The sequence below is a fragment of the Bos javanicus genome, chromosome 2 (assembly GCF_032452875.1).
Source record: "Bos javanicus breed banteng chromosome 2, ARS-OSU_banteng_1.0, whole genome shotgun sequence".
Classification (NCBI taxonomy): Eukaryota; Metazoa; Chordata; class Mammalia; order Artiodactyla; family Bovidae; genus Bos; species Bos javanicus.
Genome location: NC_083869.1, coordinates 102,873,234 through 103,017,412, shown reverse-complemented (window position 1 = coordinate 103,017,412; position 144,179 = coordinate 102,873,234). Strand labels below are relative to the sequence as shown.

The 144,179-nt window shown below is 39.1% G+C and overlaps 1 protein-coding gene across 1 annotated transcript; it reads left to right on the top strand.

Moving 5' to 3' along the window:
- The first annotated feature begins 31,693 nt into the window (after nucleotides 1-31,693).
- BARD1 (BRCA1 associated RING domain 1) lies at nucleotides 31,694-132,161 on the top strand. Its single transcript, XM_061384050.1, has 11 exons — nucleotides 31,694-31,991; nucleotides 45,670-45,726; nucleotides 50,690-50,838; nucleotides 62,773-63,725; nucleotides 78,100-78,180; nucleotides 79,869-80,041; nucleotides 99,175-99,283; nucleotides 115,817-115,949; nucleotides 116,706-116,798; nucleotides 127,512-127,609; nucleotides 129,002-132,161. Exons 1-11 carry the CDS (start codon nucleotides 31,849-31,851, stop codon nucleotides 129,332-129,334), a joined length of 2,322 nt encoding a protein of 773 aa, XP_061240034.1. The 5' UTR covers nucleotides 31,694-31,848; the 3' UTR covers nucleotides 129,335-132,161.
- Nucleotides 132,162-144,179: the final 12,018 nt, after the last annotated feature.

The following is a 144,179-nucleotide window of genomic DNA, read 5'->3' as shown; positions in this document are numbered from 1 at the left end:
TGAGTAAGACCTTAAGAGTTTACATTTCTGACATCTATCATCACCGTCTATGAACTCTGTTTGTTTTTTACTTGAGGAATTTATGTCATGTAAACTTTCATCTGAAAACCAATATTGATCTTAACTGAAACTTTGTATATTCAAACCACGAGAGTTCCAATCAGAGTGGGTATGCAGTTATTCTGAAAACTATGCTTAATTCATAAAGATTGCATTAGCAAATGACATCCCAGAGCAAATGTATCTGGAATATCTTTAACCATAAGGTGAACATGTGCATGGTTGCTGTAGTCTCTCAGGCTTTGAGAGATATACTCTATTCCTGCAAGTTTGTTGGAGAATTGGGAAGAATAGAAAGCTATTGACTAGCTAAGCCTTATAGAGACTTCAAATAATGTTTTTGAGTCAAGTAGCTTTTACAATGTATTTTAAAATAGTAGCTTTTAAATGGAAAAAAAAATGTTTCTCATACTGAGGTTTATTTACATATATACATACAAAGGTAAGACTAATTTCTTAAGCTAATAGCTCTTATAAACTAAAATAAATATTTAAATAAAATATAAAATCAACAAAATCACAAATTAAATATAAATTAATGTATAAATCTAATTCAATTTAAATTGAAAACATTAACTATGTCTCATGCTACTATTTTGGTAAATTTAAATAAAAAACAAAATAATAAAAAGAATAGATTAAATAATACAAAGATTTGAAAAATATAGACTCAGCCAGACTCAATTTATATTAAGTGTATATATATTTTTTACCACTGTGACAATTAAGGACATTTATTCTATTTTTCTCTTTTCTATCATCTTTACCTGCCACTTCTTACAGTATTATTTCAACCTCATGTAATGTATGTATTCATTTTTTTAACACGATAATACTAATACAAATAATACTAGTTCATGTTAATATTAACAATTTCAAGAGGTTGCTTTCTAGTTGAAAGTAATTAGATTTTGTACCTAACTAAATTTTGACCAGAGAAACCCATGATTGCCAATTTATTGAAATTTGCATTAATTAGGTACTTAACTTGAGTTATCGGTGAGGAGGGAAAAGAAAAAAATTTTCATGTGTATCTCTTATTCTATTTGTTGTTCAGTCACTCAGTTGTGTCCAACTCTTTGCAACCCCATGGACTGCAGCACACCAGGCCTCCCTGTCCATCACCAACTCCCAGAGTTTATTCAAATCCATGTCCATTGAGTCGGTGATGCCATCCAACCATCTCATCCTCCATCATCCCCTTCTCCTCCCGCCTTCAATCTTCCCCAGCATCAGGGTCTTTTCCAATAAGTTGACTCTTTGCATCACGTGACCAAAGTATTGGAGTCTCAGCTTCAGTATCAGTCCTTTCAATGGATACTTGGGTTGATTTCCTTCAGGACTGACTGATTTGATCTCTGCAGTCTAAGGGACTCTCAAGATTCTTCTCCAGCACCACAATTCGAAAGCATCAATTCTTTGATACTCAGCCTTCTTTATGGTCCAACCCTCACATCCATACATGACCACTGGAAAAACAATAGTTTTGACTATGAAATTCACTAAATTGCTACATTTGAGGAATATGATAAATTCAAGGAAGAATATCGACATTTATGAAATATTTTTCTTTATCAGTTACAGCTGTATACAAGACTAAAAGAATTGCTAAATGCTGAGGGTGAAGAGGAAGGTGGGTTAAATTTGAGAAAACTGTCCAAGCATCGTTATATGTTTATTGACTTCTTGCAGGAGAAAGTTTCTTCTCTTTGGAAGAAAGGAAGGGAAAAATAATTTCAGTGTAGGAATAAATACAGAAGCAAGTAAAAATGAGAGAAACACAAAGGAAAAATCAAGATGAAATTTGTCTGATTGGAGCAAAGCAGGTGAGGGGATGCAAGAGAAACTTAAATTTATGAGTATGTGAATTCTTTAGTGAATGAGAGACCCACAATTCAGGATTCTTCTACCATAATTTGATGTCTGTAATTTATTTTGTCATGAATTTGAAAGCTTCAGAGAGGGAGAGTAAATGGACAGAGGATGTTTGCAGTTTCCATAGAGATTGTTTGGAAGAAAGACATGGCAGTTACCATGGTCTAGCGGTTTTACAACCTATTTTTCCTCAGGCATCTCACAGTAATATATAATTTTTTAAACCTTCTTTAGTTCAGTTCAATTCAGTCACTCAGTCATGTCTGACTCTTTGCAACCCCATGGACTGCAGCATGCCAGGCCTCCCTGTCCATCACCAACTCCCGAAGCTTAATTAAACTTATGTCCATTGAGTCGGTGATGCCATCCAACCATCTCATCCTCTGTTTCCCCCTTCTCCTCCTGTCTTCAGTCTTTCCCAGCATCAGGGTGTTTTCAAATGAGTCAGTTCTTCGCATCAGGTGGCCAAAATATTGGAGTTTCAGCTTCAACATCAGTCCTTCAAATGAACACCCAGGACTGATCTTTAGGATGGACTGCATGGATCTCTTTGCAGTCCAAGGGACTCTCAAGAGTCTTTTCCAACACCTCAGTTCAAAAGCATCAATTCTTTGGTGCTCAGCTTTCTTTATAGTCCAACTCTCACATCCATACATGACTATTGGAAAAACCATAGCCTTTACTAGACGGACCTTTGTTGGCAAAATGATGTCTCTGCTTTTTAATATGCTATCTAGGTTGGTCATAGTTTTTCTTCCAAGGAGCAAGCGTCTTTTAATTTCATGGCTGCAGTCACCATCTGCAGTGATTTTGGAGCCCAAGAAAATAAAGTTTGTCATTGTTTCCACTGTTTCCCCATCTATTTCCCATGAAGTGATGGGAGTGGATGCCGTGATCTTAGTTTTCTGAATGTTGAGCTTTAAGCTAACTTTTTCACTCTCCTCTTTCACTTTCATCAAGAGGCTCTTTAGCTCCTCTTCACTTTCTGCCATAAGGGTTGGTGGCATCTGCATATCTGAGGTTATTGATATTTTTCCCAGCAATCTTGATTTCAGCTTGTGCTTCCTCCAGTCCAGCATTTCTCATGATATATTCTGCATATAAGTTAAATAAGCAGGGTGACAATATACTCCTTTTCTTATTTGGAACCAGTCTGTTGTTCCATGTGTAGTTCTAACTGTTGCTTCCTGACCTGCATATGGATTTCTCAGGAGACAGGTCAGGTGGTCTGGTATTCCCATCTCTTTCAGAATTTTCCACAGTTTATTGTGATCCACATAGTCAAAGGCTTTAGCATAGTCAATAAAGCAGAAATAGATGCTTTTCTGGAACTCTTTTGCTTTTTCCATGATCCAGCGGATGTTGGCAATTTGATCTCTGATTCCTCTGCCTTTTCTAAAACCAGCTTGAATATCTGGAATTTCATGGCTCACATCTGTTGAAGCCTGGCTTGGAGAATTTTGAGCATTATTTTACTAGTGTGTGAGATGAGTGAAATTGTGCAGTAGTTTGAGCATTCTTTGGCATTGCCTTTCTTTGGGATTGGAATGAAAACTGACCTTTTCCAGTCCTGTGGCCAGTGATGAGTTTTCTAAATTTGCTGGCATATTGAGTGCAGCACTTTCATAGCATCATCTTTTAGGATTTGAAAGAGCTCAACTGGAATTCCATCACCTGCACTAGCTTTGTTCTTAGTGATACTTCCTCCTTGGTAAATTTAGTGATTTAAACCTTCTTGGGAAATTTAAATCATTTGGTAATTTTTTATGTACTGCTATGGCAACCCACTCCAGTACTTTTGCCTGGAGAATCCCATGGACAGAGGAGCCTGGTAGGCTGCAGTCCATGGGGTCGGTAGGAGTCGGACACGACTGAGCGACTTCACTTTCACTTTTCACTTTCACACATTGGAGAAGGAAATGGCAGCCCACTCCGATGTTCTTGCCTGGAGAATCCCAGGGATGGGGAAGTCTGGTGGGCTGCCGTCTATAGGGTCGCACAGAGTCGGACACGATTGAAGCAATTTAGCAGCAGCAGCAGCAAGTTTCTAGGAACTTGCTAAATTTTGATACGCATGAACTAAAACGACTGTGATTGAGTTTATTGAAACATTTAATTCAAAGCAAGACTAACAATAATTGAGAATCATCCTAAAATATCACTACTGTTTCTATTATCTCCCTGGCCTTTCCTAATATGAGGCTACTTCTTTGTTACTCATTGGAAAGTGAGAGGAATAGTGTGTATGAGACAGAGCTTTTTGCTCCTGCCATGGATCAAATGACAAACAATGGAAACAGTGATAGACTTTATTTTCTTTGGCTCCAAAATCGCTGCAGACAGTCACTGTGGCCATGAAATTAAAAGATGCTTGCTCCCTGGAAGAAAAGCTATGACAAACCTAGACAGCACATTAAAAAGCAGAGACATTATTTTGCTGACAAAAGCCCATCTAGTCAAAGTTATGGTTTTTCCAGTGGTCATGTATGGGTGTGAGAGGTGGACTATAAAGAAAGCTGAGCACTGAAGAATTGATGTTTTTGAACTGTGGTGTTGGAGAAAACTCTTGAGAATCCTTGGACTGTAAGGAGATTAAACTAATTGTTCCTAAAGGAAATCAGTCCTGAATATTCATTGGAAGGGCTGATGCTAAAGCTGAAACTTCAATACTTTTGCCACATGATACAAAGAACTGACTCTATAGAAAAGATCCTGATGCTGGGAAAGATTGAAGGCGGGAGGAGAAGGGGATGACAGAGGATGAGATGGTTGGATGGCATCACTGACTCAATGGACATGAGTTTGTGTAAGCTCCAGGAGTTGGTGATGGATAGGAAGGCCTGGCATGCTTCAGTCCATGGGGTCGCAAAGAGTTGGATGCTACTTAGAGACTGAACTAAACTAATTTATCAAATTCTAACAAAAAGTCTTCTGGCCATTGTTCTAGGGAAAATGATTAGTCATTTCTCAAAGTTACTAGAGCATGTTTGTGGCTGACAGAGAGGGAAAAGTGAAGCCCATAGTGTATTTATTGTCTGAAGTGTCCCCCACTGTTTAAAGCAATGAGAAGGGTCACAGGATTCTAAATAAAGAAATGACTGAAAAATATAGATGGCTTCAAAATGGGCAGATTATGAACCAAATTATTAGGATTTAGGCATTAAAGGTGGCGGAAAAGAGTGCATCTGTATTACATCTTTTCATTTACTGATTATCTATTGGCCAATAATGGCTTGTTTTCTAGTGAACCAAATGCAAAACAATTTGGGCAATGAAGGTGCTTCTTCCAAAAGTAAACCTTTTTCTTTTTTCCCAGTAAAATCAAACCAGTCAATTTTATGATGCATTATGATGATTTTTCCCACATCACTAGTACAAATGGAATGTGGAGATTTGATATTATAAATGGGATTTTGTCAGAATACCCAATCTTAATTATTTTTGAAAAGCATTGGATAGATTTAAGTTTGACTTACTATTTTTTTATCACCTTAGTTCTTATGTAACCCCCATTTGATTTTCCAAATTAATCCAGAGAAACTTTCAAAATGAAATAATATACTCATTTAATAGAAAACTTCCAGGAATACTAATTGGTAGTGAGAGCTTTATTTCTTAGCAACAAGTCTCTTGCCAATGTTATATTTTTCTGACTGTGAATATGCATTGTATCATGAGATTATAATTGCATTTCAAATTGTCATAATTTATAGTTACCCTTTCCCTACGTATATTTGTACAAACAACAAAGTTGACAATCTGACTAATCATTTTTTAACCAATTTAAACTGCCACAAAGAAAAGCAATTAAAATAGAGACTCTTTTGTTTGTTTGTTGACAACTCACCAGATAGTGGATAAGTAATTATATTTCTGCTATTTTTTTAAGTTAAATTTTGAGATAAAGAATTAACTTGCTAAAGACTAGACATATATTGCAAAGATGTACTATTATGACATGAGAATAGCATAAAAAATTTCTGAGGATGAAATAGAAACATACTTCTCAATGATAACATTTCATCTATATAAAAATCTAGTCATTTGTAGGATGTTCAGAAAGACAAGCCATTCTTGATTATTTAGAGATCAAAGAGGTATTTCTTTTGAGTTTTCATAATCAAATGCCTGGATGTGTACAGGATTGTATAGGAAAGAAAATACAAAACACTTACAAATACATAATACAAAACTGGCCATTTGTAAAATTAGTACTCACTCAAATGGAACAGAATTCTGCACACTTAGATTCATTTTCCCCACTGCTTAAAACATCAGCATCTGGAGAATATGATATAAATGCAACAGCAAATCAAATTCAAAGTGAAAATACAAATATTGCATAAAATGCAAACTTCCATGAAGTCACTGAAAGTGATAATAGATAACTGCTAGAATCTTGAGCAAATGCCAATTTCACTACCCAACCACTGGAGAGGAGCAAAAAAAGTAGTAGGCATGATGACAAGGGAGGAGCTCCAAAAAGAACTATTTGACTATCAAAGGATTAAGAGAGGCCCATACATGGATTAAAACATGGATTAAGAATGCCATGTCTGACTATCAAAAACATTTCTTTGCCATGTTACACCCCAAAGCAGTGAAGTTTTGGCTCATACTTTGTTCATTCTAAAGATAAACATGTAACTGCAGTTATAACCTAACTGTTGTTGAATAATTTATTTTCACAATTTTGATTTCATTTTTTAAGTTAAAGAACCATCATATCTCTTTTATCGCCTCTTCTTCTTTCTCCTTCTCCTCTTTTTTTTTTCTTTTCATTCTCCTACATTAGTATTTATTATGAAATTCTGCCCTGGAGTTAAGAGGACCCACCTCAAGTAGACCGTTTTTTTAATTGTTTAGTACCTTAGTCAAGTCTCTTTTAAGACCATGGACTATAGCCTACCTTGCTCTGTCCACGGGATTTCCCAGGCAAGAATACTGGAGTGGGTTGCCATTTCTACCTCCAGAGAATCTTCCCGACCCAGGAATCAAACCCGCATATCCTGTGGCTCCTGGGTTGGCAGGTGGATACTTTACCCCAAGTGGACCTTCCCCTTTCAGAATACTGAGATTTGAAATAGCTCTGGCTCATTCCTTTTTCTGTACCTCCCCCACCTCTCCCCCCCGCCACTCCAAGAGGGTCTCCAGGATCTGACACTATTTGGTATTAGTCCCCAGTTTGTCTATTGCATTAGTGATGCCATCCAGCCATCTCATCCTCTGATGACCACTTCTCCCTCTGCCCTCAATCTTTCCCAGCATCAGGGACTTTTCCAATGAGTTGGAAATCTCAAATCTTGTTGATGGAGTTGGGTTTTCTGTGATGTAATAAGAGATACCTATTTATGGCTGGGGTAGGACCAGAAATGCACTTCTGCAAAGTGTTTAAGCCTGGTTGCAATAGTATGGAACAGAAACTGGTATCCTTGGTCTCCCTAGTAATGGTTAACGTTCTTCTCAGGAAGGGTTTCATATCATAACTGTTTATTATCTTTTTCTTACAGGCTCAAAAACAATAAAAAAAAAACAAAAAACAATGAGTTGGCTGTTGGCATCAGATGACCAAAATACTGGTTTCAGCTTCAGCATCAGTCCTTCCAAGAGTATTCAGGATTGATTTCCCTGGAAAGATCTTTCAAATATTGATACTTATTTGACCAAAAACGTTTTGTTTTCCTACATGAAAGTCGAGTTTTAACAAACTGAACAGGTACTACATGGAGGAAGCCATTCTTGTTGCATTGCTATTCTGCAACATGTGGGAATAAATCTCTCATATCCTTCCTTTTAATTCTGGAATTGAAATGGAATCTCTTTCTATTCGATGTATTCTTCTTGTTAATTCTAAGTATCAGAGAAAATCATCACCAGAATAAATTTTCAGTCTTTTCTCGACTTAAGTAATTGAAAAGGAGGATATGACTGACTAAACAGCTTTGCTCATTGTGATTCAGTCAAGATCATCCATACAAGTGAGGAATAAAAACTATTGGCACCTACCCTTCCAGTACTTTCTAATGAACCCTGGGTCATTAATACTGGGTTTTTTGTTCACCCCTAGTTCTAAGATAGATGCGCAACAGAAATATTATTCATAAATGTTAGGTTGAATTTGAATCTTAAGAAGAGATCCGTATTTGCAGTTTATTTCCTTCAGGTACCTTACAATTGATCTTAATGGAGTATTTTAAAGAAAATCTCACCAGTGATGGATGTAGCTTCAATATAAGATGTGAAATGATTATTCCTCATAAAAACATAATTTATACAGGATTTTATTATATTTCACTTAAATATTAAGTAAATCATTGACTGTGATTATATACTTTTATAAATTGTTTCATGACATTCTTTGTTTCATATTCTGTTTATGCAGAATATGAGTAATAAAAAAAAGAGCTGTAATCCTTTCTAAAGTCATGTTGGAAAGCAATAAAAGGTTCATTATTTTAAAAACATAGTCACAATTATAAAATTGCTCTTCCTGTACTTATTTCAGTGAGTTAAAATATTGATTTTCACAAAGATGAATATTTTTAACTTTTACTGTATTAAAAAACATACCAAACCTTGTAAAATAATGAGTACCATATTTGTATTCAAATTTTCATTAGGCATTTTAATAAATAAACTATTTGTATTAAGTAGTACATAAAGATGATAAGTGAAACTACTTAAAATACAGAGGCTGTAGTACAATCTGTTTGGAATATGATTGTACTTCTCTTCCAAAGTGCCATTTTTCTCCTTAAATTCATTCTTTAAGAAGTGCGTTGCTTGGAAATCATATTACTCTCTTAGCAAGGTTGGGTCCATTGTACTTTGACAGGATGCGGACGTCTTGATTCATGTTCACACAGAACTAAGCCATCACATATATCACACCATGCTTAAACACTACATAAACCAAATTTAGTGATCTGTTTATTCTTTATGCTTACATAGGCCCAGTTGTTCACACTTTGAAATGTTCAATTGTCTGCAATAATTTACTGCAGAAGAAACTCTTTCCTATATTTCTAAAGTCTGTAACTCTTCAACCTTGTGAATTTAAGAATGAGTCAGTTTAATCTTTTGTCCTACTACAATAATATATGTATGCACACACTATTCCTTTTATTTGCCTTTGATCATGGTTGTATTATGTAGTGGTTTGTTCTGTGTTTACTTGGTTGTAAATTTAAGTAAAGCACAATACAGAAATGCATACATAAACCAATTTATTCATGTCTGCAGGCATATTTCAGTTTGTAAGAAAGAAAATGATGTCTTATGGTAACTTTTATTTTCAAAAGTTAGTGGCAACTTTATTTAGAAGATCCATGGATCAAATACTATTTAAAATAGGTACTACCACTACTTCAAAACTGATGTGCTTGTCAGCAAGTAATATTTAAAAGAAATACTCATTTCAAGTAATACTTAACAATTTTTGATTAATTATAGAACACTTAGCAGAGCAGAGCTTGTCAAGATTGCTTGAGCTACAAATATGTTAGTGCTAGAATTTTATTTAAAGAAATACAGCATGTGAATGAGAATAAGAGAGGATATGGGGCTATGGTTCTGTTTGACTTGATATTAAATTTATTCCCTGAGTTCAGTTCAGTTCAGTCACTCAGTCGTGTCCGACTCTTTGCACGCCATGAATCACATCATGCCAGGCCTCCCTGTCCATCACCAACTCCTGGAGTTCATTCAAACTCATGTCCATCGAGTCAGTGATGCCATCCAACCATCTCATCCTCTGTCGTCCCTTTTCCTCCTGCCCCCAATCCCTCCCAGTATCAGAGTCTTTTCCAATGAGTCAACTCTTTGCATAAGGTGGCCAAAGTACTGGAGCTTCAGCTTTAGCATCATTCCCTCCAAAGAACATGCAGGGCTGATCTCCTTCAGAATGGACTGGTTGGATCTCCTTGCAGTCCAAGGAACTCTCAGGAGTCTTCTCCAACACCACAGTTCTAAAGCATCAATTCTTCATCACTCAGCTTTCTTCACAGTCCAACTCTCACATCCATACATGACCACTGGAAAAACCATAGCCTTGACTAGACGAACCTTTTTTGGCAAAGTAATGTCTCTGCTTTTCAATATGCTATCTAGTTTGGTCGTAACTTTTCTTCCAAGGAGTAAGCGTCTTTTAATTTCATGGCTGCAATCACCATCTGCAGTGATTTTGGAGCCCCAGAAATAAAGTCTGACACTGTTTCCACTGTTTCCCCATCTATTTCCCATGAAGTGATGGGACCAGATGCCATGATCTTAGTTTTCTGAATGTTGAGCTTTCAGCCAACTTTTTCACTCTCCTCTTTCACTTTCATCAAGAGGCTTTTGAGTTCCTCTTCACTTTTTGCCATAAGGTTGGTGTCATCTGCATAACTGAGGTTGTTGATATTTCTCCTGGCAATCTTGATTTTAGCTTGTGCTTCCTCCAGCCCAGTGTTTCTCATGATGTACTCTGCATAGAAGTTAAATAAGCAGGGTGACAATATACAGCCTAGACGTACTCCTTTTCCTATTTAGAACCAGTCTTAAATTGCTATTTTGTTTGTTTTTATTTTTTTGTTATTTTAATTCAATATTTAAAAAAATATCTTTAGATACATTTTTAACTATGTTGTAATGATGTTATGTAATTAAAAACTACCCATGTCTGAGGATATCTCTAAATTATAGGGGGTTGTTTTGTCTGTGGTTCTAGTATTAGAACAGAATGAGTGTGATTTTGTGATTCTCCCCCAGTGCTTCAACCATTTATTCTGGCACCTTACAATTCAAGAAAGGAAATTTAATTCCTACTTGGAAATGAAATCCAGATGAAAATTTTCAAAGCAAGCCACATTGTCTATTGATCATAATGGGAGTTGCACAAAATCTTGATGGATTTACTTTTTTTTTAAAGAAGATATTTACTTCAGCAGAAGGCATTGTGCACTGACAATTGAAGTTTAAAAAATTTGTTTCAATTTTAACAAATTGAAATTCAGTAGAGTTGGTTGAGTACCTCTTATTTTGAGGTCAGATAAGGAGACATATTTGGTCTGATCTCCTTGCAGTCCAAGAGAGTTTCAGCAGTCTTCTCCAGCACCACAGTTTGAAAGCATCAATTCTTTGGTGCTCAGCTTTCTTTATGGTCTTACTCTCACATCTGTACATGACTACTGGAAAAACCATGGCTTTGACTATGGACCTTTGTCAGCAAGGTGATGTCTTTGCTTTTTAATAACACTGTTCAGGTTTGTCACAGCTTTATAATAATCATTGGTGTGTATAGCTTACATACTGTTTTTACATAAGATACTCTTATTTGATTCTCACAGCAACACTATGAGAAGGTAATTATTATTATTCCTATTATAGAGTTAATACAAGGGAAGCAGAGATTATAAAATCTGACAGGGGTGGGAGAGAGATTGGTTTTCCAGCACCTAACAGAGTGATGGCACGTACATGCTCAAGAACCATGTGATGCGTGAGATGCGTTGAATGACTTAACTAAAGTCAGAGTATTAGCAAATGGCAGGGCAAGGGCTTGACCATGTATCTTTTTATTATATATATATAATTTTTTGGCTGTGCCAGGCAACACATGGAACCTTCGTTCCCTGACTAGGGATTGAACCTGCACCCTCTGCTCTGGACCAAGTCTCAAGTACAATGTCCTGTTTTCATTTTCGGTTTGTTTTTGTTTCTTAGCCTATTCATTAGTTGTCATTCCATCTCTCCTATTTTTTTATCTCCCTACTCCTACCCCAAAGATGCACATCAATCCTTTTAAAAATATGTATACATTTGAAGTATATTTCTCTTTTTTGTTATAAGTAGTCTTAACCATTAAAAATAGCTGGAAAATAAATGGTCTTTTTCCTTTTCCTGTTCTTTCTGGGTTTTGATAATTACTGCCATCATAGCACCCACATTCACCTAAAGTAATAAGCCAGAAAGGTGTGAAAATCTTGGACATCATGTCATTGAATGTGAAAATAGAACTCTATTGAGAAGATAATATAATCAGAAAAAAATTTCAGGTAATGTTTTTTACCCACACAGACTCTCGTCTCTTGCCTCTTGCAGAATAAGCACACATTTGGTGGGCTGTTTGGATGGTTTTGAAGGTGAAATGCTAGAAGCCTGAAACATCTTCCAACACCACAGCCTTTGTTCTTCTTGTTCTGTGAACAAAATGTTTCCCTTTGGGGGCAGAAAGTATCTGATGTTTAAAAAATAATAATAAAACAACAAAAAACCCAGAATCTTCTTACCCGGTGGCCCTACTGAGATAAAACAAAAGATTAGATTTCCAAGCTGCTGCTGCTGCTGCTGCTAAGTCACTTCAGTCGTGTCCGACTCTGTGCGACCCCATAGACGGCAGCCCATCAGGCTCCCCTGTCCCTGGGATTCTCCAGGCAAGCACACTGGAGTGGGTTGCCATTTCCTTCTCCAATGCATGAAATGAAAAGTGAAAGTGAAGTTGCTCAGTTGTGTCCGACTCTTCGAGACCCCATGGACTGCAGCCTACCAGGCTCCTCCATCCATGGGATTTTCGAGGAAAGAGTACTGGAGTGGGGTGCCATTACTTGCTCAAATCTGGGCTCTCACCATTTTGCTAACAATTTCATACTTTCTTCATCATTTCAAGGTCTCAGTTTGTCAGCCAGCTCCTATCTGTATTTTTTTTTTTTTTTGGTGTGGTGGGCTGGGCAGCATATGATGATGTGCTCTGATCTGTAAGCAAAAATATGTTCGCTACTTCACTGGCATAAGAGACATGAAATACCATTATCTCTACCTCAGTGTACATAGAGAGCATCCATAGCATTTTTCAGGGAGCCAGGCCCCATAAGTCCACGGAATTCAGATTTGTTTCCATAGTAATCCTATAGCTGGCTAAAAGAGTTCCATTATTAAGGACTTGTTCTTAAAGTTCTCACCATCCAACTCCTGGGACTCTTCATTGGTTGCCTTTTCTTGTTGCAAGCCCTATTCCGTGACAGTCTTGTTGGTTCTTCTTTCTGTCCCCGCCTCCCCCATTTCCTCCTTTCCAGGCCCCAAAGCTAATTTTTTTTCTCCTTGTCCATAGTAGTTTAAACACTGCCTGTTGCTGCTTTAGCTTTTATGAATACCTTTCTTAGCCAAACATCTTATCAAGAATTTTACCAAACCATCTCACAAAAGAAATTCTGATTTGAACCATTAAGACAATAATTTTTTTAAAAAACGTTCTGATTTTACAGGCTCATAGGTTTTATTTCTCTTTAGACAGTTAGGTTACATTATAACTTTCCAGTTACAACTCTATGTATGACTAGGGAATGGTGTGGGGAGGGGAGTCTAAGGAACACCCACCAAGGAAAAGAGTTTAATCATATTTAGAGAACTTGTAGGGCACAAATGGGGCTTCTCTGGTGGCTCAGTTGGTAAAGAATCTGCCTGCAATGCAGGAGACCTGGGTTTGATCCCTGGGTTGGGAAAATCCCCTGGAGAAGAGATGGGCTACCCACTTCAGTTCTTGGGCTTCCCAGGTGACTCAGACGGTAAAGAATCTGCCTACAGTGCAGGAGACCTGGGTTTAATCTCTGGGTTGGGAAGATCCCTTGGAAAAGGGCATGGCAACTCACTGCAGTATTCTTGCCTGGAGAATCCCCATGGACAGAGAAGCCTGGTGGGCTACAGCCCATGGGGTTGCAAAGAGCCAGACATGATTGAGTGACTAAGCACAGCACAGTAGCGGGCACAAATGATTTAGGAATCTCTAGAGGAAAAACAGAAAAATAAAAACCAAAAACCTTTTCTTAATTAAAGGGAATGTAGAGCAAATTTGGTCCAGAAATAATGTCCTTAGCATCAAAGGGCCAAGCTAATTCTGACTACGGCATAAGATCTGTCACGTTGTCCCCATTCATTCATTTTTGTAAATACCTATTAAGCCCCCAGTGCTGTTCTGTGTGCTGGGGTTATAGAAATGAGTAGACAAAAAAGCCCTCTGCTCTCCTGGAGCATACATTCCATGCTTCTGCTAAGTTGCTTCAGTCGTGTCTGACTCTGTGCGACCCCAGAGACGGCAGCCCACCAGGCTCCCCTGTCCCTGGGATTCTCCAGGCAAGAACACTGGAGTGGGTTGCCATTTCCTTCTCCAATGCATGAAAGTGAAGTCACTCAGTCGTGTCCAACTCCTAGCAACCCCATGGACTGCAGCCTACCAGACTCCTCCATCCGTGGGATCTTCCAGGCAAGAGTACTGGAGTGGGGTGCCATTGCCTTCTCCGATACATTCCATAAGGAAATACAAATATTAAATCAGATAAATAAGTTAAATGAACAGTGTATTAGCTAGTAATACCTGCTAGAAACACACAGAGAAGGTCAAGTAGGTTAGGAGGTGCTTCTCCAAACCAGCCCTCAGAAATGTGTGATGTGAACATAAAAAGCACAGCAAAACCAGAAGAGTCAACTTCATATATTATTTTTGGGAGATACTTAAGGCACGAGGCAACATAATTAGTTCAGAATAGGTACAATATTGAAAGTGAAAGTGACTTGATCATGTCTGACTCTTTGTGACCCCATGGACTATACAGCTGGTAGAATTCTCCAAGCCAGAATACTCGAGTGGGTAGCCTCTCCCTTTCCCAGAGGATCGTCCCAACTCAGGGATTGAACGAAGGTCTCCAGCACTGCAGGCGGATTCTTTACCAGCTGAGCCACAAGGGAAGCAAAGAATACTGGAGTGGGTAGCCTATCCCTTCTCCAGGGAAACTTCCCAACCTAGGAACCGAACCCGGGTCTCCTGCATTGCAGGAGGATTCTTTACCAACTGAGCTATCAGGGAAGCTCCCAGGTACAATATTGCAGAAAAGGAAATCTCCCTATTTTAATAAAGCAGTGTTGACCCAGAGAACCTTTCAAAGGTAGCCACTAGAGACAGCTTTGGACTGGGGTTGTGGAACCCAAAGGAGTAAGAATCTCAGGATCTCAGAGCATACGGCAGCAGGAATCACTGTGGGACTCTGAGTCAAAGCCTGGGAAGAGGGAATAGCTAGACGCCAGTACTATAGCCAACAACACCAGGTCTGTGAATGAACGTGAAATGTAGCGTGAAGACATTCATGGCAGGGGGTGGGGATGTGTGTGGTGGGTGGAGGGTGGGGATGAGAAGGGAGACACCAGATGGGAAGATGCACTGTTCTGCTGGTAAACATTGAATAACTGGCTTTCTGAGCATAATTCCCACACATATTGGTTGATATTCATGTTAAATTCATGAATAAGATAAAGTGAAACCTGTTTATCACTGATGTGAATGAACTGTTTGCTGACTTAGTTTTGAATACTGGAAAAACAAATCATCAATTTTTTGTGCCAATTCATAATATAAGAATTACAGACATGACATATTAATCTGTAACTAACATAGATTTCCGGAGAAGGCGATGGCACCCCACTCCAGTACTCTTGCCTGGAAAATCCCATGGATGGAGGAGCCTGCTAGGCTGCAGTCCATGGGGTTGCTAGGAGTTGGACATGACTGCACGACTTCATTTTCACTTTTCACTTTCACTCATTGGAGAAGGAAATGGCAACCCACTCTAGTGTTCTTGTCTGGAGAATCCCAGGGATGGGTGAGCCTGGTGGGCTGCTGTCTATGGGGTTGCACAGAGTCAGACACGACTGAAGCGACTTAGCAAGCAAGCAAGCAAGCAAGCAAGAAGCAACATAGATTTCAAGCCACCAAGAGGAGGTTACTGATCATGAAATTGGCAAGAAATGTGCAGGGCCACACCTTTATGTACTATAGCATGTTCATCATAGAAATTTATAAAACACATAATTCACACTAAGAAGATAGATAATTTTTAAATGTAGTAACACATTTAGGACGTGATGAGTTTTAAATATTTACTACTTTTAAGAAACAATTTATTTAATTCTAAGCTTACATAATATGTTTTTTTGATAATGGCTATGTTTAACAAATAGCTAGTTAAATTCCTAAAAATTTAGTGTTGGATCTTTTGAACCTGTATAAACCAGCTACCACACATCATTGATAGATGCCAAAACCATATAAATGTGAATTGTTGTTTTTAATAATGTGAGTTAATTTTTATTCTCATGCTCAAGTTGCCTTGAAAAGGCAAGTTTAAAAAAAAATTCAGTCCTTTAATTTTACTCAATTTGCTTTAATTGAACCAGGGCTTTTATTTGAACATCTAAGCAACCTATTTCCAAATCTCTCTTACAGTGCATAAATGAGCAAATAATAATCTCAGCCATTATTAATTCATTCCTGCTTGCTTCCATCTCAAGAAAGTGGCTTTTCATGGACTCCTCTCCCAAATTCCAGAAATTCTTTATTGCACTCAGCTATGTATTATACATGGGCTTCCCTTGTGGCTCAGCTGCTAAAGAATCCACCTGCAATGTGGGAAACCTGAGTTCGATCCCTGGGTTGGGAAGATCCCCTGGAAAAGGGAAAGGCTACCCACTCTAGTATTCTGGCCTGGAGAATTTCATGGACTGTATAGTCCATCAGGTTGAAAAGAGTCAGACACAACTGAGCAACTTTCACTTTCATGCACTATACATAATCACTACTATTTAATATGTATTAGACTGAAGCGATTTAGCAGCAGCAGCTTGAGCCAGCTGAAATTGCTGTTACCTGACCAATTTTGACCTACAAAAACAGTCATTTCATATGCTTCAATCTAATGTTTTTGTTCTAGTCAAACTGGTGCCAATGTTCCCCCATTATGTGTCTCTTTGTTATATGATTTTGCCCATTTGAAATAATCTTCCTCTGCCTTCCTACTACTTCAAACTTTTATCTTCCAAGACTGAACTCCCACTTTGACCTCTCCCATAAAAACATCCACCATCACCCCAGTCTCCTATAAGCAATTTTAAACACTCTATTCTCTGACATTTTGTGATACTTACAGATGCACTGCATAATGAAACACTTAATTATAACCTGTCTCATATAATTTGTATTGTTTCTTATATTAGTCTTATCTGTAGACAGTAAATTCTCTTGAGGGAAAAGACTATGAATTAAACTTCTTTTATAATTTTATAATGAGGAATTGTGCTGAAAGTCAGTATGCGCTCTGGTCTTTAATTTGGACTTAAAAATCCTTGGAAGTTAAATTTAATTAAAAGTAGGTTATGCAGGTGCTTAAAACTTGGGTTTTGAAGACAGGCAGACCTGGATCTATTTCCCACCTCTGCCATTTATAAACTGTGTGTCCTTGGGATGATAACTAAACAATCTGAAGCCTCTTTTCTGTCTACTGAAGAGATAATGACATCTGTACCATTAGGTGATTGTTAAGATTATATGGTAAGTCTGCATTCTATAGACTCTTTTTGGAAATTAAAAACCAGTAGATAGAGTTGACTGTTGAATGACAGGGGTTTGAACTGTGCAGGTCCACTTACACATAGAATTCTTTTAGTAAATGTACAGTTGTACCTTCTTATCTGTGGGTTCTGTATCCTCAGATTCAACCAACTGTGGGTCCCAAACTTGGTACATGGTCCAAGGTTGGTTTATCCTTGGATACAGAACCCGCACACGCAGAGGGCTTACATGACACTTGAGCAACCTCGGATTTTGGTATCCATGGCGGTTCCTGGAACCAATCATCCCCTCCCTACCCTATGACTCCTGCCCCATGTTGAGGAATGACTGTATATTTTTCTCAATGATTTGAATAATTCTTGTAAAGATTATCATTGTGTATGTCTGGCTTAACAGTGAAAAGTGTTGGTATGGTTATTTTTAAGATAAGCTTTTATCATTTGAGGCAACTTCCCAATCGCCCAATTAACATCTAAAAACTGCATGTGTGTTCTCAATCACTTAGTCGTATCCGACTCTTTGCCACCAAGTGGACTGTAACCCGCCAGCCTCCTCTGTCCATGGAATTTCCCAGGCAAGAGTACTGGAGTGGGTTGCCATTTCCTTCTCCAGGGGATCTGCCTAATCCAGGAATTGAACCTGTGTCTCTTGAGTCTCCTGCTTTGGGAGGTAGATTCTTTACCACTAGTGCCACATACATACACACACACACACACACACACACACACACACAGAAAGAGAGGCTGAGGGAACATATATTTTTAAAAGTTGAAACATACTGGATTCTGATCTGAGCTTTGAAGAGGATATTGTCATTCTTATTACTTAAGAATAAATTTCTTATCACTTTATTATTCTTGAACCTAGAGTTTTGTACAGTAATAAGTGATAGTATTAAGAATTTACAATGTATCAATCAAGGACTGTGATAAGGGTATTAGTTTACTTTATCTGTACAATAGCAATGAAGTATTTTCTATTATCCCTGCTTCACAGATGAAGAAATATATAAACTATCTTTTAAATAGTGAGAAAAGCAACTAAGTGAAGGCGTATGCAAAATATTGAGAGATTTGATAAACTTGCTCTCACAGACTGACTTTACATAGTAACTAAATTTTAATTAAATGTTCTAAACTCTAAAATCTATTTCTGAAGGGCTATTAAGGGTTATACCAACACTAACAAAATGAATTCAATTTGAACAAACTATAATTTTCAAAACAGTATATGTGAATGGAAAAAAAGCTGAAATGCACTTTGTAATTTCAGGGACAGCGGTATACAGTTATTCACTCATTTATTTCACTATTTATTGAACATATACTGTGTCTAAGGTATACTTAAATATACTGATTACCTCTCACTAGGCCTTGGAAAGAAATTTAAATTATTGTATGAATTTTGATTAAACCAATAACAAAATTTTGAAACACAATGGAACCCAAACTAGGGCCAATTCTTGTTTCGTAAATGAACACTTTATGCGCAAACAAACAGCTGCTGGAATTCAACAGAATTTAAAACAAGCTGTTTGTAAATTTTACTGACAGCTGTTTTTGGTGATTTTTGTCAACAGAATTTTCCTGCTTTGCATCACAACATTCTTTTATTATGGTGTCCCCTCAAAGAATAACTTGCTTGCTTTAATCACATTTACAGAGATTTATGACTTGATGCTTATTCATTGGTAGAGCTTCTTGACACAGAATGTCAGTGAGCCTGTTATAAATCGCGTCTGGCATTCCTACTCTATCTTTTATTTGGCTGGGAGTATTTCCACCTGAAAGTGATAAATTCCTGCTATAACCACTTTATGTGCTTCAATAATTACGCTGTACAGAAAAAGGAGGTTTCTACTGAGGCATCTCCTTAAAAACAGCAAGCAATAAAAGGCAGTGGAATGGGCTGAACTCTGAAGTCTGCTGAACAAAAAACAATGACCAGTGAAATACCTGTGTCAGACCGAATTTGATAAATGATCAGGAAATACAGAAGACACGAAAACCTTTAAATTCTCTGCTGAAGGGACTTATTAATATACCCATGCCCTTAGACTAGTTACTTCTGATCCAGTGACAGAAATTTGGTAGGTGTCCACAAGAATGGGGTTAACATCCTATCAGAAACCATTTCAAACTATTTACACGCTTCTAGAGACTTAGGTAGTTTTTCAGTAAATGCCAAGGTCTACGTGACCTTGAGACTGTGTCTATACATGCAACACAAAGAGGCTGCAGCCACTATCTTGATCAATACAGGTATGCACAACCCTACCAATCAAGAGGGGATCCACCTTCATCATATGGTTCTGCAGGGGGTGGGTACTGATTAGTTTTGGCCATACTGTTTGGTTTGCTTCATAATGCTGCTTATAGTACATAGAACAAAATTACTGTTTGTTTTTTTTTTTGCTGCACTGCACAGCATATGTGATCTTAGTTCCCTGACCAGGGATCAAACTTGTGCCCATTGCACTGGAAGCACAGAGTCTTAACCACTAGACTGCCAGGAAAGTCCCGCAAATTACTGTTTTTAACTGCTGAGGTGTTCTTGCTCTTAAAGGAGGAACAAAATATTGTAAATAAAAGATCTCCAAGTTAACTGAACAAAAACTATAAGGATTTTATTATCAAGTCCTAACACCATGCCAAGGATGATGTTAGGAATTCAGTAGATACTGCATCTGCGAAGATACTAAGAGAGATTATGGGCATTAAACAGAATTCAAGCTTCTTTTCAGAGTTACGACATCATATTTGCAAAGGAGTTGCTACAGCTAGTATCTCTGTTCCATAGGCACAGAACTGAGTGGCTCCTTCTTGTTCAGGAGAGGTACTCTTTCATAAGAGAATTTTAAAGCAAGCATAACTGGCTTAGTGTAAATCAACAATGCTAAAACCGGTTCTAAAAATGGGAAAATGTGTTGTGCACTTTCTGTGACATAAGCTTTATTTAATATATACATTAAGGTTTAGGACAGCCCATTGTGAAGAGATTTGCACTGGCTGTGCTGCCGTCTTGGTTTAGAAGAGTCTCACAGTTTGTCATTCCTTTCTCTTAACAACCCTATGAATATGAGGTTGATATACATTAATCTGAGGTCTGCAAAAGATCAAACTAAGTTCCAGGACAGGTTAAACAATGAGCCCATGGACACAATTCTAGGAAATGACAGGGCTTGGTTTTTAACACAGTTCTGATTGACTCCAGAGCTCCAAGGCACTTAATCATTATGCCACACTGGTTTCCAGAAAAAAATGGCACAGAACTTATGACTTCAACTTAGGTTAATGGCATTTTCACATCATAGGAAGGCTGGCTCATTTATAGGTACAGAGCAGACACCACCCTCCTAGATGCGGGGGAGGTTTGTTCTACTCCATCAATTACCACATTCGATTGTTCTTTATGAATTGTTTTCAAACTGCATTTTCTGGGGAGAGCTCGAGGTTTCATGCTGCTACTGCTAAGTCGCTTCAGTCGTGTCCGACTCTGTGCGACCCCATAGACGGCAGCCCACTAGGCTCCTCTGTCCCTGGGATTCTCCAGGCAAGAACACTGGAGTGGGTTGCCATTTCCTTCTCCAATGCATGAAAGTGAAAAGTCAAAGTGAAATTGCTCAGTTGTGCCTGACTCTTAGCGATCCCATGGACTGCAGCCTACCAGGCTCCTCCGTCCATGGGATTTTCCAGGCAAGAGTACTGGAGTGGGTTGCTGTTGCCTTCTCCATGGAGGACATTATGATAGGTGAAATAAGTCAGACAGAGAAAGATAAATATTGTATAATATCACTTACATGTGGAATCTAAAAAATACAATAGACTAGTGAACATAACAAAAGAGCAAACTCACAGATATAGAGAACAAATTGGTAGTTACGCAGTGGGGAGTGGGAAGGGGCAATATAGGGGTAAGAAGTAGGAGGCACAAACTATTGGGTGTAAGACAGGCTCAAACTCTTAGGTGTTGTACAACATGGGTAATAGAGCCAATAATTTTTCAATAACTGTAAATGGAAAGTAACCTTGAAAAACTGTATCAAAATTTAAAAAAAAAAATAGTTTTTAAGTGTTTGCTTCTCTAAGGAAACTCAGACAAGGAGAATTGACCACAGGAGAGAGAATCAGAGCTTGAGGTTGACCTTACTCCAGCAGCATCAATCCAGACTGGCAGTTTGTGTCCTGAACTACAGCAGAGGTTTGGTTGGTAGGAGGTTTGGAATCTGAATCCAACTAAGCCCCAAAGTTCTTACCAATACGACTCTGGAGCAGAGCTGGGCCCCCTGGGATCCCGGGCCCCTGGATGGACTCGTTGGTGGCCAGGTCATTGAAAACAAAATTTATTTCCGTCAAGGAGAAAGCACTCAAAAGAACTGAGGTGGTGAGTTCACTTCATGACATCATAATTAAAAGCCAGAGAAGAACTAGTGTACATGCTAAATTTGTGGGATAACTTACATTCCATGGGCTGAGAGTCTGGATATTATGCTTCTCCCATTTTGCTTGTTACATATGTTCATCCAAATGAATCTGAGGAATTTACTACTTGTAAAATACTTCAAACACAACAAAAAAGTTAGCATTTAGACTGTTTTCAACAAATAGTTATACTGAGCCTGAATATTGGGAAAGAGGTCCAGGCACAAGATGCCTTTGGAATAAGTAAAAGTGGCTGAGTCATGTCCGACACTTTGTGACCCCATGGACTCTACAGTTCGTGGAATTCCCCAGGCCAGAATACTGGAGTGGGTAGCCTTTCCCTTCTCCAGGGGATCTTCCAACCCAAGGATTGAACCCAGGTCTCCCACATTGCAGGCAAATTCTTTACCAGGTGAGCCACAAGTGAAGCCCATTTGGAGTAAAGTAGAATTCATGCTTGTGCTCAGTCTCACTCTTTGAGGCTTCTCTGTCCATGGGATTCTCCAGGCAAGAATACTGAAGTGGGTTGCCATTTCTTACTCCAGGGGATCTTCCCAACCTAGGGATGAAACCTATGTCTCTTGTGTCTCCTATGTTGGCAGGCAGGTTCTTTACCACTGTGCCACTTGGGAAGCCCAAAGTAGAATTATAGATGGTAATCACAGTGAAGAGGGGCTGGGCATGGAGAGAGCAGAATGGGTAAGTAGGCTAGAGCAAGCCAATTTGTATCATTCAGATTACCTCCTGGTACCAGAGTGTTACACTGGGGTAGGATGAATAATTTTGGAAGAGTCTAAGGTTCTGGGGAATAATGCTTAATTGGAAGAAGAGAATGAAAGACTAGGAGTGAAATGAAGCAGCAAACCTAAACTCAAGAATTCAGGAGGTCCTTGCAGGGAAACAGAAAGGGACATAAGATACTATTTTGTTGTTCAGTTGCTAAGTTGTGTCTGACTCTTTGTGATTCCATGCACTGCAGCCTGCTAGGCTTCCCTGTCCTTCACATCTCCTGGAGTTTTCTCAAACTCGGGTCCATTGAGTTGGTGATGCCCTCTAACCATCTCATCCTCTGTCATCCCCTTCTCCTCCTGCCCTCAATCTTTCCCAGCATCAGGGTCTTTTGTAATGGGTTGCCTCTTCGCATCAGGTGGCCAAAGTATTAGAGTTTCAGCTTCAGCATCAGTCCTTCCAGTGAATATTCAGGGTTGATTTCCGTTTGGATTAACTGGTTTGATCTCCTTGCAGTCCAAGGGACTCCTTGTCTTTTCCAGCACCACAATGCAAAAACTTCAATTATTTGCTGCTCAGACTTCTTTATGGTCCAACTCTCACATCTGTGCATGACTACTGGAAAAACCATAGCTTTGACTATACAGACCTTTGTCAGCAAAGTGATGTCTCTGCTCTTTAATACGCCATCTGCTGCTGCTGCTAAGTTGCTTCAGTCGTGTCCGACTCTGTGCGACCCCATGGACTGCAGCCTACCAGGCTCCTCTGTCCATGGGATTTTCAAAGCAAGAGTACTGGAGTGGGGTGCCATTGCCTTCTCCGTTAATATGCCATCTAGGTTTTCATTTCAGAGAAGGCAATGGCACCCACTCCAGTACTCTTGCCTGGAGAATCCCATGGATGGAGGAGCCTTGTAGGCTGTAGTCCATGGGGAAGCTAAGAGTCGGACACGACTGAGCGACTTCACTTTCACTTATCACTTTCATGCAATGGAGAAGGAAATGGCAACCCACTCCAGGTTCTTGCCTGGAGAATCCCAGGGACGGGGGAGCCTGGTGGGCTGCCGTCTATGGGGTCGCACAGAGTTGGACACGACTGAAGCGACTTAGCAACAGCAGCAGCAACAGGTTTTCATTTAGGTTTGTCATAGCTTTTCTTCCAAGGAGCAAGCATCTTTTAATTTAATGGCTGCAGTCATAGTCCGTAGTGATTTTGGAGCCCAAGAAAATAAAATCTGTCACTGTTTCCTTTATTTCCCTGTCTATTTGCCATGAAGTGATGTGAAGATACCATTTCGCCCTTTTAAAGCAGAGAAGGGATATTGTTAATGCCCTAAGCTAAGACTCCACTGGAATCCTATAAGTGGACTAGATTTCCCAGGGGAGGTTTTCTTTGGGAGCAGAATTTCAGGATTTCACACATTGTTCGTGGACCTCATCCTGAAAGGTTGCTCATCTTTTTACCTGCACGCCCAGTGGACGTGTGAGAAAAAACTGGCTCTTGAAATTCAGGATCCAGGGCTGGGAGGAAGAGTTGGTTTAAAAACACATATCCCATCTCAACTAAAAGCTAAGTATCAGCCAGCTGAACTGCAGAACTGCAGGGTTGGGAGTAAGGGAATGGAAGGGGAAGTGGCTGATGGAAGAATAACTTTGCCTATTCTCTTGACCAGTTAACTGTGGCCACCACAAAACAGCTGCCAATAATTTGTGAGGTTAGAGGGTGGGAGGTATTGGAGCAGTGGTGGTGGTTTAGTCACTAAGTTGTGTCCAAATCTTGTGACCACATGGACCGTAGCCCTCCAGCCTCCTCTGTCTATAGGATTTCCCAAGCAAAAATACTGGAGTGGGTTGTCTTTTCCTTCTCCTGGGGATCTTCCTGACTCAGAGACTGAACCTGGGCCTCTTACATTGCAGGCAATCTCCTGCATTCCTGGGAGATTCTTTACTGACTGAGCCGCTGGGGAAGACCTATGGAGCAGTGGTAGAGGGAAGGAAAAAGGAAACAAATAGGAGAAAGAGCTCATTGCACCTGCATCATTATTCACTTAATAGCACTATGAATAGACCAGTAACAATTATTTGGTTCTCAAAGCATTTGACCAAAATGTGAAATCTTCATTTACACTGATCACAAAGTAAAGTATGTTCTGATAAAAAATAAAAGGCATCTGATAAAAGTATTCAATGTATTTTAGGATAAAGGCAAAATGATAGGATACTGAAAGAGAAACTCCTCAGGTCAGTAGGTGCCCAATATGCTACTGGAGATCAGTGGAGAAACAACTCCAGAAAGAATGAAGGGATGGAGCCAAAGCAAAAAGAATACCCAGCTGTGGATGTGACTGGTGATAGAAGCAAGGTCTGATGCTGTAAAGAGCAATATTGCATAGGAACCTGGAATGTCAGGTCCATGAATCAAGGCAAACTGGAAAGTGGTCAAACAAGAGATGGCAAGAGTGAATGTCGACATTCTAGGTGAGCAAACTAAAATGGACTGGAATGGGTGAATTTAACTCAGATGACCATTATATCTACTACTGTGGGCAGGAATCCCTCAAAAGAAATGGAGTAGCCATCATGGTCAACAAGAGTCTGAAATGCAGTACTTGGATGCAATCTCAAAAACAACAGAATGATCTCTGTTCGTTTCCAAGGCAAACCATTCAATATCACAGTAATCCAAGTCTATGCCCCAACCAGTAACGCTGAACAAGCTTAAGTTGAACGGTTCTATGAAGACCTACAAGACCTTTTAGAACTAACACCCAAAAAAGATGTCCTTTTCATTATAGGGGACTGGAATGCAAAAGTAGGAAGTCAAGAAACACCTGGAGTAACAGCCAAATTTGGCCTTGGGATACGGAATGAAGCAGGGCAAAGACTAATAGAGTTTTGCCAAGAAAATGCACTGGTCATAACAAACAACCTCTTCCAACAACACAAGAGAAGACTCTATACATGGACATCACCAGATGGTCAACACCGAAATCAGATTGATTATATTCTTTGCAGCCAAAGATGGAGAAGCTCTATACAGTCAGCAAAAACAAGACCAGGAGCTGACTGTGGCTCAGATCATGAACTCCTTATTGCCAAATTCAGACTGAAATTGAAGAAAGTAGGGAAAACCAGTAGACCATTCAGGTATGACTGAAATCAAATCCCTTATGATTATACAGTGGAAGTGAGAAATAGATTTAAGGGTCTAGATCTGATAGACAGAGTGCCTGATGAACTATGGATTGAGGTTCATGACATTGTACAGGAGACAGGGATCAAGACCATCCCCATGGAAAAGAAATGCAAAAAAAGCAAAATGGTTGTCTGGGGAGGGCTTACAAATAGCTGTGAAAAGAAGGGAAGCAAAAAGCAAAGGAGAAAAGGAAAGATATAAGCATCTGAATGCAGAGTTCCAAAGAATAGCAAGAAGAGATAAGAAAGCCTTCTTCAGCAATCAATGCAAAGAAATAGAGGAAAACAACAGAATGGGAAAGACCAGACATCTCTTCAAGAAAATTAGAGATACCAAGGAAACATTTCATGTGAAGATGAGCTCGATAAAGGACAGAAATGGTATGGACCTAACAGAAGCAGAAGATATTAAGAAGAGATGGCAAGAATACACAGAAGAACTGTACAAAAAAGATCTTCACGACCCAGATAATCACGATGGTGTGATCACTGACCTAGAGCCAGATGTCCTGGAATGTGAAGTCAAGTGGGCCTTAGAAAGCATCACTATGAACAAAGCTAGTGGAGGTGATGGAATTCCAGTTGAGCTCTTTCAAATCCTGAAAGATGATGCTGTGCAAGTGCCGCACTCAATATGCCAGCAAATTTGGAAAATTCAGCAGTGGCCACAGGACTGGAAAAGGTCAGCTTTCATTCCAATCCCAAAGAAAGGCAATGCCAAAGAATGCTCAAACTACCGCACAATTGCACTCATCTCACACGCTAGTAAAGTAATGCTCAAAATTCTCCAAGCCAGGCTTCAGCAATAGGTGAACCGTGAACTTCCTGATGTTCAAGCTGGTTTTAGAAAAGGCAGAGGAACCAGAGATCAAATTGCCAACATCTGCTGGATCATGGAAAAAGCAAGAGAGTTCCAGAAAAACATCTATTTCTGCTTTACTGACTATGCCAAAGCCTTTGACTGTGTGGATCACAATAAACTGTGGAAAATTCTGAAAGAGATGGGAATACCAGACCACCTGACCTGCCTCTTGAGAAATCTGTATGCAGGTCAGGAAGCAACAGTTAGAACTGGACATGGAACAACAGACTGGTTCCAAATAGGAAAAGGAGTATGTCTAGGCTGTATATTGTCACCCTGCTTATTTAACTTCTATGCAGAGTACATCATGAGAAGCGCTGGACTGGAAGAAGCACAAGCTGGAATCAAGATTGCCGGGAGAAATATCAATAACCTCAGATATGCAGATGACACCACCCTTATGGCAGAAAATGAAGAGGAACTAAAAAGCTTCTTGCTGAAAGTGAAAGTGGAGAATGAAAAAATTGGCTTAAAGCTCAACATTCAGAAAACGAAGATCATGGCATCCGGTCCCATCACTTCATGGGAAATAGATGGGGAAACAGTGGAAACAGTGTCAGACTTTATTTTATGGGGCTCCAAAATCACTTCAGATGGTGACTGAAGCCATGAAATTAAAAGACGCTTACTCCTTGGAAGGAAAATTATGACCAACCTAGATAGCATATTCAAAAGCAGAGACATTACTTTGCCAACAAAGGTTTGTCTAGTCAAAGCATTTATGGATGTGAGAGTTGGACTGTGAAGAAGGCTGAGTGCTGAAGAATTGATGCTTTTGAACTGTGGTGTTGGAGAAGACTCTTGAGAATCCCTTGCACTGCAAGGAGATCCAACCAGTCCATTCTGAAGGAGATCAGCCCTGGGATTTCTTTGGAAGGAATGATGCTAAAGCTGAAACTCCAGTACTTTGGCCACCTCATGTGAAGAGTTGACTCATTGGAAAAGACTGTGATGCTGGGAGGGATTGGGGGCAGGAGGAGAAGGGGACGACAGAGGATGAGATGGCTGGATGGCATCACTGACTGGATGGACGTGAGTCTGAGTGAACTCCGGGAGTTGGTGATGGACAGGGAGGCCTGGCGAATCGGACACGACTGAGTGACTGAACTGACTGAACTGAAAGCATTCACAGTACCAGTCATCTTCACATTGGTTTTGGGTACTTATGATGTAGGTGATTTTACATTTATCTCATTTAATAATCTGACAATTCTACAGGATAAATCCCTATTTTGCAAATAAGGAAACAAATTCTCAGAGAACTTAAGACTTGGTTTAAATCACACAATTATTCAGTATAGGAAGTGGGATTAGAAGTAGGACTGTTTGAGATGAATGGAAAAAGATGGGCTGGTACATATCTACAATGGAATATCACTCAGCCATAATAAAGAAAGCAATAATGCCGTTAGCAGCAACATGGAAGGATCTAGAGATCATCAACTAAGTGAAGTCAGAAAGAGAAAGACAAATATTATATGATAACACTTTGTGTAATCTAGAGTACAACATAAATGAAACAGAAACAGACATTAAGAACAGTCTTGTGGATACCAAGGGGAGGGGGTTTGGGGGGAGGGACTGAGACTTTGGGGTTAGCAGATGTAGATGCAAACCATTACATATAGAATGAATAAACAATAAGGTCCTACTTCATGGCACAGGGCATTATACTCAGTATCCTGTGATAAACCATAATGGAAAAGAACATAAAAAAGAATATATATATATATATGAAAAGTGTGGAAAGTGTCAGTCTCTTTCCAAATGTGTTCCACAGTTGTGTCCGACTCTTTTCCACCTCATGGACTGGAGCTGCCAATTCCAGAGTTCCTCTGTCCATGGAATTCTCCAGGCAAGAATACTGGAGTGGATAGCCATTCCCTTCTCCAGGGGATGTTCCTGACCCAGGGTTCAAACCTGGGTCTCCTGAATGACAGGCAGATCCTTTACCTTCTGAGTCACCAGGGAAGCCACAGAAGAAATTAATACAACATTGTAAATCAACTATACTTCATTAAAATTTTTAAAATTATAATTAAAAAAAAAAAAAAGACTGGCTCCTGAAATTGCCAACTAATTCTCTAAGTTCATTTAACATTTTAAGTTTGCTAAACAATAAACTGTGGCAAATTCTGAAAGAGATGGGAATACCAGACCACCTGACCTGCCTCTTGAGAAACCTGTATGCAGGTCAGGAAGCAACAGTTAGACTGGACATGGAACAACAGACTGGTCCAAGTACGAAAAGGAGTAGGTCAAGGCTGTATATTGTCACCCTGCTTGTTTAACTTCTATGCAGAGTACATCATGAGAAACGCTGGGCTGGTGGAAGCACAAGCTAGAATCAAGATTGCCGGGAGAAATATCAGTAACCTCAGATGTGCTGTGATTCATGGGCCCGCAAAGAGTTGAACACGACTGAGCGACTGTTCTGATCTGATCTGTTGCAGATGACACCATCCTTATGGCAGAAAGTGAAGAAGAACTAAAGAGCCTCTTGATGAAAGTGAAAGAGGAGAGTGAAAAAGTTAGCTTAAAGCTCAACATTCAGAAAACTAAGATCATGGCATCTGATCCCATCACTTCATGGCATATAGATGGGGAAACAGTGGAAACAGTGGCTGACTTTATTTTTGCTGCTGCTGCTGCTAAATCGCTTCAGTTGTGTCTGACTCTGTGCGACCCCATAGACGGCAGCCCACCAGGCTTCCCCGTCCCTGGGATTCTCCAGGCAAGAATACTGGAGTGGGTTGCCATTTCCTTCTCCAATGCATGACAGTAAAAAGTGAAAGTGAAGTCGGTCAGTCATGTCCGACTCTTAGCGACTATTTTTGGGGGCTCCAAAATCACTGCAGATGGTGATTGCAGCCATGAAATTAAAAGACGCTTGCTCCTTGGAAGGAAAGTTATGACCAACCTAGACAGCATATTAAAAAGCAGAGACATTACTTTGCCAACAGAGGTCCTTCTAGTCAAGGCTATGGTTTTTCCAGTGGTCATATATCGATATAAGAGTTGGACTGTGAAGAAAGCTGAGAGCTGAAGAATTGATGCTTTTGAACCATGGTATTGGAGAAGACTCTTGAGAGTCTCTTGGACTGCAAGGAGATCCAACCAGTCCATCCTAAAGGAGATCAGTCCTGGGTGTTCATTGGAGGGACTGATGTTGAAGCTTAAGCTCCAATACTTCGGTCACCTGATGTGGAGAGCTGACTCATTTGAAAAGACTCTGATGCTGGGAAAGATTGAGGGCTGAAGAAGGGGACGACAGAGGATGAGATGGTTGGATGGCATCGCCAACTTGATGGAAATGGGTTTGGGTGGACCCCAGGAGTTGGAGATGGACAGGGAGGCCTGGTGTGCTGTGGTTCATGGGGTGGTAAAGAGTCGGATACGACTGAGCAACTGAACTGAACTGAAAGCTTGTTTTGTCTGTAAATTCTAAACAATGCCTAACATGGTTAAAAATCAAGGATTAACTTCTTGGCTACCCGTAAACTTAAATATATTAATAAATGCATGCTCAATTGCTCCCTTGTGCCTGACTGTGCAACCCCACAGACTGCAGCCCACCAGGCTCCTCTGCCCATGGGATTATCCCAGCAAGAATACTGGAATGGGTTGCCATATCCTCCTCCAGGGTATATTAATAAATGTTTTAGGCCACAATGGAAAACATTATTATAAGAAAGAATATACTTATAAAATTTTTGAAATTTATAACATATATAATGTAAATATATACTTATAAACAGAAACATATGAATAATATATATTTACATATACTTTATATGGCTTCCCTGGTGGCTCAGACACTAAAGAATCCACCTTCAATGTGGGAGACCTGGGTCCGATTCCTGGGTTGGGAAGATCCCCTGGGGGAGGGCCTGGCTACCCACTCCAGTATTCTTGCCTGGAGAATCCTATGGACAGAGGAGCCTGGTGGGCTACAATCCATGGGGATGCAAAGAGTCAGACAGGACTGAGTGACTAAGCACATAATTTATATATATTCAAATGTGTGTATATTTATATATATAATATGTGCTTAGTTTCTCGTGCTATCATAGGTCAGTTAAAATCTTCAGTTTTATCCTTCCAGTTCTACTAACCATGGGTTTATTTGGGAATGTTTTAGACAGTTGCAGTGTAAAGATTGAAGGGGACTTGGGGGGACACCGGGGAATCAGCTAGAAGGTGATGGGGAAAATCTAGGCTAAAATGATACAACTGGACCTGTTGTGAAGACAGAAATGGTAAAATTTGCGAGTAAGTTGGGGGGGAAAATGCAAAGATTTGGCAGTGGAGTGGATGGGGGCGGGGTGAAGGGGTGAGTAGTAGTTAGTGTCTGTGTATATCTAAGTGAAGTTGCTTAGTCGTATGCAACTCTGTGCAATCCCATGGACCGTAGCCTAACAGGCTCCTCTGTCCGTGGAATTTTCCAGGCAAGAGTACTGGAGTGGGTAGCTATTTCCTTCTCTAGGGGATCTTCCTGACCCGGAATTCGAACCCAGGTCTCTCGCATTGCAGGTGGACGCTTCACCCTCTGAACCACCGCTAAGCCCCTCTGTATGTAAGGCGATCACAGATAAGCCTGGGGTGGGGGTGGAAGAGGAAGTAGGGAAAGAAAAGAAAGATACTTTCTTAGGAATCAAGAGTGGCATCTTCAGTGTCACAGCAAAGCTTTTCCAAACAAAGCAACTGTCGAAATAGCACTCCTTATAGGGCTTCCCTGGTGGCTCAGACGGTAAAGAATTCGCCTGCCAATGAGGAGACCCAGGTTCCATCCCTGGGTCCGGAAGATCCCCTGGAGGAGGGCATGGCAACCCACTCCAGTTATCTTGCCTGATAAATTCCATGGACAGAGGAGCCTGGCGGGCTACAGTCCACGGGGGTTGCAAAGAGTTAGATACGACTGAGCGAGTAACATAGATAATACTTAAAACTTCTCGGCTTGTGACTTTCCATTGATTAAATTCAGTTAAAGTTCCTTAGAATCTTCTCAGTTTTTTTTGCATTTATACCTCCTGATGGCCTGTGGCCCCGCCCCCTTTCCCGCCACACAAGGGTCCTGCGGCGGCCGCTCCCCCTGCTTAGGCCCCGCCCCACCAGCTAGCGTGCCCTGGCTTTTGGCGCGTTTCGGCCTTGCTCCGCCCACCCCGCGCGCCCCGCCCACCCGCGCGCCCCGCCCCCTAGGCGTCCCTCTGGCCCAGACGTAGGAACTGCTTGGGCTTGGGTCGAGGAGTCAGGTCTCCGGTGTCCGGTGTCTCGGAGGCTGCCCGAGTTCTTTCAGCCTTCTGCCTTCGGAGGAGCCTACCCCGCGAGGCCGGGGCGATGCAGGGGAACCGGCAGCCGAGGGTCCGCTCCGGGAACCAGCCTCATCCCGCGCCCGCCATGAAGCCGGCCGGTCGCGGGGCCTGGGCCCACAGCCGCGCCGCGCTTGACCGGCTGGAGAAGCTGCTGCGCTGCTCACGCTGGTAAAGACCGACTCTCGAGGGGGCTTGCCGGGAGGGCCGCGGCGCGGCCAGGGGTCTCCTCAAGCCTCCGATTTCCTCCTTTCATTCCCGCTCCCCTTCCCGCCCCCTATTTGGGCGGGCGAGTATGTTAATACCTGCCCAGGGATCTGGCCTGCTGCAGTTTAGGGGGTCGCAAAGAGTTCCACGTGACTTACGACTGAACAGCAACAGGGATCTGGTGTTCGTTCTCCCCAGTCTGGCCCCCATTCAATCCTTTCCGGGCGACTTTCTGCCTTTCAGTTGCACCAAACACCATCTAAGATGGTAGTTTTTGAACTTTAGCGGGCAAAAGAGTCTAGAGGTGTGGCTAAAGAGGAGGATCCCAGTTCCCGCCTCCAGAGTTTGAATCGGTTGGGCTGAGGCATCTGCGCTGTTCACCTTGCCCCTGGTTCTTGCGTCCAGGTTAATTTCAGAACCTTAGTCCCAGGGCTGTAATGTTTGAAGAGGCCCGCTAAATATAAAGCAGCAGTCACTTTGCTGAACTGGCTCTTTTGATGAGTTCTCCGCCGCAGCCTTATTTGGGGAGGGGGAGTTTTGGGTACCCTTGTTGGGAATTGACTGGAAGATGCCAGTGTAATGGACACTGCCAATTGCGCATTCAATTCCACATTTCCTTGGTTTGATCAAAGACTGTGTGGCTTGGGATTCCAGCTCCTAGAGATGCTGTGTGTTATTAACTTTTGCTTGTTTTCCTTCATACTGTTAGACACCATGGGAATCCTTTCAAGGTTTTCATTCCATCATTTTTATGACTGGTACTCCTTGCTTCTCCTTTTCCTGTAGCTTCTCCTAATATAGAGGTCAAGAAGGTTTATAAAACCAGAAAAGGGTTTATGTCACTTTTCCTGCTCAAAAATCATTTATTGAGCCCCTGCTGCGTGCACAGCTCAGCATTTCTGCATCACTATCACTCTGGCAGCTTTTCTTTCTGCTTGTGACTGTTCTATCATATTTCTTTTTTGGACTTTGTTTTCTCACTGTGATTTCCAACTTGGAGAACTTAATTGTACAGAAAGCATAAGTAATATAGCAACTTTTTCAAACTGAAAGGACTTAACTGTCAGTTTTGTACTTATATTTTGTTTTACAAAAACTTTAAAACGTGATGAAATGACATCGTTACACTCTAGAAAAGTGGCATGTTTGTATATGAAGACATTCTGATTGTGTGTATTTTCCCATAGCTCACAGGTCATCCGTCTGAGAATAAAAAATTTCAAACAAACCGGCTCTGCCGGCTGTTAAAACAGAAGCAACTGTAGTCACACCTTTAAAAGTCAATGAAAGTTAGACATTCAGATGGTACATTTCAGTATGGAAGGCGCGAGTGTAGCAGCATGTTGCTTCACTAGACAGAGTTCCAACTGTTGGGGTGGCCATTGTGGTGATTATCATAGAACAAGTGATTGACAGTAGTTGCCTTTTTTTTTTTTTTTTTTGGCTACATTCGGTCTTAGTCGCTTCATGTGGGACCTTTTTCTTTTTTCGTTTTGTTATGGGAGATCTTTCCTTGGTGGCACATGGGGTCAGTAGTTGAGTCACTTGTGGGCTTAGTTGCTGCAAAACTTGTGGGATCTTAGCTACCCAACCAGGGATGGAACCACATTCCCTGCATTGCAAGGCAGATGCTTAACCACTGGACATCAGGAAAGTTCTACAAGTGTCTTATAAAAATACAAAAATACAGTCTGCTTGCTGAATGGTTTGGGAGGAAGGTGGACAAAAGAGGTAATCTATAGGAATAATCTATTGGTTGTCCTGAAATCTAATAAAGCCAGTTTTAGTTTTGTACCCTACCATTATTTTTCCAGTTTTACTAAAGTGAGCAAACAATAAGAGCCAAAAAAGACTGAAAGTAGACATCAGTAACTAGGTCCAGACTTTTAATACAACTCATCCTGCATGGTTAATAATATTTAACTCCAGTGATTGAAAACACAAAATTAATATGTGAACGACTGATGGATTAACTAAATCTTAGCTATTCCTTTTGTGCTTATTTTAACATAGGGCTCTGCAAACTCTCTAAGGGTCATATGGTATATATTTAAGGCTTTGCTGGCCACACACTGTTCTTTTGTTTTTTACAACCCTTAAAAACATAAATTCTTAGCTCAAAGGCTGTACAAAAACAGGCTTGATTTGGTGCATAGGCAATAGTTTGCAAAACTATTTTAAAACATCTTAAGGTTAAAAAATCCTTTTTGATGGAAAATTTAGTGTCAAATGGGGTTTAGAGTTTAGAAATGATTGAAATTCCTCTTCCTGTCACTGCACATTTGACATTGTCTGTCTTGCCTGGAAAATCCCATGGATGGAGGAGCCCGGTAGGCTGCAGTCTATGGGGTCGCTAAGAGTCGGACACAACTGAGCGACTTCACTTTCACTTTTCAATTTTCTGCATTGGAGAAGGAAATGGCAACCACTCCGGTGTTCTTGCCTGGAGAATCCCAGGGACGGAGGAGCTTGGTGGGCTGCTGTCTATGGGGTCGCACAGAGTCGGACATGACTGAAGCAACTTAGCAGTAGCAGTAGCAGTGGCGAGTAAAGTATGGGAGAAAACCAGCCCAGTCTTCCCACTTAATGCTTTGCCTAGTGGCTGTATCATAGCTTGAAAGGAGCAACTCAGGATGCCCTGTTTCTTGCTTTTGCTAGGCATCATTCAAAACAAAGTCATATTATCTGCAATTGTATGTCAGTATGTCCTTTTTATAGAGCTTCACAGTTTTACTCAGTGGGCTAGTGATTACCCGAATTACCCTCACATTCAGCTTGCAGCTGTTATCCATCTCCCGTTCCCAGCTGTCACCTGTCCTGTGTAGAACATTGTATCTCTTTTGGAGAATGGGCATTACTGGTGGGTGAGGGTGGATTGGCTACATTACAGGGCATCCTTTCTTGACCTTTAACATGAGTATGACTTCAAGGCAAAGCTGATGAAATTGTTTAAGAGGCCAGATGTGACATTTGTGTTAAGTGCCTGCCCCGCAACCAAATAGTAGCTATTTAAAGATTTGGAAAAATGCAACAGGAAGACTGTCATTTGAGAGGCTGACAGAAAGCATGAGAATAATGTGTTCCTAAAGAAAGCAGGAATTAGGAAATGTAGTGTGAAAGCCCAGGTGTCATTTGACGCTATTTTGTGAGTTAAAATAATAAGATACCTCTTGATATATTTTTTTGGTGGGGGTTGGAGTTTAGCATCTACCACAATTTTAACTTGGAATTCTAGTGACTTTTAAAAAAATTGAAGTGTAGTTGATTTACAGCGTAGTGTTAGTGTCTGGTGTACAGCAAAGTGATTCAGTTATCATATATGCACATTTTTTTCATATTTTCCATTATGGTTTATTACCATAAACCATTGATATTGAATATTCTCTGTGTTGTACTATAGATCCTTAATCTAATGATTTTTTAAAATCAACTTTTAGTAAAAAGTAAAAATGTAGTTTCGTGTTTTTTAAGATAGGCGATTTTATTTTTCTAAATTACCTCTGGTCATTTTACTAATAGTAAAGGTGATTGACATTGTTTTGAAGTTGCATAGCTTAGTGGTTAAGAGAATGGATTTTGGATCCTGGCTTCAAATCCTGGCTCAGCGATTTTGGACAAATTATTTCATCTTTATATGTTTCCTTTTCTTCATCTGTGAGATGAGTTAGTAGTTTTTACTTTGTAAGTTTGTTAAGGAAATTAAATGAGTTAATATTTATAAGGTACTCAGAGCAGTGTGTGTTCTGTTTGAATTGCTATACTGATGCTTGTAAAATAAAGGATAGAATTCCCGATGCCAGCATCAGGAATTTGTCTTTCTTCATTAGTTCTGATTGTTCAGAGGCGTTTTTTACAGGCCATTGATCCTTTGTTGGGATGATTCTTGCCTTCATAGTTAGGACAATGAGCAACCGCTGAGGCACTACCTGTGTGTTCTGACGCCCTGAGGCTTTCCACCCTCAAGGAGGGTATCTTGAGCTGTAAGAGGTGAAATGTGTTACCCTAACACACAATCACATCTGAAGTGACTTACCTTACCTTACCTTACCTAACACACAATCCAGGGTAAATTAGGGGATGCAGAAATGAGTACTTGTGTGGGGCTAATGGAGGAAAGCTTCCTGGGCTTTTGAATTGGGGTTTAGATAGATTTTTATAGGTGGAGCGGATAGAAGATTATAGCAGATGAAAATATGCTGAAAAGTAAATAGAATAACAAGGGAGTGAGTCAGGTGGGCAGAGTTAAGACAAGGTCAGATCCTAGATTAGAAGCATTGTTACTCCCTAAGGAGAGCTGCCTGTGTAACTTTCCCTGAACTCTGGCCTCCTCATAAGTAAAATGAGGAAAATGGATGACTTGATTTTTCAAACTCTTTTCTGTTCTCAGATTCTGGAATTATTAGCATGTTTTGGATACAAAATATCATTTAAAACTTTTTAGTTAAGTTGGATATACACATAGAAAAAGGCACAAACCATTGTACCATGTCCTCCAAATTGTGGGATTTATTTACTTCTGTGGTATTTTGATTTCTTTGATTGGCACTTTTCTCTTTCAGTTATACTACACATTTCATACGGGTAGGTTCACATTTGCAGCCACAGTGTTGGACATATAGTTTCTAAGTGTTTGTTAAATTAAGATATTAAAGCATCTAGGTTAAGATTACATTGCAGGTGGAAGTACCGGAGGACCTGGTTAGTCCATTTGAAATGCCGGGAATCCTCCATAGGTTCCTGGGGGATAATTACCCATAATAAACAGTGACTAAGGCTTCATCATCACATCTGGTCCCATCATTTCATGGCAAATAGATGGGGAAACAATGGAAGACAAGGACAGACTTTATTTTCTTGGGCACCCCAAATCACTGCAGACGGTGACTGCAGTTACGAAATTAAAAGGTGCTTGCTCCTTGGAAGAAAAGCTGTGACAAACTTAGACAGCATGTTAAAAAGCAGAGACATTACTTTGCTGACAAAGATCTGTATAGTCAAAGCTATGGTTTTTCCAGTGGTCATGTACAGATGTGAGAGTTGGACCATAAGGAAGGCTGAAAGCTGAAGAATTGATGCTTTTGAATTGTGGTGCTGGAGAAGACTCTTGAGAGTCCCTTGGACTGCAGGGAGATCAAACCAGTCCATCCTAAAGGAAGTCAGTCCTGAATATTCATTGGGAGGACTGATGCTGAAGCTCCAATACTTTGGCCATCTGATCCAAAGAGCCCAATCATTGGAAAAGACCCTGATGCTGGGAAAGATTGAGGGCAGGAGGAGAAGAGGACAACAGAGTATAAGATGGTTGGATGGCATAACAGACTCGATGGACATGGGTTTGAGGGAGTTGGTGATGGACAGGGAAGCCTGGCGTGCTGCAGTCCCAGGAGGTTGCAAAGAGCTGGACAGGAGTTAGCAACTGAACAAAACAACAACAACAAGGCTTCAGGGCAGATGTAAAGGTGCAGGTCTTCCCCCTAGGGATTTAGAGCTAGAACCAGGACATGCACAGTCCTGTAACAGGCTACACAGACCTGGTGTTATATAGGGCTGCTGAGGAAACTTACCAGACACATTGAGCACCTTTTAGTTACTGACCTCTGTAGCAGAGGAGATGGTCTTGCAAGTAAAGTTACTGTTATGCAGGTCTGGGCCTGAGGAGTTTCAGGCTCAGAGTGCAAATTTGAAAGTTACCAGCAAATACATGGCAATTGAAAACATACTCCTGGAAGTAAGTGGGAAAGAGGGTATAAAAATGTCGACTTAAAAAATAGTCACAACCTAGACTTTGAGAGTTTTGTTTTATTCGGTGGGAATTTTTAGGACTTCAAGCACAGGAGACAGCAGGTCAGGTAACCCTGACAGAATTGCTTGGGGGCTGGGAGGAGTCAGTTTACACAGAAGTTTGCAACAAAAGGTGGGTAGTCTGAATATCAGAAGTATTTTTGTGAATTAAAACCAGATATCTCAGGTTAAGGAATTTAGCACTTTTCTATGTATGGGAAGATGCAAGTCTGGGCTCACTGAAGTCTTTCCTTTCAGAGGCATCTCAGCTATTTGGGGCCAGTAGCCTCTGGGCTCGCTGTAGGGAGTGGCTGCAGGCTACTGACTGCTGGGTTGGAGGTATTGTTTTCCTTCCTGGTTGCCCTTCAGGCTCAGACATTCAGGGTTGAAATCGCTGATGACTGTGATTCTTGTTTACTGATGTGGCAGGAATAGTTCATCTATCAAAGGTGAATGCCTGTGTCTAAGCCTTGAAACTCAGTATTTAAACATCAAGTAGGGGAAAGAAGTGAAGTGAAGTCAAGTCGCTCAGTCGTGTCCGACTCTTTGCAACCCCATGGACTGTAGCCTACCAGGCTCCTCTGTCCATGGGATTTTCTAGGCAAGAATACTGGGGTTGCCATTTCCTTCTCCAGGAGATCTTCCCGACCCAGGAATTGAATCTGGGTCTCCCGCATTATAGGCAGATGCTTTACCGTCTGAGCCACCTGGTAGGGGAAGTGATACTTTACGAACAGGAGTATCAGCAGTTTTAGATACTGTTTTGTTTTGATAGAAAGGGAATATATGGGAAGACAAAATAACCGAAACTATTTGAGTTGGATATACATGATATTCTCTGTGGCTTATCTGTCTCATAATAGTAGATTCTATTCTGTTAAGACATTAAGGTATAGAATTCTATTAACCCCTTTGATGTTTGACTCATTGATTTATTCAATATTTATTGACACTAAATAATTAGATATGCAGATGACACACACTTATGGCAGAAAGCTAAGAACTGAAGAGTCTCTTGATGAAAGTGAAAGAGGAGAGTGAAAAAGTTGGCTTGAAGCTCAGCATTCAGTAAACAAAGACCATGGCATCCGGTCCCATCACTTCATGGCAAATAGATGGTGAAACAATGGAAACTGTTGGGGGGAGAGACTTTATTTCGGGGGCTCCAAAATCACTGTAGATGGTGACTTGAGCCATGAAATTAAAAGATGCTTGCTCCTTGGAAGAAAAGTTAAGACCAACCTAGACAGCATATTAAAAAGCAGAGACACTACTTTGCCAGCAAAGGTCTATCTAGTCAAAGCTGTGGTTTTTCCAGTAGTCATATATGGATGTGACAGTTGGACTGTAAAGAAAGCTGAGTGCTGAAGAATTGATGCTTTTGAACTGTGGTGTTGGAGAAGACTCTTGAGAGTCCCTTGGACTGCAAGGAGATCCAATCTGTCCATGTCCATCCTAAAGGAAATCAGTCCTGAATATTCATTGGAAGGACTGATGTTGAAGCTGAAACTCCAATACTTTGGCCACCTGATGCGAAGAACTGACTCATTTGAAAAGACCTTGATGCTGGGAAAGATTGAAGGCGGGAGAAGGGGACAACAGAGGATGAGATGGTTGGGTGGTATCACCAACTCAATGGACATGAGTGTGAGAAAGCTCCGGGAGTTGGTGATGGACCCAGAGGTCTGGTGTGCTATAGTCCATGGGGCCACAAAGAGTCGGACACAACTGAGCAACTGAACTGAATAATTAGACACGAATTATTATTTTTCCCTGTGATTTACTTGAATCTGATATACAGAATAACTGTGCAAAGTAATATGCTTTCCTGTCATTGTCCATATTCCTTTATTTGCTAACAATTTTATTTTTTGCCCTTAAGAAAAAAACCCAGATTGTTTAATTAACTTGGTGAGCCTCTGCATTTTGGTAAGTGTGTTGGTCCACGCTTAAAAATAGCACGGGGATTTTCTGAAATGCATGAGCTCTGTAGTAGCTGTCTAAATCAGCTAAATCAGGTCCAGCTCTTTTGTGACCCCATTGACTGTAGCCCTCCAGGCTCCTCTGTCCATGGAATTTCCCAGGCAAGAATGCTGGAGTAGGTTGCTATTTTCTCCTCCAGGGCATCTTCCGGACCCAGGGATTGAACCCAAGTCTCCTACTTGTCAGGCGGATTCTTTACCACTGAGCCACCAGGGAAGCCCAGTAGCTATCTTGCCTAATACTAAATAGCAGTTGATATCTCATGGAAATTTAGGGACCAGTTCAGTTTAGAAATAGGTCTGCCTCAGTATTGTGATCTCAACTGAATTTACTTTGTTTTTCTTCTTTGCAAAGAAAATTTTCTGTCAGTAAGACCTTAAAAAAAAAAAAGTCTGTTTTCCCTACTTATTTCTTCACTTAGTTATAATCCTCTGATTACAGGTCTTTCTAAATCAACTACATGTAAAGTAACAAAAGTATGATGGCAGATGGAAAAAAGTAAAGTAGCTGAATTTTCAAGGTGCAGAAATCCTGTTACCATGCAAATGTATTTTCTTATTCCTCTGGACTTTTTCCCCTGTGTATCAGACAAAATACAGGGTGAGGATAAAATAGAATTGCTAATATAAATGCATTTTTGTATGTAGTCTTCTGCTTGATTCATTCACTAAGGATTTATTGAAATCACATAGCACCATGCTAGGTAGGTAATGGTGTGCTGGGGAGCTCAGAAAAAATGAAAGTCAAGATTTCTTGTCCGTAGGACTATGATCTATTTGGAGACTTAAAAAAAAAAAAAGGAAGATAAAATATAGAATACTTAGTTTTCAGCATTGGTTTCCAGAGCCCCCGCTTGATGCCACGTGTGGAACTTTAGAATATTTTGTACTTAAGACACATGTTAACTTGGCTTATAAAGCTACCTAACTAGATTAGTAAGCCACTGGTGACTCGGACGGTAAAGCGTCTGCCTACAATGTGGGAGACCGGGGTTCGATCCTTGGGTCGGGAAGATCTCCTGGAGAAGGAAATGGCAACCCACTCCAGTATTCTTGCCTGGAAAATCCCATGGACGGAGGAGCCTGATGGGCTACAAGTCCAAGGGGTCGCAGAGTCGGACATGACTGAGGGACTTCACTTTCACTAGGAAGGAGTATAATGCAGTCAGCTTTGTGTCCTGTGCGTGTCTGCTGAGGGGTCCAGATTCTGCAGAAGAGAATGGTATGGAAACAAAATTCCAAGTGTTTCTATGCTTCTTTGTTTAGTGTCACTTTTATTCTGTCATCCTGGAGAGTATTTGGAAAATGTGTTGGAAGAGGAAGAACTGTTGATATATTCTAGACTGGGGACAGTCTGAGCAGTCCTGGGCTTGGCACTGGACTTAAGGTGTTGGAGAAATGTTAACAGACACTGACAGGGGTGATAAAAGCAGTTTTTGCTTTGGAGTAACCAAATTGTGAAGCACTGTTTAAAATTGGGTTTTAAAACCTGAAAGTAATACATGTATATGCCAAAGAATTAAAATAACACAGTATACAGTCATTCAATATTTGTTAAATGAATGACAAGTATACAGTCATTCAATATTTGTTAAATGAATGACAAGTAAGTCTGAACCTTCTTCAAGGACCCACTGCGATCAATTACTTGTGTGTCCCTTAAGTGGTTCTCTATTTGTATAAGCACTTTGTACCCCAGATGAGAGGAAACCAATGATCAGGTAGATGTATCATGATTTATTTAACCATTTCCTTGGTAGAAATTTAGTTTCTAGTCTTGTGTTATGTAAACACAAGACTTCGCCTAGCGTGAATGTCCTTGTCCATGAGTCTTTACATTTAAAACTTTTAAATTGAAATTATGCCTGAACACGGTTGACAAAATCTGTGGGACAAAGACTGTACTACTGTAATGAAACATTCTTTTGCCTCATTCCTATTACCTTTGAGTTCTGTACTCTAGGTACAGCCTCTTTCATCTCTTAATTCTTTTAACTTCCACATGATCAAATGTGTTTCTATTGCTAGTTCTAGATTTTTTTTTCTGTTTTGGACATTATTTGTTAATTCCCTAACTTCCTACTCTGAAAGATGACTTTTCTGGTTACAGTGATCAACTTTCTACTGTGGAAGATGACTGGATATTGTATTCAAAGTACAAAATAATTTTTAGTCATTCACTGTGAAGACCTAATGTCCATTGTCTCCCTTGAGATGACTTATGCTATTCTGAATTCTTTAAAAAAATATGTATGTATATATATCTAATATTTTATCTTAGTCTCTGGAAACTTTTGGTGTCTTATTTAGATAGATATCTTTACTATTTTGAAGTTTCAGTTTTGGAAGCATCTGAGATTATCTGAAAAATAAATTTCTGGCAGTAGAATAGTTGAGTTAAAGTTTGGCACATTTAAAATTTTGATAGGTATCGTCTGGTTGTAATAAGGATTCTTTTATTCCAGAGCATCTTCTCAGTAAAGCTCTAGACATTTGAGAAAGTCTCACTTTTGACAGAAATAAGTGTCACCCTCTGTATATCGAATCTATTGTTTGAGTTCTTCCATTAGAATTCTTTTGAACTACTCCCAGCTTTGGCTATAACACTCCTCTCCCTGCTCCTTGCCCTAACTCACACATGCATGTACTTTTCATTCACTCTCCCAGTGTCTTTTCTCATTTATTAATAGCAATAAAAAATATTTTCAAGGTCATTAATTAAAATAATTATTATAGTTGACCAGTTATTCATAGTACTAGATTCATTGCTAATTGCACAGTAGTATCTTGTTGCTAGGGTAAAGGGTAAGAACTGTAGATCAAGAAATTCAGAGTCATTTTAGGCAGGAAATTTAAGTTTATAAATAGAATCAAGTGATTGAGTCAAGTATTGGCAGAGAGAGCCAGAAGGCTGTGGGCTGCATCCTGAGGGTACACCTCCATTGAGAAATAGGAAAAGAAGCAGCTAAGGAAGTATTGAACTCAGCAAATTAAGAAAATTAAAACTCAGGGAAGGTTTCAGGAAAGAAGGTGAAGTTGATGTTATTTCACAGGAATGTTGGGAAGAATGAGGACCAAAACATGTTTTGGTGAGCAGTGTGAACAGTGATGGGAGTTAAAGCTAGGAAGAAAAGGCAGATTAGCTAAGGGGTCCCCGACCTCCAGGATCTAATGCCTGATGATCAGATATGCAGCTGATGTAATAATAATAGAAATAAAATGCACAATAAATGTAATGCTCTTGAATCATCCCCAAACCCCACCCACTCCCCGACTAGTGCATGGAAAAATTGCCCTCCACAAAACTAGTCCCTGGTGCTGTAAAGGGTTGGGGACTCCTGGATTTGCTGGTGAAAGTGAAAGTGGGAGTGAAATCACTCAGTCGTGTCCAACTCTTTGCGACCCCATGGACTGTAGCCTACTAGGCTTCTCCGTCCGTGGGATTCTCCAGGCAAGAATACTGGAGTGGGTTACCATTTCCTTCTCCAGGGGATCTTCCAGACCTAGGGATCAAACCGGGGTCTCCCACATTGGAGGCAGACGCTTTAACCTCTGAGCCACCAGGGAAGCCAGGGAAGGATTTGCTGGTGAGATTCTTTATTTAAGATCTTATACAAGAAAGGGAAGAGGTAGGGCAGAAGGTAGAGTGGAGGGTGGGGTCTAAAGGGTTTTTTTTTAATGTTGCAGGAGAGATTAACTTTGCATGTTTAGATGCAGCTAGAAGATGGCAATGGCACCCCACTCCAGTACTTCTGCCTAGAAAATCCCATGGATGGAGGAGCCTGGTAGGCTGCAGTCCATGGGGTCTCGAAGAGTCCGACACAACTGAGCAACTTCACTTTCACTTTTCACTTTCATGTATTGGAGAAGGAAATGGCAACCCACTCCAGTGTTCTTGCCTGGAGAATCCCAGGGACAGGGGAGCCTGGTGGGCTGCCATCTATGGGGTCGCACAGAGTCAGACACGACTGAAGCGACTTAGCAGCAGCAGCAGCAGCAGATGAAAGGTGGCTATAGTCATGTGAATAGACTCTTTTAGAAAGCAGAGAAGATATGGGATCCAAGGACAACTCTGAACCTGGAGGGTGGGGAAGTAGGAATAAATCTGGTGGCTTCAGTAAGCTTAATGGGATTTAGAGCTTGGGCATTGCTTTAATAGTCTATTCATTTGTTTACTCACAGAACATCTACATCATTTTGGTAGAGATACAACGGTGAGGAAACTACCTGATGAGTTTTAGAGACAAGTTTGTATATATTTCTGTCTTTTTATAGTGGTTATTCAGAGCCTGAGTGCCGGCATAGAAAGAGCTGACTGGGGGGCCTGTCTAGCATTGTAGATCGGCATTCTTGAGTGTCTGAGAGGTTAGTAGAATTAGGGTGATGATGCTGAAGCATGTAAAACTCTGTGGCCTGGGCTGGTAGGGAATCCAAGCAGCTAATACTGAATGGAAGTCTCTCCAGATGGAGAGCAATCTGAATGTGGAGGTTTGGTCAGGGTGAAAGAGAAGGGGGATATTATGATAAGAGGACTTTTGGTCACACCACTTTTGATATCTCAGAAGCAGAGCTTGTAATGAAGTAGAGTTTAACACACTTATTCGGAGATCAGAGGTTAGGTTTTGTAGCTCAAATAATGAACAGAAATTATAGGACTAGCATGAGCATTGCAGCAGAGATCTTCTGAATTGCCAGAAGTTGCTGGCACAAGTCATATTTTTATCACTATGTTCTATGTAGTGTGATAGAGGAATCAGATATTCTGAGTTTTTAAAAAGTGATGGGTTTTATAATGTCAGTGAGCACCATTTTTCAATATCTTGAGAATAACATTGTGGGTGTGCTCTGTTTTTAGCACTCTTGCTGAAAACTCAATTTCACTTTAATGTTCATATCTATTAAAATGTGCAGTGTGATGCATCTGATCTTTCAAGAAACGTAGAAAACTATTTTTATTGATATGTGAGATGTGTGCAGAGATAATTGGATAATAATGATGTAAATACCTAAAGGTCCTAGGGTTAGTGTAATAAACCAAAAAAAGTTCATTTTTAAAAAGCTTTACTTCTCCTGTTTTTTCTTGCCACATTACGCCCTCTGACTTTAATGACTTGATCTGTGTTTATTAGTTAAGTAGCTTTACCTTCTTAGGATTATCAAACTTAGCAGGTGTTTTTTGATGGACAATGCCGGGGATACTTAATTTTCTGCAGACTGCCAACCTGATGATTCCTATTCCCAGTTGCTTTAAAGAATAAAACAATTTCCTGTAAATAGAAAGAATAGCTGCAATTCTGAAAAGACATCTGTAAAAAATAGATGTCTACTTGACAACAACTGGAAAGCAATTTTTTTTTTTTTTAATGGGAAACCATAAATTTTTATGGTCAAGGGGACCAGATGCCCTATTTTTCTATGACAGTCTTGGTTTCCACCTGCTATTCTATCCAGTTATCACTACCCTTTACTCTCAGAAGTATTTTCATTTGGACAGTTCACTGTATAGTCATTCTATTTGTGAGTCTCATTTTGAGATTTATGGTCTACACTTTGAATCATGAATTGAAAGAAGTGGCCAGTGGTTGGTTTTACTTGAAAGAGATACTGAGCAAAGTTGCTTCTTTCTATGATTTCACAGCATATGCATTATAAAAAGTGTTACAGTTTGTCCTGAGTTTGGTAGTTGCTATTTGAATTCAGCAGATGTGTGATGATACAATATTTAATCAGGGAGTTACAGCCTTTCAAATGAATATGACCTTAATATCTTATGTTTTGAGAAACAAGTACAGTAGTGTTGGGTCTTGGACTTGTGAAATGTTGGGTAAAAAATGTTTAACAGTGACCTAAGTCTTGATTATTTTTCTTTCTTCAAACAGCACTAATATTCTGAGGGAGCCTGTGTGCTTAGGCGGATGTGAGCATATCTTCTGTAGGTAAGTAATGATGGCTTATGATAGATAGACACACACATTTAATATAAGTGTATTTTTTACTAAGGTAATAGTCACGTGACCATGTTGATACTGGTATTACTTTCTGTTGTATAATTCTCATGGACTGCAAAATGACTTACTGTACATTATCTCCTTTTGATCCTTTTATCTGTCTTAATTTACAAATCAGAAGCTAAAAGGTCAAAGAGGATAACTTATTGACAGGTACAAAGCTTAGAAAATAGCTTTACTAAGTTTGGGGAGAAAATTAATTACTATATAATTCAAATATGCCTCTCTTACTCTTCCAGTTAGTTTTGAATCTAGGCCTCTGCAAACTGTGAAACCTAAGTTCTTATCATTTACTGTATTAGTTTCTGAAGGCTGCCATAACAGGATGCCAAAAACCGGGTGACTTTGAGAACAACAGAAATTTATTGTCTCACAGTTATGGAGGCTAGAAGTCTGATAGCGAGGTGTTAGTGAGGTTGGTCCCTTCTGAGGGAGGTAAGGGAGTATCTGTATCATGCCTCTCGCCTACCTTCTGGTAGAAAATCTTTGGTTTCTGGCAATGATCCTTTTAGAGATACATCACTCTGCTGTTAGCCTGCAAGTTCGCACGGCAGTCTCCCTTGTGTGCCTTTTGTTGTTGTTGAGTCACCAAGTCGTGTCCGACTCGACAGTTTCATGGATTGCAGTAGGCTAGGCCTCCCTGTCCCTCACCTTTTCCCAGAGTTTGCCCAAGTTCATGCCCATTACATTGGTGATGCCATCCAGCCATCTCATCTTCTGTCGCCCTCTTCTCCTTCCACCTTCAATTTTTCCCAGCATCAGAGTCTTTTCCAATGAGTGGGCTGTCCACATCAGGTGGCCAGAGTAGCCTATTTGTGTCTAAATGTCCACTTTTTATAAGACTAAGAATACTGGTTATATTGGATTAGAGTGCTCACCCTAATGATCTCATCTACCCTAGATCATTTACGAAGACCTTGTTTCCAGATAAGATCACAGGTCCTGGGGTTTAAGACTTAAGCATCTTTATGTGAGGGGGACACAATTCAAGCCGTAACAGTTGCTATGAAATTATATCCACTAAAGCCCTGGCTGAGAGGTTAGAGATTTTCATCTCATCTTATTTCTTATTCAAGAGGAAATCAATTAAAGGAGTGAATGTCTTGGTTTAATTGTCTGTGAGACAGGCTTAATATAGCCTCCTTTGAATCAACCTTTTAATTATTTCAAGTTACGACTGTGATTATCTGGCATGAGCAAACTGTGATATGAAGTTTAAGCACATATGAAAGTAATTTACCGTGTGACTTGGGTGCGCTGGGGACTGTGGGAGGCGGCTATGGTTAGGGTCTGGATTTTGTTTCTATGTAGAAACATAGGTCTGCTCCATGGGGCACATCCAGCAGGAGGATGGAGTAGGAAAGAGTATCTCTTGCCTACCTGATAACTCCATTTGGATGATGAAGTGGGATTCCAGGCTTGGTATGTTGAGAGCAGATCTGTTGCTCGTTCTTGTCTTTACCCTGTTCCTGCCTCGGTAATCTTCATAGCAGTAAACAGTGCCATTGGAATAAATGGTACCAAAGTTGCTCAAAGCAGAAACCAGTAGGCACGCCTGGCTGCTATTTTTCTTGCTTATCCCATATCATAAAGTTCTCAGTTTCACCTGAAAATGTACCCTAAGTCTTTCATTTTCCCACTTTTCTATTTCCTGTTTATGCTTTTGTCCAAGCCACCATCAAATGATCTCTCCCTGGCCTATTGTAAAAACGCTCAGAACTGGTCCCCTTCTCCATTTTCTACATTCTTGTGATTGATCTTTTGAAAATCTGAATCACATTCATATCATTAAAATATGATAACCACTCTTAAAATCCTTCAGTGGTTTCCTTTTATAATCAGAATATTCTGCTGGGGTCCACAAGACTCTGCACAGGGCAGAGTCTCTGACTGCCTCTCGGACCACACTGTTCAGCCACCTTCTCCTTTTGGTTCGTTAAACATGTCAAAATCACTCCTGCCCCAGGACTTTTGCACTCACAGATTTTTCCATCTGAACTGCACTTCTGCCAGATTTTTGTGAGGCTAGATTTTCATCAGTTGTATTTCAGCTCAAGTATTACCTCCTCCAAAAGGCCTCCCATAATGCCTGTCTAAAATTTGTCTGCTCCCTGCCTCCACTCTGGAATAAGCAGATTTATTTCATTTCAGGATTGTACTCACTGTATATAATAGATCAGTTACACATCTAGAGCATAACAAACTTGAAATTGTATGTAGAGCATGTGTATATGTGTGTGTTCCATACCTTTAATTGGATTCTGAAGGGATCTGTATGTAAGACACCTGTTTGTCTGTGTTCCATACCTCTAATTGGATTCTGAAGGGATCTGTGATTTAAAACAACCAATGAAAGATTAAGAGAGGCATGAGAACTATCTTAAAAGAGAAAATGGTCATCTGTATGTGAACAGAAGAAAGAACTGATTCAGTGTAGTTTTGATTCATTTTCATTATATGTTGCCAAGAATTAGGGTAGCTGTTTGTGTTTCTTGAAGATATTAAAGCTGTTGACCAGTGCTGTAAATGCCATGTTTTGTTTTCATTTTGGGGCGCTGTGCTATGTGGAATCTCAGTTTCCTAACCAGGAATTGAACCTGGGCTGTGGCAGTGAATGCCTGGAATCCTAACCACTAGGCTACCAGGGAACTCTTGCCATGCAGATTTTTTAATTAATTAATTAATTTTAATTGGAGGCTAATTACAATATTGTGGTGGTTTTTGCCATGTATTGACATGAATCACCCATGGGTGTACATGTGTCCCCTGATCCTGAACCCCACTCCCTTCTCCCTCCCCACCCCATCCCTCTGGGTTGTCCCAAAGCACTGGCTTTGAGTGCCCTGCTTCATGCATCGCACTTGCACTGGTCAACTGTTTTACATATAGTAATATACATGTTTCAATGCTATTCTCAAGTCGTCCTACCCTCGCCTTCTCTGACCGCCATGAGGTTTTAAAAGATGGCTTTAATATGTCGCAGTGCAGCTGAAGCCTTGGAGTCAAGGGAAGGTTGGCAGAACACAGGTCTTTATCTTACTGACACGTTCTGGCAGCTTCAGAATATCATACTTTCATGCCAGTCCCTGATAAAAGTAGTTCATGAACTCTCAGATGTAAGTCTTCAAGATATGTGGCAGGAGGATCCAGACATTTTGGGCTCAAACCACTTTGCATTCTTGAAAATTGAGCCCCTCAAAGAGCTTTTGTTTATGGGTGTGTGTTTTTCCCATGTAAAACTGAGACATTTAAACAATACTAATTCATTTAAAAATAACGATAATAAAAACATTGCATAGTAATATTAAAGAACCCTTTTTAAGGGAAAATAACTTTGGCAAACCAAAGAAAAAATGGCAAGGTGGCACTGTTTTTACGGTTTTGCAAATTTTTTTGTTTTGCTGAGTAGCTGGTGCTAAGTCGCTTCAGTCATGTCCAACTCTGTGCGACCCCGTAGACGGCAGCCCACCAGGCTCCGCCGTCCCTGGGATTCTCCAGGCAAGAACACTGGAGTAGGTTGCCATTTCCTTCTCCAGTGCATGAAAGTGAAAAGTGAAAGTGAAGTTGCTCAGTCGTGTCCGACTCTTAGTGACCCCATGGACTGTAGCCCACCAGGCTCCTCCGTCCATGGGATTTTCCAGGCAAGAGTACCGGAGTGGGGTGCCATTTCCTTCTCCTTTGCTGAGTAGAAGACAGGTTAAATATTCTGAAGGGGGCTCCTGTGGGAGGAGTCCTCTGCCTGCAGACAACAGGGTCATAGGAAAAGGGGTGTGGTGTTTGGAGGAGATGTGGCTGTTACGGCTATTATTTCACCCCTTCCTGCTGCAGCCCATCTGGTGAAGCTAGAGAAGGTGTGGAAGGTTTTTTTTTTTTTTTTCAGCTGTGCTGTACAGCTTGCAGAATCTCAGTTCCCCAACCAGGGACTGAACCTGGGCCCTGGCAGTGAATGCCTGGAATCCTAACCACTCGGCCACCAGGGAACTCCCACCATGCAGAGTAGACAGTTCTTGTTTCGGGATTCACAGATAGGTTTCAGAGGGGAGTTGTGAACAAAAGTTTGTGCACATCTTCATCGGAGTCATAAATGGTGGTGGTGTGTTGTGTTGTGTTTAGTTGCTCAGTCTTTGCAACCCCATGGACTGTAGCCTGCCAGGCTTCTCCATCCATGGGGATTCTTCAGGCAAGAATACTGGGGTGGGTTGCCATGCCCTCCTCCAGGGCATCTTCCCAACCCAGGGATCAAACCTGGGTTTCCCGCATTATAGGCGGATTCTTTACTGTCTGAGCCACCAAGAAATTTAATAAAAGCCTTTCTAATTATGAGATTGTAACTCTTGGACAGATAATCTGAGGTCATTTAACTGAATCTACAGATTAAAAATACCTGAAAGAACCAAAATCTTTTCTCAAAAACTACTTTAAAAGCCTTTAGACTCTTGTACACAAATAAAAGAAAAAATACCTTTACCTTTGTCTTTGCAGTAATTTTGGGAATTTCTGTGAAGCACAGTGTTAGGTTTAGAATAGGCAAGGTTCATATGCATGGCTTGTATGCATTAGGGACTAAATTTTTTTTTTTTAAATCTCCCTCTGTATTCTCTTTAGAAGCTCTAGATTTATTTACAGGGAAAAGTTATGCAGACTCTTGTCTGACCAGGTATAGTCTCTTCGTAGTAAGTTACATAAGCGACTTTAGATGTGGATTGCATGATGTGTATGTTAGTGTGATATACTCTTTCAAAAACACTGTTTTAACTAATATTTCATGATGGACCAATGTTTATTAGAACAGCCTTTGCTTCATTTACTTCTGTTCATACTGTTTATTTTTTTGAATTTAGATCCTGCTGAATGTGTGTTGATATCTATATATTTTTTGATCCTTTTTAAGTAATTGTGTAAGTGACTGCATCGGAAGTGAATGTCCAGTGTGTTATACCCCAGCCTGGATACAAGATGTGAAGATAAACAGACAGCTGGACAGCATGATCCAGCTGTGTAGTAAGCTTCAGAATTTGCTGCACGACCCTGATCTTTCAGGTAAGAAGGAAGTATCACTGTCTCTCTTAAATAACTGAGGTTCATATTGATTTTATAAATGTATAAAATATGAATGACTTATTTCAGATTTGAAGGTTTATAGTGTTATGAATCAAGAGGTGATAGGTACCTCAGAGATAATTAAGTCTGACTTATTTTATGGATGAGAAGCCAGGGTCCAGAGAAGTTAAATGATTTTGCCTGAAGTCTCGCATATAGTTAGTACCAGGAGCAGGAGAAATAAAGCCTGTTTCTTTGGATTGTCAGTTCAGAGATTTTTCCTCACCTACACTACCCACTTTTTCAATTCAGTTCAGTCAGTTAGTTGTGTCCGAGTCTTTGCCACCCCATGGACTGTAGCACTCCAGGCCTCCCTGTCCATCGCCAACTCCTGGAGTTTACTCAGACTCTTGTCCATGGAGTCAGTGATGCCATCCAACCATCTCATCCTCTGTCATCGCCTTCTCTTTCTGCCCGCTTTTTACTGTTACAATAATTTCTATATAATATATATGGAGTAGTGATTTTTGTCCCTAGTAATAATGATTTTGTCTTAAAACTCACTTAAATATCATTTCACAAGACAGAATGCAACCTTCTGTGTATCACTTTCCTACAGATTTATTAGATGTGCACATTTTGAAAGAGCAAAACCTAATATTCATTTTCTTTTCTATTTAAACAGAGGTTAATGTTTTTCAAAATTGTTCTTAGACTCTGTGTATTAACTATGTATCTTCCCATTGTGTTTTCTGCTGAGAGCTAATCAGCTGTGGAAAGAAAGTAAAGCATTTTGAATCTTCATAATCAGATACTGGAATTGGATTTTTATTGACCAGATAATACCATGTTAGCTTGTGTTTATGGGAGAACCTTTTCTTGACTGGTAGGATGCCATGAATGATTGATTAAGCTCATACAAAATGGTAGAATTTCTATTTTTTAAAATTTATGATCTTATTTTCCAACATGATATGTTATTTTCAGCTACTAAAGGTGAAGTTGTTTGGGCAAAATAAAAAAATAAGACAACTACTTTGAGTCTTACTGACCAGGTCCATATTTTTGAGAAGACTTTGAACTATAGTTTACCAAAGAAAAGTTTTCTTTATCTAGTTTTCTGATTATTGTATTAGATTCTATTCTTTCATGATAAAATGTGCTATGGTGATAAAGTTTTGCTTATTTTCAGATATAATTTTATATGCACATATATTTAAAAGTACTTACCTTTAAAAAATAGCATAAACCTATTTAAAGGCACAATGAGGAAAAGTTTTATTAGTTCCTCTGTGTTCTTTTCCTTTTTTATCAGAGGCAGTGCTGATAATGTTTTACTTTATATTTAGAAAAGATGGGTGTATGATCTGCTCCCTCCCCATCCCTGTACCATTTATTAGGCAGGAATTCTTAATCAAGAGTCCACGCAACTTTAGCAGTGTTGAGGGTGGGGATTAGTGATTCTCTTAAGTGTGTGATATGAAAAATGTCATGTCTCTGTGAAAGTGGCTTGCATCAGGTTCTTAAAGACGTGTGGCCTTTTAGGAATGTTGGCCAGGCATTGAAATTTGGGTGCTGTTTTGTTTGTGGCTGTCATGATGTTCTGATTTGATTCTTCTTCAGCTGCTGTATAGTCAGATATTAGCTTGCTAGGACTGCTGTAAAAAAGTCCCACAGACTGGATGGGTTAAACAGTAGAAATTTACTGTCTCATAGTTCTGAAGGCTAGAAATCAAGGGGTGCGTTAGTTTGGTTACTTTGAGGTCTGCAACAAAAAGATGAGTGCCAGGCTTCTCTCTTTGATTTGTAGAAGGCGATCATGTTTTCTCCATATATGCATGTTTGTGTCAGATTTCCCTTTTTTGTTTGATCATGGTTCATATTGCATTAGGGCCCCATCTTCCTCATCTTAACTAATTATATATGCAATGACCTGGTTTCCAAATAAGGCCATGTTCTAAGGTAATGGGATTAGGACTTCAAACTGAATTTTGGGAGAGACACAGGTTAGCCTATAAAGAAGCGCTGTGATACCTCTGATGGTACTAATGAGGGAGCAGAATAACCTTCAGTGGGTCGCTTGTAGTCACTTCCGGCTCACTGAGGTCTGTGTGCCATGTGATGCCAAGAGGAATCGGGGCTCCTCAAGACATTTTACTATTAGTTAGTGATGTTTGAGTTATCAGTATGGTTTTCACATTTCATGGACCTTGGAATATTAAATGCCTTGATATTTCATCCTTAAAAAAGAGATGTAGGAAAATTGCCGAATAGAGAACAAGTTTTCGTGTGGAAGCTGAGGCCTTCTGGAATTCTGTTTTTCTCATATAAGAGCAGAAGTGGAGTGTGGGGAGTGAATTACAGTGATTCACTTTCAAAAGGCCATTTTGTGTTTATTTTCCTTATTATAATGAATGATGATTACGTTAGTCATTATCAGACTTCAGCTGTGCTGGCTTTAACATTTTACTTATTTTAAAATGAATTGAAATTTTACTGTTTACCTAACCTATAATCATAATTTTAGGATTTTTATTCTATAGATGAGGAAACTGAGGGCCTAGGTTATGCAGGATGGTCATATTGTCAGTATCTTGCCTGTTGTTTTATCATTTAGCACCATACTTTTGTTAGAAGTGTGGGTAGTTTGTTGACTTGTGTTAGGAAAAAATTGGCAGTGTTAAGACTAATTCATATCCTAGAGACTAAACTTAATTAAAACAATATTAAAACAAATTCTTACATTTTGGTTTCAATAATCCATTTTATAATGGTAACATCTCTTTTGCTATATTTAGAGAAGATGAAATGTATCTAGAATATAAATATATTGAAGTGTAAATTTCTATCTGGATGTGTTATTTCCATGGTACAAAGTATTTTCTACTTCTTGTAAGTTGCATCATTATCACCTTTTCCTCTCAAGGTTTAGCCACCCAAAACAGATTTAGTCTTGAAGGGAATTGAGGTGGTTTCTTTTGGTATATCCCTTTGTGTCTTTATAGTTTATTCCATATATTTTTTATCTAGTAAGTACGTCTAAAGCCAAAATATTATAAGGCAAACAAGATGACTATGTAAAGGGAGCTAACAGTTGGTGACAAATAATGGTTCATCCTCTTTGTAATGAGGAACTTGGAAAATAATATAAGATAAAGGTATTAGATTAAGTGATTCCTAAGTTCTAGCTCCAAAATCATATGGTTCTATTAAATGGTAATCTGTTGAATATGATTAAGTGGAATGGTTGGACATAGCCACATTTTCTCTATTTTTTTTAAACCTGTAATTCACAATTTATCTTCCGAATGAACCTTGTTACTTTCATTTACTATAAAATATATAATTACTGTAATTAAAATGGGTAATTAGGAAGACCTTGTCAAATCATGGACATGGTATATGGTATACTGGAGACAAAGAAGCCTAATTCATAGTAATACTTTCTAAAATGAGCTTTTAAATACTTGAACAGATTTTTCTTGGTTCAGTGTTCTGTAAAGAGAAGAGATTGTCATAAATTTTTCTGACAACCATTTATGGGTAATTTTACCTTATTCTTTAAAACATAATCTGCTTTCTACGAGTGGCATTAAACTTTAAAGTTTTATTTTCTCTTGTCCCCCATCTTATTAAATCAGACATTGCAGGTGCTGGTCAGGTTTTGTGAAGCATATGTTGGTGTTGGTGACATTAAAAAAAAAAAACAGCAACACTTTGATTATGCTTTCATGGGTCTCAATTTTCCTTTCTGTTAGGAAAGGTTTTGGGAGAGATGCTGGTCTTTCTGTAGCGAATTGCATAGTGTTTCATATATGCTATGACTTTTTTATAATAGATGAAGATGAGCATTTGAATAGCTGTGTCGCTGCTGTTTTGTTTTAAATAGAACTGAATACTTCTTAACTTACAAAATAATCATTCTTTAGTGAAGGCGTTAATGTTGCACAGATGGTAGCAAAGTACTTTCCTTTGATTTTTAATAAGGGACTAGTTTGTCAAAGAGATTTCTCAACTTCTGTTGTGAAACCTATAATAGAGAATAATTTGAAAGGCACACAATGTACATCATTATAATCCTTTGATGTAGATTAATGATAGCTAGATCACATTTGCTAATTGCTTCCCTTTTCTATAGTTTATTATTAAATTTTAAGAAAAACTCTTGGCTAAGCAGCTCCTTAGCAGCATGTACGTCTCCGTTCCTCGGGGTTTTGTGGAGTACTCAGAAATATTTAAATTCAGAGAATAGAATTCTTTTAAATGTCATTAAGAAATTTACTATGTAGAGGAAGAACCAATATTTTTCTTCATGAAATGAATATGATAATTTATGCTTAAAAGCATTCACCCATAAAATCTGTTGTAGCTGTTGAAAGTTTGATTTATGTTCCAGCAGTGGTGGTGTTTTGTCTTTTTACGCTCTTAGTTATGCTGGGTAACTTAGTCCTGCTGTGTAAAATCCAAAACTTAAAATCGTGTTTGCTGTAGTCATTCTTGCTTAGTTAGGACATGATGCATAATCAAAGTCATCCTGAGTAAATTTATTACTGGATGATTAGTGAGATTAGTAAGATTATTGTGTACACGTAAATTGCATGAATATATGCTGTCTTCATTTACTCCTTTATTTGTGTTCCTCATTTTAAAGTCTGTTGTTGATTATGTTGTTACTGAAGAAAATATGTGCTCCTCAGTTTGAAGTTCTGTTGTCTTTTTAGGTTTAGATTTTTTTTTAGTTAATTATGTTATTACTACCTGCAAGTCTTAATTTTCCTTTAAAATGCCTAATTCTACATTTTGTAAGTTTTATAACTGTTAAGGACTTCAGAATTCAATGTTTTTAATTGAAAATGTCATCAGCTGTGTTTAATATTAAATTAAAAAAATCAAGTATGAGTTTTTACAGACTAGCAAAGGATTAACCTTTAAGTCTTTGTAATTCTGAGTCTTTCTTAAAAAATTATCCTGATAACATTTCATTTTGACCTTTTCTCTCGTCTCCAGATTATGTTGGAAAGGACTTAGTTTTGAAATCTGTTTGTCACTGCAGAGAAAAGTGACATTTAGATGTTGAATTTAGATGTAAAGTCTGTGTGAATGGATCTTCATTTGGATTGCCTTTATTTCCAAGATCCTGTTTTAATTGCACTTTTCTGAGCATCAGTTCAGTTCGGATGGAAAAAGAGTGTGAGAGGGTCTGCTCTGACTCCGATACCCTCTTCTCCTTCCAGCTGGCTTATCGTTAACTGACTTTTGAGTTTGGGTAAACCCTGGGAGTTGGTGATGGACAGGGAGGCCTGGTGTGCTGTGATTCATGGAGTCACAAAGAGTCGTACACGACTGAGCGACTGAACTGAACTGAACTGAATGGGCTTAAGGGCAAAAACAAAGCAAGAGAGCTTGAAGAGGGACCACTGCCAGAATCAGAAAGTGAAATGCTGTACAGTTCACTCTCTATTTCTGGAGCCTCTGTTAATAGGCAAGATTGGTAGGTCTGAAAAAATAAAATACACATAAAGATTATAAGTTGTGTAAAGAAAAGCTCTCTTTCCCTTATGTGTCCTCAACTCACCCTACTGGGTTTCCCTCATAGCTCAGTCAGTAAAGAATCTGCCTGCAATGCAGGAGACCCAGGTTTGATTCCTGGGTTGGGAAGATCTCCTGGAGAAGGAAATGGCAATCCACTCCAGTGTTCTTGCCTGGAAAATCCCATGGACAGAGGAGCCTGGTGGGCTACAGGTCCCAAGAGTCGGACACGACTTAGCGACTAAAGCACCACCACCACTCACCCTACTATTACATACAGTAAGTACTGTTTCACTTCTGCCGCCAGATGTGCAGGTTTTCCACACATCAAGCAATGATGTGCCATCAGCTGGGTGTCAGTTTACCCAGTTCTTACACTGCCTGGAGAGAGTGTCAAATCTTACAGGTTAGGAGTCCCATAAGACCGCCCCCACGTCCTCCTAGGTGCCACTCTCAGGTCCAGTTTGTGCTTCTGACCCACTGCCTATAAATTGTAGGCTCCTGTCAACACCTCCAATTTAAATAATTTGCTAGAGTGTCTCACAGATCCAGGCATGCATTTTACTTACCAGATTCCTGGTTTGTTGTAATAGGATATACCACAAGAACAGCCAGACAGAAGGAGGTGCATAGGGCTAGGTGTGTTGAAGGGGCAAAGGGCTTCCATGTCCCTTCTGGGTGTCCAGCTTCCCCAGCACCTTCACACGTTCATCAGCCCAGAAACTCTCCAACTGTGTTTTGGAGTTTTTTTTTTAAATGGAGACTTCTTTGTATAGGGGTGTGTGTGTGTGTGTGTGTGTGTGTGTGTGTGTGTGTTGAGAGAGTCATTTCCTAGGCAGGTTGATAGGGAGTCTAGGGGTCCCCAAGGAGAGAGGGGTCTGGAATTTTCAAGGAGGAAGAAAGGACAAACTTTTTTCTTTCTCCACATTCCTTAGGATTATATAACAATAATGTATCCTGCCTAAGGACAGTCTTTGGATTCAACCTTCTGTTATCTTAAAATGTAAATTATGGGAGTAGACCTGGTCTTTACAAGGATGTATCTTGCCTGAGGACAGTGTTATCTTAAAATGTAAATTATGGCAGTAGGTCTGATGAGGTCTTTACAACCTCCAGACATTCTTTGCATCATATAACCTCAGTGTTAACACTAGCAAGCGGGTACTCTTTCTGCCCCCTTCTGATGCCTATGTCAGAAGCTTTCTCTATCTCCTTTATACTTTAATAAAACTTTATTACACAAAAGCTCCGAGCGATCAAGCCTCGTCTCTGGCCCCGGATTGAATTCTTCTCCTCCAGGGGCCAAGAATCCCGGTGTATTCGCGTGATTCAACTACAACCTTTCAGTGTTAGTCGCTCAGTCGTGTCTGACTTTGTGACACCATGGACTGTAGCCCACCAGGCTCCTCTGTCCCTGGGATTCTCTGCATAAGAATATTGGAGTGAGTTGTCATTTCCTTCTCCAGAGGATCTTCGAAAGACAGGAATTGAACCTGTGTGGATCACAATAAACTGTGGAAAATTCTGAAAGAGATGGGAATACCAGATCACCTGACCTGCCTCTTGAGAAACCTATATGCAGGTCAGGAAGCAACAGTTAGAACTGGACATGGAACAACAGACTGGTTCCAAATAGGAAAAGGAGTACGTCAAGGCTGTATATTGTCACCCTGCTTATTTAACTTCTATGCAGAGTACATCATGAGAAACGCTGGATTGGAAGAACCACAAGCTGGAATCAAGATTGCCGGGAGAAATATCAATAACCTCAGATATGCAGATGACACAACCCTTAGGGCAGAAAGTGAAGAGGAACTAAAAAGCTTCTTGATGAAAGTGAAAGTGGAGAGTGAAAAAGTTGGCTTAAAGCTCAATATTCAGAAAACTAAGATCATGGCATCTGGTCCCATCACTTTGTGGGAAATAGATGGGGAAACAGTGTCAGACTTTATTTTTGGGGCTCCAAAGTCACTGCAGTTGGTGACTGTAGCCATGAAATTAAAAGACACTTACTCCTTGGAAGGAAAGTTTTGACTAACTTAGACAGTATATTAAAAAGCAGAGACATTACTTTGCCAACAAAGGGCTGTCTAGTCAAGGCTATGGTTTTTCCAGTAGTCATATAAGGATGTGAAAGTTGGATGTGAGTGCCGAAGAATTGATGCTTTTGAACTGTGGTGTTGGAGAAGACTCTTGAGAGTCCAACCAGTCCAGCCTGGGTGTTCATTGGAAGGACTGATGCTGAGGCTGAAACTCCAATACTTTGGCCACCTCATGCGAAGAGTTGACTCATTGGAAAAGACTCTGATGCTGGGAGGGATTGGGGGCAGGAGGAGAAGGGGACGACAGAGGATGAGATGGCTGGAATGGGATTCATGGGGTCGCAAAGAGTCGGACACAACTGAGCGACTGAACTGAACTGAACTCCTGCATTGCAGGCAGATTCTTTATGGTCTTAGCTACCAGAGGAGCCTGATCAAAGTTTTGATTGATTAAATCATTGGCCTTCGGTGATGCTCAACCTCTGTCCCTCTCTTCCTGGAGGTCAGGGGGTAGGATTGAAAGTTCTAACCCTTTAATCCAAGTTGGTTCCCTTGGCAACCAGCCTCCAACATTAGGGACTTTCTGATATCTTATTAACATAAACTCAGGTGTGGTTGAACCAGGGCTTGTTATGAATAATAAAAGACACCCATTTTATCTTTTTTACTGGAGCTGTTTAGGTAACTAGGAACACAATTAAATGTAACAAAAGATGCTCCTGTGGTTCATATAGGAAATTTCAAGGGTTTTAGGAACTCTGTGTCTGGTACAGTGGGCTTCCCTGGTGGCTCAGTAATAATTTGCCTGCCAATGCAGGAGACACAGGTTCAATCTGTGGGTTGGGAAGATCCCCTGGAGAAAGAAATGGCAACCCCCTCCAGTATTCTTGCCTGGGAAATCCCATGCACAGAGGAGCCTGGTGGGCTGTAGTGCATGATGTCGCAAAAGAGCTGGATACAATTTAGTGACTACACAGCAACAACAAGGTGGACAAAGGCCAAATGTATATTTCTTATAAGTCACAGTATTACATATTGTATGTATTTAGTGAAAAGTGTTAGTTTTTACTTAGTGAAAACTTAGGAATTCAAATGCCAGCTCAGTCACTAATTAGGTATATAACTTGTATTATACAAGTTTTATTTTCTTTTTGTTTAATTTACATAAGAAATATAAGAGAACATTCTCTTAGCAACTTTGTAAGCAGTATGAAAGTGTGTAGAGTAAAATGTGAAAGTCCCCCTCTACCCTTTCAATTCAGTTCAGTTCAATTCAGTCGCTCAGTCGTGTCCAACTCTTTGCGACCCCATGAATCGCAGCACGCCAGGCCTCGCTGTCCATCACCAACTCCTGGAGTTCACTCAGACTCATGTCCATCGAGTCAGTGATGCCATCCAGCCATCTCATCCTCTGTCATCCCCTTCTCCTCCTGCCCCCAATCCCTTCCAGCATCAGAGTCTCTTCCAGTGAGTCAACTCTTCGCATGAGGTGGCCAAAGTATTGGAGTTTCAGCTTTAGCATCATTCCTTCCAAAGAACACCCAGGACTGATATCCTTTAGAATGGACTGGTTGGATCTCTTGCAGTCCAAGGGACTCTCAAGAGTCTTCTCCAACACCACAGTTCAAAAGCATCAATTCTTCGGCGCTCAGCCTTCTTCACAGTCCAACTCTCACATCCATACATGACCACAGGAAAAACCATAGCCTTGACTAGACGGACCTTTGTTGGCAAAGTAATGTCTCTACTTTTGAATATGTTATCTAGGTTGGTCATAACTTTCCTTGCAAGGAGTAAGCGTCTTTTAATTTCATGGCTGCAATCACCATCTGCAGTGATTTTGGAGCCCAAAAAAATAAAGTCTGACACTGTTTCCACTGTTTCCGCATCTATTTCCCATGAAGTGATGGGACCAGATGCCATGATCTTCATTTTCTGAATGTTGAGCTTTAAGCTAACTTTTTCACTCTCCTCTTTCACTTTCATCAAAAGGCTTTTTAGTTCCTCTTCACTTTCTGCCATAAGGGTGGTGTCATCTGCATATCTGAGGTTATTGATATTTCTCCCAGCAATCTTGATTCCAGCTTGTGGTTCTTCCAATCCAGCATTTCTCATGATGTACTCTGCATAGAAGTTAAATAAGCAGGGTGACAATATACAGCCTTGACATACTCCTCTACCCTTTATTCCCAACCTAAAAACACAAAATCTTTTTCAGACGTACTGTTTTTAGTTAACTTTACTAATCTTTCTTTTATGAATTTATGAAAATATTTGAATATAAACACAATAGAATTTTTAAAATGTAAGTAGGATTGTACTACACTTAAAGTGTCTTGAGGATCTTTGCATGTTAGTTGATGTGTATAGCAGCTCCATAAGATTTTGTAATATAAATCCTCCACAGTTAACTGATTTCCAGTTGATAAACACTGACTTTTTTCCTCATTTGGGCTATTAAAAATATTGCTGCAGTTAACACTCACACATTCAGATTTCTAGGCACATGTATGAATATTTTGTATATTTTGTAAGATAGGTTACTAGAGGTAAAATTGCCTTGTGAAAGAGTACATGCATTAAAAAATTTGCAAATATTTTATCACATTGCCATTGAAATTCCTCAGTGCACCTTTGCATCTGTGATGATACTTGGCAAAGGGCCCATCATGGATTCCTACACATACAGGTGGTTGCCATACAGGAAAGGAACTCAGAGCTTTGGAGAATTGACTGTATATAACACTAGTACTCTTACCTGGAGAATCCCAGGGACAGAGGAGCCTGGTGGGCTAGAGTCCATAGGGCTGCACAAAGTCAGACATGACTGAAGCGCCTTAGCATGCACAGAGAAAGCAGAAATGGGCCTGCTTTTTTCCCTGGGGAAACACTGCTGCTCCCTCAGGGTTGCTTGCTGCACACACAGTCCTGAGAAATGGCCTGGGTAAAAAGCATCCAGGGCCTGGCCTTCTTGGGACACCCCACAGGAGCATGTTGGTGTGCTTGGGAGCCTGAGCAGATTGTCCCTGCCAGCATCAGTGTTTTTACTCTAGGTGCATCCAGTGCTATAAGCCAGAAACATATGCATTGTTTTTGTCACCTTCTTCTTTCTTCATTTCATCCCCAAATCCTGTAAATCTTATCTCCTAAATATTTTTCAAATGATTCTACTTCTTTCTCTACTATCACCTCACTAGGCTGTTATCTTCTACTTATATTACTACTTTGCCTCTTAGCGATTAGTCTTGCATCCGCTCTTGCCCTCTTCCAACCTATTCTCCCACACTCCAGCCAAGTCATGCCACCTGATTGATATAAAACATTTTCGTGGTTTTCTTTGGCTATTAGCATAGTTGAAGTCTTTAACATTGCCAACAAGAATTTGCATTGTCTGGTAGTTTACATATGTTCATTTTTAGTATATAGAAATACAGTTGCAATTGAATTTGGTATATTGATTTTGTATTTTATGACCTTGAACAGTCACTTGTTTTTTTTTAAGAGATTCTTTGGGATATTCTATATAGCTAATCAAGTTAGCTTTGAGCAGATACATTTTTATGTCTTCTAATTCATGTGATTTTTATCTTTTTCTTAACCTTGGTGTGCTATCCAAGACTTCAGTGTGATGTAGAATAGGAATGATGAGAGTGGACATCTTCGCCTTGTCTTGATGACAGAAACAAGATAATAGGAACAAAATAGTAGTCCAGGTTTTCTTCATTAAGGATGGCACTAGCTGTGTGTAGTTTTGTAGATGTCCTTAGCAGGTTGAAGAAGTTTCCTTCTATCCCTGATGCTGAGCCTTTTTAAAAATAATGAATGGATACTGGATTTGGCCAGTGTATATATTTTTCTATATCTTTTGAGAAAAACCACTTGTTTTTCTTTTTAGTTTGTTTTATAGTGAATTATATTGATTAATTTTCAAAAGTCCTCTTTTAAAATTAAGCATCAGCTAATACGTCTGTTTTTTTTTCTTGACTTTATTCCCTCCCCAGCTAATAAGTCTTAATTTTTTTTGACTATTGTTTATTAAAAGTCTCACCTGTTAATCTGTTTATTTAATATAGCTTTTCCCCATGGCTATGCTTCCATACAGCAGACTGTATGTTCTAATTATTTGTTTGTGTATTTTGTCTTTCCCAGTGGAATATAAGTTTCTAGAACATGGTCTAAAATCAGATAGGACTCTAAATATTTGTTGAATGAGAATATCTGCTTTCATAATCTGGGAAGGAAGGAAGAGGTACACAAATAAAAGGTGATACACCTTAGGAGAACTATCAACACAGTTCTTTGGGAGCTCAGGATGGGAGAGATTAAGTTCATGTAACAAATTTCTTTTCCTTTTTCCTATCAGATTTGAAAGAAAAAACATCTAGGAAGAGTTTATTTAATGATGCACAAAGTAAGAAGAATTCAATAAAAATGTGGTTTAGTCCTCGAAGTAAGAAAGTCAGATATACTGTGAGTAAACTTTCAGTGCAAACCCAGCCTTCTGTGAAAAATGATGAAAATGCTCAGCAGACCTCCATGTACGAATTTGTCTCTCCGAGCCCTCCGGTGGAGGTTTCTGAAGGACCTAAGAAGCCTTCCACAAGATCTAGAAAAAAACAGAAAAAGAAAACTTTAGCTGAAGTCAACCGAAAATGGAATTTAGAGGCAGAAAAGGCAGATGGTGACCTTGACTGCAAAGGGGAAAGTAAGGAAAAGCTGGTATCCTTCTGTAGCCAACCATCTGTGATTGCTAACCTGCAGATAAATGGTGAAATAGACTTACTAGCAAGTGGGTCTGTAACAGAATCTGAATGCTTAGATGAAGTCTTTTTACCATTGGCTGAGCATATAGAGTCTCCAGAAATTGAGAGCAAGAATGAAGTAGTGACTCCTGAGAAGACAGTCTCTGCAAACTATCTTCCGTCCAAGAAATCTTTGCCATCAGGTCGTAATGGGAAGCGTGGGCGTCACAACAGAATTTCCAGTCCTATTTCTAAGAGAAGCAGAAGCAGCAGTCAGAGCACTGGTGGAAACTCTGTTAAGCAAACAGTGCTCTTAGAAAACATGCCATTGCTTGGCTGTTCTTCACCACCTTCAAACAAACTTAAAGTTGGTGACACATTAAGTAGGAATAGCCGTACTATATTGGATGAATCCATTAGCCTTTCACCAGGTACGCCGCCTTCTACACTGAACAGTCCAAGTTACAGACGAATGATGTGTAGCCCCTCAGCAACAAAGCTGTGGCCCATTAGCCATACAGCTGTGAAGAGAAATCATCGAGGAGAGACTTTGCTCCATATTGCTTCAATTAAGGTAGGATGCTTACTGTGAAATACAGCTTCACAATGAGACCCAGTATAAAATGGTTTCTTTGGAGTTTGTGAAAAATGACATGATTACTAGGCGAATTAACCTGACCATAAGTGGTACTTCCTGTGAACCGGGGAAGCAAGAATTGATAGGGACTTGAACCCTACCTCAAGCAGGGTCCCTGGGCCAGAGGACTGTGACCTTGCAGGAGAAAACCAGTATTTCCATATTTCAGCTTCAACTTTGCCAAGTGCTTTTGTTTTTTTCTATTCCATAATGATTTTGTTTGGGCTTCCCTCATAGCTCAGTCGGAGAAGGCAATGGCACCCCACTCCAGTACTCTTGCCTGGAAAATCCCATGGATAGAGGAGCCTGATAGGCTGTAGTCCACGGGGTCACTAAGAGTCAGACACGACTGAGCGACTTCCCTTTCACTTTTCACTTTTCTGCATTGGAGAAGGAAATGGCAACCCGCTCCAGTGTTCTTGCCTGGAGAATCCCAAGGACGAGGGAGCCTGGTGGGCTTCCGTCTATGGGGTCGCACAGAGTCAGACACGACTGAAGCGACTTAGCAGCAGCAGCAGCATAGCTCAGTTGGTAAAGAATCCGCCTGAAATGCAGGAGACCCTGCTTGAATTCTTGGGTCCGGAAGATCCCCTGGAGAAGGAAAAGGCTACCTGCTCCAGTATTCTGGCCTGGAGAATTCCATGGACTATGTAGTCCATGGGGTCACAAAGAGTTGGACATGACTGAGCAACTTTCACTTTCACTTTCAATGGTTCAGTTTTCACCATTTTTTTACCCATTCTTCTCATGCTTTATGGATATAGACACACCATTGCCAAGTTTACTGCTGGCAACATGTCTTTTACCCAGCTTCTGAGCTCAGGGCAGTTCGAGAAGGCATGAGCTTCTGTATGTTTGACCCTCCTGGCGGGTGCGTGCAGAGTCCGGAAGGTCTCACTACATGGCCTGTAACATTCCTCCAGTGACTGGAAATTTGAGTGTGGTTCACCACAGAGGGACTTCTCTGGGCCCCACAGCCAGCCTCTTCCTTTCAATAGCCCATTCTTTGAGTTATGTCTGTTTATCGCCTCTGTACCTCGGAAGTGGCAATATTTGTTTTTTGGAAGCTACCTCTTTTGCTGAGCATGAGGCATACTTGCAGTGGTTACTCTTTGAAATTGACACAAGTGCTGGACATAGAGGGAGCACTTAGCCCCAGCTTTTTAGACTTTGGTTTGTGAATTCATGCAGGTGTTATGAAATGATAATATAGGGAAGATTAGTACTGAATTTAAGATAGCTTTTTTTTTTTTTAATCTTACAGTAAATTCACTGGGAAACTGAGGTCTTTTGCGTGGGTAGAGAACTTTGGGAGATCTGGAAATAACCCTTCGAGACCCATGAGCATGAAGGTGGTGAGAGTCATAAAATGTTTGGGAGGAACATGGAGTAGGCCAAGTCTGGATATATTCTTTCTGTGTAGAAAGGGAAAAACACAAAAATGAGTTTCTTCTAATGGTTTTCATTTCTTGTTTATCTTCTAATAAATGATGAATGTAGAATGCTCTTTGTCTGGTTCCCCTGTAAGATGACTATTTTCTAGGCAGTCCATATACTTTGAACAACTTGAATTTTTGGAGTTAGCTCTAGTTCCATTTTAGTCTGCTTTTTGCAAGGTATGGTTTTAAAAAATCAGACTTTATTTTTTGTCTTCTTTGTTTTATTTATATATATATGTGTATGTGTGTTCATGTGTGTATTAGGTACAACAGTATTAACATTATAGTGTTATTAATGCTTCATAGATATAAGTAGCTAGCGTAGTAATCAATGTCTTTTGTTCATTTTTCTAGCTAGTATATGAATGTAGACTGTTGTAGTTTCTACATTCTGCTTTCTGGGAATTATTTTCTGACCACTAGTTAAGCATTCACTTACTTTGGTAGAGAATTTTTCTTTCAATCATAAGAATTATTTATCTTTATTAGTGGGGATCTCTAGGACCTAGTCCAAGCCGTGGCTTGTCAAACTCTTTATTAAAGGGGAAATTAAAGTGAATATTTTCAGCTCTGTAGTAATATGGTTTTAACTATTCAATTCTATTTTAGTGCCAGAGTAGTCATAGACAATATCATAAACCAGTAAAGCTCTGTACACAAAATTGGCTGTCGAGCCTTCAGGCCATAGTTTATCTATGCTCAACATGGGCCATAGAAAAAAGCCCAGGGGAATCTTCAGATCAGATCAGATCAGATCAGTCGCTCAGTCCTGTCCGACTCTTTGCAATCCCATGAATCGCAGCACACCAGGCCTCCCTGTCCATCACCAACTCCTGGAGTTCACTCAGACTCATGTCCTTCGAGTCAGTGATGCCATCTAGCCATCTCATCCTCTGCCGTCCCCTTCTCCTCCTGCCCCCAATCCCTCCAGCATCAGAGTCTTTTCCAATGAGTCAACTCTTCACATGAGGTGGCCAAAGTACTGGAGTTTCAGCTTTAGCATCATTCCTTCCAAAGAAATCCCAGGGCTGGTCTCCTTCAGGATGCACTGGTTGGATCTCCTTGCAGTCCAAGGGACTCTCAAGAGTCTTCTCGAACACCACAGTTCAAAAGCATCACAGGAAAATATGGTGGCATGATGCTGCCTTGGTGAATTTTCTCCATTGATAATGTTCGAGATTGCTTCAATGCAAGTTTTGTCAGATTGTCATTTTACTTAGAAATTGTAATGCCAGAACTAGAATTTTGATTCTCTCCAACTTATCAGATACTGTTTTGTCACTCACTGGCAGATTCTGATACAATACCTTTAAGAAAAGTTATTTGGTTTCTATTGTTTTTTAAATACCTATTTAACAGTAATGTTCTTTGAAAAATTTTTTATAAGTAAAATGTATGCTCCCATCTCAGATTGATTTTAATAGTCAAAACAAATACTTGAAGAAAAATCAAAGAATTTATCAGTATATTTACCTTTTTATAAATAGTATTCATTTCACTTACTATCTTGATTTTTTTGTTTGCAACCCAAAATGAATAATCCGTGCGTGCTTGAAAACTGATTGCTGCGGTTCCGCTGTCTTGTTTATGCTTTCTATCCACCTACTTCAGAAAAGGATTTGAGGTGACTCTAAAGTTAAAACTGCAGTTGACCCTGAACAAGGCAGAGGTTAGCAGGGCTGACCTCCACACAGTCAAAATCCATGTATAACTTTGGATTCTTTAAAAAGTTCAGTTCAGTTCAGTCGCTCAGTCGTGTCCTACTCTTTGTGACCCCATGAATCGCAGCACGCCAGGCCTCCCTGTCCATCACCAACTCCCGGGGCTCACCCAGACTCACGTCCATCGAGTCAGTGATGCCATCCAGCCATATCATCCTCTGTTGTCTCCTTCTCCTCCTGCCTCCAATCCCTCCCAGCATCAGAGTCTTTTCCAATGAGTCAACATTTCGCATGAGGTGGCCAAAGTACTGGAGTTTCAGCTTTAGCATCATTCCTTCCAAAGAAATCCCAGGGCTGATCTTCAGAATGGACTGGTTGGATCTCCTTGCAGTGCAAGGGATTCTCAAGAGTCTTCTCCAACACCACAGTTCAAAAGCATCAATTCTTCGGCGCTCTGCCTTCTTCACAGTCCAACTCTCACATCCATACATGACCACAGGAAAAACCATAGCCTTGACTAGACGGACCTTTGTTGGCACAGTAATGTCTCTGCTTTTCAATATGCTATCTAGGTTGGTCATAACTTTCCTTCCAAGGAGTAAGCGTCTTTTCATTTCATGGCTTCAGTCACCATCTGCAATGATTTTGGAGCCCAGAAAAATAAAGTCTGACACTGTTTCCACTGTTTCCCCATCTATTTCCCATGAAGTGATGGGACCAGATGCCATGATCTTCGTTTTCTGAATGTTGAGCTTTAAGCCAACTTTTTCACTCTCCTCTTTCACTTTCATCAAGAGGCTTTTTTTAGTTCCTCTTCACTTTCTGCCAGAAGGGTGGTGTCATCTGCATATCTGAGGTTATTGATATTTCTCCCGGCAATCTTGATTTCAGCTTGTACTTCTTCCAGCCCAGCGTTTCTCATGATGTACTCTGCATATAAGTTAAATAAGTAGGGTGACAATATACAGCCTTGACATACTCCTTTTCCTATTTGGAACCAGTCTGTTGTACCATGTCCAGTTCTAACTGTTGCTTCCTGACCAGTGCATACAAAAAATGCATACCAATTTCTCAAGAGGAAGATCAGATGGTCTGGTATTCCTATCTCTTTCAGAATTTTCCACAGTTTATTGTGATCCACACAGTCAAAGGGTTTGGCATAGTCAATAAAGCAGAAATAGATGTTTTTCTGGAACTCTCTTGCTTTTTTGATGATCCAGAGGATGTTGGCAATTTGATCTGTGGTTCCTCTGCCTTTTCTAAAACCAGCTTGAACATCAGGAGGTTCACGGTTCACATATTGCTGAAGCTTGGCTTGGAGATTTTGAGCATTACTTTACTAGCGTGTGAGATGAGTGCAATTGTGTGGTAGTTTGAGCATTTTTTGGCATTGCCTTTCTTTGGAGCATTTTTGGCATTGCCTTTCTTTGGGATTGGAATGAAAACTGACCTTTTCCAGTCCTGTGGCCACTGCTGAGTTTTCCTAATTTGCTGGCATATTGAGTGCAGCACTTTCACAGCATCATCTTTCAGGATTTGGAATAGCTCAACTGGAATTCCATCACCTCCACTAGCTTTGTTCGTAGTGATGCTTTCTAAGGCCCACTTGCCTTCACATTCCAGGATGTCTGGCTCTAGGTGAGTGATCACACCATCATGATTATCTGGGTCGTGAAGATCTTTTTTGTACAGTTCTTCTGTGTATTCTTGCCATCTCTTCTTGATAGCTTCTGCTTCTGTTAGGTCATACCATTTTTGTCCTTTATGGAGCCCATCTTTCCATGAAATATTCCCTTGATATCTCTAATTTTCTTGAGGAGATCTCTAGTCTTTCCCATTCTGTTGTTTTCCTCTATTTCTTTGCATTGATCTCTGAAGAAGGCTTTCTTATCTCTTCTTGCTATTCTTTGGAACTCTGCATTCAGATGCTTATATCTTTCCTTTTCTCCTTTGCTTTTTGCTTCCCTTCTTTTCACAGCTATTTGTAAGGCCTCCCCAGACAGCCATTTTGCTTTTTTGCATTTCTTTTCCATGGGGATGGTCTTGATCCCTGACTCCTGTACAATGTCACGAACCTCATTCCATAGTTCATCAGGCACTCTATCAGATCTAGGCCCATAAATCTATTTCTCACTTCCACTGTATAATCATAAGGGATTTGATTTCGGTCATACCTGAATGGTCTACTGGTTTTCCCTGCTTTCTTCAATTTCAGTCTGAATTTGGCAATAAGGAGTTCATGATCTGAGCCACAGTCAGCTCCTGGTCTTGTTTTTGCTGACTGTATAGAGCTTCTCCATCTTTGGCTGTAAAGAATATAATCAATCTGATTTTGGTGTTGACCATCTGGTGATGTCCATGTGTACAGTCTTCTCTTGTGTTGTTGGAAGAGGTTGTTTGTTATGACCAGTGCATTTTCTTGGCAAAACTCTATTAGTCTTTGCCCTGCTTCATTCCGTATTCCAAGGCCAAATTTGGCTGTTACTCCAGGTGTTTCTTGACTTCCTACTTTTGCATTCCAGTCCCCTATAATGAAAAGGACATCTTTTTTGGGTGTTAGTTCTAAAAGGTCTTGTAGGTCTTCATAGAACCGTTCAACTTAAGCTTGTTCAGCGTTACTGGTTGGGGCATAGACTTGGATTACTGTGATGTTGAATGGTTTGCCTTGGAAATGAACAGAGACCATTCTGTCGTTTTTGAGATTGCATCCAAGTACTGCATTTCAGACTCTTGTTGACCATGATGGCTACTCCATTTCTTCTGAGGGATTCCTGCCTGCAGTAGTAGATATAATGGTCATCTGAGTTAAATTCACCCATTCCAGTCCATTTTAGTTCCCTGATTCCTAGAATGTCAACATTTACTCTTGCCATCTCTTGTTTGACCACTTCCAATTTGCCTTGATTCATGGACCTGACATTCCAGGTTCCTATGCAGTATTGCTCTTTACAGCATTGGACCTTGCTTCTATCATCAGTCACATCCACAACTGGGTATTGTTTTTGCTTTGACTCCATCCCTTCATTCTCTCTGGAGTTATTTCTCCACTGATCTCCAGCAGCATATTGGGTACCTACTGACCTGGGGAGTTCCTCTTTCAGTATCCTATCATTTTGCCTTTTCATACTGTTGATGGGGTTCCTAAGGCAAGAATACTGAAGTGATTTGCCATTCCCTTCTCCAGTGGACCACATTCTGTCGGATCTCTCCACCATGACCCACCGGTCTTGGGTTGCCCCATGGGCATGGCTTAGTTTCATTGAGTTAGACAAGGCTGTGGTCCTAGTGTGATTAGATTGACTAGTTTTCTGTGAGTATGGTTTCAGTGTGTCTGCCCTCTGATGCCCTCTTGCAACACCTACCATCTTACTTGGGTTTCTCTTACCTTGGGCGTGGGGTATCTCTTCACGGCTGCTCCAGCAAAGCGCAGCCGCTGGTCCTTACCTTGGACGAGGGTTATCTCCTCACCGCTGTCCTTCCTGACCTTCAACGTGGGATAGCTCCTCTAGCCCTTCCTGGGCCTTCGCAGCCAGGGCTCCTTGGGCGTGGGGTTGGTCCTCCCGGCCTCTGCCCCTGGCCTTGGCATGGGGTTGCTCCTCCCGGCCGCCGCCCCTCGTATCGGGTGTGGGGGCATGGGTAGTTCCTCTCGGCTGCCCCCCCTGACCTCGGACCCTGGGTAGCTCCTCTCGGCCGCACCCCCGACCTCGGATGTGGGGTAGCTCCTCTCTGCCGTTCCTGCATCGTCGCAGCCTGGCACTCTCGGCCGCTGCCCCTGACCTCGGACGTGGGTAACTCCTCTTGGCCGCGCCCTTTGGGCATGGGGTCCTCCCGGCTTCTGCCCCTGACCTCGAACGTGGGGTAGCTCCTCTCGGCAATAGCCATCTATTGACCAGAAGCCCTTACTGGTAATATAAAAAGCCAATGAATAGATATTTTCTATATTATAAGTATTATATACTGTATTCTTACAATAAAGGAAGCTAGAAGTGAAAGTTGGTCAGTCGTGTCTGATCTTTGCGACCCTGTGGACTAAACAGTCCATGGAATTCTCCAGGCCAGAATACTGGAGTGGTTAGCCATTCCCTTCTCCAGGGCATCTTCCCAACCCAGGGATTGAACCCAGGTCTTCCACATTGCAGGCGGATTCTTTACAAGCTGAACCATAAGAGAATCCCAAGGAAGCTAGAGATAAGTATTAATTAAGAAAATCATAAGGAAAACATTTATGATACTGTACTGCTTTTATACAATACAAAGTAACATTGGTTTATGTTGTCTGTTTATGAGATGAATAGTCAGTACATACATCAGTGCTGTCTTGTACGATATAAAATAGTTTACTTGGTATATGCAGTACTAACACTAGACATCAAAAATGAAAAGATATTGTGAAAAATTCATATTTATTAACAGGTATAATGATTCATGCATTGATAGTGAAGCATCAATGTGATTGCTTTATGGTAGACAAGTGTAATTGATACAGTTGCATCACTGTAGCCAGGCCTATACTCTGTAAGTGAATCATAAGATTTTTATGGCCCCCAGTGTCATACTCATAATACTCTGTTGGAAATATTGTTACATTTTTTAAAAAATGACTTACCTGTGATGATAGACTGATGTGCAGTTTCTCCAGTTGCAAGAGAGAGGCATACTGTACAGAGAGGCATCTTGAATGGTAGTGTAGTTCTTTGAGAGCAAAGTTATAAAAGTGTAAGAATACTAATGCATGATTAATTTAATTTAAATATCACCATAGATCAGGGTAAGGATCAACTGTTATCTACATATATTTTATGCATTCATGACATACATAACTTTTCTTAGTTTTTTCCACAGTTCTTTGCTACCTGGTGGGTCTGCAAGTTCTTTCAAAATGTCACGAACTTTGAAAATTTTTCCAGTATATTTATTGAAAAAAATGTGTGTTTAAGTGGACCCATGCAGTTCAAATCTGTGTTACTCAAGGGTCAGCTATACTATAACATGGAACAAAGAGCAGGGAAAAGGAAAGAGTTACAGCAGCCGAGTGATGAATACAGATCTGATGACGTTGCAGGTCGACAGAACAGATGAAGTTTTTTGCTGTCAGAGATAGATTTGGTTGTTGTTGTTGTTATTTTCTCCAGGAACATCTTGTAAACGTGCAGTGCCCACGTTTTCCTTGTTTCCCTCGGATCCTCAGAGTGCATTGCTGCACTGTGTACACCTGGTGGGTGTGCTGAGGTCCGAGAATCCATAGTAGTTCTCCTCTTCTGTTGGGCTGGTAGCATCCCTTGCTACAGTGATGGCTTTACAGAAGGACCTTTGAGCTTGGCCACATCATTACTAAAATTCTGTAATATCTTGCCGCATACCTACTTCCGGGCATCTTTGTTGGCCATAGCTATCACCCTAGTGGAAGTTACTTGTGTTTTCTTGTCCTAGCCATTTGAAATAGCTTCCTGTTGCTGTTATAGCTAGTAACCACAAATTTAGTGAATTAAACAAGGCAAATTACTTTTCTTACAGCTTTCTAGGTCAGAGTCTGGTATGAGTCTCACCAGACTATAATCAGTTTATCAGCTGTGTTATTTTCTGGAGGTATTAAGAGAGAACCCATTTCCTTGCTTATCAGGGTTATTCGCAGGAACTGTATACTTGCTTGTGGTTGTAGGACTGAGATCCTGTTTTCTTGCTGGCTTATAGCTAAGAGCTGTTCTCAGGTTCTAGAGACTCACATTCCTGGGTATGTAGCCCTTTTCCTCTATCTTCAAGCTGGCAACAACAGTGCTTAATTGCTAAAAGGAGAAATTTTAGGTACCTGGTTCATTTATGTGTAAAAACCTAACCGTTTTGGCTGTTGCTGTGTGTAAGTACTCAGTCATGTCCGACTCTTTGTGACCGCATGGACAGTAGCCCACCAGGCTTCTCTGGCCATGGGATTCTCCAGCTAAAATTACTGGAGTGGTTTGCCATTTCGTACTCCAGGGAATTTTTCCGACCCAGGTATTGAACCCACATCTCTTGCATCTATCGCATTGGCAGGCAGTTTCTTTACAACCAGTGCCACCTTGGGTAGGTCATTATTATTGTACTTAACTGTACTGTCCTGTACTATTTTTATACAGATATTTATTCTAAAAAGCTTATCTTTATAAGAAAAAAGTTTTGTGTGTAAGTGTATTTGTTTTTGAAAAGTTAACTTATATTGATGCCATATGCATGAATATGTGAAGAGTATTTCCTTTGAATGAAAGGTTAGCAATAAGAAGATTCAGTGTGACACATGTTCCCTTTAAGGTATTATTTGAAAGTATCAAGTCTGTTTAAAAATTTTTATAAGCTTTGGTAAATACTGTTTCCTCTGATTTTTCTTCCTTCTGTGGTTTAAGAGAATCTCAATTATTCTTGTAAGTTGTGAAAAGCCTAGAAGTGAGTTCTTATTACTTAGAAAATATTCTGTTTGAGAGATTTCTGTTTTAAAGTAATTCCAAGAAATCAGACGCAGAAGTTAATTTATTTCCTGGAAACTATATATTGGTTCAAGCTTACCCCCTTACTGTGGACCCTATCTAATTACCATAATTTTATTTATGTGCATGACATTACATCTACATAAAGGAGAAGGAGAAAATATGACAAATTTTCAGAACTAGGGAGGAAAATACAGATTGAGTATAAAAAACAAGCAGTTTGCAAATCAGCTATACATTTCAGGGTTCAGTTCAGTTCAGTCGCTCAGTCGTGTTCGACTCTTTGCGACCCCATGAACCGCAGCATGCCAGGCCTCCATGTCCATCACCAACTTCCAGAGTTTACACAAACTCAAGTCCATTGAGTCGGTGATGCCATCCAACCATCTCATCTTCTGATGTCCCCTTCTCCTCCTGCCCTCAATCTTTCCCAGCATCAGGGTCTTTTCAGATGAGTCAGCTCTTTGCATCAGGTGGCTAAAGTATTGGAGTTTCAGCTTCAACAACAATGGACACCCAGGACTGATCTCCTTTAGAATGGACAGCTTGGATCTCCTAGCAGTCCAAAGGACTCTCAAGAGTCTTCTCCAACACCACAGTTCAAAAGCATCAATTTTTCGGCACTCAGCTTTCTTCACAGTCCAACTCTCACATCCATACATGACCACTGGAAAAACCATAGCCTTGACTAGATGGACCTTTGCTGCAAAGTAATGTCTCTGCTTTTTAATACGCTGTCTAGGTTGGTCATAACTTTCCTTGCAAGGAGTAAGCGTCTTTTAATTTCATGGCTGCAATCACTATCTGTAGTGATTTTTAGAGCCCCCCAAAATTAAGTCATCCACTGTTTCCCCATCTATTTGGCATGAAGTGATGGGAGCAGATGCTATGATCTTCGTTTTCTGAATGTTGAGCTTTAAGCCAACTTTTTCACTCTCCTCTTTCACTTTCATCAAGAGGCTCTTTAGTTCTTCTTGGCTTTCTGCCATAAGGGTGGTGTCATCTACATATCTGAGGTTATTGATATTTCTCCCGGCAATCTGGATTCCAGCTTGTGCTTCCTCCAGCCCAGCATTTCTCATGATGTACTCTGCATAGAAGTTAAATAAGCATGGTGACAATATACAGCCTTGACATACTCCTTTTCCTATTTGGAACCAGTCTGTTGTTCCATGTCCAGTTCTAACTGTTGCTTCCTGACCTGCATATAGGTTCCTCAAGAGGCAGGTCAGGTGGTCTGGTGTTCCCATCTCCTTCAGAATTTTCCACAGTTTATTGTGATCCACACAGCCAAAGGCTTTGGCATAGTCAATAAAGCAGAAATAGATGTTTTTCTGGAACTCTCTTGCTTTTTTGATGATTCAGAGGATGTTGGCAATTTGATCTGTGGTTCCTCTGCCTTTTCTAAAACCAGCTTGAACATCTGGAAGTTCACGGTTCATGTATTGCTGAAGCCTGGCTTGGAGAATTTTAAGCATTACTTTATTAGCGTATGAGATGAGTGCAATTGTGCGGTAGTTTGAACATTCTTTGGCATTGCCTTTCTTTGGGATTGGAATGAAAACTGACCTTTTCCAGTCCTGTGGCCACTGCTGAGTTTTCCAAATTTGCTGGCCTATTGAGTACAGCACTTTCACAGCATCATCTTTTAGGATTTGAAATAGCTCAACTGGTATTCCATCACCTCCACTAGCTTTATTCATAGTTTTCAGGGTAGTCTAGGGGTAACATGTTAACAGAAGACACCTTTGATAATATGAAGAAGTGACTTGAAAGAAAAGTACCACCGGCTGCTGCTGCTCCTAAGTCACTTCAGTCGTGTCCGACTCTGTGCGACCCCATAGATGGCTAGCAACTTTAAAAGAGATTCTGCTTTTAGTTTCCAAATTGTCGCTCTAATTGCCTATGTGACTTCCATATGACTCTTCCATTGCACAGGTGTGTTTATATTATTTTACAGGCTTCTTTAATATGTTTTTGTGACTGCTGTGTAGAATTAGATTGAGGATATTTTTGAGAAGGTTTTTGTGTATTTTTTGTGTATACTTTCATTTTGAAGGTTGGGAATGTGTATGGTTCTGGCAGTTCATCTGCCCCTGTATTCATGGGATTGTTTAAAAAAATCAAATTTGTATCTTGACACATGTTCCTGAAGTCATTTGGAACTGACTTAAACATAGTGCAAAAGTAGCTAAATGGACGCTAACTTGTACCAGAGGTGTAGAATTGCTCCTCTGAGGAACTATGGGAAATATTTTTTTAATGGACATGACGCAACTGATTTGAAACATGTAGAGTGCTTGCTTTTTAGGCCCGTTGAATATTTAAGGTCTCTTTGGTAATCTAGGGACTTAAAAATATATATTGCATGAAGATTTGTTTTTGTTTTTAGAAAACTGAGTAAGCTACCATTTTAGATTTGCTGTATTTGAGAGGTAGTCTGAAACAGCCCAGTAAAAGCAAATGTTACTCTTTTGAGGGGATTTAATGACTTCTATATTTTCCAATCAATACAGAATAGCCCCAACAGGAGTTGGGGCTGCTTGTTGTAGGAGAGAGATTTCCTTTTCCCTGAAGAAGCTCTTCTCAAAACACAACATTGGTGTATGTAATTTTTATCACATGTAACTTTTATTTATTCAGCATTTCAGAGTAAGCTGTCAGTTTTTCTTTCTTTCTTTTTTTTTTTTTTTGAGAAAATAAGCCTTGCCTTTGCCTGAAAAATAACTTTGAGAAAATAAGGTGAATGTGATCACTCACACTCACATAGAGCCAGACATCCTGGAACTTGAAGTTGTGGGCCTTAGGAAGCATCACTACGGACAAAGCTAGTGGAGGTGATGGAATTCCAGTTGAGCTATTTCAAATCCTGAAAGATGATGCTGTGCAAGTGCTGTACTCAATCTGCCAGCAAATTTGGAAAACTCAGCAGTGGCCACAGGACTGGAAAAGGTCAGTTTTCATTCCAATCCCAAAGAAAGGCAATGCCAAAGAATGTTCAAACTACCGCACAATTGCACTCATCTCATACGCTAATAAAGTAATGCTTAAAATTCTCCAAGCCAGGCTTCAGCAATACATGAACCGTGAACTTCCAGATGTTCAAGCTGGTTTTAGAAAAGGCAGAGGAACCACAGATCAAATTGCCAACATCCTCTGAATCATCAAAAAAGCAAGAGAGTTCCAGAAAAACATCTATTTCTGCTTTATTGACTATGCCAAAGCCTTTGGCTGTGTGGATCACAATAAACTGTGGAAAATTCTGAAGGAGATGGGAACACCAGACCACCTGACCTGCCTCTTGAGGAACCTATATGCAGGTCAGGAAGCAACAGTTAGAACTGGACATGGAACAACAGACTGGTTCCAAATAGGAAAAGGAGTATGTCAAGGCTGTATATTGTCACCCTGCTTGTTTAACTTATATGCAGATCACATCATGAGAAATGCTGGGCTGGACGAAGCACAAGCTGGAATTCATATTGCTGGGAGAAATATCAATAACCTCAGATATGTAGATGACACCACCCTTATGGCAGAAAGCCAAGAAGAACTAAAGAGCCTCTTGATGAAAGTGAAAGAGGAGAGTGAAAAAGTTGGCTTAAAGCTCAACATTCAGAAAACGAAGATCATGGCATCTGCTCCTATCACTTCATGGCAAATAGATGGGAATACAGTGGCTGACTTTATTTTTGGCGGCTCCAAAATCACTGCAGATGGTGATTGCAGCCATGAATTTAAGGGACGCTTACTCCTGGAAGGAAGGTTATGACCAACCTAGACAGCATATTAAAAAGCAGAGATATTACTTTGTCTACAAAGGTCCATCTAGTCAAGGCTATGGTTTTTCCAGTGGTCATGTATGGATGTGAGAGTTGGACTGTGAAGAAAGCTGAGTGCTGAAGAATTGATGCTTTTGAACTGTGGTGTTGGAGAAGACTCTTGAGAGTCCCTTGGACTACAAGATATCCAAGCAGTCCATCCTAAAGGAAATCAGTCCTGGTTGTTCTTAGGAAGGAGTGATGTTGAAGCTCAAACTCCAATACTTTGACCACCTGATACAAAGAGCTGACTCATTTGAAAAGATCCTGATGCTGGGAAGGATTAAGGGCAGGAGGAGTGGGGACGACAGGATGAAACGGTTGGATGGCATCACTGACTCAATGGATATCGGTTTGGGTGGACTCCGGGAGTTGGATGGACAGGGAAGCCTGGCGTGCTGCTGTTCATGGGGTCGCAAAGGGTTGGACAGGACTGAGCAACTGAACTGAAACTAAATTAATGTTGTAAGGATAAGTAGATTAACTACGAATAAGGCAGCAGTTTGAGGTTTAACATTCACTTCACCGAGATGCCCTCTTGGCTTTAATTTTGTTTTAAATGATAATCAGAAACCGTTTTCTTGTATGTTCAAAAAGGATGTTTTTCACAAATAAAATGGTGACTTTAAAAACTTCATCTGATCAGATGAACTTTGGCTACTGTCCTTGGTGTTTTGACTTGACTTTTGATACAGGTTGCTAATTGCAGAGATATTGGAGTCTGTTCAGAGATGGACTACATAAGTTTGAGTTGGTATCTCAGAACAATCCATGAATGAGTAACTTATTATTTATTGACTCATGAGCAATGGGCATAGAACAGATTTAAATTTTATCTTGAAGAAGACAAAATCTTAAAGAAATACAAAATCATGAGTTTCTTTTTTCTTTCCTTTATAATTTTTAATTTTACTTTCTCATTGTTCTACTAGGGTGACATCCCTTCTGTTGAATACCTCTTACAAAGTGGAAGCGACCCAAATGTTAAAGACCATGCTGGATGGACACCATTGGTAGTTTTCTTCTTGTTTGTTTTTTATTATCTTTCTGTTTATGGTTTATAGTTATTATAGTTATGTAGGTGTCTATATATCCCCCTCTGCCATATATATAGTCTCTTTTTAATCTGAAGAACTCATGTTATAAACAAATAAGGGTAAACATCATGTTTCATCTAGCTTTTCAGTTGTGACAGGTGAAAAATTGCCTACCTTTTGACTGACTGCTTCTAGATTTAAGAGTCTGGTTCTACTATATTGAATTTACCACATGTATGGAAAGCTAACTGCTAACAACAGACATCAGGCTCTATTCTGCAGCACTGCATGTCACTGGAACCACAATTTTCAGGATAAAGAAGTCAAGAACTGGGTATAGGAATGTAGTACACGGCAGTGGTTGTTACTGAGGATCTGTCTTGGCCTCACTTACACCCTGTCCAATTACAGACACATAGAGGTAGTAGAAATCTTTGCTCACATTAAATAATTTTTAAAGTCTTTGCTTTTTATTGCTAAAAATACAATGTAAAGAACAGTCTGGAAAAAGAATGGCACAAGTACATAGAAACAACTGCTATATGGACCATTAGGACAGTTAGCATGTGGTTTGAATGCAACCATAGAATATCAAGAGATGAGATGGATACCCTTATTCTGTGAACTGTAAATTCAAAGAAGTGGAGAGATTCTCATTAGACCAGGTGCAAAAAAGGTTTTAAACTTGTCTATAATGCCTTCTCCCTGCAATTTTTTAAGCTGGGAGTGTTTATTCTGGATTAGAGTCACTTTGTTGTTTGGACTCCACACACAGTCTGGCTAACCTTTTCAAAGAAAGGTTAATTTTTCTTTTAAGCAACTAAGGCAAACTTTAATAAAAATTGGTGAATAATTTAGGGGACATGAGACGTAATTTGTAGTCCTTTCTCTTAGAAATAGACCAGAAGCATTCAGTGTGCTGTTTTGCCTATTAAGATTTGAAGGTATGTACTTAAAGGCATGCTATGCCAGAGATTTCTTAGAGTACAACACAGTGGCATCATTAGCAGATGATTAAACCTAAGGAAGATTTGCAGTGTGAAGCATCTTTGAACATTCCACTGTTACCGGTTATGTCATTCATTAAGTTCCTTCTGAGTACCTCCTCTGTGTTATATCTTTTGTCACTGACACCAGCCATACAATATCTGTAGCTTCCACAACTAGAGGCTTGTCTCGCCAATTCTTATTCTAAGATATTCACTTTGCTGGGTGCTTACGTGTATATATGCCACTTAGCTTATGGCTGAGCAGTTGATTTAGTGAATACTATTCAGCCTTGAAGGATTTCAGATTTTATGCATGATCTGGTTTTGAAATATTTTCTATGTTTTTTTTTCACTCTTGTTTTAATTTCTTTCTATAGAGCAATTTAGGAGCTGTAATTGGACTAAAGCTACTTTTTCTTCCAAGTAAAGAGCATTTGACCCAAGGCTCAAATGAGAAAGATCTTTTTTCATGAATTGCATAAATCTTGATTGCAGCCTATCTTACCTTAAAGACTATTAAGAGTTTTTACTTTGTCAATAACTTAAGGTCTGTATGAGTATTTAGGTAAGAACTGGTTTTCTGATAGAGGTTCGTATTATTTTTCTGAAGTGTGGCTTTGTTATGATATTATTCATTGGTCTTCCTCATTGCTCTTCTCACTCTCCTTTAATCAGCATGAAGCCTGCAATCACGGGCACCTGAAGGTGGTGGAGTTGCTGCTCCAGCACAAGGCGTTGGTGAACACCACTGGGTATCAGAACGACTCGCCTCTTCATGACGCAGTGAAGAACGGGCATGTGGACATTGTCAAGCTGTTACTCACCTATGGCGCCTCCAGGGAGGCAGTGTAAGTAGTTCACCTTAAAGCCTATTTTTTTCCGCTGACTTTTTATTGAAACAAGGTCTTTGATGAAGCAGAGACTTTACTACCTAAGTTGATGACTGTTTTCTTTTTTTCCACAACTATATTTAAATGTGGCCAATATATTCTAGACTTAAAATCAGCATTCATGCCCTTTTCCTTTATAATTCTTACATGTTGAAGGGAGGTATACTCTTAATTCAGTAACAGTTTTCAGATTAATTTTGGAAGCTTCGAGTTTCTGGAAAAAGTCATTCAGTTTTTATATAGATTGATTCATACTTATTAATAAGGCAAGAATTAGAAGCCTGTAAATAACTACTTTGTATGTTCCCTAGTACTTTAGAATTGTTGTAAATCTTCTATTCCTTTTCTTCTTTTCCTGAATATTTAGTATAACCACATTTAAAATATGTAAGAATTCAGATGTTAGGCAAGTGCAGTCAAATTATTTCTTAGATTTTTCAAATCATTCAAGTGAACCTCCAGGTAAATTGTTTCCCAGTATTGGAGAACAGAGACACATCAGTGAATGCTGGCGGCTGCATTTTAAAGTTGCTGTTGTCAAGAGTGTCACAAGTAAATGCTGTATGTGGATTTTGTATCTGTAATCTCTAACTTGGTTCATGTCTCCCTATATATTATTTTATTCTTTTTAGTTAATGAAGTAGTTGGAATGAAAATGCAAGAATTGCCTCTCTGTTTACCCATTACTTTTGCAGGTTTGGAAGTAGCACACAGAAGTCAGGACTTGCTCTGTTTATAGAAGGAAATAAAGATTCCAAAATGTAGATCTTATAGGTTTCATTTTTTTAAAAAATAGGGAATCATATAATATAGTTGAAAGATAAATAATAATGTAGGAAATTACTATACCTTGGTGCTGTTAGTTTTGGTGTTTTTAATGTCCTTTATTTCTCATCACATGTGATAAGATGGTTGGGGCAAACTCAGAAAACACATCTTTTCTATTTTTTTAATTTTTCTGTTTTTCTTTTTTTTTTTAATTTTTTACACACACGTGTATTAGACTAGGCCGTGTGTTTGTGTGTATGTATACATATACACATGTCTAGCAGGTATGACCCTCTTGGGATAGCGATCCATTTGGTAGAGCAGGTGGTTGCTTTGTTCGGGTAAAACAGAATAGTTCCTGTTCATGGGCGCTTAAATCAGCCATGACCACTCTAACGAATGGAGCACTGGTCAGGGTGTTAGGGATTCCAGCTTTTATTTGTGATTCCATTATTGCCTTTATAGCTTCAGTCAGGTTAGTTTCTGTGCCTTGGTGTCCTCACCTATAAAACATGGGTGATGCCTGCTGCTTTTCTATTTCTTCAGAGTATAGTGGGGATTAATGAGCCAAAACACAGGGTCTGTCGTATGGTTTGTACACCATGATTCTTCACTACACTGTGAAGCTCATTAATACACAAGGTGTGGGTCTGAGACGGTTAGCGGGTCTGCTTTCAGAGGTGCCTTCTCAGATGGCTGTGTTGTTCCCAGTAGGCTTATGGGGTGAAGCAGCAGGTGTGGGTGCACCACCAGCCAGTACTGTCCAGTGGATCTTTCTGCACTGATGGAGACGCTCCGTGACAGTTGCAGGCACTCAGGCGCCACTGGACATCTCATATTATTCAGCACTTGAAATGGAGCTGTTGCTACTGAGGAAATACATTTTAAAATATATTTTAATTAATATAAATAGTCACATATGCCAGATGGTTACTGCATTGGAGAGCTGGTTGGTACCGTTTGGATAGTAGGGAAGGCAGGTTTATTTGGTGACTGAAATCAGGAATGATTTTGGGTAGAGGATACTAAGGCAACTGTAGGACAATTGCAAGAGTTGATTTAATTTAAGGTGTAACAGACCGGGAGCTGTTTCTAAACATCGTTATTCCTTCTGTTCTGGACTGTTGGTCATCATACTTAAGTATTTTCTGTATTTTTTGGTTTCTGTTTTATCTTGTGATCATTGCTGTTGACCTGATTAGCCTCACCATTTCCTAACTGATCTCCTTTTCAGATTACTCTTCATACTACACAGCCCAAGAGCTTTCAAAATATACAGTTATGGCCAAATGACTTATTTGCTTAAAACCCTTCCCGGTAACTCTTAATGTTTTAAAAATAGAAGTCAGACTTAAGAACCTGATGTGTAGGGCCTCAGGTGGTCCAGCTTTCCTCATCTCTCCAACTCCATCTCTCTGGTCCCTCCTGTCTCCCTTCTTCAGCCTTTTTTGCACTAGTCTTTCTCAATTTTTATTTCCTTAAGATATGCAAAGCTATTTTGCCTCCTAACCATCAAATATGCTTTTGCATTGTGTGGTATATTCTTCCTTTGGGTTTCATCTTTGGTATGGTTTGTTTTTGGCTGGCTTTCGTGGGTCCTTTGTATATGGTGCTTCCTCCTGGTTATAAATGGAAGTGGTAGTGTACCTGCTTCTTACTATCTTCTTGTTAGGTTGTGTGCTCTGTGTTCCAGGGATCATGCCTGTTCTCCCAGGCCCTCCTGAGGGCCTGATGTAGTCTGTTGTTGTTCAGTCACTAAGTCATGTCCAACTCTGCGACACCATGGACTGTAGCATGCTGGGTAGTCTGTACCCACAGTTATTTGTAGAGTGAATTGGTCAGTCTTTGAATGCATAAAGGGTTTCCCTTGTGGCTCAGCTGGTAAAGAATCCTCTTGCAATGTGGGAGACCTGGGTTCAATCCCTGGGTTGAAAAGATCTGGAGAAGGGAAAGGCTACCCATTCCAGTATTCTGACCTGGAGAATTTGATGGACTGTATAGTCCATGGGGGTGCAAAGAGTCGGACATGACTAAACAACTTTTACTTTCACTTTTCTGAATGCACAAAAGGGCTTCCCTAGTGGCTCAGATGGTAAAGAATCTACTTGCAATGCAAGAGACCTGGGTTCAATCCCTGGTTGGGAAGATCCCCTGGTGAAGGGAATGGCAACTCACTCCAGTATTCTTGCCTGGAATATCCCATGGAGAGACTGGTGGGCTACAGTCCACAGGGTCGCAAAGAGCCGGACACGACTGAGCAACTAACACTTGCACTTTTCTGAATCCATAAAATGATGATACATTTTTTCATCTCTTGGTTAAAGGGACAGACAAGATGAAAATAGGAATTGCCTCCCTCTGCTCCCAACTTCGCTGTAACTATGAAGAGAATGTGTAAATCCAAGTTTCCGTAAGCTGCACCTTATCTCGGATGGTAGAACTGGTTCCCCGTATTGATCGGAGTGAACGAACGATGTATGCTCCCTGGGCAGAATTGTTAGTCTCTTGCCCATTGGGCATTCCTGTTCCCTTTTGTGGGATCAAGGCCACCCAAAGTAATTCCTCTAGCCTTGACATTTTTAAGGTCTATTTTTCTTTCTGCCAGTGTTCTGTATATATTTTTTTAGAGTTAAGTATTAACAGGTGAGAACAGATGAAATTTGTTCTTGTGCTTTCCTCCATATCTGAAATAGAGCATGGGGAGGGCGTCGTGGAGACTTTGTAGGATTCTTACTACTCTTTTGTTTTTTTTCCGCCTAAAGTTCATTTTCCATTTAAGCCGTTAATATCTCAGACTCTGAAATCTGAGTTGATAGGTGTGCTTCCATTTTTTTTTTCTGCTTACCATGTATTTTACTCTTAATATATCTTGTCTCAGAGTAACCAAGACTAGACTTTTTCCATCTCTAGAAGAAGGGTAGAGACGAGAAAGGGCAAAAACTGTTCTTTATCCTTCCTTCTTTGGCCCTTGGTGCTTCGGCTAATTGAAGTTGTAGATAAGTAGTGTCCTTTTGCCTATTCTAAATTTCTAAATGCCATTCTTTAGCTCTAGAAGAGACATTTTGGAATCTTCATTATCTCAAAGCTAAAGGCTTCTTTCTATTTAGATGCCTTCTTTTCCTGGATTTCCAACGGAATGTGTGTTAGATTTTTCTCTTACACTCTTCTCCATTGCCCCCTTTACATCTTCATCTCCCCAGTTGTTTTATCTGCTACTTGTATTCTAGTAGATGTGAACAGACAATTACGGTAGTGGTTACAGAACAGTATGATACATGTCTTCATAGCTCAGTGCCCCCAAGATTCTATGAATATCTAGGATAGGGGCTAAAAATAATGACTAGAGGAAGTCATGAAAGGTTTTCTAGAGGATGTAGCACTTCAACTGAATTTGAAGAAAAAGGATAAGAGGGTGGACTTCGCAGAAAGCGGATGATGGTTGCTAAGGTACTAGGCACTTGTTTTACTTCTAGGAGCTGATACAAGACTGGAATGAAGGGAGGGAGGACGGTGAGATAAGAGGCCAGAGAAGGTGGGCAGAGGCAGTGAAAGGCCTTGTGTGCTAAAGAGTTCATGTATGAAGCTGAAAATGTTCACCTCCACACTGGGAAGGAATCCAATTGAAAAGGTCTATTCAGTAATCAAGGGGAGAAGTAAAGAGAAGGATCAAATGATCATATGTTAACTTTTATTTTGTATTACATTTGTCACAGTTTCCAGAGCCATATTATAAAATAATAGTGATATACCTGGCATACTTGCTTTATTCTCATTTTATAAAAAATATTAGCTGTAGGTTTACAAGTCAATATTAAGGTCGTATTAAAAACAATGATCTTATCATACAGATGGCCAACAGAGACATGAAAAAATACTCAAAATCACTAATTATTAGAGAAATGCAAATCAAAACTATAATAAGGTACCACCTCACACCAATCAGAATAGCCACCATAAGAAAAGTCTATAAATAGTGAATGCTGGAAGGGTGTGGAGGAAACACTGTTGATGGGACTGTAAATTGGTACAGCTACTATGGAAAGCTATATGGAAATGCCTTAAAAAAATAAAACTAGAGCTGCCATATGATCCAGGAATCCCACTGCTAGGAATATATCTGGAGAAAACTTTAATTGAAAAGATACACGCGTACTAGTGTTCATAAAAGAACTATTTACAGTAGCCAAGACTTGGCAGTAAACTAAATGTCCATCAACATAGGAATGGACAAAGAAGAGGTAGTATATGTATGCAATGAAATATTAAAAGCTGCAATATTAATGGAATATTACTCTGAAATAAAATAGAATAAAATAATGCCATTTGCAGCAGCATGGATGGACCTAGAGATTAACTTCAGTTCAGTTCAGTTGCTCAGTCATGTCCAGCTCTGTGACCCCATGGACTGCAGCACGCCAGGCCTCCCTGTCCATCACCAAGTCCCAGAGTTTATTCAAACTCATGTCCATAGACTTGGTGATGCCATCCAACCATCTCATCCTCTGTTGTCCCCTTCTCCTCCTGCCTTCAATCTTTCCCAGCATCAGGATCTTTTCAAATGAGTTATTTCTTCGCACAGGTGGCCAAAGTATTGGAGTTTCAGCCTCAGTATCAGTCTTTCCAATGAATATTCAGAACTGATTTTCTTTAGGATGGACTGCTTGGATCTCCTTGTAGCCCAAGGGACTCTCAAGACGCTTCTTGAACACCACAGTTCAAAAGCATCAATTCTTTGGCTCTCAGCTTTCTTTATAGTCCAACTCTCACATCCATACATGACCACTGGAAAACCGTAACCTAGACTAGACAGATATTTGTTGACAAAGTAATGTCTCTGCTTTTTAATATGCTGTTTAGGTTGGTCATAAGTTTTCTTCCAAGGATCAAGTGTCTTTTAATTTCATGGTTACAGTCACCATCTGCAGTGATTTTGGAGCCCCCCAAAATAAAGTCTGTCATTGTTTCCATTGTTTCCCCATCTATTCGCCCATGAAATTTTGGGACCAGATGCCATGATCTTAGTTTTCTGAATGTTGAGTTTTAAGCCAAATTTTTCACTCTTCTCTCTTTCACTTTTATCAAGAGGCTCTTTAGTTCTTCTTGGCTTTCTGCAATAAGGGTGGTGTAATCTGCATATCTGAGGTTATTGATCTTTCTCCTGGCAATCTTGATTCTAGCTTGTGCTTCATCCAGCCCAGCGTTTCTCATGATGTGCTCTGCATATAAGTTAAATAAGCAGGTTGACAATATACAGCCTTGATGTACTCCTTTCCCTATTTGGAACCAGTCTGTTGTTCCATGTCCAGTTCTAATTGTTGCTTCCTTCTCAAGAGAAAGGTCAGGTGGTCTGATATTTCCATCTCCTGAAGAATTTTCCATGATTTGTCATGATCCTCACAGTCAAAGGCTTTGGCATAGTCAATAAAGCATAAGTAGATGTGTTTCTGGAACTCTCTTGCTTTTTCCATGATCCAGCGGATGTTGGCAATTTGATCTCTGATTCCTCTGCCTTTTCTAAATCCAGCTTGAACACGTGGAAGTTCATGGTTCGTGTACTGTTGAAGCCTGGCTTGGAGAATTTTGAGCATTACTTTGTTAGCATGTGAGATGAATGCAGTTGTGCGGTAGCTTGAGGATTCTTTGGCATTGCTTTTATTTGAGATTGGAATGAAAGCTGACCTTTTCCAGTCATGTGGCTACTGCTGGGGTTTCCAAATTTGCTGACATACTGAGTGCAGCACTTTCACAGCATCATCTTTTAGGATTTGAAATAGCTCAACTGGAATTCCATCACCTCCACTAGCTTTGTTTGTAGTGATGCTTCCTAAGGCTTACTTGACTTCACATTCCAGGATGTCTGGCTCTAGGTGAGTGATCATACCATCGTGATTATCTGGGTCGTGAAGATCTTTTTTGTATAGTTCTTCTGTGTATTCTTGCCACCTCTTCTGCTTCTGTTAGGTCCATACCATTTCTTTTCTTTATTGTGCCCATCTTTGCATGAAATGTTCCCTTGGTATCTGATTTTCTTGAAGAGATCTCTAGTCTTTCCCATTCTGTTATTTTCCTCTATTTCTTTGCATTGATCACTGAGGAAGGCTTTCTTATCTCTCCTTGCTCTTCTTTGGAACTCTGCATTCAAATGTGTGTATGTTTCCTTGTCTCCTTTGCCTTTAGCTTCTCTTCTATTCACAACTATTTGTAAGACCTCCTCAGACAACCATTTGGCCTTTTTGCATTTCTTTTCCTTGGGGATAGTGTTGATTCCTGCCTCCTGTACAATGTCAGGAACCTCTGTCCATAGTTCTTCAGGGACTCTGTCTATGAGATCTAATCCCTTGAATCTATTTCTCACTCCACTGTATAATTGTAAGGGATTTGATTTAGTTTATACCTGAATGGTCTAGTGATTTTCCCTACTTTCTTCAATTTAAGTCTGAATTTGGCAATAAGGTGTTTATGATATGTGCCACAGTCAGCTCCTGGTATTGTTTTTGCTGACTGTATAGAGCTTCTCCGTCTTTGGCTGCAAAGAATATAAACAATCTGATTTGGTACTATCATACTGAGCTAATTATCTTAGATTATCATATCAGAGATAATCACAGCAGAGATTATCATACTGAGTAAATCAGAAGGAAAAAGACAAATACCGTATGATATCACTTACATATGGAATCTAAAATATGATACAAATGAACTTATTTACAAAACAGAAATAGGCTCACAGACATAGAAAACAAACTTACAGTTATCAAAGGAGAATGAGGGTAAGAGAGGAATAAATTAGGAGTTTGGGATTAGCAGATACAAACGACTATATATAAAATAAAGAGCAAGGTCCTATTGTGTAACACAGGGAACTCCTGTAATCAATATCCTGTAATTAACCGTAGCATAAAATAATATGAAAAAGAATATATATATGTGTGTGTGTATATATGTGTATATATTTATAAATGTATGTGATGAAAGTGAAAGTAGAGAGTGAAAAAGTTGGTTTAAAGCTCAACATTCAGAAAACAAAGATCATGGCATCTGGTCCCATCACTTCATGGGAAATAGATGGGGAAACAGTGGAAACAGTGTCAGACTTTATTTTTTTGGGCTCCAAAATCACTGCAGATGGTGACTGCAGCTGTGAAATTAAAAGACGCTTACTCCTTGGAAGGAAAGTTATGACCAACCTAGATAGCATATTCAAAAGCAGAGACATTACTTTGCCAACAAAGGTCCATCTAGTCAAGGCTATGGTTTTTCCAGTGGTCATGTGTGGATGTGAGAGTTGGACTGTGAAGAAGGCTGAGCACCGAAGAATTGATGCTTTTGAACTGTGGTGTTGGAGAAGACTCTTGAGAGTCCCTTGGACTGCAAGGAGATCCAACCAGTCCATTCTGAAGGAGATCAGCCCTGGGATTTCTTTGGAAGGAATGATGCTAAAGCTGAAACTCCAGTACTTTGGCCACTTCATGCAAAGAGTTGACTCATTGGAAAAGACTCTGATGCTGGGAGGGATTGGGGGCAGGAGAAGGGGACGACAGAGGATGAGATGGCTGGATGGCATCACTGACTCGATGGATGTGAGTCTGGGTGAACTCTGGGAGTTGGTGATGGACAGGGGGGTGTGGCGTGCTTCGATTCATGGGGTCACAAAGAGTCAGACACGACTGAGCAACTGAACTGAACTGATGTGTGTATAACTGAATCACTTTGCTATATACCAGCAACTAGCACATTGTAAGTCACCTACACTTCAATTTTAAAAAAAAGATCTTCCTTCCGGTTATTTTAGCATTTTTAAACAAGACTGGATTTTATTTTATTAAGTGATTTTGAGATGATCTTACACTTTTTGCCTGTTGATGTTATTAACACATTTAAAAATATTACTCCATGTTGTATTGTTGGGATAAACTTAGTGTATTGTGTTAATTTTTACACAAATAGTTCACATTAGTTTCCTAGGATTTATTTAAAACTTTTGCATCTATAGGTATAAATTAGAATAATTTATTGTTTTAACTTCCATTTTTTACCCTCAGATTTTGATGTTAAAATGATACTTTTAGTTCTTAAAAATAATCAGGATGCTTTCCACCTTCTCTGGTCTTGGGTATGTGAATAGAGTATCTAACAGAAATAATTCCCACCCTACTTCCTGTTTCCCATCCCCTGTCCTTTGTCCCCAACCTGCCATAACATTATTTATTTTGATCACTTTCATACTGTATATTTGGAGATATCTCTCAATTTGGTTACTACTAGTAGTTATCACTCTGAAATTCTAATGTATTAACAGTAGAATATAGGTACTAAAGAGAAGATGGACTTTTTGTTATCCTTTTAATTTATCCTGAAATTGTCTCTGTGAACTATAAAACAGTTACCTATCTTGTAGTTAAATCTGAGACCATATATATATATATGTATATTTCTTACTTTAAATTTTATTTTTATTTAATTTAAATATTCTATTTCTTTACTGTTTTCTTACAGTCACATTTTGCTTAGAATACTTTCTTAATGCGCTTTGAGCTTTTGCTGTGCAAACTGGCATTTTATAAATGCCTCTTGCATTTGAATATAGTATTAATTTGCTTTTCAAATCCTAAAAGATGATGCTGTGAAAGTGCTGCACTCACTATGCCAGCAAATTTGGAAACCCCAGCAGTGGCCACAGAACTGGAAAAGGTCAGTTTTCATTCCAATCCCAAAGAAAGGCAATGCCAAAGAATGTTCAAACTACACACAATTGCACTTATCTCACATGCTAGTAAAGTAATGCTCAAAATTCTCCAAGCCAGGCTTCAGCAATATGTGAACCGTGAACTTCTAGATGTTCAAGCTGGTTTTAGAAAAGGCAGAGGAACCACAGATCAAATTGCCAACATCCTCTGGATCATGGAAAAAGCAAGAGAGTTCTAGAAAAACATCTATTTCTGTTTTATTGACTATGCCAAAGCCTTTGCCTGTGTGGACCACAATAAACTGTGGAAAATTCTGAAAGAGATGGGAATACCAGACTACCTGACCTGCCTCTTGAGAAACCTATATGCAGGTCAGGAAGCAACAGTTAGAACTGGACATGGAACAACAGACCTTTTCCAAATAGGAAAAGGAGTACGTCAAGGTTGTATATTGTCACCCTGCTTATTTAACTTACATGCAGAGTACATCATGAGAAACGCTGGGCTGGAAGAAGCACAACCTGGAATTCATATTGCTGGGAGAAATATCAATAACCTCAGATATGTAGATGACACCGCCCTTATGGGAGAAAGCGAAGAAGAAGTAAAGAGCCTCTTGATAAAAGTGAAAGAGAAGAGTGAAAAATTTGACTTAAAACTCAACATTCAGAAAAGTAACATCATGGCATCTGGTCCCAACACTTCATGGCAAATAGATGGGGAGACAATGGAAACAATGACAAACTTTTTTGGGGGGGCTCCAAAATCACAGCAGATGGTGACTGCAGCCATGAAATTAAAAGACACTTACTCCTTGGAAGGAAAGTTATGACCAACCTAGATAGCATATTACAAAGCAAGGATATTACTTTGCCAACAATGGTCCGTCTAGTCAAGGCTACGGTTTTTCCAATAGTCATGTATGGGTGTGAGAGTTGGACTACAAAGAAAGTTGAGCGCCAAAGAATTGATGCTTTTGAAGTGTGGTGTTGGAGAAGACTCTTGAGAGTCCCTTGGACTGCAAGGAGATCCATGCAGTCCATCCTAAAGATCAGTCCTGGGTGTTCATTGGAAAGACTGATGTTGAAGCTGAAATTCCAGTACTTTGGCCACCTGATACAGAGAGCTGACTTATGCTGGGAAAGATTGAAGGCTGAAGGAGAAGGGATGACAGAGGATGAGATGGTTGGATGGCATCACTGACTCAATGGCCAGGGTTTGGGTATACTCCGGGAGTTGGTGATGGACAGGGAGGCCTGGCATGCTGTGGTTCATGGGGTCGCAAAGAGTTGGACACGACTGAGCAACTGAACTGAACTGAACTGATTAATCAGCTTTGCTCTGAATTTACTGTGTTTTGCATGAGACATTTACCCCTTGAGGGCTAAAATAAGAGTCTGTTACCCAGGAGGGAAAAATCGTTCTATTTTTAACTTCATATATGAAAATAAATGTCATATCTTCTGTGTTTCTTTGTTGTTCAGAAATATGTTGGTAACTGTTTAAAACCTCATAGACTATACTTAAGGAGAAGGCAATGGCAACCCACTCCAGTACTCTTGCCTGGAAAATCCCATGGATGGAGGAGCCTGGTGGGCTGCAGTCCATGGTGTTGCTGAGAGTCCAGCATGACTTCACTTTCACTTTTCACTTTCATGCATTGGAGAAGGAAATGGCAACCCATTCCAGTGTTCTTGCCTGGAGAATCCCAGGGATGGGGGAGCCTGGTGGGCTGCCGTCTATGGGGTTGCACAGAGTCGGACACAACTGAAGGGACTTAGCAGCAGCAGCAGGTTATCCTTTCCCGTGGCTTTCTATGTGTCTCAGACTGAACTTAGAACTATTCCAGTCACATCAGAAGTATACGGGTATTTGGAGCATATCATAAGCTGTTTTTTTTTTTTTTTTTTTTTAAGAGAAATATAGAGTTCAGGATTTGATACTTGGTCTGCTATTAACAGAGTTTTCTTTCCAAGGATGTAGAATTCTTAGTTAGAATATAGTATATACATTGAACTTATTATTCTACTACTGTTGTTAATTTTTCAAATATTCATCTTCTGTAACAGATAATTTATATTTTATAGCTGTTAAGAATCATGTTGCTCTTTTGAATTTCTCTGCTGCTTCTTGTTTCACCACAGATTAAGTGACTTGAAAAATTAAAATCTATGTGTTGCAGTTTCATAGTTGTTCATAAAGGATTTCATCGTGGACCGTCTTGGTATCTGTAATATGTTACAAGTTTAGTATTAGTAAAAATGCTGTTTCATGTGTTATTTGGGATAGACTGATTTATATGTGCAAGTGCAAGTTTAAATTAGCCCCTCTCTCCTTCTCCCCTTGTACTAGTGGTCAAGTTCATCTCGGGGACAGCTGTAGGTGTGTGTCTATTCATCATTTTTTTTTTTTTTAAGTTTTTATTGGAATATAGTTGATATAAAATGTTGTGTTAGTTTCTGCTGTACAACAAAGTAAATCAGATAAACACATACATATTTCTTGTTGTTCAGTCACTAAGTCATGTCTGACTCTTTGCTACCCCATGAAGTGTAGCCCACCAGGCTCCTCTGCCCTTCACTAAATTTCAGAGTTTGCTCAAAACATATACATATAACCACTCCTTTTTAGATTCTTTTCCCATTGAGAAGAGTTCCCTGTGTTATACAGTAGGTCCGTATTAATTATTCTGTCATTCATGAGGGGGAGGACATTGAAGGCCTATACTGTATTCTGATCTCTGCCTTTGGGGTAAAACTGAAATGTTAAACACCTGAAAAGAAGGCTGAAGTGTTACAACACACTCCAGTAAGTACTTTCTTTTTATTAGCCTTAGTGATGAAAAAGAATCCAAGTGAGGATTGTACCTTTCATTTTTTTTTATCCTTGTATTGTATCCTGTGTGTGTGTGCTTAGTCACTAAGTTGTGTCCAACTCTTTGTGACTCCATAGACTATAGCCCGCCAGGCTTCTCTGTCCATGGGAATTTCCAGGCAATAGTCCTGGAGTGGATTGCCATTTCCTTCTCCAGGGGATCTTCCCAGCCCAGGGATCGAACCCGGGTCTCCCGCATTGTAGACAGATGCCTTCTAAATTCAGGCTGTCTGGTTGTGTAACCCCAGCTCTCAGCTGGCCTGCTCTGTTGATGCCTCCCCCCTGCTGATAGCCGTTCAGGGAGCTGATCAGGGTCCTTAGGAGACAGTCCACCTCTTCAGCTCCTTCCTTTTCGTTTCAGGCCACAATTTACATTTCCAGAACACTGCATTCTTTGTCTTCTCTGTCTTTCTCCCTCTTCTTTTCTTCTTTCTCGCTCTTCTCTTTGTATTTTTTGGTGTTTCTCATTTTCCACACTAGCTTATGTCAAGGCCTTCACACAAGCTTTTCTCTCTCCTGGGAGATTCTTATTCTACTTCTGTATCTCCTTTTATTGTTTCTCCCTTGATGTCTAAGCAGCTTTACCAGGCTTTAAAGTTCTTCCTGTTTTCTTTCCTTGGCCTTTGCCCCACTCAGCTCTGTGAGGCCCTTTTATCTCATTGGTTCTTTAGTGACTAAGAGAACTTAGAAGTACTTGAGTGCATGTTTGCCAAACTTATTACAAAATGACGTTTGTAGCTTTTCCCCTAGGTATACAGAATTGCCTCTTGGTGTCCACAAAGGACTTGGAACCAGTCCCCCCATGGATACTGAAATCTGGTACTCAGGTCTCTTAAATAAAGTGGCATGGTATTTGCATATAACTTACGCATGTGCGTGCCTGTGCATGTCAAGTTGCTTTAGTCGTGTCCAGCCCTTTGTGACCCCATAGCTTGTAGCCCACTAGGGGCTCCTCTGTCCATGGGATCATCCTGGCAGAAATACTGGATTGGGTTGCCATTTCCTACTCCAGGGTATCTTCCTGACCCAGGGATCGAACCCAGGTCTTCTATATCTCCTGCGTTGGCAGTCAGATTCTCTACCACTAGTCCCACCATGCACTTTCTCCAGTATACTTTAAATCATCTCTAGATTACTTATAATACTTAATACAGTGTAATGCTATGTAAATAGTTGCTAGTACATGACAAATTCGTTTTGTTTCCGGAACTTCCTAAAAAAAATTTTTTTTTTTTCTTTTTTAGTGTTTTTGATCCACTCACTGTTAGTTGAATCCATGGATATGGAACCTGTGGCAATGGAGGGCAGGCTGCATGCACATATTCTCAGTCTATGTGTGTTAAATAAATAAATGATTATTACTAGTTGTGATATATATACATTATGTATATTAATACATATATGCATTTTTGTATTGAATCTATTAACCTTGGTCAGTTACAGGTCAGTAACAATGACCCTCCAACATTTCTTATTAATTTTTCTGTAGTAAAAAAACAATAATTTATGGACACTTAGATTGTCTGTCAAGATTTTAAACTAAATTTTTGAAAAGAAATTTAAAATCTTCAGTCATACCTTCAAAACTTTTATGTGAAATACATTTACAATTATTTAAAATCAGCACTAAAAAAATACAGCAGGAATATATCAGAGGGAAAAAAGTGGTAAAATTTGCTAATATAATGTGTTGTGAAGAAACAGAAAAAAAATTGGAATTAGAAAGATACTTCCCTGGTTAGTGACTATATAAAATGTTTTACTTATCAGTTTTTATGATTTAGTATTGATAAAGTATGTTATCTATATGTAGTCATTTGCCATTCACTGAATCATAAAGAGATTTCTTTGATAGGTCATAAGAGAACTGAACTGTCAAAAATGGTGCATATGAAAGTTGTTAATATACTGTCATGCACTACGTGTAAATTCTGCACTGAAGATATTGAGGTTTTCCTATATTCTGAAAATAGTTTTAATTATATTGGTGTTGCATTGACCCATAGTTTAGCCAGTAGACATATATGTTTTTCTGTTTTCACAGCTACATACTGTCTTTGTTTCTAATGACTATTGCTTTATGCCTTATTTGTGGCATTCATTTGCTCAGTCATATACGACTCTTTGCAACCCCATGGACTGTAGCACTCCAGGTTTCCCTGTCCTTCACCATCTCCTGGAGTTTGCTTAAACTCATGTCCATATCATCCTCTGTTACCCCCTTTTCCTCTTGCCTTCAATCTTTCCCAGCATCAGGGTCTTTTCCAGTGAGTTGGCTCTTTGCATCAGGTGGCCAAAGTGTTGGAGCTTCAGCATCAGTCCTTGCAATGAATTCAGGGTTGACTTCCTTTAGGATTGACTTGTATGAACTTGCAATCCAAGGGATTCTCAAGAGTCTTCTCTAGCACCACAGTTCGAAAGCATCAATTCTTTGGAGCTCTGTCTTCTTTATCGTCCATCTCTCATGTCTGGACATGACTACTGGAAAAACCATAGCTTTAACTGTACAGACCTTTGTCAGCAAAGTGACGTCTTTTTAATACACTGTCTAGGTTGGTGATAGCTTTTCTCCCAAGGAACAAGCATCTTTTAATTTCATGTCTGCAATCATCTTCTGCAGTGATTTTGGCACCCGAGAAAATAAAGTCTGCCACTGTTTCCATTATTTTCCCATTTGTTTGCTGTGAAGTGATGGGACCAGATGCCATGATCTTTGTTTTTTGAATGTTGAGTTTTAAGCCAGCTTTTTCACTCTCCTCTTTTACCTTCATCATGAGGCTCTTTAGTGCCTCTTCACTTCTGCCATTAGGATGGTGTCATCTGCATATCTGAGGTTACTGACATTTCTCCTGACAACCTTGATTCCACCTTGTTCTTCATCCACCCCGCATTTCGCATGATGTACTTTGCATATAATTTAAGTAAGCAGAGTGACGGTGTACAGCCTTGGCGTACTCCTTTCCCTATTTGGACCCAGCCCATTGTTTCACATTTGGTTCTAACTATTGTGGTGTTGGAGAAGACTCTTGAGAGTTCCTTGGACTGCGAGGAGATCCAACCAGTCCTTTCTGAAGGAGATCAGCCCTGGGATTTCTTTGGAAGGAATGATGCTAAAGCTGAAACTCCAGTTCTTTGGCCACCTCATGCGAAGAATTGACTCATTGGAAAAGACTCTGATGCTGGGAGGGACTGGGGGCAAGAGGAGAAGGGGACGACAGGGGATGAGATGGCTGGATGGCATCACTGACTTGATGGATGTGAGTCTGAGTGAACTCCTGGAGTTGGTGATGGACAGGGAGGCCTGGCGTGCTGCAATTCATGGGGTCGAAAAGAGTCGGGCACGACTGAGCGACTGAACTGAACTGACTGACTGCTTCTTGACCTGCATACAGTTTTCAATTTTCCATGTTCTATTTGGCTCAGACACATGAGCATATAGTAATTAGGTTCTTCAGCCCTGATAGAAAGCTTTCTTTCATTAATTCCATCCATTTCAATAATCACATTGCTTATTCCCCCAACAAGCCCTTCACATTCATCTTCCAAATTCTAGTTTCTAGTCCTGAGTTTGAGTTCGTTTTATTTGCTGCTGTGTGTTTTTTTTTAACCTCCTGTAAAATCCATCTCACATTTCACCTCATTATTTGTGCCTTGATTAATACTTTTTAGTTTTATACTTACCTATTGAAAGAGTATTTGTCCTCAATAGGATTACAGGCAAAGACAATGTTTTCTAAGTATTGTGTATCCCTCCAAAATAATCTGTTTTAAGGTTAAGGTTTTAGATTAAAGTATGTCAGAAAATAACGTGCTATATTTAAGAACATTTAGGAAAAAAATCGTTCTATAAGCTCCCTTGGTAACCCATTCTAATAGCAAATTATTGATACTTATTCTGCTCCATGATATTGCAGTAAATCTAAAGCAAACAAAACACTTCTTCCTTATATAGTGATGGGGAATAATTGATTTATCATGTCTTCAGTTAATAATTGATCACATCAAAAGTCCCTTGTGGCTTTTCCTCTATGTATTACCTATTTTTTTTTTTAAAGAAGATAATCTAATTATATTTTAAATTGATTTTTGACATAAATATGTAAGCACAGTATTCATTCAAATATATCGTTATGGGGAAAAAGTTTTATGCCTTTTTTGTGCCCACATAATAAAGGAGAAATCTTACATATGCTCTGTCTTCTCTTGCTATGGTTTTTTAAGGTGTCACATGAAAACTTGTGTCTAATTCCAAATTTCAGTGGTCCATGGCAAAGCAGTATCATGACAGGATTTAATAGACTGCATCTCCCATGATGCAGGACTAAGGGTTAACTGATTATTTCAGTAGCATTTTTAATGTGCCATTCTCCAGTTCATTAGCAATGCAGGAAGGCTAAGCGTTTAGCAAATTGTGTATAAGCAGAAGCCATCCATAATCCAGGTAGAGAAATCACATGTTTAAAAACCATATTGAGGTAGTAAGCTTTGTGTAGTAAGGACTCTAAATGACTAGAATCTTGCTAGTCATTTTATGAAGCAGTTTTTTTTAACATCGTAAAAGCATCTTCCTTGTTCAGAGACCATTGTTTATTTTTGATTTAAAGCCTTTTTAAGCTGATTTGGTTCTTTGGAAAGTACTTTCATTTAACATTTTTAAATGTTGTCATGGTTCTCTTTAGTTTGTATTTGTGTAAAATAATTATGCTGTAGTTACTGTGCATTAAAGTACACTTGATTGGGCTCTTAAATTTCATTTCCTTGGAGAAATCTACATTTGTCTTTGATAAAAAGTCCTTATGTGTGCACTGATTGATTTTTTTTTTTTTTAATGCATATAGTGTGACTTTTTTTGTTTATTTTTCCATCTGGGGATATAAGACCTAGCATATTGATTCCTTTTTGTCATACTTAGAACGTTGGTATGTGAGGAGATTGTGTATTTGGTACATGGCCATAACAGATAATAAAATTGAGAAATGTCAAGTGTAGTGGATGAGATCAGCTCCCTTTTGAAAGAAAATGACCTTACCTGCTTTGAGAGTGAAAGTGAAAGTCACTCAGTCGTGTCCAACTCTTTGCAACCCCATGGACTATACAGTCCATGAAATTCTCTAGGCCAGAATGCTGGAGTGCGTAGCCTTTTGCTTCTCCAGGGGATCTTCCCAACCCAGGGAACGAACCTAGGTCTCCCTCCTTGCAGGCAGATTCTTTACCAGCTGAGCCACAAGGGAAGACCCCGCTCCTGCTTTAAATATATAATAATTTGGGAGGACCCAATTTCCAGTGTAGTAACTGGTGTCTTTTTTTTTTTTTTTTTTTTTAATCAGAAAGTTGAAATACAAGTAACTGTATTATACTTTGGTTTGAGAAAAACTTTTCAGAAGAAAGACACATGCTGTAGGACTTGGGCATGTAAGGGAATCTGAGAATACACGTTGATCAGAGTTTATGTAGCACTTGGCCAAGGAGAAAGAGTGACTGAACCTGATAGTCGTGAATAGCAGTCATTAGAGAAACATTTGCTGTGCTTCATTTCTTTTCCCACTCTGCCATCATAACAGCTTTCTCTAAGGTCATTAATGACCTTGACTCTAAACCCAGTAGGTGCTCATATCTCTCACCCAGTGCTCTCAGATTTGACACCTTCTTCCTTTCTTTCCCTCTTAATGTTTCCCTGTTCCCATCCAGATCTTTTCCTGCACATTTGATACAAATTTGAAAGCTCGTATTATACCAAGTTTATAATTTTATATCCTGTTTAACACATTGCATTTTTTTTTACATGAACAATAATGACTGTTGTATGGATATCCTGTAATCTAAAAACCAGAGAAGATTTCAAAAGACAGGTTCAGTGTAAAAACTTTTCGGCCATGATATAATGCATTAAAATCATTTTGAAACTGTATGTAAAGAAGTGGACTATTAGACAAAGTGCTGTAATTTCAACAGTGTCCTTATGATTGAAAGACTAATCATGGGCGATATGGAATATTGTTAGAATGAATAGAAGGAAAGTGAGACCTTTGTCAAGTCAGTGGAAGCTTTCTCTCAGTGAAGTAACAGCCATACCATGTGTCTGAGGTCTCTTCCCTTGTGATGTTCTGTGACTCTAGAATTGGTGCAGCAGGGAAGTCTGGGTCGCTCTCTGAACTCCCATCAGTTTATTCTGTGATGGCTATAATTATTGTAGATTGTAGTGTACATACATATTAAAAATTAATTTTAAAATGCCCTTTTTACCACTTTATTAAATTGTCATGTGACATACTTTTCCTTCTAGTGAATCTAAATACCCATCTTGTGAATTTATCTAATTTCTGTATTTGTTTATATAGACTATAGAGCCTGTAACAGCTACAGTAAGTGATTTTTATTTGCATTTGAAAGTATGTAATCAGCCCATAGTGATTAATGATTATGAAGCTATATTTTAAAATATGAATTTGAATACCAATATGGAGTTGTGAAAAAAAATCATGTTTAAGTAACAATATATTCAGTTAAGAATAGTCCCTGTAATGGTCTGGTGTTAAACTGAAATTTCACATCTCTTTTTCTATTTTCACATATTTTTTTCTATTTTTCAGCAGCTTGTAGTACTTGATTCTTATGCCTGATGTGAATTCTTGAGTCATTTATTTTCAAAAAATTGTGTCTTATTAGGGAAGTTGAAAAAATTGTTCCACTAGTGTATTCATTTAGTGAAAAATCAGATCACACATTTTATTTACTTAAACCCATCTGTACTTATTTTACCAGCAACATATTTGGTCTGCGGCCTGTGGATTATGCAGACAGTGAAAATATGAAATCACTGTTGCTGCTACCGGAGAAGAAGGAATCCTCATCAACCAGCCATTGCTCAGTAGTGAGTATGGATGTAGCCTTGGGACATTTATGTGTTTTATTGAATTCAATTATAAAATGAACAAAATGGCAAAATTTCTAGTTAGTGAACTGCTTTGATTCACCAGTTGAGCACTTTCTATGTAGTAGCTGTTGTGATTTCAAAGACATAATCAGAATAAATCAACAAATACTTATTGTTGTTTTTCCCCCTCCATATTTTAGGTAGCATTCATATAGCAATAAATAAGACTAATAGAACTCTTATTCTCAAGAAGTATACTTTCTAATGAGAGCTAGGAAAGATACAGACTGTGGATATATAAACTAATATAAATAAAATAATTTTGGAAACTTACAAATGAGTTCTTTGATGAAGACTTTATAGAGTGTAATAGACTGGAGGTTGTGGGCTTCAAGAAAGGTACCATTTTACCTGGGTCATCAAGGAGAGCCTTTAAAGAACTGATATTTGGTCTGAAACCTGATTGATGTCAAGGGAGCACCTAGGTGAATATCTGGAGGACAAGTGTCCTAGTAGAGGGAACAGCAAGTGTGTAGGTCCCTCAGTGGGTGACCTTGGTGTGTTTGAAGGTTAGAGAGAAAGTCATTGTTGCTGGTGACTCAGTTCTGTTCAGTTTACTTCAGTCACTCAGTCATGTCCGACTCTTTGTGACCCCATGAATCACAGCACGCCAGGCCTCCCTGTCCATCACCAACTCCCAGAGTCTACCCAAACCCATGTCCATCGAGTCAGTGATGCCATCCAGCCATCTCATCCTCTGTCGTCCCCTTCTCCTCCTGCCTTCAATCTTTCGCAGCATCAGGGTCTTTTCAGATGAGTCAGCTCTTTACATCAGGTGACCAAAGTATTGGAGTTTCAGCTTCAACATCAGTCCTTCCAATGAACACCCAGGACTGATCTGCTTCAGGATGGACTGGTTGGATCTCCTTGCAGTCCAAGGGACTCTCAAGAGTTTTCTCCAACACCACAGTTCAAAAGCATCAATGCTTCAGCTCTCAGCTTTCTTTAGAGTCCAACTCTCACATCCATACATGACCACAGGAAAAACCATAGCCTTGACTAGATGGACCTTTGTTGGCAAAGTAATGTCTTTGCTTTTTAATATGCTGTCTAGTTTGGTCATAACTTTCCTTCCAAGGAGTAAGCGTCTTTTAATTTCATGGCTGCAATCACCATGTGCAGTGATTTTGGAGCCCCCCAAAATAAAGTCTGTCATTCTTTCCACTGTTTCCCCATCTATTCGCCATGAAGTGATGGGACCAGATGCCATGATCTTAGTTTTCTGAATGTTGAGCTTTAAACCAACTTTTTCACTCTTCTCTTTCAATTTCATCAAGAGGCTCTTTAGTTCTTCTTCACTTTCTGCCATAAGAGTGGTGTCATCTGCATATCTGAGGTTATTGATATTTCTCCCAGCAATCTTGATTCCAGCTTGTGCTTCCTCCAGCCCAGTGTTTCTCATGATGTACTCTGCATAGAAGTTAAATAAGCAAGGTGACAATATACAGCCTTGATGTACTCCTTTTCCTATTTGGAACCAGTCTGTTGTTCCATGTCCAATTCTAACTGTTACTTCCTGACCTGCATACAGATTTCTCAAGAGGCAGGTCAGGTGGTCTGGTATTCCCATCTCTTTCAGAGTTTTCCACAGTTTATTGTGATCCACACAGTCAAAGGCTTTGACATAGGGCATGTCTAAGAGTAATGGGGAAACCACTGAAAGAATTTAAAGCAAGGAATGGTATAATCTGATTTACACTTTAGAAAGTTCACTCTGGCAGCTTTTAATCAAAAGATGGAGTGGCAGCAAGAGTGGCAGCAGGGAAATTACTTGGACTGTTTCTTGGTAAAGAAGAGAGAGAGACCATGATGACCTGAATTAAGGGAACAGCAATGGAAGTTGTGAAAAGTTATGAGATTGGTATGTATTTTTGAGTTAGTGCCAACAGAACTTTTGGATAGATTATAGACGAAGTATGGAGAAAGAGTAGAATTAATATGACTTAAGCTTCACTGTTTTCTCAGATGGTACTACCTGCAGTGTGGGAGACCTAGGTTTGATCCCTAGGTCAGGAAGATCCCCTGGAGTAGGAAATGGCAACACACTCCAGTATTCTTGCCTGGAGAATTCCATGGACAGAGGAGCCTGCGGGTTACAGTCCATAGGATCGCAGAGAGTCAAACACCACTGAGCTACTAACACATCCACTTTTTACTTTACCAGTGGAGTAGATGTGGGTGCCATTTGCTGCCTTGTGGAAAAAATGCCTATTTCTTAGGAGCCTGTAGTTTAGTTGGGAATATGGATGTAAAAAAAATTATTACACACTGCAGTGTATTTGTAATAGATGCCATACAAATGTACAGTAGAGTCTTAAAGAAAGAAGCTGATTTTAGGAGGGATCAGAAGAGAAGGTAACATGATGTCTAAGTAAGCCTTTGAAGGTACAAGTTTTAGCAAGATATCTAATACTGTGTTATATTGGCTTTTATTTGCAAATAACAGAAAACATTCATTCAAATACTTAAAGAGTATATTCTCTTATATAATCTCAATATATGACAGTTCTTGTTATAATTTGGCTTAGCAATTACAAGGCTGCACCAAAGATCTAAACTTTTTCTGTTCTTCTGCTTCCCTGTCTTCAGTGTGGTGGTTGTGTCCTCACTAATCTCCCTGCTGGTGATTGTAGGATGATTGCCACAATTCCAGATACAACAGTGTCCAGTATTAGGACTAAAACCTTTCCCAGAAGCCTTCCAATGGACTTCCTCTTACATCTTATTGGTCAGAACTGGTCACATAATTGCTTTTGACATACATTGTGGTTGAAGATAGGGTCAATCCTTGAAGACATGAACAGCATTAGGACTCTATTAGAGTCTAGAAGGAGTGAGGAATGGATTTTCATTGGCCACTGCAATCAGGTACACAAAGCAGAAATAGAAGCCCAGATCTCAGGAACAGCTGCCCAGAGACAAGGAGATATAAAGGACCTTAGAAATTTGAGAAACTAGAATTTAGTGTGAGAGGAGCATGAGGTGTATTAAAGAGGAACTGGAAGTAAAGACCTGGGTTGGGATCAGATTAGGAAAGACCTTGAGCTCTCTGTGGAGGAGTGGAGACTATTCCCCAGTTAGTGAGGCACCCTCAGTGTCTCTTTCAGTGGAATGGGACTCTGGGGGATAGCGAGGGCAGGCTGGGACTGAAGACTGGTGAGGAGGCTGTTGTTGTGTGTCCTTGTGAAGTAGAGAGGATTGAAACTACAAGTGGTGTTGGGGATGGGTGTGTGAAGTGAAGATGAGAGGCTTTAAAGAGAGGGGTGATGGACTCAGTGTATCTTTACTGCTCAGATGGGGGAAAATGAGAGAAAAGGGTAAACACATCTAGAACCGTTCAGAGAAGGCTTCTTGTCCAGTAGAGGCAGCAGATACTCAGTGATTGACCTGATTGTTTAAGATAAGGAGGTAACTGAAGATGTTTCTAATTTGAGGTGTTCGTTTCTTGGGCTCCAGAATCACTGCAAATGGTGACTGCAGCCATGAAATTAAAAGACACTTGCTCCTTGGAAGAAAAGCTATGACAAAACTAGACAGTGTATTAAAAAGCAGAGACATCACTTTACCAACAAAGGTCCATCTAGTTAAAGCTATAGTTTTTCCAGTAGTCATGTACAGATGTGAATGTTGGACCATAAAGAAGGCTGAGCACCAAAGAATTGATGCTTTTGAAGTATGGAGCTGGAGAAGACTCTGAGAGTCTTTTAGACAACATGGAGAACAAACCAGTCAGTCTGCAGTCTGCAGTCCATGGAGTCACTAAGAGTCAGACATGACTGAGCAACTGAACTAAAACTGAAAGGAAATCAACCCTGAATATTCATTGAAAAGACTGATGCTACAATACTTTGGCCATCTGATGCAAAGAGCCAACTCATTGGAAAAGATCCTGATGCTGAGAAAGATTGAGGACAAGACGAGAAGGGGGCAACAGAGGATAAGATAGTTGGGTGGCATCATCACCACAGTGGCATTCAGTTCAGTTCAGTTCAGTCGCTCAGTCGTGTCCAACTCTTTGCGACCCCATGAATCGCAGCACGCCAGGCCTGCCTGTCCATCACCAACTCCCGGAGTTCACCCAGACCCACATCCATCCAGTCAGTGATGCCATCCAGCCATCTCATCCTCTGTCGTCCGCTTCTCCTTCTGCCCCCAATCCCTCCCAGCATCAGAATCTTTTCCAATAAGTCAACTCTTCTCATGAGGTGGCCAAAGTACTGGAGTTTCAGCTTTAGCATCATTCCTTCCAAAGAAATCCCAGGGCTGATCTCCTTTAGAATGGACTGGTTGGATCTCCTTGCAGTCCAAGGGACTCTCAAGAGTCTTCTCCAACACCACAGTTCAAAATCATCAATTCTTCAGTGCTCAGCCTTCTTCACAGTCCAACTCTCACATCCATTCATGACCACTGGAAAAACCATAGCCTTGACTAGATGAACCTTTGTTGGCAAAGTAATGTCTCTGCTTTTGAATATGCTATCTAGGTTGGTCATAACTCTCCTTCCAAGGAGCAAGCGTGTTTTAATTTCATGGCTGCAATCACCATCTGCAGTGATTTTGGAGCCCAGAAAAATAAAGTCTGACACTGTTACCACTGTTTCCCCATCTGTTTCCCATGAAGTGATGGAACCGGATGCCATGATCTTCGTTTTCTGAATGTTGAGCTTTAAGCCAACTTTTTCACTCTCCTCTTTCACTTTCATCAAGAGGCTTTTTATTTCCTCTTCACTTTCTGCCATAAGGGTGGTGTCATCTGCATATCTGAGGTTATTGATATTTCTCCCGGCAGTCGTGATTCCAGCTTGTGTTTCTTCCAGTCCAGGGTTTCTCATGATGTACTCTGCATAGAAGTTAAATAAACAGGGTGACAATATACAGCCTTGACGTATATTTGGAACCAGTCTGTTGTTCCATGTCCAGTTCTAACTGTTGCTTCCTGACCTGCATATAGATTTCTCAAAAGGCAGATCAGGTGGTCTGGTATTCCCATCTCTTGAAGAATTTTCCACAGTTTATTGTGATCCACACAGTCAAAGGCTTTGGCATAGTCAATAAAGCAGAAATTGATGTTTTTCTGGAACTCTCTTGCTTTTTCAGTGATCCAGCGGGTGTTGGCAATTTGATCTCTGGTTCTTCTGCCTTTTCTAAAACCAGCTTGAACATCAGGAAGTTCACGGCTCACATATTGCTGAAGTCTGGCTTGGAGAATTTTGAGCATTACTTTACTAGTGTGTTAGATGAGTGCAATTGTGCAGTAGTTTGAGCATTCTTTGGCATTGCCTTTCTTTGGGATTGGAATGAAAACTGACCTTTTCCAGTCCTGTGGCCACTGCTGAGTTTTCCAAATTTGCTGGCATATTGAGTGCAGCACCTGCACAGCATCATCTTTCAGGATTTGAAAGAGCTCAACTGGAATTCCATCACCTCCACTAGCTTTGTTCGTAGTGATGCTTTCTAAGGCCCACTTGACTTCACATTCCAGAATGTCTGGCTCTAGGTCAGTGATCACACCATCATGGTTATCTGGGTCATGAAGATCTTTTTTGTACAGTTCTTCTGTGTATTCTTGCCACCTCTTCTTAGTATCTTCTGCTTCTGTTAGGTCCATACCATTTCTGTCCTTTATCGAGCCCATCTTTGCATGAAATGTTCCCTTGGTATCTCTAATTTTCTTGAAGAGATCTCTAGTCTCTCCCATTCTGTTGTTTTCCTCTGTTTCTTTAGTACGTGCAAACTCCAGGCGACAGTGATGGACAGAGAAGCCTGGCATGCTGCAGTCAGTCCATGGGGTCGCAAAGAGTTGGACATGACTGAGCAACTGAGCAACAGTATATGCTATCACAGGCTGGTTACCCTTATTCTTTGAAAACGCTTAATCTCCTTGCTCCAGGCATCAGCCTTGTAAGTGTGCCCTATCTGTAGACCTGGAAGAGAACCTAGAAATCAGCAGTTTAATTTCCTTGTTTTATAGATGAGAAAACTAACATGTAGTTTGATTTGCTCAGGGTTAGCCCACCATAGGAAAAAAAAAAACACAACACATTTTTTTTCCAATAGATGAATTAGAAGTTGAGTGAATTCGGAATATTATGAAAATTTTAGGTCAGTATTCATTCGGTCCTATTGTACTTAACTATAAATTGATCCTTACTCTATTCATTTGGACTTGGATTCTGATGGCAGAACATAATGTAACTAAGTTGTCATTTGCCAATATTTCTTTTATGTAAAAATCGGGAAAAGGATTATTTTAGATGTGTCAAAAATAAAGATATGGGGGGGAGGAGCCAAGATGGCGGAGGAGTAGGACGGGGAGAACACTTTCTCCCCCACAAATTCATCAAAAGAGCATTTAAACGTCGAGTAAATTCCACAAAACAACTTCTGAATGCCGGCAGAGGACATCAGGCACCCAGAAAAGCAACCCAACTCTTCGAAAGGAGCGCGACTGAACAAGTAAGCCTAAAAAAAAAAAAAAAAGTGTCCTCCACCGTGCCCTTTGAGTCAGGGCGGAAACCAGATACTGAAGAGACTAGCAAACAGAAGAAGATATAACAGAGGGAAACGCCTTGGAAGCTACAGGCAATAGATCAAAACCCTGTGGTTACTACGGACTACATAGGAAGGGGCCTATAGATCTTGAGAAATATAAATCTGACCAAGGAATTAGCCAAAAATGAACTGAACCCACAACACCCACAAAAAAAGAAACAAAAAAAGTCCTAGATATATTTTTATTATTTTTACGATCATTCTTTCTTTTTTTTTTTAATTAAAAAAAAAAAATTTTAAGTCCTCTATTGTTCCTTTAATTTTCACTTTTATAACCTATTACTTTGCAAAAAAAAAAAAAAAAAAGACCCTATTTTTTTCTTCTTCAGCAAACTTCATATATATATATTTTATAATTTTTTGACCTTGTTGTTTTTTTTTGTTGTTGTTGGTTTTTGTTTTTTTCTTCTTTTCTTTAACATTGTATTTTTGAAATTCCAAACTCTACTCTAGATTTTTAATTTTCGCTTTTTGGTATATGTTATCAATTTTGTACCTATAGTTTTTTTTTATATAATTTCTGTGATTTTTTTTTTTTCTTCTTCTTCTCTGTTTCTTTCTCTTCTTCTTTTATATAACATTGTATAGCTGAAATTCCAAACTTTACTCTAGATTTTCAATTTATGCTTTTTGGTATTTGATATCAATTTTGTACCTGTATTTTCTTTATAATTTTTGTGACATTGTTCGTATTTGTTTGTTTGTTTTCTCTCTTTATTTTTCTTCTTTTTTTTTTTTTAACATTGTATTTTTGAAATTCCAAACTCTACTCTAGATTTTTAATTTTTGCTTTCTGGTATTAGTTATCAATTTTGTACCTGTACTTTCTTTATAATTTTCGCGACCTTGTTTGTTTTTGTTTGTTCATTTTTTCTCTCTTTCTTTTCCTTCTTCTTTTCTTTAACATCGTATTTTTGAAATTCCAAACTCTACTCTAGATTTTTAATTTTCGCTCTCTGGTATTAGTTATCAATTTTGTACCTGTACTTTCTTTATAATTTTCGCGACCTTGTTTGTTTTTGTTTGTTCGTTCTTTCTCTCTTTCTTTTCCTTCTTCTTTTCTTTAACATCGTATTTTTGAAATTCCAAACTCTACTCTAGATTTTTAATTTTCGCTTTCTGGTATTAGTTATCAATTTTGTACCTGTACTTTCTTTATAATTTTCGCGACCTTGTTTGTTTTTGTTTGTTCGTTCTTTCTCTCTTTCTTTTCCTTCTTCTTTTCTTTAACATCGTATTTTTGAAATTCCAAACTCTACTCTAGATTTTTAATTTTTGCTTTTATGTATTTGTTACCAATTTTGTACCTTTAAGGACCCAATCTTCAGGACCCATTTTTCACTAGGGAGTGAGATTACTGGCTTGACTGCTCTCTCTCCCTTTGGACCCTCCTTTTTCTCCACCAGGTCGCCTGTGTCTCCTCCCTAACCCCTCTCTACTCTACCCAACTCTGTGAATTTCTGTGTGTTCCAGACGGTGGAGAACACTTAGGGAACTGATTACTGGCTGGATCTGTCTCCCTCCTTTTCATTCCCCCTTTTATCCTTCTGGCCACCTCTGTTACCTTCCTTCTTCTTCTCTTCTCTGTATAACCCCGTGAACATCTCTGAGTGGTCCAGTTGTGGAGTGCACATAAGGAAGTGACTACTGGCTAGCCCACTCTCTCCACTATTGATTCACCTCATCTCATTTGGGTCACCTCTAACTCCCTCCTCCCTCTTCTCTTCTCCATGTAACCCTGTGAACCTCTCTGAGTGACCCTCACTGCAGAGAAACTTATCATCTTTAATGTAGATGTTTTATCAATGGTGCTGTATAGAAGGAGAAGTTTTGAAACTACTGTAAAAATAAGACCGATAATCGGAAGCAGGAGACTTAAGTCCAAACCCTGACTCCAGGGAACTCCTGACTCCAAGGAACATTCATTGACAGGAGCTCATCAAATGCCTCCATACCGACACTGAAACCAAGCACCACACAAGGGCCAATAAGTTCCAGGGCAAGACATACCAAGCAAATTCTCCAGCAACAAAGGAACACAGTCCTGAGCTTCAAGATACAGGCTGCCCAAAGTCACCCCAAAACTATAGACATCTCATAACTCATTACTGGACATTTCATTGCACTCCAGAGAGAAGAAATACAGCTCCACCCACCAGAACACCGACACAAGCTTCCCTAACCAGGAAACCTCGACAAGCCACCTATACAAACCCACACACAGTGAGGAAACGCCATAATAAAGAGAACTCCACAAACTGCCAGAATACAGAAAGGATACCCCAAACTCAGCAATTTAAACAAGATGAAGAGACAGAGGAATACTCAGCAGATAAAGGAACAGGATAAATGCCCACCAAACCAAACAAAAGAGGAAGAGATAGGGAATCTACCTGATAAAGAATTCCGAATAATGATAGTGAAATTGATCCAAAATCTTGAAACTAAAATGGAATCACAGATAAATAGCCTGGAGACAAGGATTGAGAAGATGCAAGAAAGGTTTAACAAGGACCTAGAAGAAATAAAAAAGAGTCAATATATAATGAATAATGCAATAAGTGAAATTAAAAACACTCTGGAGGCAACAAATAGTAGAATAACAGAGGCAGAAGACAGGATTAGTGAATTAGAAGATAGAATGGTAGAAATAAATGAATCAGAGAGGATAAAAGAAAAACGAATTAAAAGAAATGAGGACAATCTCAGAGACCTCCAGGACAATATTAAACGCTACAACATTCGAATCATAGGGGTTCCAGAAGAAGAAGACAAAAAGAAAGACCATGAGAAAATACTTGAGGAGATAATAGTGGAAAACTTCCCTAAAATGGGGAAGGAAATAATCACCCAAGTCCAAGAAACCCAGAGAGTACCAAACAGGATAAACCCAAGGAGAAAAACCCCAAGACACATATTAATCAAATTAACAAAGATCAAACACAAAGAACAAATATTAAAAGCAGCAAGGGAAAAACAACAAATAACACACAAGGGAATTCCCATAAGGATAACAGCTGATCTTTCAATAGAAACTCTTCAAGCCAGGAGGGAATGGCAAGACATACTTAAAATGATGAAAGAAAATAACCTACAGCCCAGATTATTGTACCCAGCAAGGATCTCATTCAAGTATGAAGGAGAAATCAAAAGCTTTTCAGACAAGCAAAAGCTGAGAGAATTCTGCACCACCAAACCAGCTCTCCAACAAATACTAAAGGATATTCTCTAGACAGGAAACACAAAAACTGTGTATAAACTCGAACCCAAAACAATAAAGTAAATGGCAACGGGAACATACTTATTAGTAATTACCTTAAATGTAAATGGGTTGAATGCCCCAACCAAAAGACAAAGACTGGCTGAATGGATACAAAAACAAGACCCCTACATATGTTGTCTACAAGAGACCCACCTCAAAACAGGGGACACATACAGACTGAAAGTGAAGGGCTGGAAAAAGATTTTCCATGCAAATAGGGACCAAAAGAAAGCAGGAGTAGCAATACTCATATCAGATAAAATAGACTTTAAAACAAAGGCGGTGAAAAGAGACAAAGATGGTCACTACATAATGATCAAAGGATCAATCCAAGAAGAAGATATAACAATTATAAACATATATGCACCCAACACGGGAGCACCACAGTACGTAAGACAAATGCTAACAAGTATGAAAGGAGAAATTAACAATAACACAATAATAGTGGGAGACTTTAATACCCCACTTACACCTATGGATAGATCAACTAAACAGAAAATTAACAAGGAAACACAAACTTTAAACGATACAATAGACCAGTTAGACCTAATTGATATCTATAGGTCATTTCATCCCAAAACAATGAATTTCACCTTTTTCTCAAGTGCACATGGAACCTTCTCTAGGATAGATCACATCCTGGGCCATAAAGCTAGCCTTGGTAAATTCAAAAAAATAGAAATCATTCCAAGCATTTTTTCTGACCACAATGCAGTAAGATTAGATCTCAATTACAGGAGAAAAACTATTAAAAATTCCAACATATGGAGGCTGAACAACACGCTGCTGAATAACCAACAAATCACAGAAGAAATCAAAAAAGAAATCAAAATTTGCATAGAAACGAATGAAAATGAAAACACAACAACCCAAAACCTGTGGGACACGGTAAAAGCAGTCCTAAGGGGAAAGTTCATAGCAATACAGGCACACCTCAAGAAACAAGAAAAAAGTCAAATAAATAACCTAACTCTACACCTAAAGCAACTAGAAAAGGAAGAAATGAAGAACCCCAGGGTTAGTAGAAGGAAAGAAATCTTAAAAATTAGAGCAGAAATAAATGCAAAAGAAACAAAAGAGACCATAGCAAAAATCAACAAAACCAAAAGCTGGTTCTTTGAAAGGATAAATAAAATTGACAAACCATTAGCCAGACTCATCAAGAAACAAAGGGAGAAAAATCAAATCAACAAAATTAGAAACGAAAATGGAGAGATCACAACAGACAACACAGAAATACAAAGGATCATAAGAGACTACTATCAACAATTATATGCCAATAAAATGGACAACGTGGAAGAAATGGACAAATTCTTAGAAAAGTACAACTTTCCAAAACTGGACCAGGAAGAAATAGAAAATCTTAACAGACCCATCACAAGCATGGAAATTGAAACTGTAATCAAAAATCTTCCAGCAAACAAAAGCCCCGGTCCAGACGGCTTCACAGCTGAATTCTACCAAAAATTTAGAGAAGAGCTAACACCTATCCTGCTCAAACTCTTCCAGAAAATTGCAGAGGAAGGTAAACTTCCAAACTCATTCTATGAGGCCACCATCACCCTAATACCAAAACCTGACAAAGATCCCACAAAAAAAGAAAACTACAGGCCAATATCACTGATGAACATAGATGCAAAAATCCTTAACAAAATTCTAGCAATCAGAATCCAACAACACATTAAAAAGATCATACACCATGATCAAGTGGGCTTTATCCCAGGGATGCAAGGATTCTTCAATATCCGCAAATCAATCAATGTAATACACCACATTAACAAATTGAAAAATAAAAAGCATATGATTATCTCAATAGATGCAGAGAAAGCCTTTGACAAAATTCAACATCCATTTATGATAAAAACTCTCCAGAAAGCAGGAATAGAAGGAACATACCTCAACATAATAAAAGCTATATATGACAAACCCACTGCAAACATTATCCTCAATGGTGAAAAATTGAAAGCATTTCCTCTAAAGTCAGGAACAAGACAAGGGTGCCCACTTTCACCATTACTATTCAACATAGTTTTGGAAGTTTTGGCCACAGCAATCAGAGCAGAAAAAGAAATAAAAGGAATCCAAATTGGAAAAGAAGAAGTAAAACTCTCACTATTTGCAGATGACATGATCCTCTACATAGAAAACCCTAAAGAGTCCCCCAGAAAATTACTAGAAATAATCAATGACTATAGTAAAGTTGCAGGATATAAAATCAACACACAGAAATCCCTTGCATTCCTATACACTAATAATGAGAAAACAGAAAGAGAAATTAAGGAAACAATTCCATTCACCATTGCAACAGAAAGAATAAAATACTTAGGAATATATCTACCTAAAGAAACTAAAGACCTATATATAGAAAACTATAAAACACTGGTGAAAGAAATCAAAGAGGACACTAATAGATGGAGAAATATACCATGTTCATGGATTGGAAGAATCAATATAGTGAAAATGAGTATACTACCCAAAGCAATTTATAGATTCAACGCAATCCCTATCAAGCTACCAACAGTATTCTTCACAGAGCTAGAACAAATAATTTCACAATTTGTATGGAAATACAAAAAACCTCGAATAGCCAAAGCGATCTTGAGAAAGAAGAATGGAACTGGAGGAATCAACTTACCTGACTTCAGGCTCTACTACAAAGCCACAGTTATCAAGAAAGTATGGTACTGGCACAAAGACAGAAATATTGATCAATGGAATAAAATAGAAAGCCCAGAGATAAATCCACGCACATATGGACACCTTATCTTCGACAAAGGAGGCAAGAATATACAATGGATTAAAGACAATCTCTTTAACAAGTGGTGCTGGGAAATCTGGTCAGCCACTTGTAAAAGAATGAAACTGGACCACTTTCTAACACCATACACAAAAATAAACTCAAAATGGATTAAAGATCTAAACGTAAGACCAGAAACTATAAAACTCCTAGAGGAGAACATAGGCAAAACACTCTCCGACATACATCACAGCAGGATCCTCTATGACCCACCTCCCAGAATATTGGAAATAAAAGCAAAAATAAACAAATGGGACCTAATTAACCTTAAAAGCTTCTGCACATCATAGGAAACTATTAGCAAGGTGAAAAGACAGCCTTCAGAATGGGAGAAAATAATAGCAAATGAAGCAACCGACAAACAACTAATCTCAAAAATATACAAGCAACTCCTACAGCTCAACTCCAGAAAAATAAACGACCCAATCAAAAAATGGGCCAAAGAACTAAATAGACATTTCTCCAAAAAAGACATACAGATGGCTAACAAACACATGAAAAGATGCTCAACATCACTCATTATCAGAGAAATGCAAATCAAAACCACTATGAGGTACCATTTCACACCAGTCAGAATGGCTGTGATCCAAAAGTCTACAAATAATAAATGCTGGAGAGGGTGTGGAGAAAAGGGAACCCTCTTACACTGTTGGTGGGAATGCAAACTAGTCCAGCCACTATGGAGAACAGTGTGGAGATTCCTTAAAAAACTGGAAATAGAACTGCCTTATGATCCAGCAACCCCACTGCTGGGCATACACACTGAGGAAACCAGAAGGGAAAGAGACACGTGTACCCCAATGTTCATCACAGCACTGTTTATAATAGCCAAGACGTGGAAGCAACCTAGATGTCCATCAGCAGATGAATGGATAAGAAAGCTGTGGTACATATACACAATGGAGTATTACTCTGCCATTAAAAAGAATACATTTGAATCAGTTCTAATGAGGTGGATGAAACTGGAGCCTATTATACAGAGTGAAGTAAGCCAGAAGGAAAAACATAAATACAGTATACTAACGCATATATATGGAATTTAGAAAGATGGTAACAATAACCCGGTGTACGAGACAGCAAAAGAGACACTGATGTATAGAACAGTGTTATGGACTCTGTGGGAGAGGGAGAGGGTGGGAAGATGTGGGAGAATGGCAATGAAACATGTAAAATATCATGTAGGAAACGAGTTGCCAGTCCAGGTTCGATGCATGATGCTGGATGCTTGGGGCTGGTCCACTGGGACGGCCCAGAGGGATGGTATGGGGAGGGAGAAGGGAGGAGGGTTCGGGATGGGGAACACATGTATACCTGTGGCGGATTCATTTTGATATTTGGCAAAACTAATACAATTATGTAAAGTTTAAAAATAAAATAAAATTGGAAGAATAAAAAAAAAAAAAATAAAGATATGGTAATGGTATTATTGGAATCTGAAAGTGGCACTCTTATGCTTAATTTGACCTTCCAGTTACTCTTGTGTTTTTGTTAAATGTAAGAAACCTATACTTCCTGCATGTCACATGAACACTGCCCGTGAGTGAATATCGTTATTTACTCTCTTAATGGTAGCTACTTGGCTAAGGCAATGATCATGAACAGTAACAGTTCCTTAAGTTGAAAAAGTTGCTTCTTTGTGTATACTCACTAAAGACAAGATCTGGGATCTTCTTCCACAGATGGCATCAGACTCCCTTCCACTCGTCTCTTTCGGCCACATAGGCTGCCTTGCTGTTTCTTGAATCCCCCAGACACGTTCCCATTTCAAGTCCTTTGTGCTAGCAGTTTTCTCCACCAGGAACAAATGGAGGGAGCCAGATGTACACATGGCATGCTTCCTCACTCCCTCTGGCTCTTGTTGTAGTTTTTTAAACTTTGTTTTTGGTAAACTCATTAATTTTGATGAATTCAGAGTAACTAATTTTTCCAAGAAAAAGTTTCATAGCAAATTATTCCTTAGATAAGTTTATTTAAGGTCAATGTACATAGTATCTAATATCTCTAAAAACAGATTATTGAACCTTTGGATTATTTTCTGAACAGCTTTTGAATCTCCTGATTCTGAGACCTCTGCTTACTCAAATCAAATGCCTCCAAACTCCCACCTCCTGCCCCAAATTAGATATGTGGCTTTGACAGCTCTTTGCTTGATTTTGTTTATTTATTTTTAATAGCTTTCCTTAATTATGAGAAATTAGTGCCAGTTTCTATTTTTTATTCAAACTTAGAAACTAGATAGAAAAATGCTTGACCCACTTTGGTGCTTTCCTGAAATTGATGGAAGTAGTATCATAGGCTATATTTACAATTGATATCTTTTCACTTTTTATTTTGTGCAGAGAACTCATTTAGCTGAAGTGGAGTTATAAAAATGGAAAAGTAATGTGTTCCATATAGAACTACTTTATGATGCTCATTTGTAAACTGACAAGAATATTTGAAATGCTGTTTTTTAATATGATTATAATATAGTAATTGATAAAGTAGACTGAACTATTTTCATGTTATGGAGTATTTATAAGATGGTTACCTCATCTTATAATTGAGTGAATAGGAAAGATAAATGGACAGATATGTGATGTCAGTATGTGTGTGGTGTGTGCACGGCACGTCCAGTAAAACCTCTATAACTTGAACCTTCAAGAAAAGTAGTTCAGGAAGCGGAAACTTTTAAGTGCTGAATATTGTCACTAAAAAAACTTTATAGAAATGTTTTTTAAAATGTCGTGAATACATTCTTGCTTAATATATAGTAGAATCCTATTTAATGCATTTTGAGTGAATGAATTATTGAGATCAGTCTGTTTAGAGATGTAGCCAGCAATTTACATGTAATATTGTAGGGCATCAGACCAGATAAATTATCATTATTCAGATATGTGAAGTGAATATTTAAATATAAATTTCCTCCAGTCTAGTTGCTGAACTATACTGGTAATTATACTTGCAGTGTTTCACTCATGTTCTGTGAATTTCTGAGAGGCCAGAGGTCCAGAATACTTAGACACTCATACATGTAGGAGGGTCCTTTGTGTTGTATTTGAAAATTAAAGTATTATGTCTTGCTTTTTATCTTGTAATACAGTAGTGCTCATTTACCCTTTCTTATCTGTTGGATCATTGCTTTTTTTCATCAGGTAGCTTTTGGCTAACTCTCATTCCAATTTCTTGGAATTAAATTTCTTGTCTTTTTTTGTATCCAGTAAATTCTAAGTCTTTCTATTAAAGTGAAAACATTAATCTTTGTTAGAGCACTTCCTTTTCATAAACTCCAGTGACTTATTTCTGTTGTTGAATCGGATATAATAACTTCAGTATTCCCTTGTCTGTTTTTACTTTGTTGGTTTTGAAAAATAATTCTTTCATTGTTAAAATTTTGTTTTCTGTCTTCAAGATCAGTGCTGTTCTAGAAGCCTTGGTGTTTTTTCATTTTTTATGTAATCTCAGTTTAAATTAAACACACCAGGTTGGGTTTAGCTCTGTTGGAGTAAGTTAGTTTGGGCGGGGTAGAGAATTAATCATTTTAAGTGGGTATTTGGGGTTATTTTATAAAAAGGTGGGGCTTACTGGTAACAGAATGAAGTTAGAAAACCCTAGAGAGATCCACTTTGGAATCGAGGAAACAAGACACCCTAACTATAGAGAGGTATCCCAAATGGTGTTTTATTAGGGGCAGGGGGTAAAGAAATAGAACCAGATGCATTGTGCTTTAAGGTTCTGAGTGACGATTCAATGGAAATTATTGGGAATTACTAGATAAAGTAGAGAAATCCGAGCTCATATCAATTGAAACGCAGTTTAATCTTTCTCTAGCCTTTAAATGTTTTTGACACTATGGCATCACCTCTTCTATTGACAGGTAAACACTGGTCAGCGTCGGGATGGGCCTCTTGTACTTATAGGCAGTGGACTTTCTTCCGAACAACAGAAAATGCTCAGTGAGCTTGCAACGATTCTTAAGGCTAAAAAATGTGCCGAGTTTGACGGTACAGGTGAGGATTATTTATTTATTTAGTTTTGGTAGAAGAGAATTTTAAATGGGTAATTCCATTGTAGAACTCACCTTGATAATTTATACATTTTACCCATTGGAATCTGACTATATACTTTGAATCTGGTAATAATTCTAAAAGGTTTCTATAGTTGTAAATTACTTACAGTCTTCATTTAGTTAGGGAATATAAAGTTTAAAGCTTTGCCCCTATTTTAGGGCATATGTCAGAAGAGCAATTTTATGAGTTTGCTAATGACAGATAAATGGTCGAACAATGTAATGCTTTATTTAATTCCTTAGTTGTAATTGGAAATAGAAAAGAAATTTGCTTTGGCCAATGTGGCTTTGGGCTTCTCAGGTGGCTCAGTGGTAAAAAAAATCCACCTGCCAATGCAGGAGATGTGGGTTTGAGTCCTGAGTTGGGAATATCTCCTGGAGGAGGAAATGGCATCCCATTTTAGTATTGCCTGGAGAATCCGATGGACAGAGGAGCCTGGCAGGCTATAGTTCATAGCATCACAAAGGCCCAGACACGACTGAGCACACACATACACTCTGTGTGGCTTTAAGATTTATGATTTGTGATCTGACTTTTCATATTGGTAGCCATAATAGAGAATGAAATTAAATAAAGAAGTCTTTACCAAAGTATAAAAATTGTTGCCTTGGAAGAAAATTCAGATGTAAGTGGACTAGTTAAATAATTATTTTGGTTTATATTTCTGTTTCTCTTACTGCTTTTTTTGTATTGTAGTAACTCATGTCATTGTTCCTGGTGATACAGTTCAAAGCACCCTGAAATGTATGCTTGGAATTCTCAGTGGATGCTGGATCCTAAAATTTGAATGTAAGTATTGGATTTGGGAGAATTACAAAGGGAATTAAATAGACTAATTTCATTTTTTTATTGCAGTATTGCCAGTAATTATTTAAGGACCTTATGCTAATGTTTTTTACCTCTGTTTAGTCCCTACATTTTGAAAAAGCTTTTCATATTAATGGTATCACTTAGGTGTTCTTGGTAAATATATACAAGTATGTTCTCATTTCAAAATCTTCCTGTCATACCAACTATTTTAATCCAGAGTAAATGGATCCTGTAATAGACCTGTAAGCTTAAGCAATCTGTGTTACCATTATTGTTGTTGTTGTTTTGTTGCTCAGTCATATCAGACTCTTTGTGGCCATGGACTGTAGCCAGACAGGCTCCTCTGTCAATGGGATTTTCCAGGCAAGAGTACTGGAGTGGATTGCCATTTCCTTCTCCAGGGCATCGTCCTGATCCAGGAATCAAACCCACGTCTCCTGCTTGGCAGATGAATTCTCTACCACTGAGTCATCTGGGAAGCCCATATTACCATTGTATGATATATTTAACTCAATAAATGCTTGTTTTAAATATATGACTATTAAATTAGTTTATTGCTTTTCCTTGTGATGTCTAAAAACTTATCTGCATAACTCTCTTTAGCTCTCTCAGCTAATATCATTTGTTTTAGGAAGGTCTTTGAAAATTGAGACTGCCTTGTACCACCTGCTGCTGCTGCTAAGTCGCTCCAGTCGTGTCTGACTCTGTGCGACCCCATACACGGCAGCCCACCAGGCTCCCCCATCCCTGGGATCCTCCAGGCAATTGTACCAACTGATTGGGGGCAATTACACTAGCTATTCTCTAAACCTCTGATGAAAATGTGTTCCTGTTACTCCTTTCTAGTTAGTAGTCAACCACCTTCTCCTTTGATGCTGCCTCTCACCTTCCCAGCTCTCACCTGTTTGTTTTACCTAGGACTTAACAAAATAAAAAGAAAGCTTGTACAAGGTTATTTTCTACTCCTCAATTACTAAAGTGTCTTCTGCTTTTGATATGACAGCTAAAATAGGACAATGAAATGACCTTTTTGCTAACTGATTGTTTATAAAAAGAATAATGTCTGTTAAAGAGGGACCTGTGAAGTCCTGTTACAATATAGTTGAATATCTTGATCTTAGAGGTAGTTGTATTACATAGTCTACATATATGATTAAATGTCAGGTCTGTGTGTGCACACACACACAAATGGTGAATGTATAACTGATGAAATCTGAGTAAGTTCTTTGGACTGTCAAATTCTTGGTGCTGATAATTGTGCTATTGTTGTGTAAGATATTAACACTGGATACTAGAAAAAGAGTGCATGAGACTTTCCTGTACATTTCTTTGCAATCACCTGTGAATCTATAATTATTTCAAAATTTAAAATTAAAGAATAGTGTTTTTCATGAAACTTTCTTTGTAAGAAGCAAATGATGGGTTAGAGTTAGTTTTGAAAAATCTTTTGTTTTAAGATTTGTACTTTCAAGGTTTTATGGTAGAGTTGCTTGATTCAATCAAAGCCTGAATTATATTACTAATCTGTTGTTTTAAATTAACTGGTTGGTAAAAACTTTTCTTTTAGCAGTTGATATTCATCTCAGTAAAACAGCTACCACTTTTCTTTTGATAGTTGTCTCCATTGATTTGGTCTGTGACATGTATAAGTAGCAGGGCCACTCTCTCTGTTCTAGTCTGTATCTGTTACTCTACTCTGCCAGTCAGCCAAGCTAAAAAGTATGAGAAGAAGTTGGACTGATTGGCCATTTATGTAGAAAAAAAGTTTTTTCTTTAGTCCCTTATTTTTGGACCTTTGTTTCCCTTTCAGATTTGTGTCAAGTCTTCTTGGGCCTCAGTATTTTAAAAATTGACCTAAAATGTTTCCATGATTATAGATGTTTTTGTACTCAACTTTTGCCAGAAACCTTGCCAGTGGTTATAGAAAGGAATGGATTTTCATAGTAACAAGAATCTCAGTAATAAAGAAGCTATGTGAAATTTTAAATATTAAGGCACTTACCACTTACCCTGTAAGTCTAGTTCTTGTGAATTTGCTGAACTTGCATCTTGTTACATATACAGACTACAGTATTCATTTCCATAAAATCTGCCTTCTTTAAGAAATGGAAGTTTTGTCATTTTAATGGCTTGGCCATGTCATTTTTATAGAATCACTAATGGACTCAAGCTGACTTAATAGTGTGCTATTTGGTGATTGTCACAGTAGTGAATAACATACTCTTAATATCAATGGTTCTTTTAGGATAAAAGGTGGATGGAATCTCTTACTGAATTTCACATCCCCATATTTTCTAATTCAAAATACAAAGAGGAATAGGTTCAGGGTTTGAGACAATGAATATAAATAGTTGCTGGGTTTAGTTGCAAGAAATAGTTGCAAGAACACTTTCTATCCTAATATATTTTTCTATTATTTTGTGTTGTTCTTAATGTCAGGCAACTTAGTGTGATTTTTAAAAACATGTTCAGAGGGATTCAAAATTACTTGAAAATCATCTATATTAAGGAATGATATGATGGGCCAAAGCTTTCAAAACTAATCACAAAGATCTATGAGTTATTAAAACTAAATTTTGTGTTTGAGATATTCACTAACTTGCCTGAAAGACAAAATCTTTACTGGCTGAACTCTGTAGAATGTTTAGTATTAACTTTTTCAGTATTTTCCATAAACCAAGTAGACTGAAGACGAAGTTTCATGTAAACTTGCTCTATAGGGAATTGACTTACTTAAAAAATTAAATTTAAATAAATTAACAAAAATAATTATATAAAACAGTCTGGATTCCTTGGATCCAAATTTAACTGGAAGTTTTCTGTTTAAATGTATTTTTCTCTTAACTGGTTAATATCTCTTATTTTTCTATTTTATATATATGGAGCATCTTACAGGGTCATAGTTAATGAACTGTGCATGAACATTCTAAGAATAGGCCATAATTATGCTATTGTATCAGGCATTCTCTCTCATCATGTTTATTTTACAGATATTTTATTGGATGGTACTTATTTTATAGAAACAGGAGGCATAGATAGGAAAATTCCTTCTTCAAGATTGAGTTTGTGCCTGAGATTCTACTTTAGTCCTAGTTTTGGTGCCGATTCCTCACAGGAAACTAATAACCATCCCTGTACAGGGTGATTTTGGTAATTAAAGAGGTGGCTAGAATGAAAAATAGAAGATGTATAAATTGTATTCATCTCTTAGAGAATGAAGAAGATGGAACTGCATCCTAAAGATGTAAACTAACCTTCAGAAAGAGAAAATGTATTTTACTGCACTGTTCTTTTCAGTACACTGCTTTCAAATCTCCTCTAGCCTAACCTTTTTTTTTTTTTGAAAAAAAATTGAATTCTGCCTCTTCATTTCTCGTCTCATTGTGAAAGGGAGAGCAGATGACTGTCATCTTTTCTTTCATAATCTCTTCCCCACTATCATCTGAGTTGAAATAAAATGTAGAAGTTTTGAAAGACCTTAGCACCTAAGGAAATTGGTGTGGGAATGTGCCAAACATTTTACTCTGGACTTTCATCTGTGAGGAGAGGAAGGGCCACATACAGTGTTGCTTTGTTTTTGTTTTAGATGTGGAAGATGGAACCTGAAAGACAATCACTACATCATCATTTTACAAATAACTTCATAATCAGATTAATGAACATGTTTTTCAATTAAAATTTTCTTTAAATGGATATTGAGAGTGCTGTGGAATTTTTAAAATAAAGAAAAATTTTATTCATATTTTGCTAATTACCAAAAAATAAATATACCAAAGCATTTCTGTCAACTAAGATTAGTTAGACAACTTCATGCTTACAGAAATATTTTACCAAAGATTGTTTAAGAAAAAAAAATAATAACATCTGTTACTATACTAATAGTCCTATTTCTGAGCTACCCAAGCAAGTAATTGAGAAGGAAAAAAACATGATTTCTATTGTTATTTCTTATAACAAGAAATAGGGGGGAATAACTGGAGTGTTAGAGGATTAAGAAATTTCTGAAATGCTTAAAGATATTTTCTGAAAAAAATTTATATTTTTATATGATAACTTAGGTCTGAAATATGAAAAACAAATTTGTTTAAACTTTTTAAAGAGCATAAAACATTTATATCTTTTCTGTCAATATTACATAAATGTGTGAATACGTACAGGCGAAGGAAGTAAACAGTCATGGATTGGATTTGGTAGAGGTCTATTTGTTTATAACAGTTTTAACATCAATATATGTCTCAAGTGTTTTAGGAAGAAATTCGAATTCTTAAATTCTAATAACAATTAGATCTTCTTTTTGATCTTTTCTCAAAATTTATTGAGGAGTTAATGGTTTCATTCTTAATCAGGGAAATTAGAACCTCTGTGTGTATATTGTTTGAATCTGATGCAATGAATTGTGTATACCTGTTATGCAGATCTAGCCAGATACAATTTAATATGGTTATTGTCCAATGAACATAGAAATCTTACATAAATAATTTGTGTTAAATATACAATGAAAAAAGAGCACCAAGTATGAGTTTTTAAAGTATTTTATTAGGAAAATTTTTGAACGTTAGACTGACTTTGTTCGTTAACCACATTTATAAAGAGAAGGATTGATTTGATATTATTATTCATAATACAAGGTTTTAGAATTGATACCAAATTTTGCCTAAGCAAATTTTATCATACAGTAATATACTTTTGTGATAGAAGTTGACCTGCTTCTCAATATGCATTAAGTAAAATAAATAAACTTAGCACACTGTCTTATGAAGAAATATATTTTTATGTATAAATATGCTGGTAATTCCCTGGTGGCTCAGAGGTTAAAGTGTCCGCCTGCAAGGCGGGACACCCAGGTTCAATCCCTGGGTCGGGAAGATCCCCTGGAGAAGGAAATGGCAACCCACTCCAGCATTCTTGCCTGGAGAATCCCATGGACGGAGGAGCCTGGTAGGTTACAGTCCACGGGGTCACAAAGAGTCACACACGACTGAGCGACTTCATTTTCACTTTCATGCTTGTAATTAGAATATTGGCTTAAAATGTAGCCAAAAATAAATAATTGTTCAATGATATTTATATGAAAGTGCAAAATGTAATGATTTGTGACAGTTGATTTCTAAATCCAAATGTTTATGATGGCATGAGAGGAGCATTTACCTTTTATGTTTTCAGCCTTCATTTTATTGTCCTTCCATCCTCACTGTGGAATTTCATAATATTGGTTTTAGCTCTTTTACTTGCCATCCAATTTTTTAAAAATTACAGTGAGAATAAAAGTTGTTTTCCCATTTTTCTCATTGTTGTAGAAAGTTTCCTCTTAAAAACAATTTCCTTTTGTCTAAAATTTAGTGATAAGATAGCCTATTTGACTAAAAGGCCCACTAGCATCTAAAAAATAATTTTTTATTTTGTTTTGTTTTTACAACTTCGGTGTTCATTTTTAATAGAATCAGAAAGGAAATTTACTAATATACAGTTTTCTTGAGTTATATTAGTGCCTAGTTTGGATCTAATGACATATTTATTAGGATTTTTGATTTTGACATAAAATTTTTGATTCTGTATTTTCATTTTATTTTTTTTAGAATACCATTTAGCCTTGGCTGAGAGTAATATTTAATTCTAATTGTCAATGCAAATAGCCACTGGCTCCAGAAGAATAACAGTTCTTTAAAATAAGAGTTTGTTTATTGCTCTGGCTTTTGAAGAGAGTGAGCATGTTCTGTGGCTTCATCGAGGGATCATTTCCCCTTTGGACATTTGGAATTTGGAGCATTTGACAGATTTCCATTTTAAAGCTTTATTCTGTCTTCATTAAATTCTATAATCATTTGTGTGTAGCTGTGGATTCAGGAACCTACTCCCATTTATGTAATCCTTTTTCTCCTTCTAAAACTAGGAAAAGTGACTAAGCTTAATAGAAATTAATGAACATCATCAGTGGTTTATGTAGCTAAAATGAAAATACACATCCATAGATATGTATGGTTTTATGAAGTAGGAGGCAAGAGTGGTTACTGGAGATTTAAAATAAAGAAGTACATTTTTGGATGGTACAAGACTCTTTTTTTAAAAAAAATCATATCCCAGAATTCATAAGCTGCATTAGTATGCAGGTTCCAGAGGTTTCTTAGGTAGCCGGAGCTGCCTTAATTAGTTAAGAGTTAATGACTTTGAGTTAAGCAGTAGTTTGGGAATTGGGCTGCTTACCTCTGTATCAAAAAGTAATAAAATCAGGGCACAAGGAAAGCTTACCTGAAATGGTAGACATGATCAGGAATACATCTGAACTGAAAAGAATCTCTGCGTTTTAGTAAGACAGCTAGTTTATTCCTATGTCTCTGCAAAATGATAGCTTTGGTCACAATCTTAAAATACTACATGTGACAAGTAAAGATGTTATAAAGCATACTTTTACAAGGGTAGTGGCTTGACACATTTTAAAGTATGTATCTTTCTGGCATATTCAGAAATCTGTGTTTATATAAGCAATATAAGTTACTCGTGTAAAGTCATTTCAGTTTGGATTCAGATCCTCCTGTTTAGCTGAGAAAGTTAAGCAGTGATCTTGCATAGATTTTTATTTCTGCTGAACTATGCAGATGATGAAATAATATAGACTTTATTAAGTACAAATACAAAATATAATTTGTTTCAGTTTTAGAAAGTAGTTTTATTGCAGTATAATTGGTTTACACTGTGCTAATTACTGCTTTACAGCTAAGTGATTCAGTTATATGTATATATGCATCCTTTTTTAAAATATTCTTCCCCATTGTGGTTTATCATAGGATATTAAGTATTGTCTCTCTGCTCTACAGTAAGGAAATGTTAAATTGGTGAAAATGGCCTGTTTTAAAGTCTTTATAGAGATTAAGGATTACAGTATATATTATTACTTTAGGTGAGTTTATGACTAGGAATATTTTGAAAGTTCTGATTGTTTAATATGGAAAATAGATTTAATAATTCTTGTTGCAGTTTGGTTAACTAACATAGTATTGAGTAATTAAAACTTTGATTATTCTCTATTATTAATAATTACCTTAATCTTAATAATAATTACCTTAATGATTATCTATTTAGGTTTGTTAAAGTAGTAATTTTAAATAGTATTTTGGCTTGTAGATTCATCCATTTCATTGGTTTGGATAAATGAAATTGGATTAGATAAATATCACCATTTAAGTTTCTGAAAGTTTAAAGTCTTCTTTTCATGTTGTAGTAAATCTGTTCAATTGGTTTATTGCAAAAAAAAGTCAACTAGGAAGTTGATATGAAGTGTAATTATAATTGTCTACTGACACATTGGAGACTATTCTGAAACTCAAAGGGTACAAATGAGAGAGTGGCAGCTTCGGTTTCAAATTAAACAAACTCATTGATTCACTGAAGACAAAGGCAAATGCATATTCTCCCTGCTCCCAAACTCCCAGGTAGTCAGCAGTTTTTGACGTTTTGGTACACGGCTAATCTCTTAAAACGGAGAAGGCAATGGCACCCCACTCCAGTACTCTTGCCTGAAAAATCGCATGGATGGAGGAGCCTGGTGGGCTGCAGTCCATGGGGTCACGAAGAGTGACTGAGTGACTTTACTTTCACTTTCATGCATTGGAGAAGGAAATGGCAACCCATTCCCCTGTTCTTGCCTGGAGAATCTCAGGGACGGGGGAGCCTGGTGGGCTGCTGTCTATGGGGTTGCACAGAGTCGGACACGACTGAAGCGACTTAGCAGCAATCTCTTAAAAATAGGGATCCTCCTATTTAGTCATCTGTTTAGTGGTTTGGCCATTTATTTTAAGAGAGGTATAATATGTTAAATCTGAGTAGAGAGTACCTGGCATTTCCTACAATGCTTTATTTTTTTAATAAAATAAAGATAGGAAAAAACTGATCTAGGAGTTGGAAGATATCTGAGTTTTTATCTCACTTATGTCACTTAAAGAATTTAACTTTCCTTTACCTGTGAAATGAACAATTTGATTAGATGAAGCATCAGGAGTTTCAAATTGGTAGTCTTAAGTCCAAAACAGGTACAATTTATATGATTTAGTTCATCATAATCATTTAATTTCTGTGTCTTTAAGATGTGCATATGACCATTACAGTCTCCATAACTTCCGACCACTTAAGACGAGATACCCAACATGATTATGTAATTTGCAAGGCCCTTGTAGGCATTATTCTCACCCAGGGTTCAAAAAATTCTCCACGTTTTCTGTGCAGCAGTAATTCTACCATGTTATCATAGAACTGGAAACTGTTCCTTAGTTTTTGGGCAGGGCGGGGTTGCTGCTGCTGCCGCTAAGTCGCTTCAGTCATGTCCGACTCTGTGCGACCCATAGACAGCAGCCCACCAGGTTTCCCATCCCTGGGATTCTCCAGGCAAGAACACTGGAGTGGGTCGCCATTCCCTTCTCCAATGCATGAAAGTGAAAAGTGAAAGTGAAGTCGCTCAGTCGTGTCCGACTCTAGCGACCCCATGGACTGCAGCCTACCAGGCTCCTCCGTCCATGGGATTTTCCAGGCAAAAGTACTGGAGTGGGGTGCCATTGGGGAACTATATTTTCCTTCTTTAGTTGATATTAAGTGGCAGAGAGAGTTGGCAAAATGTTTCTCTTTGTAATAAGAGAATATCAGAGGAATGCATTCTTCATTTAGCTCAACAGTTATAATTAGAGCCTTGGATTTTTCTGACTACCTTTACAGAAATTTACTGAACAATTACTATAAGGCTGGAAGTTTTATGATTTGAGGCATATTTACACTGAAAAAGCTGCCCTCTTGGTGTCTGCTGTCTCATTTCTCTTGATGCCATGCTTGTCTCATTCTGCTATCTGTTAATGCTATATTCTGTTAATTGACTAATGCTGGCAAATCCCTTGGGTCAATTAAAATAATTTTAGTATGATTTTTTGATAGTTTAAATAACCAGTCACATAAACCCATAAGGTTGGTAAGCAGCCAGCATAGGCACAGTGTATTTATTTATTTTTGTAGTTATACATTAGCTGTTTACTTGTTACAGTTAGACGTCATAAGGGTATTCAGTGTTAACTTCTTGGCTTTATGTACCGGCATGTACAGTTCATCTAAACCAGTATAAATGCTCTGCAAATATCATTAGGAGAAGGGGGCTACATATTTAAGTGACATAAAGTAAAAGGAATAATTTATATGTGAAATAATAAGTCTGAGGTAAGTCAGTTATTTGGTTATATTGGTAATGTTTTTTGTGTTGATATTTAATATACTATATCATGTAAGCACACTGTCAGTGTTTCTGGTATGATTTTGACCTAGTCATAATTTTTATTTTGAAATTCATTTTTTAATAAATGGTAAAATTGATAGTTTAGTATTAGCTTCATTGGAAAGATAGTTTTTTATACCCTGTGAGTGGTTATTAAAATTATATTTTTAAAATATAGTTTTTAATTACATACAAAAAAAAGTTTCTATAAACTATCATATTTATAAGTTATTGATCAGAATAAGATTCAGCATAGCAGACTTAGCTAAATAGGATTCTTGTATTGAAAACACTGGGGGAAAGGGACCCCAAAACACAGGCAAAACTAGCAGAAAATTAAGAATCACGTGATAGAGAATTACAGATATGCCAGCGTTGAACGTTGAATTGTGATATGTATTCATAGCTCCAAGTTAAGAAAAATTCAGTCCCTTGACAAAGCTATGCTTTTGAAGAGATGGAGTATTCAGTCATTAAAATATTCTGACTTTTGTTATACTATATAATATCTTGGAACATCTCAACTGAAGCAGCTGTCAGTTCAGTTCAGTTCAGTTCAGTTGCTCAGTCATGTCTGACTCTTTGCTACCCCGTGGACTGCAGCACTTCGGGCTTCCCTGTCCATCACCAACTCCCGGGGCTTGCCTAAACCCACGTCTATCGAGTCAGTGATGCCATCTGACCATCTCATGCTCTGTCATCCCCTTCTCCCCCTGCCTTCAATCTTTCCCAGCATCAGGGTCTTTTCCAGTGAGTCATTTCTTTGCATCAGGTGGCCAAAATATTGGAGTTTCAGCTTCAGCATCGGTCCCTCCAATGAATATTCAGGACTGATTTCCTTGAAGCAGCTCTAAGGCATTTGAAGTACTCACCAGTCGTCCCTTGGTGACTGCAGTGTGTACCTGTCAATTCCAAACATGTCGCAGACTCTGCTTTACTGTTTATTTTAACAAGTGCTATAGAGCCCCTGTTAGGTGGCCAGCTTAAATGAGGTGTTCTGGACTCAGGTACTTTGCTGAATGTCAGATCACTTATAGTCTAACAGGAGGTTAGACATGGGATTGCCAGGATGAGTGGGGCAGATGGTTAGATCTTGGGGTCAGATCATTGTGAGCTGAACTTCGTGGGACTTTTTATTCACTCTAATTTTGATAATGGCCATAAACTAAAATTTAGATTTTTACTTTGTACGTGGAATAATGTATTGATTTAGGTTTTTTACAAAGAAAACTCAATTTATATTCAGTACTGCCTCATTGCTTAGTCTTGTGAAGGAAAGATCAGTTTTACTACCTTTTGTTTTGGCGTAAGTTAGGTTTCTTTTTCTGTTTCAGAGCAATACTTAACCATGAAGAGGAAAAACGGCTTAGGTAAATGGCTTCATTTCAATGTGAAAGAAATACTTTTCACTTGATATTTATTTTGCTTTTATCCTTTGTTTTTGCCAGGGGTGAAAGCATGTCTACAAAGCAAAGAATGTGAACAGGAAGAAAAGTATGAAATTCCTGAAGGACCACAGAAAAGCAGGCTCAACAGAGAACAGCTGGTATTTTCCTTTTGATTCTGCTTTCATTGTTCTTATCATAAATTAATACTGTTATTACCATGAGGAAAAACTTCTCCTGCCCTTTTAACAAGTACAGGTGACTGATTAAAATTTTTTTTAATTATGTATTTATTGGCTGTATTGGTTCTTCATTGTTATACAGGCTTTTCTCTAGTTGCAGCCAGCAGGGGGCTACACTCTGTAGTTGTGCTTGGGCTTCTCACTGTGGTGGCTTCTCTTGTGTGGACCACAGGCTCTAGGGCATGCGGGATGCAGTAGTTGCTGCTCCCGGGCTCCAGAGCCCAGGCTCAGTAGTTGTGGCACACTGGCTTATTTGCTCCACAGCGTGTGGGATCTTTCCCAATCAGTGATCAAACCCATGTCTCCTGCCTTGGCAGACGGATTCTTTACCACTGAGCCACCAGGAAAACCCCTGGTTAAAATTTTAATTGTGCTCATTTCAAGTGCTTGATTCTGAGAGATGATAACAATGAGCAGTAAAATCCAGAAGGTAATAATTTCATATGGTTACTGCATTTTGGGCATTTCAAACATTACCATAAACCTTTCAGAGTCTGAGGGAAGTCTTAGATGCAAGTAGTTTGAGAGAAGACAGCTGATGCTCAGGTTTAGTTAACCATGTCTTTATTACCACATATTGAGATTTTAATGAACAAAATTCCATTTTTCTGTTGACGTACAAGTGTATTAAAAATGTTGAAGAAGAATTTTTGTAGAAGGGACTTGTGAAGCTTTTTCTATAAAGCACACAGAAATGTGTTTATAGCTAAGTGGCTCTCTGGCCCTGGCTTTCTAATGTGTTGTGCTCTAAGGAAAATGTTTCTAGAACCCCGGAGGCCACCCTCCCACGTGCTGCCCTGGGGGAACCTGGGTTGGTAGTATATAGGGATCTGAATGTGGATGGGCAGAGCTGGAAAGCTCCATGGACAAGCTGTTAGACTTACAGTTAAGTTTAGCTTGGTATACCCAAAGCATATTTTAGATATGGTAGGAAGGAATTCTTGAGACTTTAAGTCCTACCAAGTATGAATAAAGATTCTGATACAAGAAGTTTGAGGGACAGATTTTAAATGTGTATGTGTACCAAACACACATATACACACACATTCATAGCACACCTAAAATGTGAGAAGAGTGAAAAGGGCCAGAGTCTTCAGGAGAAAAAAATTATTGGAAACCTTTATTTTCATGAGTATTTTTCTTAACCCAAAGAGTTACTTAACCCAGAGAGTTCTTGAAGTGTGTCTTGTCCTTGCACCTCATTAAATAACTTCTTAACTGCTTGTGACTTTTTATTTCCCTTATTTCATGTGCAGTGTTTTTAAATATTTTTGTCTGCTTTTACTGAGCTTTTTTTGTTTGTTTTTTCAGTTGCCAAAGCTGTTTGATGGATGTTACTTCTATTTGGGGGGAACCTTCAAACACCATCCAAAGGACAACCTTATTAAGCTTGTCGCTGCCGGTGGGGGCCAGATCCTCATTAGAAAGCCCAAGCCAGACAGTGATGTGACTCAAACCATCAATACAGTCGCGTACCATGCCAAACCTGATTCTGATCAGCGCTTCTGCACACAGTATATCATCTATGAGGACTTGTCTAATCATCGCCCAGAAAGGGTTCGGCAGGGCAAAGTCTGGATGGCTCCTTCCAGCTGGTTTATAGATTGTGTGATGTCCTTTGAGTTGCTCCCTCTTGACAACTGAACTCCCACAGTGTGATAACCTAGTGATTGCACTGTTTTCATCAGTCACGTTTTTACAAATAGGTAGACTCATTCATCACAGAGGGCGATGGCACCCCACTCCAGTACTCTTGCCTGCAAAATCCCACGGACGGAGGAGCCTGGTAGGCTGCAGTCCATGGGGTCGCGAAGAGTCGGACACGACTGAGCGACTTCCCTTTCATGCATTGGAGAAGGAAATGGCAACCCACTCCAGTGTTCTTGCCTGGAGAATCCCAGGGACGGGGGGGCCTAGTGGGCTGCCGTCTATGGAGTCACACAGAGTCAGACATGACTGAAGTGACGTAGCAACAGGAGCAGCAAGCAGCAGCAGCAGACTCATTCATATACTTTTTTCCCTTGAATTAATATACATGTATTTAAATGTGTATGTGTACCAAACACACATATACATACACATTCATAGCACACCTAAAATGTGAGAAGAGTGAAAAGGGCCAGAGTCTTCAGGAGAAAAAAATTATTGGAAACCTTTATTTTCATGAGTATTTTTCTTAACCCAAAGAGTTACTTAACTTAATATATATATATTGTTTGCCAGATTAGGAATTCATTCTGTATTTACCATTTAGGTGCTGAGTGCTGAGATTGCTTTAAAGAATTTTTCTTTTTAAAACTAGCATATGTGTTGATTCATCATGTCTTTCTATTCACATTGTGCTCAGATGCTCAGTCATGTCCTACTCTTTGCAACCCCATGGACTGTGCCCACCAGGATCCTCTGTCCATGGGATTCTCCTCTCAAGAATACTGGAGTGGGTTGCCATTTTCCTCCTCCAGGGGATCTTCCGGACCCAAGGATAGAACCCACATCTCTCGCATCTCCTGCATCGGCAGGCAGATTGTTTACCCCCGGCAGCACCTGGGAAGTCACTATTCATGCCATCAGATATCAAAGATTAATGAGACGGCATCAGAACTCTTGGTTACATCTGCAAGTGGTATCTTTACGTCTCTCACTTTTAATGTTCTTTGATGAAAAAAAGTCCACACCTGCCACCAGCAAAAATATTTGCCTTTGTTTAGTAAGCAGATAATATTGTCAAATAATTTATTCTGGTCTTATTATAATGAAAATAGTTTACCTGGTCTAAATGTGCCACCATAGGTGTTAAAATACTTTTGCTTTCTACAGTTGTGTTTTAGTTACTTATAATTTACTTGGATGACTATTCCTACATTTTTATCCCCCTTTTCTAAAAAGAAAAAAAGTCTTTTAATCAGGAAATCATGATTTGAATCTTCACATTACCGTTTTTTGGTGAAAATCAACATTGGGCTCATGATATTTTATTGTATATACTTGCTTATTAATAATCAGCTTATAACTGTTAATAGCATATGTATCTAACCGTGTAGAACATTTTCTCTAACATATTTTAATTTCAGTATTTCTTAGGAGGTCTCACCAGACTAACAAATTTTTAGTCAAATATAAGTGACTTAGAATGCAGTCTTTCTGGTAGACCTTAACATATATCCTTAACATAATTTTTTCATAGGTCTTAATTTCTTTCTTCATAAATTGTTTTTCATGTTTAGGTTTCTGGGAGGGCAGAAGTTGGTAATTACTTGATTTCAAACTGAGTTTGTCCAGATGATACAAAAGGTTGTGACAGTAAGTTTAATGGTAGCAATGAAAAGGGCCCGCTCATGATCCCAGGACTGCCAGGGCTGCAAAGTAGTGCACAGGACATCAGCCGAGAATGGGGAGACCTGGGGAGGTTACTGTGGTCTGAGTGTTCTTATTTGTGAATCAGCAAGGTAGATTGGATCATTTAAAAACATTTTTCTAAGAAGTAGAATTCTTTAATAAGTCTTTCTAGAAATTTAATGTACTTATAATATTGAAAACATGGGGAGGGTGTTACTGTTGAGACTTGGCAGCTTTGTCCCTTTTGGTAACCATTAGGTTAGAATATGGACAGTCTGAAGTTCAGGAACATTTTAAGGTCCATTTATTTGAAGTTTGAAATTTGGCTGATTGTTTCAAAATAAAGTTTACTTTAATTTCTTCTTTGCAATGTTATTTTTCCATATTAAGAAATGTATTGTGTTAACACAATAATACTGCTGATCCTGACCTTCAAAGGGTGAATTAGCTCTGAAACACTCTATTCAACCAGTAATGTGTTTGTTTTGCATTTCATTCTAATGGAGAATGATGAACAACATATTTAGCACTAAGCAATTCTGAGGGGTTAGATAATGTCTGGATTAAATAATTTAAGACTCCCTGGGATTTTGGTTGTCATTTTTGATTTATAACTGACTTTTGGTTGCTTTCTGTTATCTCATTGGTCATATCCTAGACAAATTTGTGTTTGTTTTCTCTGATCTGAATCCCTGTTCGTAAAAACACTTCTGATATTTACATCTCGCCTTCCTTCGTTCATTCTCTTGGTTTGTCTTCCCTCTTTGTCATATGTTGTGCCCCACTATTAAGCATTTTTATATTAGGTTTCCTTAACTATTTTGACAGCAGCTAATTGATGTTAAGCTCTTGAAAACTTGTATTTTCTGTATAGATACACTTGTAATTATTTTCATTTTTCAGTCAGAGATTCACGCTTCCTTCTTAATTACCGTGAACCATTAAAGTTGTTTGTGCTTGCATATCTCTGTTTCTTCTATAGAAGGGGCCTGTTCTGCACTGTTGAAGAATGAGGCTCAGCAAGATGTGTGAGGAAATCTTTCAGCTGACAAAAGCTTAATCTTTTTGAGTACTATATTTCAAATGTGTATTAAGTACTTTATTACTTAAATAAAATGTTTTGAATACAGTGTAACGTTGGTAATTTGGAATCGTCATTAAGAGTGTCATTTATTACACAGTGATTCCCTTGTGGTTTTTTTTTTTTAATTGAAATATAATTGACAGTATTGTGTTAGTTTCATGTGTGTGTCAGTGATTCAATACTTACTTACATTTCAAATGGTCACCTTGTTAACTAGTTGCTGTTCATCACCACAGTTATTACAATACTATTGACTATATTTCCTATGCTGCATATTACATCCCAGTGACTTAAATTTCTTTTATAACTAGGAGTCTTTACTTCTTAATCCCCTTCACTGATTTTGCCTGACTCCCAACCCACCCACCCCTTTCCCTCTGGCAACCACTGGTTTGTTTTCTGTATCTGTGAGTCTTTCTGTTTTGTTTTTTAGATTCCACATACAAGTGAAATCATAGAATAATTATATTTCTCTGTCTTATTTCACTTAGCAAAATACCCTTTAGATCCTTCCATGTTGTCATAAATGACAAGATTTTATTCTTTTTTACTGCTAAATTTGTTAATATTGTATATTTACATTGTACATATATGTCACATCTTTTTCCATTATCTGTTGATGGGCACTTAGGTTCTGTATCTTGGTTATTGTAAATAATGCTGCAATGAACATTGGGGTGCATATATATTTTCAAGTTTAGTGTTTTTGTTTTCTTCAGATAAGTACCAGAAGTAGGATTTCTGGATCATAATGGTAGTTCTATTTTTAACTTTTGGAGGAACTTCCTATTGTTTTTTATAGTGTCTTCACCAATTACAGGGCTTCCCTGATAGTGTTGGTAAAGAATCCACCTGCAATGCAGGTAGACCCTGGCTCAGTTCCTGGATCAGGAAGTTCCCCTGGAGAAGGCACAGGCTACCCACTCCAGTATTCTTGGGCTTGCATTGTGGCTCAGCTGGTGAAGAGTCTACCTGCAATGTGGGAGACCTGGATTCCATCCCTGGGTTGGGAAGATCCCCTGGAGAAGGGAGAGGCTACCCGCTCCGGTATTCTGGCCTGGAGAATTCCATGGACTACAGTCCATGGGGTCACAAAGAGTTTGACATGATTGAGCGATGTTCACTTTTCACCAATTACATTCCCATCAACGTAGCACAAGTATTCCTTTTTCTCCTCATTCTCTCCAACACTTTTTTAAAAAATTAGGTTGGTACAAAAGTAATTGTGGTTTTGCATCGTTGAATCTTGCTGTTTAATATTAGAATACATTCTTAAATGTTATACATCATTTTAATGAGCATTGCTTTATGTTTTTTGCTAATGACATTACTTGCTATGTATTTTATATGTATTTTAGGCTATAAAAATGATGTTAGAAAAAAAGCAAATTGGAGCAGTTTTCTTATTTGAGTTCAAAATGGATCACAAAGCAGTGGAGACAACTCAGTATCAACAATGCATTTGGCGCAGGAACTGCTAACAAATGTACAGTGCAGTGGTGGTTCAAGAAGCTTTGCAAATGAGACAAGAGCCTTGAAGATGAGTGTAGTGGCTGGCCATCAGAAGTTGACAAGGACCAAATGAGAGCAATCATCAAAGCTATACTCTTACAGCTATACTAGAAGTTGTCAGAGAACGACAGTTCTAAGGTCATTTGGCATTTGAAGCAAATTGGAAAGATTAAAAAGCTTGATAAGTAGGTGCCTTGAGCTGGCTGAAAATCAAAGATTGTCACTTTGAAGTGTTGTCTTTTACTCTATACAACAACAATGAATCCATTTCTCAGATTGCAATGCGCAATGAAAAGTGGATTTTATACAACTGATGATGACCAGATCGGTGGTTAGACTGAGGAGAAGCTCTCCAAAGCACTTCCCAAAGCCTAACTTGCACCAGGAAAAGGTCATGGTCACTGATGGTCTGCTGCTGGTCTGATTCACTACAGCTTTCTGAATCCTGGCGAAAACATTACATCTGAGAAGTATGCTCAGCAAATCGATGAGGTGCACCAAAAGCTGCAAGGCCTGCAGCCAGCATTGGTCAACTGCTGCTGAGTCACTTCAGTCGTGTCTGACTCTGTGACCCCATAGATGGCAGCCCACCAGGCTCCCCTGTCCCTGGGATTCTCCAGGCAAGAACACTGGAGTGGGTTGCCATTTCCTTCTCCAATGCGTGAAAGTGAAAAGTGAAAGTGAAGTTGCTCAGTCATGTCCGACCCTCAGTGACCCCATGGACTGCAGCCTACCAGGCTCCTCCATCCATGGGATTTTCCAGGCAAGAGTACTGGAGTGGGGTGCCATTGCCTTCTCCAGCATTGGTCAACAGAACAGGCCTAATTCTTCAGGACAATGCCTGATCACATGTTGTACAGCCATCATTTCAAAAGTTGAACAAGTTGGGCTGTGATGTTTTGCCTTATCCACCATATTCACTTGACCATTCACCAACCAACTACCACTTCTTCAAGCATCTTGATAACTTTTTGCAGGGAAAATGCTTCCACAATGAGCAGGAGGCAGAAAACGCTTTCCAAGAGCTTGTTGAATCCCAAAGCACAAATTTTTATGTTACGAGAATAAACAAACATTTCTCATTGGCGAAAATGTGTTGATTTTACTGGTTCCTATTTTGAGTAGTAAAGATGTGCTAAGCCCAATATCTTTATTGAAGAAATTGTCTTTTCTCCATTATATATTCTTTCCTCTTGTCATAGATTAATTGGCCATATATACATGGTTATTTCTGGCCCAGCATGTTTTGAAATCAGGGAGTATGATGCCTCCAGCTCTCTTCTTTCTCAAGGTTGTCTTGGCTATTTGGGTCTTTTGTAGTTCCATACAAATTTTAGGATTCTTTGTTCTAGTTCTGTGAAACATGCCATGGGTATTTTGATAAGGATTGATTGTACATTGCCTGAGGTAGTATGAACATTTTAACAATGTTAATTCTTCAAGTCAATGAGCAAGGTATATTTTCCCATTGAATTATGTTGTCTTCAAATTCTTTTAAGGTACAGGTCTCACCACCTGGTTAATTTATTCGTAGGTGTTTTATTCTCCTTATGCAGGTGTAAATTAGACTGTTTTCTTCTATTCCTGGTACCTTGTTTTTGGTATATGGAAACACAACTTTTGATACCTGGAAGTTTCTATTAAAATGGTGATGAGGGAGAAGTGGGGAAAATACTTAACTGTTCAGACTCTGACCTGGTTTGTGACTAACACCCTAGCTTAGATAAGTATTACTTTGACCACAGTGCTCCAGTTTGCCTGTGCAGGCCATTCTGAGAAGGGTCAATGAGCCTAATGACAGGCATGAAGATTGGATTAAAGACCCAGGAAGGGCATGTCTCCTGCACAGGCTTTAAAGTCAGTTGGACTTTTTACCATATCTTTACTAGTTTAGTTAACCTGTGTCTACAATTATAAAGGTGGGAAAATGCTGTCTGTCGCCCATGGATGTCAAGGTGGATGAAAGCACAGCACTGTGCAGGCACTCACAGGATCACTTTTCATTCCTGTGTGAGCAGATGGATCAGACTTCTCTAAAAGCAGCTCGTTGAGAAGTCGGTTGGTCCTGGTCTTGGTCGTCTTGGTCCTGAATCATTCTGGCCATCGTCATCAACTCTAGCTTAAATGCTTCCTGTGCTGTCTTCACTTTACTGATGGTAGCCTTAACAGCATCCAGGACCTGGCTAATTTCTCTCTGACTTCTCTCCCTGGCTATGAGTGCAGCTTCCCCAGCTATGTAGATTCTCCTGCCCATTCAGGTGAGATTTTATTTAGCTTTCATTCCTGGAATTGTGTGTATTATGCTTTGGTTACCAAGATTGCTTAGGCTTCTATACTTATTATGTACACCTGGAAAGCACTGGCCAAACCTTTCCTGTTGGCTTTGTGTCACAATACTTTCTGGGCACCTCAGTCTTTGTGCTGTATGACTTTGGGATAACCTTACTTTTTGTACTCAGTCGCATCCAACTTTGTGACCCTGTGGACTGGAGCCTGCCAGGCTCTGTCCATGGGGATTCTCCAGGCAAGAATATTGGAGTGGGTTGCCATTTCCTCCTCCAGGGGATCTTCCCAACCCAGAGATTGAGCTCATGTCTCTTGTGTCTCCTGCATTGGCAAGTGGATTCTTTACCACTAGAACCACCTGGGAAGCCCAATCTTTACACATCCTCTTCAAAAAAGAAAATTGATTTTTTTTCTACCTTTAATTAATAATTTGTGAAACTCATATTTTCATTATTAATATTACAGAATTTTTAAAATCACTCCTCGTTGCCTGCTGCTAAAATAGTGCCAAAATATTCTTCCATCAGTGAAATATATACGACTTTTTCTGAATTTTACCAACATGACTACCTTCAAGTTTTTAAGTTCTTACAGAAATATTATATAATTACTGTAGAAAACTTGCAAAGTATAAAAACACAAGGAAGACAGTAGTAGCCAGATTCAGGAACCATAAGCTGACAAATTGGTTTTTGGCTTTCATAATGTAGGGGAAAAAAAAAAAAGATTGAACGCTATTGAAAGGGCTTGAGTGGTTCAGTTTTCCACAGCCTCCATCATTCCTTACTCTCCTGCCTCTCCACTTCTTGGGCCTTGGGAATATTGAGTTAGTCCACAACTCAGAAGCAGAATTATTAACATTCTTTTCTATTCAAGCACATACACACAACTTTTATAACTAAGGATTTAAATCCTAAATATACTTCCCATATTTTCCCATATGATTAAATATTTTTATATGTGATTTCCTATAGTTGTATCAGTTCAGTTCAGTTCAGTCACTCAGTTGTGTCCGACTCTGCGATCCCATGAATTGCAGCACGCCAGTCCTCCCTGTCCATCACCAACTCCCAGAGTTAACTAAAACACATCCATCGAGTTGGTGATGCCACCCAGCCATCTCATCCTCCATTGTCCCCTTTTCCTCCTGCCCCCAATCCCTCCCAGCATCAGAGTCTTTTCCAATGAGTCAACTCTTTTCATGAGGTGGCTAAAGTACTGGAGTTTCAGCTTTAGCATAATTCCTTCCAAAGAACACCCAGGACTGATCTTTAGAATGGACTGGTTGGATCTCCTTGCAGTCCAAGGGACTCTCAAGAGTTTTCGCCAACACCACAGTTCAAAAGCATCAATTCTTCGGTGTTCAGCTTTCTTCACAGTCCAATTCTCACATCCATACACGACTACTGGAAAAACCATAGCCTTGACTAGACGGACCTTTGTTGGCAAAGTATTGTCTCTGCTTTTGAATATACTATCTAAGTTGGTCATAACTTTCCTTCCAAGGAGTAAGCGTCTTTTAATTTCATGGCTGCAGTCACCATCTGCAGTGATTTTGGAGCCCCCAAAAATAAAGTCTGACACTGTTTCCCCATCTATTTCCCATGAAGTGATGGGACCAGATGAGTTGTATAGTTGCCTACTAAAAACGTGTTATAATTTTATCAAATTCATGCTATTGAATATTTGGGTTATTTCTGTTACAGAGATTGGAGAAGGAAATGGCAACCCACTCCAGTACTCTTGCCTGGAAAATTCCATGGACAGAGGAGCCTTGTAGGCTACAGTCCATGGGGTCGCAAAGAGTCGGACATGACTAAGTGACTTCACTTCACTATTACAGATAAAACTGTATAGTTCAGTTCAGTTGCTCAGTCGTGTCCGACTCTGCGACCCCATGAACTGCAGCACGCCAGGCCTCCCTGTCCATCACCAACTCCCAGAGTCCATCCAAACCCATGTCCATTGAGTTGGTGATGCCATACAACCATCTCATCCTCTGTCATCCCCTTATCCTCCTGCCCTCAATCTTTCCCAGCATCAGGGTCTTTTCCAATGAGTCAGCTCTTTGCATCAGGTGGCCAAAGTATTGGAGTTTCAGCTTCAACATAAGTCCTTCCAATGAATATTCAGGACTGATTTCCTTTAGGATGGACTGATTGGATCTTCTTGCAGTCCAAGGGACTCAAGAGTCTTCTCCAACACCATAGTTCAAAAGCATCAATTCTGCTCTCAGCTTTCTTTATAGTCCAACTCTCATACCCATACATGACCACTGGAAAAAGTATAGCCTTGACTAGATGTACCTTGTTGACAAAGTAGTGTCTCTGCCTTTTAATCTGCTGTCTCGGTTGAACGTGAAGTCGCTCAGTTGTGTTCGACTCTTTGCGACCCCATGGACTGTAGCCTACCAGGCTCCCCTGTCCATGGGATTTTCCAGGCACTAGTACTAGAGCGGATTGCCATTTCCTTCTCCAAGGGGTCTTCCCAACCCAGGGATTGAACCCAGGTCTCCCACATCGTAGATAGACGCTTTACCGTCTGAGCCACCAGGGAAGTCCATGGTCATATATATATACATACATATTTATATAAACATTTTGGTCCTGGGGAAAGGGAGAGGATTTCTTTAAAATGTCAAGCTAAGTCACTATCATTATCATCTCTATAAAATGCAGTGCACACCCTACCTATTTAAATTAAGACTTACAGTTATGCTTAAAATATAAAAATTAAAAAGTGAGCCTTAGTTGATTGCTGCAATTTTCATGAGTTGATGAAGCTTTACATGTAAAGTTCAGAACACCCCAGCTCTTACAGGTTAGAAGCTAAAAGGAAAAATAGGAAAAGGAATTTTAGGCTTTTTGGTAGAGATCTTATGGATCACCTTGCCAGTGAGGGAGTTCCACTGGTAGCTCAGATGGTAAAGGATTTGCCTACAATGCAGGAGACGGGTTCGATCCCTGGGTCAGGAAGATCCGCTGGAGAATGGCAACCCATTCCAATATTGGAGAATTCTATGGAAAGAAGAGCCTGGCAGGCTAAGGTTACAGTCCATGGGGTTGCACAAGAATTGGACATGACTGGGTGACTAACATTTGACCAGTGAGGAGCTCTTCTGTTAAGATGAGGAAATGGGTCTGGAGACCTTTAGGTCACATACCTCATTACTGGCAGGGCCCACATTAAAAGCATATGTTGTTCTGCTTCTGCCATCTCACCTTCCAGGGTACATTGTTTCTTTAAGAAATCCAAAGCATTTGCTGTTACAGAGCCTGTAATCTGATTTCTACTTGATTGAACTTTTCAAGCTGATCTAGAAGAGGAGATAGCATTCAGCCCTACCCACCTCCACCTCAGCAGTCATTGCATCTGTATTTGAGACCAAAAACGATCTTCAAATCTTTCTTATTTCAGGCAGTCACGGCCAACTAGTCAAATTGGTTTTTCAGTTAGAATTATTTACCTTCACTAAAACCAGCCATGCTCGAAAAACTTAAGTAATCCTTATATGTGTGTTGCTTTCTCCACAGTGTATGGGAAGTATAGGACCCAGTCAGTAACTGTGGCTCAGTCTAGAAGTGATTCTCAACTGGGAGGCCATGCCCTCTTAGTTGGTCATTGAAGGGGGAAAAACAAGCTCAAAGGCAGCAAGAGAGTCGGAAGAGGGAAGATAGTTTGGAAAAGCTCTCTAGGTGATCTTTATGCCTGCACTTCCCACAGTTGCAAGTTACATCTTTGGTACCATTTCTTCTTGGAAACTTGTTATGTGGTCACACCATTTAGAGATTATTTTTTGATTCAGGCACCTATTGCAATGCAAATTGTGCATGGTGTAATTTGACTAAATGTAGTCATATCTTATGTATGTAATATAGCTGATCTCTCAAAACTCATGTTTATAAAGCTAAGGTATGTGGAATTTGCTATAGAATGTGATTGATGCATGTGTCTTAAAATCATCACCGTTCTCACTGTAATATAATCATTTCGTTTTTCCTGTAAGTTCTGGAGTTCTGATACCTAGTGGTAAATTCATACTATATTTCTTGACTGTGGAAGTAATGATAACAGGTATGATGTTTCAATTTCTTTTAAAAAGGAATTAATACATTCTGAAAAGTAAATGAAATCTGAAGCAATTTTTCACTGACCTTTCCTTTACAGATACATGACAAAAGCACAAAGGGCAGGCAGTTGACTTTTTCGGTAAGTATCCTCTTTTTTAAAAGTTAAGTTGAAAGTTGAAAGTTAAGTCGATCAGTCGTGTCCGACTCTTTGTGACCCCATGGACTGTAGCCCACCAGGCTCCTCCCTCATGGGATTCTCCAGGCAAGAATACTGGAGTGGGTTGCCATTTCCTTCTCCAAAGGATCTTCCTGACCCAGGGATCAAACCCCGGTCTCCCGCATTTGAGGCAGACGCTTTAACCTCTGCAAAGATGCACTAGTAATTACACATATGCTGTTTATCCTTTTTCTTTTTAAAAATGTAGATCTCATTAACATTTTTAAAGGAGGCTGAACAAGAGTCTGATACTGATTCACTCACTAGTTTGTACATTGATGCATTAGAATATTTATTGGGAAACTGCTGGATATCACACCTCTTGGAGCAGTGAAAAGTGAATGATGTGGCCACAGTCCTCAAAGGGCTTACCCTTTAGTAGGACAGTCAAACAAGTAGACAGACAGCTGCACAGATACTGTGTCTGGCAAAGCAGGCCACTTTTACCAGTGCAGGAAGAAGGGCTTGGAGGAGCCATGTACCCTAGGGGGCATTTCTATGTCAGGACATCAGGAAGGCTGTCTCACACACAGCTACCAGTGACTTACTTGGCAAAAGAATCCACCAGTGTTTGCTCTGGACATGCAGCTTAATGCTTTGAAAAGGGTTCTAGGACTCATTCTTAGGATCAAATGAATTAATATTCACCATGATATTCACTAAACATTTTTTGATTCCCCTTGAGTGATATTTATAAGAGAATGACATTTTATCAATATTTTATTAGAAGGTTTTTTCTTTAATTAGAAAGTCAAGTCAGAAATAGGAAATGTATCTTACTGAAGCCATGAATAGGAAATGAGAGGTGGTTTTTTTTTTTTTTTTTTGGTATCAGTGTTTAATTTGCTTAATTACCAAAGTTAATCTCAAGATAATTTAAACAGCAGTTAAAGCTATCCAGATTTATTTCATCTACCTTTTCCTCTCTGCAAATGTATGTTTTTAATATTCATGCTGGTTTTCTCTGAATTCAGATGTAGTCATTAAGAAGGTTTTTTTTTTTTAATGTATTATAAGAAAGCCGTTTAATATGGATCATTGGTGGTTAAAAGAATTTACATTTTGTAGAGGAGTAATGTGTGTACATAGTTTAAAAAGTCAAATAATACTAAAAAATATTCAGATGAAAGCATCAGTTTCCTGAACTTCTCTCTCTCTCTCTCCCCAGAAGCAATCATTCTGCACACTTTGAGCAGTTCACATTGGTATTTGCCTTCTCCATTAGTAAGTATGTATGCTCTGGGTTCTCTTGATTCATCCATTCTAGACATGTATTGATTTTCTCTTATGGTAGATGGTCAGTCATCTCGGCACTCCTGGCACGGTCTTTCCTCTACAAACCTTCCTAATAGGTGGCTTAAATCTCTCTTCAGGGTTTTCACCATAAGGACTGGAAATATTTCTTGCTCTTCCAAGTTATGTGCAGTGGTTGCATTTTCTTTTTGCAAACCTTTTTGGTTTTATTTTTATTCATTTATAAAATTTATACCCAGATGTTTGAACCTATGTCTGCATCATCCACTACTTCCTGAGATCTTTGAGAAAGGTCTCATGATATAATTTTTCTCCAAGGAACACCTGGTTGGGCAGTGGACTGGCTTCAGTGTTTTCCTGAACACTTCCCTCCTAAGCCTTCTGTCTTCCCCTCTTGAGTGTTGACTGCTCACTTGTCAGATCTGCTGCCAGCTTTCATCCTGAGACTTCCCTTTCACAGGTCCTGGGAAGCTGCCTGCTTCTTTTCTCTATTGGAGTCCCTGTTTTCTGCTTTACATTAATATTTTGATGGAGAATATCCTCCAGTAGCTTCATGAGAAAGAATGCAATCTCTAAATATTTTGTCTGAAAAATATTTTATTCTCCCATCACCACTGACCTTTGGCTTGGTAAATAATTCTTAGGTGGTAATCGACTTCCCTCAGAGTCGAGCTTTCAGGGATGAATCAACTTCTGCCTTCTTGTCTGTCTTCCCTCTAAGGCACTGGGGTTTGACCTTCTCCTGTCTATGAAGTTGTTTTCATGGGTTTCTCAGTGTGGTTTTCAGGCAAAAAAAGGGGCAGGCAAGGGTATAATGTCTTCAACATCTATTTACATTCCTCTGAAAACCAGAAATTTTTACCTTTTATGTATAGTTAATAAAACGGTGCTTTGGACTACTTCTGCCATTTGGAAATAATTGGACATACCCTTGTTTAGAAAGGTGTAGTCTAATCTTTTAGAGTAATATTTGACACAATAAGCAGGCTAGTTGTGTGGGGCTTGGAGCAACTTGCCGACTGATATAAGTTCTACAGTTTCTTTTCCAAATGAGATTTGGGGCTTTGAATGATGATTTTAAATGGCTGACTCATTCTTTGCTCAGAAAAGTCCACTGATTCTATCTGTAATATTCTATATACAAAGTATCATGATATTCATGGTTAATCTTTTAAGCACTAAGCCCTCTTATCTAATGTTCCCTGGCCAGGCATGATTTTACCTTTATTGTTATTGTTCAGTCACTCAGTCATGTCTGAGTCTTCGTGACCCCATGGACTGCAGCACACCAGGCTTCCTTGTCCTTCACCATCTCCCTCAGTTTGCTCAAACTCATGTCCATTGAGTCAGTGATGCCATCCAACCATCTCATCCTCTGTCATCCCCTTCTCCTCCTGCCTTCAATCTTTCCCAGCATCAGGGTCTTCCAGTGAATCTGCTCTTTGCATCAAGTTTTTTCCTTAGGTAGTACTATTGAGATTTATAAGCCTTAGTGCCTCAAAGTAAAGGCTGTATTCACAGGAGATCTGGTAAAATGGAATGGGAAAAATCTGGAAAAAAAAATCTGAAATGGAAGTCATCTAGCTGTAGGGGAGGTGATGGGGATTTTAAAAGTGTGGAAGAGGAAGCTATCAGGTAATGATGATACAAAAATATAAGTCCAATTGGTGATGACCATTTGGACATTTTGGAAGATGGAAATACTGAGTGGAAAATCTATCAATCTCCCAGGACTATGGTTGAGGGAAGAGGAAGAAGGAATAAACAGAATGAAGCATACACAATACTTGCTTTATGTCATTTTATGTTAAACTGTAGTTTCTTAAGGATTTGCAGATAAGCCAAGCTTCTTTATTCAAAGATAAGCTTGTGGTTTTGTAATTTTTATCTGTAAGAAAATAGTATTTCAATTCTGAGCATATCGGTACCTTGTGGGAGTTTAGGGCAATAGACCTCTTACCCTGTGTTGGATGATAAATAATCCATAGAAATATCATATTCAGGTGGTTATCTCTGGAGAATATTTTAATATTTTATAATAATTTTTGAAGGAAAAGAACCCATAGAATAACAAAAAAAAGTTTTTCAGAGTTCAACATGTCCTTGATGGGCTCATCCCTTGTAATACTGTCAGTTTGTATCGAGTGTCAGTAAACAGTGATTTAGAATCTTGGTCCTCAGCCGTTTCCTTCTCTTGTTTTGAATCTTTTCCAAAATTCTGTTCCATTATAAATCATTTCCCTTTGTAGGTGATCCTAAGGATCACTAAAAATAGCTTATTCTTTAAGTTGTCTTTGTGTTTAAAATGTTACATCACATGTAAACTGAAAGGTTACAGAGTTGGACCTCAGGGTTTTTTCCCCATTATTCGCCACTTTCTATTTGAGTGTTTTCTTACTGTCAGTTCTGCCACCAGATGTCTTGAATACATTCTTCCTTAATAGAAAGGTCTCTGCCTCTACCCCTGTGCTATACCTTGAGCAGAAGACTAATTGCATTGTCTTCAGCTAGACTTCCATTCCCTCTGTATCACCGTTCTCCTGCGCTCCATATTTTTACCCTTCATTGACCGTCAATGGCATTCAGTCTCAAAACTGAGCTTCGATGCTCTCCAGTTATTTTCTAGCTTTGTCATCTAAGAGTAAACAAGCTTCCACAGGATTCTTGGAATTGTCTAGTTTTATAAAGCCATCAGATGTTCACCCACTTGTGTAGATAAAACACTTTTTT

What these genes read in the sequence shown, in the direction of transcription:
- BARD1 (XM_061384050.1), top strand. Translation starts at nt 31,849, where the DNA reads ATGCAGGGGAACCGGCAGCCGAGGGTCCGCTCCGGGAACCAGCCTCAT. An exon ending in GCACGACCCTGATCTTTCAG is followed by an intron (nt 50,839 to 62,772) that starts GTAAGAAGGAAG and finishes TTTTCCTATCAG; the next exon opens with ATTTGAAAGAAAAAACATCT. An exon ending in TCCATATTGCTTCAATTAAG is followed by an intron (nt 63,726 to 78,099) that starts GTAGGATGCTTA and finishes TTGTTCTACTAG; the next exon opens with GGTGACATCCCTTCTGTTGA.